Source organism: Lepisosteus platostomus, chromosome 1, assembly GCF_059453375.1.
Source record: "Lepisosteus platostomus isolate fLepPlt1 chromosome 1, fLepPlt1.hap1, whole genome shotgun sequence".
NCBI lineage: Eukaryota > Metazoa > Chordata > Actinopteri > Semionotiformes > Lepisosteidae > Lepisosteus > Lepisosteus platostomus.
Window position 1 is genome coordinate 13,958,897 of NC_142611.1, and position 144,179 is coordinate 14,103,075.

The 144,179-nt window shown below is 36.2% G+C and overlaps 2 protein-coding genes and 2 long non-coding RNA genes across 11 annotated transcripts; 2 read left to right on the forward strand and 2 right to left on the reverse strand.

The window, feature by feature from the left end:
• Positions 1-22,831: 22,831 nt before the first annotated feature.
• LOC148677750 (uncharacterized) lies at positions 22,832-43,791 on the reverse strand. Of its 2 annotated transcripts, XR_015935392.1 has the most exons (6): positions 43,663-43,791; positions 43,442-43,519; positions 42,090-42,387; positions 34,316-34,517; positions 24,788-24,931; positions 22,832-24,680 (listed from the first exon to the last, which is right to left on the reverse strand). It is a non-coding gene; the product is annotated as an uncharacterized LOC148677750 (long non-coding RNA). The 2 variants fall into 2 exon arrangements; XR_015935393.1 differs by lacking the exon at positions 42,090-42,387.
• On the forward strand, positions 43,540-59,461 carry LOC148677751 (cyclin-dependent kinase 4 inhibitor B-like). Of its 7 annotated transcripts, none has more exons than XR_015935389.1 (5): positions 43,540-44,228; positions 44,602-44,750; positions 53,629-53,718; positions 58,616-58,679; positions 59,226-59,461. XR_015935389.1 is itself a non-coding variant. In XM_088625266.1 (4 exons), exons 2-4 carry the CDS (start codon positions 44,628-44,630, stop codon positions 50,570-50,572), a joined length of 420 nt encoding a protein of 139 aa, XP_088481392.1. In that variant the 5' UTR covers positions 43,689-44,228; positions 44,602-44,627; the 3' UTR covers positions 50,573-50,972. The 7 variants fall into 7 exon arrangements, 3 of the variants coding, with proteins under 3 accessions (XP_088481392.1, XP_088481400.1, XP_088481410.1); XR_015935391.1 differs by lacking the exon at positions 53,629-53,718 and adding an exon at positions 45,912-45,959 and having other exon boundaries at positions 43,541-44,228; XR_015935390.1 differs by lacking the exon at positions 53,629-53,718 and having other exon boundaries at positions 43,667-44,228.
• Positions 59,462-63,736: 4,275 nt separating this feature from the next.
• On the reverse strand, positions 63,737-79,647 carry LOC148677752 (uncharacterized). The gene is made up of 2 exons (XR_015935394.1): positions 79,404-79,647; positions 63,737-69,985 (listed from the first exon to the last, which is right to left on the reverse strand). It is a non-coding gene; the product is annotated as an uncharacterized LOC148677752 (long non-coding RNA).
• Positions 79,648-89,004: 9,357 nt separating this feature from the next.
• caap1 (caspase activity and apoptosis inhibitor 1) lies at positions 89,005-95,024 on the forward strand. The gene is made up of 6 exons (XM_088625337.1): positions 89,005-89,308; positions 89,977-90,171; positions 90,724-90,808; positions 92,427-92,505; positions 92,921-92,988; positions 93,701-95,024. The coding sequence occupies exons 1-6, from the start codon at positions 89,207-89,209 to the stop codon at positions 94,150-94,152; spliced, it is 981 nt and encodes a 326-aa protein (XP_088481463.1). The 5' UTR covers positions 89,005-89,206; the 3' UTR covers positions 94,153-95,024.
• Positions 95,025-144,179: the final 49,155 nt, after the last annotated feature.

The following is a 144,179-nucleotide window of genomic DNA, read 5'->3' on the forward strand; positions in this document are numbered from 1 at the left end:
TTCTCCAATTCACACTGAAAAAGTGATAGGTTAAATTAAGACTTTATGAGCAACCACGTGCTATAAAAGTGCACATACCAGTAAGAAAGACAACACTGGTAACTTTTCCACCCATTCGAGTGAGTCATGGGGCAAAGGGGCAGCAGTTATCAGAAGCACTTTCATGTTGCTGTAACTGTTGTTGTTTTGTCCCACATCGATATTACTTCTGCTGGTTTGCACCTTTCTTTCTTAGAAGCGATCCTAGTTTTTGCATGAAATGTCTTATTAACACAACATTGCCCGAAATACAATGTTGGAAATCATTTACCTGTGGGACACTACACTTTTTTCTGCCTCTTAGTACAGGGGTTGCCCTGCGATGGACTGGCACCCTGTCCAGGGTGTTTCTCTCTTTGTGCCCAACGCTTGCTGGGTTAGGCTCAGGCTCCCCCTGCGACCCTACACTATATTGGATAAAGCAGTTGAGAAAAATGGATGGATAGTACAGGGGTTCTCAATCCTGGTACTGGAGGCCCAGGTACCTGATGGTTTTGTTCCATCAGAACTCTCAGTTACAGTTAGAGGTGCTTGCATATTTACAATCTGTCTTCTACCTATTTGCGATTAGGATTTCCTTATCTTAGCTTACCTTATAGATTTATCACACAAAACATTTCTCAGTTTATGTAATGCAATATCGAACTATCGAAGGTTGCGCTTGAAATGTAAGGATTTAGTAACTGTCTGGACCCTTGTGGTATCTGTTTAAGTAACTTTGTTCCAATGTCCAGATTTTGTGGTCCACAAAGTCAGTTCTCTCCATCTGATATTTCTTTGCTTGAAATTAGGCTTTTTAGGCACAACACGCTGGTTTCCCTATCATGCTCAGGGTTTTGTCACCATAGAAATAAATACAATTCTGGGTGTACAAACTCAAGATCAGTGAGTTTTTATATTGTGTTATTGTTGTTCAGCTACTAATATACAGTACAGTATACATAGATTTAAACAATCTCATAATATCTTATTTTGTTTCATATTTCTTATTTTACAAAATATGAAATATGAGACTGCTTAAATCTATGTATATATTAGTTGCTGAACAACAATAACAACAACAACAACAACAACAACAACAACAATATAATTTTAGTTGATTTATGTGATAACATCAAAAATAATTATTTTACAAAAGTGGAAAGGAATGTTTTGAGTGGATCTATTATTGCATTAAGAGAGCAACAACGATTACATAACATTTCCGTGTGTTCAAATGACAAGAATAACAATATCATTGTGTGTTACTGTATATGTGTTAATGCTATATTTTCCAGTTATGAAGGACCAACAGGAATACTGAATGTAATGAAATACTGAATTTACTGTTCCCTTACCTTTCACCTTTAGCCTTTTGACCTTTAACCGTTCAGTTACAGCTTTTTACATAAACTAAGATGTAGTATAAACATTTGGAAATTCCTCTCTTTTTCCTTAACCATTGATTACAGCAAAAACAGAAAAAAAAGAATAGTATTTAATATAGGAAAACAACTGTACATGCATTCTAGTGTTTGGTTAAACTTCTTCTTAGGACTATGTCTTTTTTTCTCCCATAGAGGGCTGGATGAGAAACTGTGAAGCAAGAGGCTAATTTGACAACTAACACGACTTTACTACCTACAGTAGCTGCCTTTCTATAGAGCATTGCACACAAGGACGAGTAAGGGGTATGCTGTTCTGTGGCTCAGACCACAAAGAGGAGCCTCACTGAAAAATCCACAGCAACACTTGAATTTGGAGCTTATTAACTAAGCATTGGTGCTATACCTGCATGGTCATATTGCACATTCTCGTCATGACCAGAACGGCAGATTTCTGATATGAATGGATCAATAAGTTTCAGACGGGACATTATAATGATGATTCATACTGTTGATTGTGCCCCAGCTCACATTCAATTCACCTTTTTAATGAAGTTATGCAGGTCACTGCCTCAAATTTGAGAACTAATTTGGTTTCAGTCAGGTTACAGTACGTGTCTATGGGAACAGGGTCAAAAAAGAACTTTATCCAAGTGTTTTATCTAGATGCCAGCATGGCTGCACATATTATTTTTTATTTACTTGATATAAGTTATAAGCTAAAAGGAAAAACAACATGGCAACAACATTCTCAGCTGGCAGGGAAGGTCCTCTTGTACTAACATTTAAATATAAATAACACAAAATAAACATATTTTCGTTTGTTGACGCTATGAATAAGTGCTTAGAGATTATATATATGTTCCTGTAAGAACTTTATGTTGTGTTGAACACATAAATAGACTTAGTTAATTTAATAATTGAAAATCAAATTGTCATATCTTACCCCCATTACTAAATTAGAAATTTATATTTTATGATCACAGAACTTTGTAAAGCTTGATAATGGACAAAATAAAAGGAAGATTTTATATTTTACATAACATGACCTACTGTTCTCCCAAAGAGTAAGATTTTAAATAAAAGAAAATCCCCAAAAATGAAATAATACATAAGATGCTACTGTAGATCTTGACATATAACTAGAACAAAACATATTAAATTGTCAAATTAATCCAGGAGCCCAAATTTATATACTGTAAAAACTTACTTTTTGTATTTGAGTGAGTCTAACTGTTGACTTTAAGAAACTTGCTTGTTCTTGCTTGCTTGTTCTAGAGTATAAAAACACTAAAACCAAATTAGTTAAATGTACTTTAACAATGTTCCACTGTGTGTGAGAGAAAAACAATGATCATTTTAAAAAGTCAAAATAAAACCCTGAAGGATGTATGAATGAAAATTAAAAGTAGAAAAAAATGTCATAGCTTTCCTAATTCATGTTTTATTTCCTTCACCAAGGGAGTTGTTATGCACTAATGCACAATGACAGCTTACAATCAGTCAGTAACCCCCCTTGTTGTCAGGATACCGCTAAACCACAGAATCCGATGACTCACTCTGGAAGAGCTGAAACATATACTAGCAGCGGAAGGGGCAAGATGCTTTCAGCACAAAACTTCCTGCCACATCAGGAAGCCCGGTGTATGTAAATATTTGTGACAAATTTTATAAGAAGAAGGAGAGATTAACCTCTCCTGAACTCTCACAGGAAATCACACCAAAGAAAGACAAAGGAAGAAGACTGGTAGCTGATGGCTATGATACCAGGTACACCAGCTAGTGTTGGCTGTGCACAAAAACAGCTTATGAGTCCAAAGTCTCAGTTTGTTCCTGATGCAATGAAAGGCCGTAAAAGAATGAGATATTCAAGAGCAAGTACTGTAAACAACGAGAAAATTGATTTATGGCTTCCTATTTATGGTGCCCGAAACTCTATCCTCTGTTTCACGCTTTCTACCTAATGTAGCATCAATATTATCATTTTAGTGTCTTGATTTGCCACAGTATGTGCCACAGTATGATAATTAATCATATAGACACAAACTACACATGATACATTTTTAACATTAATTCTATTTACATGTGTAATTTAATGACAAAGTTTCAAATCCCCTGACAGAAGGGGGACTGTTAATATTTTTTTTATTCTCGCTCAGACAGATTTACAATATTATGTGCACTATGATTAACTAGACCAAAACTCTTGCAATGTTTCATTGTCAATCACAAGGGGTTAGCATAGCATTTGTTCACAGCTGTCCACACTGTAATGTGAATACAACAACAAGACATGTATGGTAACATACAACTCAGAAAATGCTCCGAGCACATTTCATCTATACATTACATGTAATTTGCTACAATACAGTATATTACATAATATTAAGTTTAAAGTATTTTTACATTTTATATTGTGATCGCATGGTGTAAATTATTTACCACATACATTTATTTTGAATCCCCATTTAAACCACAGATAGAGCAATATCATAATAGCCCAGTGAAATAAGAAATATAGCAGAATCCAGATCACAAAATGGGTAATACAGCAGATGCATAGTAAGATTGCTTGATCACAAATAAAAAAAATAATTATAATAATAAATAATAAATAATCATTATTATTATTGATTTGATCAAGTATAATCACAGTAAAACATTTTTATAAATGGAATATACAGTATGACAGTCTGTTGTCTATGTTATTAAAACCCAAGAAATGTGTTTGGATTCAAATACATGCTCTGTCAAGGCAAGACACTGGCAAGCTCACTCTTCCAGTACTTCTTCTTTATTTTGTTTTTGTGTCTCATGTATATATGCATATATTATTTATTATTTCATTTCATATGCTTTATTCACATTATTTTTGCTGTTGTGTGAGTTTTAAACAAATGTTAGAATATAATGATTCATGATTTCTCTTTGGTTCTTCCCAGTGCTGGAAAAAAAAATCTACACTTAGGATCTAAATCGTGAAGGCGAACTGCGACAGAAAAAGATCGTTTGACCTTCTGTATGTTTATTTCTCATGGTCTGTAGTGCTCACTCTGTACCTTTTTACCTCATAATTAGTAATAGGAACATGTTAGAGAGGGGAGCTGCACATAAACAAGTAGAAGTTAATTCAACACTTTAAAGTAAAAAGTATAAAACACATTGCGTGGATGTGTGGACAGACAGGTTAGCAAGATGGTTAATCACAGCTCATGTGTAACAGTTCTGAAAGATCCAAAACTAAATGGAAATCTGTTGCACTTGAATGAAAGGGGAATCGGTATGAATTTTGTTCCGTAAAGCTGCAGTTAGGAAAGAAAGTTTTTTTTTATTCCTGTAGACATTCACATTATATTTGCGATAAGACACCGAAACTGTGTATCCGGCGTTTGGATGCTGTAAATATCTGTGGTAAGTCAGGACAGCAGTAGTTTCATGAAGAAGTACAATAGGAGGAAATGCACAGGACAGGCTGTTTGCATGTGTAAGGGTTTTAAAATAGAAATTACTCCAATTTGCCTTTCTGTATAAATTTAAAAGCATTTCATGTATCTAATGTAACATGTAACATATTTAATTTAATTTTGAATCATATTTTCTTTTGTTTTAGTGAAAGCTCTTTTTCACAAAAGAAAATAAAGACAGAACATTCAAACTTGATAACTTCATCACCTTTGTCTTTTGCAAAGACAAGTTAAAGTTTAAAATGCTGTGTGCTTAAACAGCGGTTAGACATGCATTTAAAATTGATTAGCTTCATACAGTATGTATTGAGTTTGGAAACATTAACTTATTTTATTATGAACTCTCTATGTTGCTCTTTAAATATGCTATTTAAAGTCCTGGCATCACTTTATGGTGTTTTAAGAACACATCCACAAGTGTTGGAAGAAGTAAAAAATGAAAGAAATCCTTTAATCCTTTACACCTAATTATTTTTAAAAATAGACAAATTTGTCATATACAGTATATAATGAAAGCTCTGAAAGCAACATATTATGTGGCACATATTCCACATGAGTACAATAAAGATGCTTACAATGCATTTAGGAAATTGTGTGGTAATAGTAATGAATCTGAGGGAATATTATATGTCAGGATCTTTTTCCATCTTGGTTTTCTTCATAAATGTTCAATTATGTTTGCTATTAGAAAAAGAAATGTATCTTAACAGTGCCCAGGTATAATTTTCTTTGAGATTCTAGCTCTTCATTCACTAACCTGATGCCTTGTTTTAATTGTTCTGTTTAATAATCTGAATCATTCAGTAATAGTTTATGTCCTGAGGCTCAGTAGGGTATACTTGTGTATCAGATTCACAATTCAACCCACGTAAACACAAAACTTGTCCTTGGTGGTGTTTCTGTAAAACAGAAACAACACTTCTCTTGCAAGTAAATGCTGCTGAGAACCAGTGTCTTTCTCTTTTGTGAGTGGAAGGTGGGATAAACCTTTGATTTAACATTAGGTACATTAGGTAAAAGGTAGGTTTAAGGTCTGTCAGACTCATTTTGCTTTAAGGCTGGACTTTAAAGCACCTTTAAAGGACCTCTGACCTGGGGCTCCCACACAAGCTCTTTAACAGTTATTTTATAGGGTGTTCTACATGGCTCCTGGTGTTTAATAGTCCAATAAATGAAAATAAAATAAATCTAATGATTCTTTGATATTAAAGCTAATTTAAAATATAAAAGCATGCTTAATAAGATATTAAAAACAAACACTACTATTACCACATAAACTAGAAACAAGCAGTTAAAAGATTTAAACTTTTGATGTTGAGTTTTAGCTTTCTTTTATTTTCAAGGTCTGCTTTTTCATGTAAAAAATTATTTTAAGAAAATCCTTCAACAGATTAGGTTGTATACAATTCTGTTTCCTCCCCCAAATTCTTGCAACCACACAAGGTCTAATGAATACCTTATGGAGTAAATTCATTGCTACTTCATACTAACAATATTAACTTTCGACTCCACACATTTAAGATATTATGTACAGTCAGCAAGATGTGTTGTATTTGGAGCACAATACATGTATCTATATTAAATCAATATTATCTGTTCCTTCCTGTCGGACAACTTTTATTGTTTTATGAGCTGCTGTCATTTAATTTCCTTTGCTTCCTGCTGTGTGTAATGGGCAGTTTCTTAACCAAAACCCAGCGGATAATCTTGTGCAATGAGTGAAAAAGGAAAACACCCCCACACACTGATGTAGCCAGATTGGCAGATTTGTTAACACATGAGAAGAAATCACTCTATAAGCAATTTTAAATTAACCACCTAGTATCTGAATGCATTAAGATACCAAACTTTATATTCAATACAAGAAAGGGTGACCAGAGCTTATTTTTTAAAGTAAAATGTTTGTAAAACCTTATAAACATACGTATGATAAGTGAGTAACACAATGTTCAAACTTTACCGATAAGACATACAGTATAGTATGTTAAGATAGGACTGATTTTCTAGCAATTAAAGTACACAACCTCTGGTGATATCACTAATTATGGTATTATTTTTTATTATTAGTAGTAGAAGAAGTAGTTCAGGTGGGGAGCTGCGTCAGCATGCGTAGGCTGCAAAGGAACAAGTAATAGGTTTATTCCATGCTGAAAAGCGAAGAAAGAAAACACAACATTTCGGCTGTGGAACCTTCTTCAGGTGTGAAGAAGGCTCCACGGCCTCAGGTGTGAAGAAGTCTTCTCCACCTGAAGAAGGCTCCACGGCCAAAACGTTGTGTTTTCTTTCTTCTCTTTTCAGCATGGAATAAACTTATAACTTGTTCAGTAGTAGTAGTAGTAGTAGTAGTAGTAGTAGTAGCAGTTTTTGTTGTAACAATATAAATTATTCAGAAAATGAAGTACTGTACATTAAACATAGCACTTCTCAATGACATTTATTAAGCAAAATGTGTAGAATATTTCTTATAGTGGTTACATACACTAAATTAAATCAATATTAATGATGAAACATAAATAGAATATGAAATGAGAAAGACAAAATACCCATACATGCCACTGTTGGTAACAAGCCTGTAATATGTTTATGATGTGTGCAAACCTGGCACATTTTATTGCACACTGTCACAGGCAATTTTTTCATCAGATCAAGTTAGGGAGAGTGGGATAATTGACAGAGCAAGGAAATTCTGAAGAAAGTTAAAGATACTCTGCAGCCCTTTTTCAATTAGATCTGAAAAAATAGGCTTAATATCAGTTTCTGTATAAATAAAAATGTCTATTTCATAAAATGATTTGCATGGCAAAGAATCTTAGGCTTATCTCAGCTAGAGAATATAGATAGTTTTAAGGATTTAGTTATGATATCATTTGGATACACCAGTAAGCTCTGGAAATAATCAAGCCTGGAAAACACAAAAGCTTGCATTAGGTGTTCTGTATCAGACTGGGAAAGATGTGCATGGAAACACATGATGTTGTAAAGTTTAAAACAGAAAACCCTCACAAAACTGCAAATACGAGCTTCAAACACCCGGTTGATAAATGACCCCAAGATTCCTGACCTGAGTATTTGGACTGATTCCAGGATCATCAGTATCCAAACTAAATCTGACACATTTGAAAGGTTCATGAGGAGACCTACAGTTATCTGCATTACTGTATTATATGACTAACAATATAAATGACATAAATGATTCGTTCTAATCAGAATTCACATGTGAAATGTTTTGCATCTATTTTTAACATTGTCTACTGTAAGTGGTGTGATGAGGCAGATAATGATTAATGACAGGATTCATGGGAATATAAATCTGTGTGTCATCAACACAGAAATGATAGTGGATGCCATATCTGTGAAGCACAGAAGACCTTTCTAAATTAAAGCATGATTTGCTACACTGAAAGTTCAGGAAGATAAATATGTATGTGTGTGGACTGTACTGTATATAGATTGCTGAGATTTAAGTATAGTAAAGAGATAAAGGAAAAGCATAGGGCAATTGTGATTTGTTTGTAGACCGTCAAAATGGCCTACATTGTAATTGTCTTACATAAAATAAACAGTAAATTATGAATACTACTTGCTAAAGGTAAATTGTGTTGCTCATGTGTGTTGCTGCTTAAGTATTCCAAAGGACTGTAAAACTGTCATCATTTTTAGTGCTCTACAGTAGAGTGAGTGGTTAGGAGCAGGAGAGATATTTTCCATTTCTGCTGAAAAAGAGCCTGACATTTTTAAGGCTCTTTTCGATGATCTTTGGGTTGTAATTTATTTTCTGACAATTAGGTATGTGTTTTGCATCACCAGTTATTAAGCAAACAGCATCGGTACCATTGTGTAGTTACAGGATTGTGTAACCACTTTGACAGTCCACAGATCATATCATTTGTCAGTTATGCCTGACTATGTGTTTTTTCTAGTCTGTACAGGATTCAGAAGATCCTGCAAAGTCTCTCCATTCTAACAGCTTTCAGATGTCTAATCATGACTTGTGGTTTGGCTCTTAAAGGATCTATGTATTAGTGGATACTGCTATTCTAATACTATTAATTGGCTATGAAAATGTAGCTCCAAGTTTTCCCTGAACAGCGTAATTACAGTGGAAACAGAAATGAAGGGGAATGCAGTGTAGATTACTGCTTAGCCACAACATTTAGAAAAAGTTATGTTGTGTTTGTTATATGACCTTATGTTACTTTGAGACGTTCAGTTCACCCTACTGTATACGATGTCAGCTGAAATGCTGATAAGTGCATACCAAAGGTTTGTATCACTATCCAGAAAGAACACGGGTTACAGTTATACTATTGGTCAGACAAAAATATACCATATGTGTTGAATTATATCTTTATTCCTGCTTTAATAATGAACACATATGAAATTGTTTTGGTCAATTTATTACAGAATAACTACAATGAAACAATGTGAAGGTTAATGATATTGAATACTATTTTTTATTTGACTATGGAGGTAGGGGGAAAAGCAGAAAGAAGATAGCCCACAATTAGTGTTGTGATCACTGTCTCAAATGATGAAACCTCTTTCTGGTTTGCCAGTAATAACCACTGCCCTCCTTTGTGTGCTTCCCAAAAATATTGAACTTGTGCACACTCCGCTTACAGTTTATGTGAAAGCAAAACAAAGGATTATGTAAAAATTCTTTCTGCTTGACGACAATAACTGTTTGCTTGCCCATAATACCAGCAAATTGTGTATGAGAAAACACAAAGGTCAAAGAACAATCGCATGCAGAAATATGCTTAATTATAATTTTTATAACCCCTAAGAGCAAGAAATGTAAAATAGTATTTCATGTTAAATTCTATTAAATTTAAATACTAAAACAGAATTTCAAAAATACAGTATTTTATATTGTATTAACTGCATTATTACAATTTTGTGTTCCTTAAAATGTAATTTTTGAAAGGCAAAAAATGTTTTTAGAGATCTGTGCAAATTTTGCTTTTGATAAATCACCACTAACATAAAATAATGAGAGGTGTATACAGGGCAATATAAATCACCTGAGAGACAATATTTATTGAGAAAAAATATAGTAGATACAAAGTATAAAGTCTACTGTAGATAATAGAGGACTAAAGCAGGCGGATACTTGCCTGTCAATTATACATTCAGTTATGCACACTTGTCTGTTATGTAATTCATTGCTTGCTCACTGTGCACTTTAATCATGCTAAAATTACAGGCATATTTTGTAATGCCTTTGGTATAGGCAGAGACACTTTGAGGTTTCAAAGTCAATTTCCCACCAAAATGATTGTTACATTGCATTCTTGCGGTCTGGCTCAGTATCATGTTTCCAGAAACTGCCCTTTCTTCACAATAATGTTATTGTGCTATATCTTAAGTTATTTACTTTACTGTCTGACCGCGAGCTAGTGTCATATGTCTGCTTTAATCTTTATTGCCTGAACTGTCCTTTCAGAAGTATTTGGATAAAGACAGACACAGGAGTTGTTGTTTTAATGGGTTAATATTTTCTACATTTTCAGTACATTTAACTAAAAATTCCATTTCAGTTTACACACCTTTGTATTGCTATCTTTATTCATTCCTTATCCATCTCTATTCTGTTTTTATTACTGTTGTCTACTATCCAAAAATTAAAGTACACAAAGGGTAAAACAAATAGTTTTGTTGCTTTTAGAACAAAAACATATTGCAGTTTCATAAAAATATATGCTTTACATTGTGAGGAAAGTTCTGCATCATCGGTTTCTCAGGAGCTACCTTCATCATAGGAACATTCTTTTAAAAATCTCAGTTCCTCAGATTGACAGTAATATATTAATGTACAGGTGTGTGTTGCCACAAAATGAAAACGGTCATTCAATGAATCTGATTTACTCATCAGATTCCTAATGAGATTCACTTTCAGAGACATGTATTAAACAATAAATGTAGTGTTGCCTTCATTTAACCAATTGGCAGCAATAATATAATAAACCTCATTAGGATTTGCATCTCATGCAAAATAGTGCAATGTTGCCTGTGGGAGGCATTTATATATTTAAAAGAAACAACTGAAAAACTGAGAACAATAATGGCGAAAAAAGCATGACAAATGATCTGAAAAATAATACAAAAATAGCAGATATTTAGATTTTAATTTTAATTTATTCAATATGCCATCAAGTACATACAAAATGTGTATAGTCACCATGTTATAGTTTTTAATAACAATTTTTTTTAGTTCTTGTAAGCTTCTGAGAACAGTACATCCATCTAAGATGGGCCAGTTATTTATTAATTAAATTAAAATAAAATTAATTAAACGGTGTGGTAGCACAGTGGTTAGCACAGCTCCCTCACAGTTCTGAGGCCCATGGTGAGGGTACTACAGTATCTGCTAGGAATTTGTACTGTATATTCTCCCCAGATTTGCTTGGGTTTCCTCCCACAATCCAACGACAGACTGGTAGGTTAATTGGCTTCTGTGTGTCTGCCCTGAGATGGACTAGAGTCCAGTGCATGGATGGATTAAATGAATTCAGTAAAAATTAAATTGTGATGGACTAATGTTCCATGCAGGGTGTATCCAACCTGGTACCCACTTTTTTCCCAGGATAGGCTCTGGGCCATTGTGAGCCTGAATTGGACAAGTGGATATTGAAAGTTAGGCAATAAATATTACACTCATAAATATCTGCCTGTATGTCATTTTGTGAAATGAGGTTTACTTTAAGGCTTATATTACATAAGCCTTAAAGCTTATAATATTACTATTACTAGCTACCCACCTGAACTTATATTACTATGACTTGATTTCATGTCGCCTTCAAAGAATTCTTGAAAAACATTTCTTTCCTGCGATGTTGTTGAAGCTGATACTCTGGCTTCTGCTATGAAATGCTTGAATGATATTCTCAGATCACTTAGCTGCTAGCTGCAGAACAAGTAGATGGACCAAATAGCCAACTCTCAGTCTCACCTTTCTTATCTTCTTATCTTAGTATGTTCATTGCATCATGCTTTTGAGAAACACATCTCCTTAGCTGCTTCATGATGACATCTAGAAGTCAGAAATGAATATGGTTTTACTGTAAATGTTTGTAAATGTTCTGTTAATTGTTTCTTCTTTGGTAACAATGTAATTTGCTAAATACAAATTTCATGATAATATGGCTCTTTGAATTTGAGTTCAAGAAGTTCATTTTATGAAAATTGTGGAAATCAAATTACATTCTGATTAACATTGGTGTCTGCTAGTTTTAAATGGAGCCACCAACTATTTTATTAAAACCCCGATAGAACAGCTAAAATTTCAATTAGAGCAACAGAGAATGTGCCTAGATAAATTGCAGTATACAGTATGTGCCATAAAAAGAAAGACTGTGTTAAGTTAAAATAAAGCAAGACTTAAAATTCAATAAAAATTATTTTTTCAAAGCATACACTACATGCAGAAACATATTGCTGACTTAAATGGATTTGTTCAGTTTAGAAAACAAAACTAGAACATGATTTTTTAGCTATATGGAAAATTAAATGAAAATATTGAAGCGCTAGACTCTAAGTCACTGCAGTGATAGTGGGCTCTGTCCATGGTGCTGATTCTTTCAGGCTTCATTTGAACTCCAACATTTTATGACTTGACCAGCTAGAGTCTAGAAATGAACAGAAATAGACATGTGTCCCATAAAATGGGAAGAGCCATTGATATGTCATGCATTCTTCATGTTATACTATGCTAACTTATCAAATGATTAGTCGAGATCCAGAGTCTTCAGGTACATCTAGTGCAGAACACAAGAAAGAGTTTGCTAGCAAGATACATACAAAGTTTCAATTGTTATTAAAGTATCCAGCTACATACCTATGATTTAAAAGTTCAGTAGGTGGATAGTAGTGATCTTGAAGTAACATAATACCAAGATAAATAGCTACAGGGCAACAGTATCTCTCTCTCTGTGCGTCATGGGAAAAAAACATATTTTGACAAGGCGTTATGGCAGCCTGGATTCAGATGACAAGCAACTGTGGCTTGTTTCTTTAGATCAATTTACAAACAGGCGATTGTGGAAAATGATATCATGTGAAAATGATGTAATAAGATCAAGGCAGCATGGTTTTCTGTCTACAGCTTTAAAATTAAACTGAAACTGGCTTGTTACATATTTGTACACTAACTACAGAATGTAAGGTAAAGAGTTAGGTTTTGATGGATTTTCTCAGATTCTTTTTATTTCACATGATGTGTGCAGTACTCAAGCACATGTTAATTAATGCAGTCTTTTGTACTGCCAACCAGTTTCAGTTATGCACTTTGAATTGTGCAAGAGTCATCTACCTTCAGGAGTTTTCACATGGCAATTAACATTAAATTCTATATACCTGGAGAAGATATGAATCAATAACAAAGAGTAAAGATGGCCTGTTAGACAAAGTGGTTAGTGATAAAATGCACCATTTGCTCATACTTTATATTCTGTAGGTAATTCGTTTCTATACATACTGTATATCAGAATGTATAACTTGGGAATAAAATTCCAAATGCATATTGAAGCTCCTTATTATGCTGTGTGTGAAGAACTCTGTTAAACAATCAGAGCAAGTTTTGAAAAAAAACTATTTGGTAAAGATTTGTTTCCCACTCTCAATTACACATCAAATTAGACACACCATGTGATAGTTTACAAAGTAACACAGTACGTAATGCAATAATGATCAATCCTGCCAGAGATTACAAAAAAGATACTGTAAAAAGAGTAATGTTAATCATGAGAAGGAAATTGCAGTTGCATCATTCCCTGTTTGGTTAAAGTCAGAAATCAAAATAGTGTCCACATTTACTGTGCCATATACAGGGATGATACTTAGTCCAAGAGAAAATTCATTTTGCAGAAAGTTATTCAAGCCTGTCTTACCACGATTGTGATTACCTGGAAAACCATGTATTGGTTAATAATACAACCGTGTATGTATTGTATTTCTTCAAATTACCCTCTATTTGCATTTGGTGATAAGTTAAATAATTTTAACTTTGTGTTGTTGCATTGAATAATGTATAATATAAATAAACTGATATCGTGTAATTAAATGTATAAATCATAGACAAAATCCGTTATATACAATGCCTTGCAAACGTATTCAGATCTTTCCTATAGGGTCTTATTTTTAAAAATGTATGCATTTTTTACAACTAAAGAAGAGGGGAAAAAGTGAGTCTCAGTATGTTGACTGCATATGTTTTCAGATCTTAGAACTCAATATTTGGCAGGATTAGAGCTGTAGATCTTTTTAGGAATGTCTCTACAAATCTTTCATACCAGTTTGGTACATACAGTATGTTGCCTATTCTTGACAGATATGTTCAAGATCCCTCAAGTTGCTTCTAGATTGCTTATGGACAGCAGCTCTCTAGTCTTTCTAAATATTCTCAATAGGATTCAAATCAAGACTTTGGGTGGGTCACTCAAGGACATTCACTTTCTTATTCGAAAGCCATTTCAATGTAATTCTGGTTTTGTGCTTTGGGTCATTGTGTATCTGAATGGTAATTTTTTTGTCCCAGTTTCAGGTCTGTAGCAGGTTTTCCTTTAAGATTTGCCAGGGTTCTGCTCCATCAAATTTAAATTTTCCCATCATATTGACATTAGTCTGAAAGTCTAAATAGGCTTCCCAGTCTGTGTGAGAAGTAAAACTATAACATAATGCTGCCACTGACATGCTTGACAGTGTTGATGATGGACAGTAGTGGATTGAGTGATGCTCTGTTTTTTTTTGCATCATAAATAACACTTTGAATTTAAGCCAGAAAGTTCCAATTTTGTCTTGTCTGACCACCAAATTTTATTCTACACATTTGCAGTGTTACTTATGTGCTTTTTATGCAATTCCATGTGAGAATGTTTTTCTTCAGTTACACACAAGGCACTTTTGTGGAGTGTCTGAGGTATTTTGACCCATGGACATTTCTCCCACCTTAGCCAATGAACACTAACTTTTTTGAAGTCACTGTTGTCCTCAAAGTGGCATCCCTATTAAGTTTTGTTTTTGGCTTGGCTGCTCAATTTGAAGGGGCAGTCTGATACTGGCAGTGTCTTCCACATCTTAATGTCACGGATGTAGGAAAGGGCATTCTGTGGAATAGCCAGGAGAGCAAAAAAGATACAATGCGTAGCGGTAAAACAGGGGTTAGCCCGGACTTGGGAGGTCAGACGATCTCGGGTAGAAACCTATGCCCTCATGCCGTGGAGGAGACGACCTGGTGCACCTAGGCGGGTCTCAAGACATCCGAACCCTCAATGTTGAGTGAGGAGAAAAGGGTGATCCTGAAGTATATAGCCCCACACAAAGACACACCGGAAGGAGAAGAAAGCACAGGGAAACTAGGAACAGGACAGAGTAGGAGCGCCCTCTAGCTGTAGAGGGCATGACATTTAACGATCAACTTCAGCATGTTCTCATATGAAGGGTGTTTTAGATGTTTTATACCCTTCTCCTAATCTGTTCTTTTATATAGCTTTATCCCTAAGTTGTTTTGAAAGTTCCTTGGTCTTTATGGTTGAATCTTTGCTTGCAATTTGCTATATGAGCGAGGAGCCTTACAGAGGTAGGTGTATTTATTCTGAAATCATTTGAACAATTATTACTGCACACAGACAGAAGAGTTTAAACTAATTGTGTAACTGATTAAATAATATTGTACATCTAAATTAATATGGCTTTCCTGCAGAAAGGAAGTGCATAGCTTTCTTTTTTTCTTTCATATTAAGCATTTTACTTCTTTATTCTTTATTAACTCTTTGAATGGGTGAAGTAAGTTGTGCGTATATAGCAAATATTATTTTATATTTCAAAGTGTGGCTGGTGTGCTGACACAGTAGTTAGCAATGGTGTCTTGCAGCACCAGGGCCCTGGGTTTAATTCAGCACCTGTGGTGCTGTCTGTGGGGTATTTGTATGCTGTCCTCATGTTTGTGTGGGTTTCCTCCAGGTTCCTCCTGTTTCCTCCCACACTCCAAAAACAAACTGGTAGGCTAATTGGGAAATCTGGGAAAAGTGGCCCTGGTGTGAGTATGGGCATGTTTCTGTCTGTATATGTTCTGTAATAGACTGGCATCCCATTGAGGTTGTGCCATGCCTTGAGCCTGTTGCTTGCTGGGATAGGCTCCAGCCTCCCTGCAACACTCTGTTGGAGAAGGAAAATGGATGATTTGATGGACTTCAAAATGTCATAACTGCAGGTTTAAAGCCACAAAATTTGAATATGTCTGTATTTGTTTATAAATCACTGTATTGTGTTATGATTCATAATGGCTATGTTAAAACTGCAGTGTATAGGTTTTTTATTTTGCTGTATTGTTGTATTTTTCTTTAAATTAAATAAAACAATTTTATTTGGTTTTATATGGTTCTGTTTTAGTAGAGATACAAAACTATGAAACAACAATAAAAAGTTTTTTAGTGTTTTATATCAACAATAAAACTGTATGGCATTTATTAACAGCTTATAAACCAGTAAAAAAAGATTATTGACATACTGTACTGTCAATAACAGACGTCTGCCTACACAACACAGTAATTGTTTACAGATTTATTTAAATTCAACATTAAAGTTCTGCAAGCTTTTCTTCACCACCTTTCATACTGTTCTGTATACATGGAAACTCTCATGGAACTTGACACATTCCCTTGCTATAAATTCCAAAACTTAAAAAACACATGTCTTGGAAATTAAAAGTGCATTCAAGCAATGTACTGTAATGCCAAACACATTCCTATGGCTTTCAGCTTTTGCCACTAGGGTGTGCCTCTTAAAGATTTGACTTCACATCTGACATTTTTTCCCCTGTATGTCTGATTTGCAAACTATTTGTGTTGATCCAGAGAAGAGGGCTGAATATTATTAAGGAATTCATTGTGCGTATTGGAGAAAAACAGCTGCTCAACTTTTTGTGGACTGACAAAGTCTCTTTTCAGCTGGAGTGAGGGGAAAGACCAAACACAAATACTCTGTTGTGACCTCGAGGTTTACCAGCTGGGTTTACCAGCAGTGCTATTCAGCAGCAAAACAGTACCTTCAATCCTCATGTGCTAAGTGCTGTAAGGAACAAGTAATATGATGCCTTTGGTGAGCAAGTAACCAGCAGGGGTTTTTTCATGCGGTCATCAAACACAATGCCAAAATATTTGAGCTGTGAATTTCTGGGTACACTTCTAACTGAAAACACTCATGCGTTGCCATGTGTTGATAACTAGTCATTGCAAATCCAGATTTCCGCAACACATTCAAATTATTCCCAGTGTATGTAAAGATGCGTACAGTAATTGGAGAATGGTGGTAGATATTGTGAACAGACAAACCAGACAAACTAGTTGAGCATTTTAAAAACCACCGATTTATTTTAATTGCTTTCAAAGGAAAGACATTCAAAAATGCATCTGTGTTGGTGGTTTTAGTGTGGTGCCACCTGAGATAAGCGATGCCCCCTGGTGGCAAATAGTAAACAATCCAGAAATGTGTTTACATCTACTGTATGTGTAGAAGCCCACTTACTTTCAATAACATATTTAAACTAAATCGATACATTTCAGTCAATTCCTCAAATGGAATTGTTTTTGTTTCATAATTAATTTAATCAGTAACCCTCAGGATCAGTTTCTTATTTGTATTTAAATAATATGGACAAATTACACAGTAATAAAAATTGACTTGTTTCCAGGTTGCTTCACAGTAAAGACAATTAGAGCGAACCTGAAGCAGAAGAAAAACCATAGTTATAAAACTTCACTTCTTCACTGAATACATTTGGTTTTAATAAATATATTTAGAATATTAACTATGACCGCATTGAAAATATTTTACCACAGACTTAAAGCACGAAAGGTGGATCAATGTGTTTTTTTAGATTTAACATATAAACATAAGAAAGGCGAGAAGTGGTTGTTGGTATTTAGTAGTTAATTGATCCAAGGTTCTTATCCAGTCATTTCCTGAACGGAGCCAGGGTGTCAGCTTCAACATCGTAACTGAGTAGCTTTTTCCAAACTCCCACAACCCTTTGGTTAAAAAGCGTCTCTTGTTCTTAGCTTTAAATACACTTCCCTTCCCACTTGCATCCAATAGTTTGTGTTTCATTGTGATGAAGTACTCTGGGTTGACCTTAGGATTTTAAATACTTGTCTCTGGTTCCCTTGTAATCTTATCTATTCAAGACTAAAAATGTAATTTTGATTTTTTTTTTACAAAATTAGATATGGTACATTTTATTTATTTTACTTAGGCTTTATTAAATCCAATAAAAATGCAAGAAATGTTACAAATGATAGGAGGCCACTTTCTCCATTTGTTAGTTGCTAATCCAAGGATCTCCTCCACCCATTAAGAGATGTTAATACATAACCTAATGTATTAACTACATGCTCTTCCCAAAAAATATCTTTAGCATAGTCTTTGCATAGTTGTATTTTGTAATATTGGTAAACACAGCATACCAAATTCCAAACAACAGATAACATAATTGTCCAGGAATGGATTCGAATTTTTCTCTTTTTAGCCTTTCAATGACCCAGCATGAACAGCCAGATAGTCAACACAACTTGCATTCCTGTGGGTTTCATAATTTCTTGTTTTCATTGATCTTGAATTTTTTTAGAAAGCTATGTAAACTATGCAGTAGATTTCCTTTCTTCTGTCAGTAAAAAAGGCTGTTTTTTTCATTCTGAAGAAGAATGAAAAAAGAAAAAATGCCTTGCTCTTTATGGTAACATCAGAGTCATGTATAATATGCTTCATTGTGTGCCAAAGCATTTCTCACCTTTCTTTGTCTTATGTCTTCTATAGTTTGACTTGATGATAGTGATTTAACAGTGTCTGGTTCTGTGGGTGGGCATTAATGCATATTTTATTTATTTATCTCATCTATATCTCCATGTTTGTCCAAACTCACACACAATCAGGTGCTCCAAATAACTAGGGCACTTGAAAATTACAAATTGATTTGAATACATGGAAAATCTAAATCTATTGTGAAAATAATTTAAGAAAAAATATTTTCTCATTTAAATAGTCTCATTGCTTACTGTCATAAGTGAACATTTACACAACTTTAGTAGTATATCCATGGACATTTTTCCCATTAAGTTAAAAATGTCACATATAGCAGACATTTATTCTAGATGAAGCCTGGTCTCCTTAGTCATTCACATGCAATCATATTTTACTGAAGTTAATGAAGATCATGAAACTAGGATGTCCATTAGTTTAAAAGCTTCTAGTTTTCAATCTTGATGTTAAACAGTTTAACAACTAAATAATCCACAGTCTGGATTATTCTGGATCCAGTTTTAGGGTCATCATTCTTGTTAATTATCACTATAACCATATTAATTTGTTTATTTCCTAGCCAATACGTTGTATGTATAATAATACATTTTTACAATGAAGTATCACAATTTGATGGTTAGCTAAGTCACATGGTGAAAAGTAAACCCTTCATCCAAAAGTCCTGATCCTGAAGATACTGATTGTTGATGGAAATAAATATCGTATGGTACTCTATACAGCAAATGTACCTTTAGATCTTACAATATACAATATATTAAATATGATGTGAGATACAATACACAATTTAAATTACATATTTTGTGTGCCACCAAAAAAGAAGACTTTTCATGTTGTCATCTTGTATCATGCTGAACAATAATTTTTTTTAAAGTGAAAATCTTTCTCATTTTGCTTCTTGAATACTGCTTCCTAGTTCCAGTATTTTTTTCTTCTAAAACACTTAACCTACTTCAAATTCCTACTTCTTATCCTTCTTATTCTGAATGCCTTTCAGAATACTTTTAATCTGATGTATTTTTACAAATTTACCTAAATTTACAAAAAATGTCTATCTCTGACTTCCAGTAATTCTGAGGTAATTTTATATTAAACTATTTAATATATATATATTGCAAAATTTGCACCTTTAAAGTAATGCTTTCTTTCACAAACTGGGGAGTAATTTGTTCTCTGAAACTAAAATTGCTAAAAATTGTCTTATTTTCTGTAGATGTAGAACATCAAATCTATTTTGCCAAACTATTCTATACTTCATCTTATTTTGGTAATGCAGAATTTCTGTAAAACAGGGGTCTACTGAATTCCTACAACAGGTTTATTCAACACCTGCATTTCCAAAATTGAGGTAATACAGATGAGGTAAAGAAACATAATGTCATCATTTTATAAGTATACAGTATATAACTACACATTTGCATTATACACTGTACATTTACATATACAGGAAATTTAAGATTATTATTAGGGGATTATTTTTATTATTTAGACAAGCATTAGGGGACTGTTTCAATAAAAAAGGAAATGCCATATTCATTTTGCATACACAAACTTATATTTTGATTTAATTTAGAAGAGACTGAATGCCCTTTTAAACGAGTTCTGTTTCATAGCATGGTTTTCAAATATGAATGGTGACCACCCAGAACCATTTACTGTCCAAAAAGATATTCCAAGCTTGGAAAGTTAATTAAATACTGTCATCCAAAGCAGGATCTGATTTCTCTCCTGCATTAAGCCTTTAATTACAAGAAACATTTGTAATACTCTTTATACCCAGATGCTTCTATAAGCTCAGAGCATCACAAAAAAAAAACACTGAGGTGTGACCACCATACTCTGTCATATTGTGACGAGTCAGGCCAAATCCTAATGCATCACATCTGGCATGAGACTGTAATAGTCCACAGCTGTCAGATTTCTGGAGTACTTCAATCCTTGTTTTAAGTAGAAATAGAAGTTGAAAGTCAGGCTATAAAGCAAGTCATTGCAGTTTTTGGACATCATTGTGATTATGAGTGTCAAACACTTGTTAAGCACTTAGATAGATACTATATTGATCCCTTGAGGGAAATTGCAGTGCACACATGACCATGGTCACACAGAAAGCTGAACTCAGAATATTTAAGGGTTGACATTCAGGAATTCTATTAAAAATTAGAAGTTGAAATGGAAATTATGTTTTGTGTCAAAACTAATACTGCAGTTTCACGTCTTCTCTATTTGCTCCCAGCAGTTTCCAGACTCCCATTGAAATGAATGTAAATGTATTTGCCTTTTCTGTTTTTTGTACACTTTTTGTACATTTACAAGACGCTATATAGAGAGATCTATACATGGAGAAGAGATTCAGATCCAAAGAAAACCAATAATTTTGCATGATAAATTGTGCACGTATTATATAAAATTGTATACACTGTTTACAATATATTTAATTAGCACATTGTCCAAAGACAAAAAATGGCTTTTAAAACTGGTCCATAAGATCTCTTTTTTATAGTGTTTTGATAGACAGATGATCAAAGGCTTTTACTAAAAAACATTGCTTTTTGCTACTAAGACTTTTTGACAAATTTAAGACTCTTTCAGGCTATAGGTTCTCTTAGGATAAAGCAGCCCTTCTCCCTTTAAACATTAATGCTGTACACTGCCATATCCCAGTAGTCACTAATTTTTAAATATCTAATTATTTAATTCCTTAAAAAACATAGGGTGTATCTTAAAATGACATTTAAATGTATGTAATCTACCCATTCGATTCAGACTTGAAACTTAATTATTAAGATGAATGATATTCTGTGTATGAATTTTGCCAGCTCACTGATACCTTTACCTTCTCTTTAAAGGCTGCTGAAAAAAAATGCTTAAGTTTCGGAATTAATCTGAAAGAAGAAGAGCTGGCAAGCTTTCTACATTACAACTTACAATACCAAAGTCTGGCTTTGCATAATTTTAACCTCTGTTTTTGGTCATTACTAAGGGCAGCCAGAGTGTGGCTTAATTCTGTTATTACAGTTGCATGCAACTTGTCAAATTATTTGCTTTTATGTGGTATATTTATAACAAAAAATGAATGACAAGGCCCAACCTTCTCTCATGTTATAGAGCCTTGGAGAAAAATAATAAACCAAAACAGAAATGGTCTCCCCTCTCTTTCACAATGTTTATCTTTTCACTTATAGTTTACAGTTGGGTTTCCCACAATGGTCTGCACATGGTATACAGTACAGAAATTTGCAAATCTACCAAATGGTGGAGAGCTACACACATTCTGAAACAGACAGGAGCCCTGCAAAATTCCAGATTCTTCTTTTTTTGTGTATCTCCAGTTGCGAGCTGCTTTGCACACTTATGGGGTGTGCTGGGATACAGAGCTTATTTTCTCACCTAGTATATAAGATATCCTACAGAAACAGTCTGGCGTAGTTTCTTTTATTTGTGAATTCCTTTTACAGTGTTCTTACAAATCACCTCCCGCTATATCAATCTGTCTGAGAAATCGATTCCTTTATAGATGTATTTGGGCAATATCTTTTGGGAATACTATATGAATAAACATCTGGAATAATTTTATACTGTGTATGATTCCAAAAATACAGATCATTTGATGATCCATTTCAAATGTGTTAATAGGATGTATTGAACCACACATAATTTTAATGTATCTATCTGATTCCCCTTATTGTACACAGTGTACAAAGGGCATTAACTAGAATCTTGTTTCGCCAGGTTTAGGAATGTCCAGAGGCCCAAACTTTTTAGATTAAAATGTGTTCCTCTTTATCTGGGACACAAGAAAGAGATATCTCCTGTTCACCACAGTTACTTTTACTTAATGATGATTCATGTTTGAAAGAATCCTTATTGTAAATAAAAGATCTGGTTGGCAGGTACTACAGCTGCCCAAAAATGAGAGCACAATGTTGGCTGACATCTGGTGCTCTCTTTCGGCTTCAAAGGGCTTTTCTGCTTTTGGTCATTTTATTTTAGGAAATTCCACAGTCCACCACCATAGCGCTAGAACACAGACACTTAGATCATGGGAGCCAATAATTATCTTGGTTAAATCTCTGTTTTAGTTTGTTTTTATGTATATAATTCATATGTAGATTTCCTGTAAGTTCCTATACTCCTATCACTGTTGTAACCATTCAGTTTTTGATTGTATTTTTTATTCTTGTTTCTGGGAGTCAGTTATAAGGACCAATGAGAGGGGAGGCTAGGAAGATTTTCAATTACAGTTTTTTGATTGTTGACAAAAATAACCCCATATATTCATTTAAAAAAAAGAGTTTACTCTTCAGTAAGTAAAACTTTGTAACTTGGTAAGATGAAATGTGGCACCTAACTTGGCTATGAAGTCATGCTAAACAATTTTAGCTGTGAGGAAGCCAACACCGGCAAGGAATCTGAAATCCAATACCCACCTTGAAACTTTACGACAGCCTCTCGCTGTTTTATTAAATAAGGAGTGAAGAAGGATAAAACATGAGGACCTTTTTATGTGATCTTGGAAGGATTACAGAGGAAAAAAATTGAAAAGTTTGAAGCTGGATATGTTTTCATTGTTTAGAATACAAACAAGGATGAATCAACTTTGGTGGAATTAACTTTTCCTGGTCCCGGTCTTTTAAATGCTGGTCCCCACTATTCTACTTCACAATAACAAGGTTAATGAAAGAATTTTTAGCATAGCTTCTGCTGTCTGACCTGCATGGGAGGTTGTGGGGGCCTGAATGCCAGGGAGCATTTAATTTGTATGGCTTTTCCTGGAACAACAGTCTCATGAGCAAACCTTCAATTGAATACCAGAATAAAGAAGTCAGAAGCCACTCAAAATAGTCCTTTAGGATATAAACACCTACATCATTCGCTTTAAGAATGAATGTATTATACAGTAGGCAATCACTGTGTGTGGGCTGACCCAAACCTCTCTCGCAGCAGAGTGACTTTCCCCACAAGTCTTAGATCTAGTGCTAAGCTATGTATTCACAATGTGCAAATTCTACAGGGACTGTGAACTGACAATATCATCCTTCATTTTTTCTTGTCAATTCATGAAATAAGAGTTGCTGTATTGCTCCCTGTTGGTGTATTTCTGTTTAAGAAGTTGCGTTCTTTAAAAAAATAAAATCTTGTATGCCAGTCACGTCTTTATTCTCTGCCTCGTCTGTGTCTCTATTCCCTTTCATTGGAAATAAAGTTTGGAGAGAGTAGCATTAATATAAGAATAAAAACGCAAAATTCCTTCTTTCCCACACAAACTACAAAGAAACCATACAGTACCCACAAATGAGATTGATGTTCATGGTCAACCACACCACCATTTTTGGTCATTGAGGGAGAGGTTCAAGACACTCACTACACTAAGGCAATCAATGGGGTGGGCTGCCCAGTTTCTTTCCTCAGTGGGACCAGACAGGGATGACACAGCAGTAACAGCGTCATGCCCAAAATGGTTCAGCAGCCCAAAAACATTCATAAAGACAACATACAGTAAAAAAGGTTTAAGTTAAGCAAAAAGAAAACACTGATTCATCACAAACAGCTTCAGCAACATGACGCAATGTCCAGATTAATGAAAGATGAAAGTTTAATGAAAGATTAATGAAAGTTAGAACTTCCCCCAGCACTTAGCTCTGTGTATTCCTTGTGCAAAGGTGAAGGAAAGCCTTATCATGGAACAATGATTGCAGGTGTTATCATGAGTGATGATTAAAGGTTGGTGGCTTAAGATATTTTTCCTCTGCATTTTCCAGTTCTGCATTGCTACAGTATCTTTCACATCCTGACATGCCTGATCTGCAGAAACCTGCTGTTTCTTCATAAGACTATTATTTGTCATTGACGAATTTCAGAATTAAACAATGCTTCAATGTTTGTGAGGAAACCAGTGGTCAAGGAACTTATACCATTGAACCCTCTGCTGAAAGACTGCTGACTGAAGTTTCGCTGACTCTTCTCAATTTCTTTAGCATTCATTCACCAGATATTCACCAGGATCCTGGTGTGTAAAGAAAGACATTTTTAGTGGAATTTTAAAAACAGTTCACAAGGAGGTCAGGCTCTAATCATGCCTAGCTACATATAAACTTCATGTTTGTAGCTCACCTGCTTGCTTTTTCATTTTGCATCCCTCCCTCCTCCTCATCTTTACTCTTGCAGCAGCACCCTGGCTCATTCCTCATAAAAGGAGGGGAGGGCAGCTTCGTCCTCACAGATAGATTGTCCTTCTCTCAGCCAGCTGAGTTAAGCCTATAAAACAAACTAATTTAACAAACTCCTGTCACACCTGTATCCCATCTTTAAAAGGGTTTAAGTGAACTACTGAATTATTGCCGTTCTTATTCTTACTGTCATTTTAAGAAGCAGATTTTGCTTAAATAATTGAAAAAAAATATTTTAGCAGCAATGATGATAACCCTCCACCAAAAGCAAGAAAATTCCTAAAACACAATCAATAATACAAAACAAATCATGGAAATAATCTAGCATTATCTTTTGTATAGGACCAATGTAATGTGCCGCTGTTTACGTGACTGCACAATGATTTTCCTAAACTTTGAAAACATGCTATGGCTAGATTTGATTCAAGTAGACAAAGTCTACAGAAGGGATGGTATGGTCACACCACTGCAAATATTAGAGAAGAGGCCTTGTATTCAGCTTTCTACATTACAACTTACAATACCAAAGGAAGGTCTGGCTTTGCCTAAATTGTAACTCTGTTTTTGGTCATTACTAAGGGCAGCCAGAGGGTGACTGAATTCTGGCTGAATTTGGTTATTACAGTTTCACGCAACTTGTCAAATTATGTAGCTCCTCAAGGCCCAATTATCTCTTATATTACAGAGTCACAACACCACATAAAACAAAGAAAAAGATTCAAATGTTCTTCATTGTTGCTGCGATATGGTACAATGGTTCAGGAGATCACAAGAATTCTCTGAATTTCAGGCAGATAGCAGCATGAATAAAAAGAGTTGTCAAATGTTAAATGCAGCTCAAAAATATTTTACTGCCATTTAACAATTTCAATTCTTTTATCCTAAACTCATACTATTTATAAATAAACTTAGCTTAGTTTAGCTCTAATATCTGCAGTGGTGTGATCACACCATCCTTAATTGTGCCTTGTCGTTATCCGTTGTTAGTTATAAATATACCACATAAATGCAAATAATTTGTTTTATGAGGGGCTACTGTACATACTATAATTTGACAAGTTGCAAAGAGTTAAAAGTTATTCAAAGAGTTTTAGGTGGCAGGAAATGAACAACCACACAATATTGTGGAGCCAGTTCCATAGACACCCCCATGAACTTGCTGTTTTTCTGACCAATAAGCCACCATCACCCAACAAGAATTAGAAGTCTTTTTATTCATGCTGCTTTCTGTCTGAAATTCAGAGAATTCTTGTGATCTCCTGGAGCATTGTACCATATCACAGCAACAGTGTAGAAAATGTGAAACTTTTTCTTTGTTTTAAGTGGTGCTCTTTTTTCTTTTTAATCACTCAAGTATGTAGACTAGAAAAGTTTATGAGGCAGACTAAATCAGTGGGACCTTGATTCATTTTTAGGGATATTTTGTCTGCAATTTTCATTACAATTATAATATACACAAAAACACAAATACTTTTAATTTTAAATATGGACAAATAAAAGTATCTGATATGCTGTGTACTTATCAAAGCACACATTACATACAGTACTATCTAAAACACACCCTTTGTCTGCCTGCTGAAAAGCCAGCAGACATGCAATAAGATTTGTAGATAAAGATATAGAATGTAAACAAAAAAATGAATGCACACATTCCTGAGCTCTAGAACCATTCCATTTACACATAGAAGGCACATGTGTATAGTAACTACATACACTATAGCTTTACAGAAGACGTCACACACAGTTTACACAATTATATGATTACACACACACCTGGCTTAAGAGACATCCTGTTTTTCTTGCATGATAGCCGTCTCCTTGTTTCTTATAACCCGATAAGGAAATACATCTTACCAGCAGAAACCTTGAAGGCCTACAGTTCTTTTTTTTAAACAAGAGCTCATTTACCAAATTAAATTTGTCTGCTATGGTTCATTTTGTATTAACATGCTTATGTTTCATTTATTTGGCCATGGTTAGCTATGGTTTGTTAGCACACCTCTCTATGTTTTATCATATTTTACCATGATACATTCATTGCACCTTCTTACACTTTATTCTTTATTCTTTTACAGTAGTACTGTATATGTTGATGGTTCTTTATCAACTGATAAAACAGAAAAACCCTGTGTAAAAACCTTATTTGTTTTATTTCTTTATATCTGAAATCTTTTTTTCCTGTCAGCAATGTCAGAGATGGAATCTACATGCTTTTCATATTGGACAACCGGTTATAACATGTCCCTTGTAAATACAAATACAATACAATTTCTGACAAAGAGAAATACAGTGATAATGAATTGTATTTCACTGTTGGAAATGGCTTGTTTTATCCCAAATATAAGATAACTTTATAAATGACAATCAAGGTGCGATAATGTACGTTAGTGTGGTGCATTAATATAAAGTAAAGCTTACATAAAGTATTTATATTGTCAGAAAAGATAAATATTTTAGATAATATTCTCCAAGATCATTTGCAAGGTAATGCAAATGTCTTCTCCAGTTTTATTAAATTAACCTTACATACCGACAGCAGTGGCTTTAGAATTATAATACAATTCTTGATTATTGATTGAATGGTATTAATTGCAAGTAATTACATAAACTGTCCAGCAAAAAATACCATTCAGATGACCAAGATTTAATATCTTGGTCATGTGTATGACCACACCTGAAACATTGTGTTTCCTTTCTTCTCTTTTCAGCTTGGAACAAACCTTTAACTTGTTCCTTTGCAAGACTTAATACGAACTCTCTCGTGCTCCACCTCTCTCTCCTTCATATTTGAAGAAGAGTCAACAGCTTTCTACTTTTCAGATTGGAATGACTCTTTATGCTGATGCAGCTCGGCAGTCTAAAATTTAATTTGATGTTGTATTCTTTTTAGGAATCCATAATTCCGTGATGTTGTCATACAATACCTGTCTCCTACACATCTTTTTAAACCCTGGTGACAATACCACAGTATCTGTCATTCTAGATTGTATTACTGACATTTCTCTACAGCTGAACTAATAAAACATTAGACCTGATTGTAGGGACTCAACAACAATTTGACCTATAAAGAAATTGACTTTGGTGACTTAACACCTAATTTGAAATCAAGGTGTTATGTTTGACCACACTTTAAATTTTCAGTCACATATTAAAATATTATAAACATATATTTCTATCATTAATTAAATATTTCCCAAATTACATCTTTTCTCTCTTTATCTGATGTGGAGAAAGAAGTCCAGACCTAGCCTTCATCCAGACTGGACTATTGTAACATTCATTTTACTCGAGTCTTACAACGCAAGCCTTATTACAGGTAAGGCCTGTACAAAATTCAGATGCATTACTATAGCAAAAAAGAGTACACGTGCAATATTACTCCTGTGTTGGTTTCCCTGCATTGGCTTCTAGCACCTATAGACTTTAAATGGAATAGCATAGGAATATTTGTCAGAGTTCTTGTCTGCCTATCAGCATCAATGTGCTTTGAGGTCACCTGATCAAGGCCTTCTCTGTGTTCTAAGGGTGAGGCCTAGAAGGAAAGGAGTGGTTGCTTTTTGTGTTTGGGCTCTGTGGTTGTGGAGTTTTATGCCAGATCGTGATAGAGGTTCAACCACAGTAAAATAAATGGAATCACAGAAACTTGGCTAACAGAGTGATGGTGAAGAAATTGAGTTTATAACTAAAGCTGGGGAGGGATGACAGCAGTCATGTTCAATCAGTTCCAGCTATCTGTAATCTTTGATCATTCCTGACATAATTTTCTCAAATAACAACATTTACAATGTACAGTATACAATATATAAAGCAGGGGGGCTGTTTGCTGAGATGTAGAGCGTCCCAATCCTGTGATAAAAAAACAATTGTAGAGTTTACCTTGGTTTACCTAGTTGATTACGTTGTGGGTAAATAATTGTCAATGAGCAGTGCAGTAACACACCATAAATATTACATTAGGACCACAAAGAAAAAAGAGAAGAAGGGAGGAAGAAAAGAAGAGAAATAAGGTCAGATCACAAGAGATAGGAGTCAGGAGGAGTTGGAACATGAAGCTTGCAGCAGGTGAGAGCCCCTACTTCATGATCATCCAGACAAAACCTGACTGCAACTAGGTATTTGAACCTTGATAGAGAGAGCTTGCTGTTCTGTGTTTTTAGGGAACTTGTATTTCCTGTGTAAAAGATATCATGGTTAAAGACAGTCTTTCCTGTTTGTGGGTGCATATTTAGAATAGGGAGATAGGCTCCCATTTATTTTGTGGCATCCAGGTTTGCAGAGAGAGAGAGATTTATCTACAGGTTGTATTGTATTTATTTTAGAAGGCAGCTTATCTCTTATTTTGGTCTCTGTAGGCATTATTTAAAAGTTGATTTAAGGTGATTCAAGAGTTAGGCCTCTCGACCGTTTTGTCTGTACATACTGCAAATATAGTAACGTTGTGTTGTGTGTTTATGTTCTGTGTAGCGTACAGTAGTGTTTGTATTGTCCCTGTTAATAAAGATTTGTTTAAACAAGTGTGTCTGGATTATTACACTTTTCACCAAAGCTGTGCAAGAGAATAAAGAATTCAAGTGCCGCTAATTATATCAACCACTGGGGTATATTCTGGAGCAGTGGTTCTCAAACTGTGGTACGCGTACCAGCAGTGGTACACCATATGACCCTGGAACTTTGTCATGTGCGCTGAAAAATCGGGACGGGTTTTCATATTTTCTATTTTAATACGTGTCGAATATGCAGCCTACGTACTACGATACAGTGCGCGCTAATACTTCAGTGGACACAGAGCTACTATGTAATTCTATACCACTCTATAGGAATGCGTGCTACGGACGCAAGTGACCAATTGTATTTAAAACAAAAGCTATCTCCAGCAAATAGGGAGGTAGGAGAATGTGCGTGATTTTGGAACAATGTTGTAAACACAGGAATGCATAGAAATACGTGCTACGAGCGCTGGTAATCTTGTGAGCACAGGAAAGCGTGATAGATAACAGAAAAATATTTAAGAACTGTTCTAAGTTAATTTGAGAAAAATACACTGAGCGTCTCTGTGTTTCGCTCCCATGCGCATGAAATAAAAACTTAAAATAAATACAGAAATAAAAATGGAAACACGGAAAAATGCAAGCTTGCGGATTGCTAAAGCAGGTAAGCCCCACACTATTATGTGTGGAGAAAAAGCTGCTAAACAGTTCGACCTGCTGCCCCCCCCGAAAGACACGGTCACTTATAGAATTATTGATATGGTGGATGATATTAAAACGTACGTTGATAGAGCGCGTTAAGATGAGCAGATGTTTTTCACTGCAATTAGATGAGTCTGTAGTCGATTTGGCCAATTTGCTCGTTTACGTTAGATACGAGTTTGAGGGTACGTCCCATGAGGACTTTCTGTTCTGTAAGCCGCTACCAACAGGAACTACAGAGGAGCACATATTTCAGCTTCTGAATGAATTTATCGAAGAGAATGGCATCGACTGGATAAAATGTGTCGGAGTTTGTACAGACGGTGCTAGAGCGATGACAAGCCGACATAGCGGTGTAGTGCCACGAATTAGGTTGCTCCAGAAATTAATGGACGCATTGCAACATTCACCGCGAGACCTTTTCCGTCAAGAAAATGCCTGACGATTTAAAATCTGTTAGACTCTGTTGTGAATTGTATCAAGGCTCGAAAAATTAATTCACATCTGCTTTGCTCGACTAAATAGGCTCACCCCTCTCACTGAAATGGTGCTTTTTTATTATTTTTATTTGTTGTTGTTACTGTTTTTTTTCTGTATAACGGTTTGAGAAGCCACCTTTAAAGGCGCTTTATCAAATAAAGTTTATATTATAATATTTATTATATGTATGTGTGAGTGTGTGTGTACGCGCGCTCATGTTGGTCATTGAGAATTTCTGGGGTTCCTATGAGATGATGACTTGTAGGTGGTACTTGGATGCTTTGGTTGGATTAGGAGTGGTACTTGGTCCAAAAAGTTTGAGAACCACTGTTCTGGAGAAATCACTTACAAGTTGGGGGTTATGAATAATTATTTTACAAAACGAGACTAAACCGCTTGGTCAATTAATGATTTTTAAAATTTTCGGAACCCACTCTGTATGGGATCCTCCTCCACCTACTGTATGACCAGGACGTTTAGCCCTCAGCCAAGCTTGTTAAATCTTATTTACTCTACTGTGACTAAAACCTTCAATAAACCTTTCAATACACTTAATTATTGGGTGAATCCCTAGTGAATTTAGCATTAGTGGATATACAACATTCAGGACATTCTGGACAAACGGGAAGGATAGAAGAGGGGTTGTGCTAAAAAGAGCTCTCGGGCATGTAAATCAAGACTCTGTATGAGCCAGATAGAAAAATATTCATAGGCCATAGTATTAGGAGTATCCTATATTCAGCATCACATTCAGGTATCAATTACAATACAGTTTAATATAATATTATCAGGAATGTATGTGAAAAGATGTTATCATTGTAATTTTTCATATTGATCAGGAAAAATTGCTAGGGAGTCATTTTGAAATTGAAATGGAAAAGATAGGCATTATGAGTGACTGCTTAGTTATCCAGTTCTTAAGGGTACCTTCAGGAGGGAATGCCTCAGAGGAAATATAACCATTAGGCAACCGTGATCAGCAAAAGGGATGCTTTAGAGTATACTTTGAAATTGGACAGGCAGAGTCCAAAACAAAGGCTTACCATTTCAGGAAAGCAGACTATGAAGGATCAAGAGAGAGCTAAAGGAAGTAAAACAGGACAGAATTGCTATGGAATCAGTACAGAATGATGGCAATATTTTAAAGATGTTCTACTTGATGTTCTACCCATTAGTAAGTAAAAACTATAAAAAAAGCAAATTTGATTAAGCAAAACGCCTCAGAAATTATAAGAGGAAATGTAGAGCAAATGAGTAATAAAAATGAAATGGTTAATAGATTAAATAATCTATTAAATTACTATTTCGCTCATTTCAGAAAGTAATCAAAAACATCTCACAGACTAAGCAAAGAAAAAGTTGTATATTAATGAAATTTATAACAGATGTTGATGGAGAAGGTTAAATCCTAATCTTGCTTGGTATCCTCATGGGCAGACTGACATTTCCTGATCTAGTCAAGTCACGAAAATTGTATACAGTACATATTTTGTCCATTTACCACATTCATTAGAATATAACGGAACTATTGAAAATAGTCTAAACTACCGTACTGGTTAAATACTTAGGCATTTTTAATGTTGATTCCATAAACCTGAAACAAACTATAACATTAATGCTTTTTCAATTAGACTGTGTGTTTTGGAGTTGAACTTTATTAAGAAGCATTGTTTTTGTCATGTGTTGAAAGTTGAAAACTTGAAATAGTTACTGGACATTTGTTTCTGAGAATTTACAAACACAAACGTAAAATAATTGCATATTTAATTGACAATCATTGTAGTATTTTATACATTTATTAATTTAATTCTTTCTTCCACACAACATCATTTTCAAAACTGTTTTTTACTGCTTTCATTGTGTCCTTGCTGTTACGTTTTTCTGTGGCAGCCCGATATTTTCCTATTACGCTTTGAAAATTAAACAAAAAAATGTTCCTCTAAAAACGTTTGTTGTAGAAAAGAATATTAAGGGCAGCGAATTGACAGAATGTTCAGACCTTATCATTCAAAATTAGATGAAGCTGTTAGTCCCTTAAATTCTGGAAGTGAGCATACAATTATACACAGAATCTTAAAAATGTATTTCAAAGGTTTCTGGTAAGAATAGACATTAGGAACCTTAGTAGAAACGGTTTGTTTTCATGCCTAGTTTGAATTGCAGCTCCTTACCTATCAGTAAGTAACTATGGGTAAACACATTGTCTTCAACAAGGCAATAAAAAAGTGTGCTCCAAGACATAATAAGATTAGGTCAGAAAAACAGAGTGAATCATCTGAGAGGTGATATGGGGGTTACTCTGTTAGTCATTCCGTTGGTATTACATCAGCTTTTCAATACAATTAAGCCTTCATTGGTGCTTTATGCTTTCACAAGGCACAGCATATTACACCAACTGAGAGGAAGGAAAAAATGTTTGTATTAAGAAGCCAATGTGTTTTTCAAATGAAAAAAATACCACACTGATAGCCAAGTAAACTTAACTCCAGGAAACACTTTGGTCCTTCACTTAGTGCCAGCCTTTAGTTTTACGATATAATGAGAGCAGGAAAATATGTGCCAAAGGAAGTGATTGATATTGTTGAATGATAATTACAATTTACTATGGTTCATAAACCTGTTCTTAGGAGATATAATGTTTAAGACCTTGTGCTGTGTAAATCGCATTTTGTCAATTGCAATGCTTTTATTCACACTGTTGTACCATTTGATCTACAGTAAGTTATTTGTATAACTATATTGAACTTAGTATAGTTAAATACAGAGCAGCATGGCGGCATAGTGTTTAGCATTGCTGTCCTGCAGCACCGGAGCCCTAGGTTTAGTTCCTGGGGTGCATGTGGTTTCATGTTTTATCTGTGTTTGCATGAGTTTTATCCTACAGTCCAAATATATACTTGTAGGTTCATTAGATTCATACTCACATGTTGTGAGTATGTGCATGTGCATGTACAGTATGCGTCTATGTGTTCCCTGTGATGGCATCCCGTTCAGGATGTATCCTGCTTTGCGCCTGTTGCTTGCTGGGATATACAGCTCCTGTGTGGTCCTGTATTGAATAAAGTGGTTAGAACATGGATGAATGGATGAATAGTTAAATAGATCCTGATGTCAACTTTCCATTTCCATACATAACTGAATTGATTGTCCAGGAGGATTTGTGAGAATTAATGTTTTGCCAATATGAACCACATTAACTGCGAAGTTTAAAAAATAATAGCTTTTGCACTACATAGTTAAATGACGAAACTTAATAATGTCCTATATATGAGGTCAATACATGCTGAACACTAAATGACTGACTCATTGAACATGTTGGTTAACTTCTGGATACTGACTGTAAATACCAAATTTTGGTTGCAATAAGTATACAGTATCTTTCCTTTGTTTATATGCACTTATGATCTCATCATTTCATCACAAGGGTGTCTTTGTGTGGAGCACAAGATTCAGTTTATTTCACATAAATGAAACATTAAATGGTTTCTTAATTTTCTTAATACCAATTGATGTGAATATGAAGACCTTTTCAATTAATTTTGAGGTAAAATGGTTAACATTAACTTCATTCCAAGGAAAAAAGGATGATTCACTGCCATAGATTCATAAATAATTCTGTTTCATCCATGTTCTGTGTTATTTTTTGTTTTGTTTTTTGCAAATGCTCTCATAAAAAGCAAGCAATAAATGTATGTTACATGCAGTGATTTACTTTTACAATACAGAAATTTACTTCTGTGAAAACTGGCTCTGGAATGAGTGTGTGTGTTTATGTGTGCCCAGCGATGGACTGGCATCCCTACCAGAGTGAATCCTGCCTTCCGCCCATTTTGGCAGGGAGAGTGTCTGTTATTCCTCTTTAACTCCTGTGGGTGACATACAGTATCACTCTCTGCTCCATCTTCCTTTGTGGCAGAACGTGATGAGTTTCTGCTGAAGCTTCTGCAGAGGGTGGCTCCAGACCTGTGTTGTTTTGCTTCTGCTGAAGTCGCTGGAAATTCTTATCTAAAGTGAAGGAACAACAAAGGCTGAAAATGGGATTATATGCATAGAGATGCAGACAGGCAATTGCATTGAAAAAGCTCTGGTGACATCTAAGCAGTAACAATTACCACTTTTTCCATTTTGGCTGACTCGGTAATGAAAAGCTTGCAATCACAAGGACATAGACAATTCTAGTTAGCCCCTTGATGTCTTAAGATCAGTTGCATGACCTGCTGCCCCCATATTGGAGTACTAGATAAGAAGTGTATAAGGCTCAGCATATTGAATACCTTTCCAATCTCTGATCAGTGGAATTATTTTGTTCTTGTGGCCAAAGACTATATTGCAAAGTATCCCAAGGTACAGTATACAGTATGATCTCACTGAAGCACTGCTAAAGAGACATTTTCTGTACGCCTAGAGAATTCCACTCAGACCAATACCGGAACTTGAAATCTGAGGAAACTCTGGGGATTAAGAAACACTGAACCACACTGCTGCACTTCCAAAATGTGTGTGCAGATGGAGAGATTTCATCATATGCTCTGTACTTAAATCTCACCAGAAAGTGTACAATCTCCAATTGCTACTGACCTTGGTGCAATTAATAAAATTAGGCTGCATTCTAGCTTCATTATATGTATGTAATAAGCTTGTGTTTGTCTCCCCTGCAGTTGCAGTGCCAGATGGGTCAGTTTAAGTATGCTACGTGTTGGATGGCAATTATTAATTTGTTTCAAACTAGACTGAGGCTTCTGTTTTAATCCGGAAGTGTTACACTGATCTGTGGGAGCAGTTCACAGCCAAAGACAACATTTAGATCAAACAGATATCTAGCTGCTGTTATAGTATGTAACAACCTATTCCTCCACGCCTTTCATATACTATAAAGTGGGATTATTTCAGGAATTCCATGATATTAATATTGAATTAATGAACACTATTTTCCACATCATTATCCTTGCAACTGTTTTAACACTTAAAGTCTTCAAATCATTTTGGAAATAGTTTCCTATTGAAATAGAACACTTAAACATTGCAATTAAGATTAGACACTGCTGCGGGAGATAATATTGGTCACATAATTTATGTTAGATTTTATTAAATATCAGAACTTTACTTATAAATAGGCAGACAATACTGGATACTGTTTTTAAAAACATTGTCACAATTTTAAAACAGAAAAGGGTACTTCATATATGCATGAAAATTAAATCTTACATCTTTTGAAAATTTGGAAATAATTTGTGCCAATATCTGAAACTTTGTAAAACAAGCCAATTACACATGGGGGACAATTTGGAGGCTACGGCAAAGGACGAGGGGGGAAATTTGGCCGGGACACCGGGATAACTCCCTAATCTTATTGAGAAATGCCCGGGGACCTTAAATGACCACTGAGTCAGGACCTCGGTTTAACATCTCATCCGAAAGACGGAATCGTAATTGTTTACAGGTGAATATCCAGCAAGAGGCTCCATTCAAACGTAAAAGAGTAATTAAATGCTTTCCTCACTTTAACATTGGTTGGGAACTAGCTGGCGCCTATCAACAAATTAAACTTACAGCATAAATTGTGCACTACAGCAAAACGTTTTGAATTGTTACTCCTACTGTAAGTACTTGGGTATTGTTAAGGGTAGAACGTATTCAGTTATTTGGGATTTTTTGCAGTGGTATGTCTCTCTTAATTATTTTTTCCTGTATGTTTTTGGTTATAATGAGATGTGAGCGCAAAAAAAGTACAATGGATCAGAACAGAGACTGGGCGTTGAACTAGAAGTATGTCATATGGTATGTTAAACTGCAGGAGAGCACGGGGCTTTCCACAATCTGGTCTAAGCCAGCTCCACCCACAGCAGCCTGCTGCAGGCTCCAGTATCTACAGTCACGAGTATCTTCTTTAATAACACCATTTTAAATGCAAAAAGAGTATTCATTAGAGATTTCATCTTTAGCCAAAGTAAGTGTGGTTTTATTATGACAAAAAACAAGTGTTCACTGCTTTAGACAATTAAGAGACTTTGCAGTTTATACTATTTTAGAAAGACCAGATATTGATGGTTTGTCTTAAACATCTCACAAAATACTTTTTTTTACTTAAACGTCCGTTTGAAAAAGTGTTTCAATCAAAACACAGCCCGAAATCAAAGGTATATTTTAGTTAATGCTTTTTTTAATGTTAAATACATTTAAAAAATCCCCTGTGATAGTGTTCAGACTCAAGGATATTAAAACATTCATTCTTACCATTTTTTACAATACAGTACTATACTTGGGACCTACAGTATGTATATCTATGTTTTTCAAGATGGTGAATAACAAATGTCTTCACTGGGTTTCTAAACAGGCTCAAAAGTTTTTATTTGATATGTAAGACATTCTCATTTTTAATGATCTTCTTGCCCTACAGTTAAGTGTTCAATTTTATATTATTGATAGTAGTGTGATGCCAGCATGACCAAAGTTCATGAGAGTCCCACATCTCTCACAAAAATTCCAACAGATATTTATGTTATCTTGTATCATCATTTCTATGTAACAGACCTTGTGAATTTTAATCCATAATCCTGAAAATGAAGCTTTCTCTGCTCTGCTTTTTTTATTTCAGGTGACATTGTAAAGGTACTAACAAAACTGTAGCTATCAAAGTCTGTAACAGGGAGAGAGACACACTTGCCATGAGTCCTGGAGTCAAGTTATGGGTTGATTGTTACTTTTTGGTGGGGATCTTGCTGAAGATACTTGCTTACTTTCATTTGAAAGCAGAAAGATGGAACCACCCACCCTGGACAAACACTAAATGTAATGGGGAATATAACAGCACTGACAAGAGCAAGCAATTGCCTCCTGTAAAAACAAGATCAAAGGACTACAAACCTCCAAAAGGTTTCTGTCAAAACCAGTGGTAGGAATCTGCCCAGTTCAGATATACAGTACATTTGTGTTTGTGTAGGTGCAGAAGATGTGTGTGAGGACTGTATACAGAAAAGCTGGGAAATTATTCTAAGCATGAAAATAAACTGTAATTGCAACCACAAACATTTAGGTATTATAAATGAATCATGCTTCTGCATGGGATTATGAGGCAACTACAAATTAAAAGTAATTTCTTTTTTAGAAGTGTTAATTATGTGAAGTGCTATTTTGTGTAAAACAAACATAAGCTAGTTTATGCAGTTCACATGCACAAAATAATAAACCATCTCTCATTATTTCTCATATTTTTGCTTATTTGTTTTTACAATGCACTAGTAAGATATCATTTACATGTGTACAACCTTGTTTACAATTTTACAAAAAAAAGATATTTCTTATCTGGAATCTGTCCACATCACAGCAACAAGATACAGTACAGTTCAAGATCTAAAGTAAGATGTACAGTAACTTACACTGACTGTCTCTTCATCAGAGAACATTACTAACAGAGAAAGTGTCATGAAATGGTGGCAGGAGATCCTCAAATCAATTAGTCACCAAATGAACATGAGCAGAATGGGCTTCTCTTGTTTGTAACCATACGTTTTTTAAAAAGACTATTAGATTTCCCAGAGATTAGTGGACATATGCTCTTGTAATTAGACAAACTTATATTATAAACTTATATCATAACAATATAGAAAATTGGCTTTCACGTTACATTAACATGGGCTCCCTGATGAGAGACATATTTTGAGAAATCCCCGAGGGTGTTAAGTGGTCAGTGACAAAACACATAAGCTCTGCCAGCTCTAAATCTTGTTGGTACGGTTAATCACACAAATTTTGAATCCTTATAGCAAAGGAAATGCAGAAAAAAAACAAGATCTCATGCAGGAAGGATATGAATCACATCTAATAAAGCAGCAGTCACAAAGCTTTTAAAGTGCAGTACCTTTAAGCTACGTTTCACTGAGATGTACTGTCTTGTATTTACCTGCATAGATATGTAATTCACTTTAAAATTGTAGTGGGGTCTGAATACAGCAATAAAATATACTTTAAGATAAAACCTCCAAAATAAGTCTAGAATAACAACATTATATACAAAGAAGTTACTGCAAGCAAAATTCAGTGCATCATTCTTTTAGTCTATACAGGCACATTATGTACATTATACTGTATCATATTCTAACACGTGATTATGATTTTTTTAATGCAGTGCATTAGTGGTAATGCTCATCTTAATGACGTGTTTTATGACAAGGCCTATGCAATCTATGAGTGATGCAGAATGCCTTTTTGTCTCTTACAGACAGTTTTTCTTTTACAGTGGGAGGGAGCATCAACTCCTTGCAAAACAGTTACACATTTCACAAAATCTTTGATGAAGCACTGCTAAAACATTGCCTTCAAGAACAGTAGTGTGCCGCCTGGAAGCAACAAAAGAGATTTTTTTTCCATGGATACCTCAGTGTCTGACAATGAACCAACTGAAAACTTGTGTGGCAGCTGTTCACAAGCAATGCCCCAAAGGCGCCCTAACAAACACATTTATGGAAATTTCTGAACTTAGCTGCACTGCAAACCCTTGTCAATTCCATTCCTAAAATGGGCGAGGAACAACATGCTGTTCACAGACATACAGCAAAAGCAGATAAATCTGCGTCTACTTCAGTTTCTCATTTTTTGATCAGCAATACGTATTTTTGGTGGAAGTCTCAATGTTTCTCTATCTTTCTATTCTTCTGGCCTTTCTGTGGTTGTCTATGAATGTATATATCTATCTGGATGCATTATTTTTTCCATAATAATGCACTGTATTATTCCATTGCAGTGTCATTATTATGCCTCTCTCTGTCTTAAACAATGCACATTTAAATGTAAACAGTTCCAGAGGCATTTCAGATATAATCATTACTTATAACATTTTACTTTCAAAATAAAATTACTGTTCTGTATGTCACATCTTGTAACATAACCAAGAACAAAATATCAGAAACAAAATAACATGTACTGTACGAAGAAGAACTGAAGAAGGCTTAACAAATGAAATATTCCTCTAAATAAAAACAAAACAAAACCTTTATTTGATTCTTTGCAGCAAAAGCACGCTGAGTCAGCTTCCCACTTGAACCTCATACAATAAATAGATGTTATAAAACTGTAGACCCGGCCAGATGTTTTTTTAATCTAAATGGAATTATAACAAAGGTTAGATCCTAATCGCGCACTCTTCCGCTCGCTTAGTTATATATGTCTCGCACCCGGGACTTCCCGTAGCTCTCCTCTCTCATACCCCTCCTGCCTCCCTTTCCAAACCCCAACAGCAGCTCCCTGGCTCCATCCTCTGAGTATAGTGGGAGGATCTGGTCAGCCGTGCCTTTCTGGCAAAGTCACAGATCCCTTCAGCCAGGTGAGCAACTGTACACCCAAATGCACACTGCAGTTCTCATCTCTCTCTCACATTTATTAGGATCTACCCGAACTACTGAAATATAACTTACTGAGGTACTGTCATCCTTTAAATTTTATCGATTGCACTTTATACATCCATTTTCACCCCCAAAGGATTCAAAGCATTTTACAGATGTCATACCACCTGGGTGACGTGGTGGCCATTATCCACTGGCAGGTCCACTACACAGCGGTTCAAGAATAAGAGGAAGAAATTCCTTCAGTAGTTGAATTATGAGGGAAATTTAAGTAAGGCCAGATAGTTCAAGTGGAGAGTGGAATGTATCCTGAACACCAGGGTCAAGAGAGGGGATTTTTAGTGAACAAGCAGCCAGGAACATGTCCGAATGTCTTTTCTGAATAATGTAATCCAGCAGTAAAGTATCCCTGGTCATAACAATGGGGCATTTGTTCTGATCATTTTTGTCCAAAGGGATGAATGCCTTTTACTTACTGCAGGAAATATTTTTTTTCCGTAGAGGTCCCTCAAGTCAATATGGACTAGGGTCATCCATGGTCAGCTTTTGAGATCTAACATGATCAGTCTATTTTTCTTGTTCCATTGATTGAGTGGCACTGTTAGTAATAATCTAATATTAATACTGTAATTTGTTTCCGTTTGTATCACTAAGTGTTGACAACACGGACATGGAAGCAGCAGAAGGCAGGTTGAGGTGCTTGCAAGAATTTGGATTTGTTGTCATTAATTATTCTAGTTATAGTACAAATGAAAAAAAATAAACAATTATTTCAGAAGGAGGATCTTGGTATGGAGAAAGGAGGCATGGGCTCCCTTGGTATGGCGCTGCCCTTGTGGGCAGTACAAACATCTCCGTGGTGGCAGTAGTCCTTAATAATAATAATAATAATAATAATAATAATAATAATAATAATAATAATTGCTAACACTTATATATCGCTTTTCTGGACACTCCACTCAAAGAGCTTTACAGGTAATGGGGACTCCCCTCCACCACCACTAATGTGCAGCATCCACCTGGATGATGCGATGGCAGCCATAGTGCGCCAGAACGCTCACCACACATCAGCTATCAGTGGGGAGGAGAGCAGAGTAATGAAGCCAATTCATAGATGGGGATTATTAGGAGGCCATGATTGGTAAGGGCCAATGGGAAATTTGGCCAGGATGCCGGGGTTACACCCCTACTCTTTTCGAGAAACACCCTGGGATTTTTAATGACCACAGAGAGTCAGGACCTCGGTTTTACGTCTCATCCGAAGGACGGCGCCTGTTTACAGTACAGTGTCCCCATCACCATACTGGGGCATTAAGACCCACATGGACAGCAGGGTGAGCGCCCCCTGCTGGCCCCACTAACACCTCTTCCAGCAGCAACCTTAGTTTTTCCCAGGAGGTCTCCTATCCAGGTACTGACCAGGCTCACACTTGCTTAGCTTAATATTGTGTCTAATCCGCTACCAATAGAACAGTGACTCCCTTCCATTTTCCATCTCCTCAGGGGAGTGTTTACACTGCATGGCAGAGGGCACTCACTGCAAACCACTTAGACTTTGCACTCCTTCCATAGTGCAGCTTCCAGGTATATGCTTTTATTGTATTTACTTTTGTTTACTGAACTCCGGATTGAGAATATATAAAAATAAAACAGATTGAGAGTAAAACGGATGAAAATTTCTCCTGGGAATTAAATGCTACAAAACTAAAACAAAACCCCCCAAATGCCAGAATTCCCGTCTACAAAGTCTACAAAAAGTGTTAGAATTACATTAAGAATTAGAATAAAATTATGCACAATTTTTGCAGCTTCTAGATTTTACACTCTGCTTTTAAAAGATATGATAGTTTTTTTTTAATTCTTTAACTCCTTGTTTTATTCAGATTTATTTTTTCTCACTTTAAAGGAAACATTATTTTACTACAGATCTATGGAATGCCATAGCATAGTGTCCTAAATATTATAACAGACAACAGGTTTTAAAACATAAAACAAAAGGAGAAACTACACCTTCTGCACCCTCACATTATCCTTTCTACTGTAGTTTTTCATCTGCTGCTGTGAACTGTGATCATTTACAGTGTTTTATCATTTTATGCTCAATCAAAATAGCGATCATAATTCAACCCGAGGGAACATACAAAACAAGACAATTCACTGGATTTAACTCTTTTTTTCATCAAAACATGATTACATACCATTTTAGCACACAAAGAAAAAAATATTATGTTTATCATACCATTTCTTACACCACACCACCCACCAGAATGGGGGTGGAGTTGTTCTGGACCCAATAGCAAGGGCTTTGCAGTCCAGGAGAAGTGACTGGTGCACTCCGTAATGGACTGCGCTTCACTGAGCCAAATGCAGGAAGGGAAACTCAGGGAAGGGCACTGCTGGTCAGTCTGCAATTGGACCTAGGCAGGACAGGTCGTAGAACCTCGGGGCAGTCCACCAGGCGGCACACAGGGTACTGTGCTGATCAGAGCACGTGCTCTTCATAGGGGATCTTCTCCTGAGCCCAGGCCAAGGGCACACTGTCAGGGCAGAAAGGGGAGGCAAGTCAGAGACCGAGCAGAATGCTGTGCTCACTCCAGTCCAGGTCCAGTAGAGTCCCAGGGCAGGTCAGAACAGGACAGGCTGGAGAACAGGAGAAGGCTGGCAGGGGGAAGTAGAGTCCAGGGGAATGGAAGCAGGACTTGAGTGTAGGACAGCTCCCTTGCGCCCAGTGCCTCGGAGGTCGAGCTTCACACCGTTCTCCTGATGCCGGTGATGAAGCAGAGCATTGGGACTGACAGAAGTGCCTGTCCAACACCGCTCTCATGAGCCGCTAGACCCTGCTGCCAGAGTTCTGCAGAGGATGCCTCCATGCCATGTGCCATGTGGACCTGTGAGTGCTACCCACCTCCAGTGATGGGCCACACCCTGCTGCCAGAGCATGACCCTTCCACAGAGGACAACAGGAGTGCCAAAACCAGCATGAGACAAGCCCCCCCATCACGGACCGTCCCACATGGGCTCCTGCCCTCCACCGCTCCACCCCGCCCGTTTCGTCCCACAACACCTGGGACGCGAACCCAGGTCTCCAGTGTAACACAACAGGGAGCCAGCCACATGAGCTAAAGGAGACCTCTCTCAGCATCAAAAGCTGAGGTCCCTGCTATGTGCAGGGAGAGCGATGACGTCACCGTGTCTGAACGCTCCGCTACAAGGCGTGCCCAGCATTGTGCGTGGATCCACATGCACTCTGACAGTTGTTCCCCCTGTGGCAGAAGACCCCCCCCCCCAGAGCTCAACAGACCCAGCATCAGCTGATGAGGGCGAGGCCTTCCTTGTCTCTGACCAGCAGCTCACTTAGTCCTCCCCAAACTAGAACCCTGCTACTCTCATATACTCGGAAGACAGTCAAGCCAAGTTTGGGAATTCAAAGTCACCCTTGGAAATATGGGACCTGAGGGAGGGAGGGGTGGAATAGTAAACCTCGCCTTGGAGTTGGAATGTATCCATCACATCTCCCCTTTTACCCTAGGTTCACCCTTTGCTGCCGTTAACCTCTAAAAACCGGGGAGCAATGCCGGCTTTCTCCCTCACCTCCCGAGTCCAGAGGATGTCTGATCTCTCTTTGCCTTCCTACTGTCGCTTTACATGCTCCGTGACTAGCACGCCCCGCTGTAATGAAAAAGGCAGTAAAACTGTCAGTTAGCCCGAGGAGTCAGTGAGGAAGTCCCCAAACTGTTTTTCCTAATGCCGCCGTCGTCAAAGCTGCAGCGTTAATTGTAGTATTTAACAAAGCGCATACTCCTTTTCCTCACCTGTGTTAACTCAAGGTTCATTTGCATTTTCTGACGCTGGAAGGTTTAAAAGAAATGGAACAAACTCGACTCTTGGAAAATTAAACCATCTTTACTTGTACATATTCGAGTACAAGTGCGCATTCTGAATATCATGACAATAGCCAATGTACATTCGTTTCACAATGAATGACTTCATAAAAATGTCGTGTTCCGATTGTTGTTTTGTGACCCTATCGTTTTGAAAGACGCAGTATGACGCATTTTAAACGGCAGAACATCTACTGTCTGGGATTAAATCAAAGTTGTTTTTGATTTTGTCTGTGCAACAGCCATAGCATCTGGAATCAAGGCGATGTGCTTGAAGCGCTCCTTCAGAGATTATACTCACCCAACACCGTTTGAAGCCTATTTACAAGACGCACAGTGACATTATTCTCAGCAGATTGCTCCGAGGAAAACAAAGTTAGTTCCTGTTTCAATTCAATCTGGTCACGAGTTACCAACTGTCTTTGTGTTTTTATTTAAATTACTATTTCTGCTGAAATAAAAGTTTCCTTTTTGCTGACGACGAAATAAGCCATCAGGTACAGTTCATATTTTAAATAGCGATTTAGAATTTAGATTTTTCAACAGCATTTTATTGTGTATTGAATGCACATATTTTTAACTATTAAACATAAGTTACATAATTTTAACTGTCACCAACAAAAGATTTGTGTGCGTTACGAGTGTGTACTATATTTACCTAATACCTACATTTAATTCAATATGTGACGACGTATGGTGGATCCTGATGACATAGTCTGGACTACAGTATTAGGCAAATTCTTCCTTCTGCGACTTTAAATACAGTGATTCGCATTGACTAAGGATGATTTTCACACAGTGGATTAACGAAAGAAAGCACTCTGTAATACCATACACTATTGTGAATTAAACGAGAAATGTATTTTTCAGATTCTGCACAGTGGAGAAAACGCCAGATGCAAAGGCACAATGTTGTGATGCGGTGTGCCTACACGTCTACGAACAGGCTATCCGTGGCTGGAATTCCCCTGGAGCTGCGCTTCGAAACGCGGATGGATCAAGGCGCTCCACACATAAAGGTCCGGCTGTAAACTACTAAAACTAGGGGAGAGAAGATGTTAATACGAGAAAAATGTTTTTCACGTAGTGTTGGTGCTGTTCTTACGCATATGAGTTCATAATACAGATGAAGAATCATAAAATATCAAATGTAATTTGCAGACCCGATCGGCACCAATGTGAAACTGCTTAACAAAAGTGTTTTTCAAGAGGACTTTCGCCTGTACTGTAGATCCACAGGACAGATATAAAAAGGCACATAAATTTAACGTTACAGTCCCCCCTTGACCATGTTAAAATAGCTGGTTTGTGGGAAGTATGCAATTGTTTAATTTTGAGAAGCAGGGTGTATTGGTACAATCCTTTGTTTTAACAGAAACGCTGAAACATTTGTTTACAGGTTGAGAAATATACACTTATAAAAACATGAGATGTCGGACTGTCTATACTCATCGTGCTCTGTGAACTTTGTTAAATACAGTATAGTGCTTTGTGAACTTTTAAATGAACTTACTTAAATGTAAGTAAAAATCTTACAAAAATACGTTCTGGAAAAAATGCTATATTGAATAGTACCCCTTTGGTACTAGTTACCTAAAACTTAAATAAATCCAGGTCGAAATACAAGTCAAATAAACAGACTATAACAAACTTAAAAGTTAAAAAGTAAAAACTGAAAAACAAAACAATTATTTTTAACACTAACCATACAAGAGATTAAACAAAAAATGTGCGTTTGTAATTTTGATTTTTGTTACAAATGTTGTAATTACAGTAGCTAATTTCTTCAATATTATGAATTCATTTTGCGCATCACAACTTTAACAAATTAGCTTCTCCATGAGTATCATTTTAACATTGCTTAAGATTGTGTATATTTTAGTTTCTGTACAATGTGCAATGTGTACTGTGGATACCCTTTCAATCGATATTATTGTCAAAGCAACATTATTTTGTTAATTTACTTATATAACAATAATCCACCATAATAATAATAATACATACAATAATAATAAAAAATAAATAAATAATAATAATAATAATGTATACATATATTATTATTAGAATAAACGTATCTGCTAAATACGCAATTTTAATTATGATCTAAGTGCGTATCTGTAATTACTGATACACCGCTCATTTTGGTGCGCGTAAACTTATCAATACCTGAATACTTGCAGATTTCCCCGTTTTCCTCGGTCTTGGAATGCTGGAAGCTAAAATGTCAGGTGAGGAGACACACAGACAATCCGTACATCCGTATTATAACCGTGTGATTATGAGATTTCTCATTGATTCTATTTGCACTTAATATTTGCTCCATTAAAATGAAACACCTCATGAGGTCAAAATAAAATTGTTCTTCAGCTTCCACCTGCAGCTTTTTTTTACGATTTCCAAATTATGGATTTTTAAAGTGAGATTTTTTTCAGTAATTTAAATTATTATATTATTTAGACAGTATATTATTTTATAAAGTGCTATGTTATTATTATTGTTGTAGTTGCTGTTATTAAACGTATAACAACAATTAAAAGGCTGGATTTTTATTTAGAATTGCTTTTGTTGCTAGTTTATGTGGAAGATATAGTGTTACATTTTTTTAGGTTTTGCAAGCTGTTTATTTTGGTTTCAAAGATCTTAAAAGGAACTTAAGACACACAAAGGGGTTTTCAATTTATTTTGATACTGAAAATTAAGTTCTCCGTATCGAATAAAGACTGATATTAAAAAGAAATTCAAACATTTCAGTATATGGACAATAATCTATGTACAATAATAATCTATTATAATGTTTTTTCAGATACACGCTCATTTTAAAATGTTTTCACTGAACATTTTTATGCTGGCATGTGATGAAAATAAACTCCGAGATCTTTCGTATGGTGTACAAGACAATGCCAATTACATTTATCTCTAATTCCAATACCGATAATTTCTAATTTCTCAATGGAATGTATTGTATTTTAGGTATAAGTATACTGTACCATTTAAATATAGTGATACCAGAAATTTTAATTTCTGATATAAAATATGTTTTAGAGGACTAGCGAGTGACAGTAAAAGAAACAAAATAAGGATACATTGTTTTATAACGAAGTAAACCACATCTAATACTATACACCCTGAAAAAACAGTATTAAACGCGGATCTATTTATGTTCATAGCATGGAATGCAGTGTATATTACAAGTATATATTACTGACACCAGTAAAAATAATATTGATAAATATTTTGTATCTAGTATTTTGAAAAAAATACTGCTCCATTAACTTACTCTTAGTCACAAATCCTGTATTATTTAATTAAAAACAGTAAAAAAAATAAGCAGTGGTTCCTTTGCAGCCCGCAAGCTGACGCATTTTACAGTACCTACTCCAACCTCTTACGATGTGACGTATATGACCAGTTTAAAAACGTCTGCAAGCAATTACTGAACAAAAAGGGTTAATGTGGGACATTGCAACCACAGAAATAATAATACATTTCAAGAACTTATTACATTTAAAAAGCATTGTTGGTAATATTGTATAGAGCTGAATTTATTTTTCATTTACTTACTGGCGCAGTTAATTCTCTACATGTCGATGGAAAACTTTCATATAAACCATTATTTTTAAAATATGTCCACAAAAGCTTTGTAAAATAGCATAACAAAAAAAATAACATGGGAGTATATCATTTTCAGATACCGACAGCACCACAATTGCGCGGAAGTAAAATATTAAAATGTCCTGGACATTTTATCTCCAGTGATGATGATAAAGTGAAGCCATTGCTACGGTACTTATACAGCATATGCCCATGTGCATGTTTATTCATTTTTTAATTTAAGAACGTGTGTGTGTGTTATTTTAAAAAATAACAAAGGCCCCACCCATCTTCTATTAGTAATGACATACAAGAAACTTTAAAAAATAGCGTTGTACGTGTGTCGTAGGGGGGCATGGTTACCATAGAAACCGAAAATGAAAGATGTTTCTTTCGCTGTCAGTTTGTTATATTAAGTTTTGATTGATGTGTAATGGGGGGTATTGATTGCTGTACGGGAATGACAATGCGACAAGGCAACGAACAGCCGGCCGCTTTTCAGTTGATATCGCAGGGCAGTGCGGTGCTGAAAGGAAAGAAAGCCAACTGTCTCCGAGAGGAGCGCGTTTCAGACTTTATGTTTTTTCGTGGCGTAAAAACATTCAGGCCACATTCTGGTGGCCTGACTTTATCATCTTGTCGTATGCTCCATGTCTCTGAGCTGTTATGAAAACAAAACTACCCCGTCCTTCCTCTTCCTGATGTGCTCTTGTACTGAGCTTGCGTACTGGTGCAGCCTCCAGTGACGTCATACGCTGGCTTGCTCGATAGAGGCAAGTCAGAACAAATATCTGTATACACCGAGGTGATACACAGAATAGAGACTGTGCTTACTAGTTTAATTTAATGCATATATGTATGCCAGTTGAAAAACTACTATGCAAGTGGCCGCAGTAGGTTTCGTATGTTGACTCGGGACATATTTTAGATTGAGCCTCAAGTGATGCGGTGCTACCTGTCAAAAAAAGAAGGACGCGTTGAAGCAGCACTTCTGAAAAAAGGATTAGCCCTGTCTCACAATGACCTCTGCCGATCAGCTGGCATCAGCAGCTGCAAGTGGACAAACTGAATACGTACTAACTTTGCTACAGAACGGCTGCGATCCCAATGGCACGAACCGTTTTGGACGGACACCTATTCAGGTACGTTGTAGTAAATACGGTCAGGGCTTAGCCTACAGTAGGCTGTAGTCAGCCGTGACATCGCTAACATCATTTAAGGTAGAGTATGTTGCAGACTTGCATCTGACACAGAATGAGTTACAGCTACAATTTTAAAATGACAGAGATGGAATAAGGATATAGGACGAACGACAGCTGTATCCTTACCTACAGATTAAAACGAAAGTACAGCATTCTGACAATAGGGGAACTGATGGCCACCGTAAACTCGTTTGATTTTAAATACCAATTTCAGTAATATCGCTTAAATTACATTGTATACTGTACAGTACATGTTAATAATAACGAAATTACTACAACCATCTTATTTGCTTGTTTCGTACATTTCAAAAGCAATTCATATAAGCTGTTTCACTATATGGACTCCATATCTGTCAATCACAAAACATTTTGGTATTTTCTATAAAAATAAAAAGTTATATCTTTAAATAAGTAAATTTATTTACTTTCAGACTTTCTAAGCACCTTAAGACATGGAACGTAAATAGTAGTAATAGTTATTTTCTCTCGAGGGTCCATAAAAATGCCAGGCAATCTATTACAAATAAAATATAAATGCATTCTTATAAAATGAGCAAATCGTTTATTTTCGGTGTTTCTTAAGTACTCGAAATTATTGGCATAAGCAAATTCGTTAATCATGAAACAAAACAGCATGTGAATAAAAGTATTGAGTATCTTGAATTCAAAATGTCAGGGTTTAAGTGTTAAACAGGCTATCGTCTCCCTTTTTATCTCCCATTAAAACACTTGAGGTTCACTCTGACCTTTGTAAAGATAATGATGTTGAAATTTCCATTCAAAAATGATGCCACTGATTTTCATTTTTGAAATGTATCGATATGACTTAGAATCACTGTAGTTTTTGACGTGCTTGTTATGTAATATTATTAATAAAATAATACACAGGCCAGTGAGGTCTTACCAACTTCAAATGTGCAATTATTAAGGGCTTTTACTGAAAAGCACACACGATAAATCTCTCTAACTTAAAAATAACAAAAGTTTTTTTTTACAATTTCCATTAGCTCGTTATGTTAAGGTTTTATACATATAAATGGAATTAGATTAGAGATTAAATGTGATAGATTAAATTAAGACAAATTATTCAATATTCAAAAATTATTTCGTTTAAAGATAACGAGTGTTCAAAAACTGTCATTGACATCAGTACCAGTGTTTTAAAGAAGTGTTTTAAAATAATTACACAATTTCTTCCAACATTAAACAACAAAACTAATATGGATTGCTTGATAAACTTACAATAGACCTACAAAAATAAAATTCCTCGAACGTGTGCTTTAAAGTAGTCTGTAGTATAAGTGTTGCGCTATTACACTAATATTAGTGTTTATTTTCAATATATGATTTATGAGTGTTAAGAAATGTGGAAACTTTTTTGGCCTTTCTACAATATATAAGCATATATAAGCAATCAAAACAAAAACAGAAAATATTATAGAAGGTGTTTTGACGTTTTGCCCTTTTCATTTAAAATAAATAGCAAATTCACGAAGAGCTGTAATGCCCTAAGGTTCCTGGATATGAACTAATCAAACATATTAATGTTAGACACAGACTGTCAAATGATCCTGTAGTTGGAGTTTAGGACAAAATACAGGCATTCAGAGATAGTGTATAATTCATGTCAACGGGTGGCTATTAAAAAGGAAACTCGCACATTGTTATATGGGTAGTCTATATAATAAAATGTTTGTTTTCCTTTTGTCCTTCATTGTAAACAATACTGAACATCTCTCGGTGAATGAAGCATTGTAAGAAAACGATATACTGTTTAGATTAATTCATTCATTTTGTAGGTTATGATGATGGGGAATACATCTGTAGCCAGACTGCTGCTGTTGTACGGTGCGAACCCGAATTTGCAGGATGTGACCACAGGGATGACTCCGCTCCATGACGCAGCTAGTGGTGGTTTTCTGGACACAGTTATGATACTGGACCAGTATCATGCCGACAGAAATATCACGGATAACTTCAACCGGCGACCTGTTGATCTCGCCAAAGCAAACGGACACGAGGACGTTGTAGATTTTCTGGAACCATAAATAATCCAGGAGATTTGTGTTTTATTTTAAATACGTCTGTTCATTGTTGAATGGTTTGTTAGTATTATTTTTTTTCATGTAAATTTTTAGAAAATATTGTTACCCTTTTCCTATTGCATTATTATTTAAAATAATTCAAAATCATTCAAATTTGTGTCTGATTAAAATATATGACCCCCTCGTATGAATATACTGTATAAGTATAAAATATGAAACCCTCGTATGACTAGTGAAACATATAACTATTATTTCACGTAATAATGGATATTAAATGTTTCATTGGTTCCATTGTCAGACGGTTATATTTACCTATTAACTGTATGTTTTTCTCATTTTCCTGCCAGTTCCTCTTTTAATTGGGATTATCCTACAATAAATCGGTTGATATATGTGGAAAGAATGTTCTCAGCATATTAATTCGTTTAATAATTAAGAACGTTTTTTTTATAGCAGGGTTTCCCGCAGGAAAAAGCTTAGGCAAGGTGAAAATCTCCACCCCACTCCCCACCGTCCAATGCCCACCTGCTGTATACTGTAGTATCTTCTGAACTAGCTATCTTTATTATTGCAATTTTAAAATACTATCCCGAGCAAGACGTTATTTATTTTTTTACCACAACAACTAGTTTGATTATATACAGTAGGATTCATCAAAGATGTAGACTACCGTAGGAAGTGCTTTGTTCTTGAAACGCATTGCTATTTGATATTTTCTGTATGTATAAATTCTTCAATGTGTTCTTTTTGGTATTCAAAAAGGTGCTGTTTATTGTGGGCTCATGGAGTAAATAACTCAATCGCACGTCTTTTTTTCACTGTGAAAATCAGATGATTGAGCTTGCGAGGAAACCCGTTTTTTTTCTCCGTCGATTATTGGCAGAGCGTTCAAGGGATCAATTTATGCATGAAATGTATGTAAAGTATGCACCTTCATGCACGAAAATGGCAATCGAAAACTGTGGTGACATGGCGTTTGTATTTATGATTTGGTTAATTAACGGAATCACGGCTCTCCAGTACAATTCTTTTAAAAATACGTTCATTACCTATTTTTTTAAATCAACTTAGAAGTGATGCAAACGTGTGAGATTTTCAGACCTAGTTTTTAATGATGATCTACTACACGAAAATATGTTAACATTTAAATTTCCAAGGGAAACGCAATTTCGTGCTAAAAATGAGGAAATTAAGTATGCTTTATTATTATTATTACTATTATTATTATTATTATTATTATGGACGGGCGTCCTTCACCAACGTGTAGCCCCACCTGTATATTATACTTTATACTCTTAAGGTAGGTCTAATATTAAAATAACTTTAGCAGTTTAATAGATTTTGCGTTTTCGAACGTTTTCTTAATCTGTACAGACAGTAGTCCACTGCCGCATAAACAATATGCGTTACTGGTTGGGCGGACTTAGTAGTCAAGAGATGTTTGTAGTATCTTCTAAAAAAGCTACGATTTGTCGAAAAAAAGTATTAGCACAGGTACTGTAGCACGCTATCTTGAATCCTGCAGTATTTTATATTGGCGAAGAGTATAAAAGTGCAGTTGTTGCTGCCAAGAAAAAAATCGTGGAACATTATCACGTAATTACGGGGTAGTAAATTGTGTGATAATTATAATTTGACAGAACAACCTACATTATGTTGTTGACTTTTTTGCTTTAGTGTTATAGAGGAAGTCCAGCTCTGCAGAATTTATATTTACTTTGACAGGAGTTTAGCCATAATGAAAATTGCACTGTTTAGCTCATGTGAACAGAATTGTTCAGCCGAATTGTTTGCAATCGCAATTAAATGGGCCTTTATCACTGTCATTGACTTTTTAGCCTACGTGAACAGAATCAGTATACAGCATAAGGACACTCACACGTAAACAAGACTACGTGATAATTATCACGTAATTATATGAGTGATTATGAATTGATTTTTTATTTGTTATGAGTTGCAGCAATTCTCCTCCGTAGGGAAAAGTGATAGATAACTGATTCTTAGAAAATCTGGTGGATTCCGGACAATAGTTGGGAATGCCTATAAAAGGCTTTTGTTCTCTCAGCTCCTCAAAAATGAGGAAATAAAGCGTGCTCCATTGCTTTGTTTGATCAAAAAATTATTTTGTGCTGTTCGAACTTAAATTGATCACATTTTACATGGATCCAACTAATGTAAGTAATTTGGTAATAATGACCTTTTATAACATCAGTTTTCCTTCGGGGTTTTGCGCTTTATAAATGTCTGCTATCTGTATACTGATGGATGAAGATGATTGTAGTAGCAGATAAAATACTGGCGACTTCGATTCTTCAACAATTATTAAAACCTAAAGAAATACAGTACCAATTGAATGGAACAATAACTCTGTGGTTAGTCATATTAATAGCCCATCGACAAAGGATTTACAGTCTCGGAATTTTCAAAATTGAACCTCCTTATGCTTATTACACCTTGAGAAACAAAAACACAGTTTGGAATCGACTACAGATGTAATGTTTCAGTACAAGTCGATGTGCTGTTGTGATTCTTGCCTTATAATATACTGTAGCCAAACCAACAAATATAAGTACATTAAGCACATTAGGTACTTCGAATGCAATTTTTATTTTACGATGGGAAATGTTCGTTGCTCTTGATTTCCTCGTACTGTATAAAAGTAAAGTGCCACGCATAGGTGTTTTTAAATTTGCAAGTATATTTCTGGTGGACAGGTTGAAGAGAAACAGAAACACCGTTTAAGAATTAAATTACAATTCCTTTACATGTAATATTTTAACAAGATGTAAGGACGTATTTAATGCTTGATATGTCTTACCTTTTCTAAAAATATGTACCTATGCTACACAATGCTATGATTTCTAAAAAAAAATGTTCTATACGTAAATGTGCAATCTTTGTTCATCATGAAGATGAATTCTGCTAAGAAAATTATGCAGGAAAAGAACATGCAAAACATATATTGAGAAGGCTGAATACCTCCATTTAGAGAGAGTCTTTATTATCCTAATTTGCCAAATAGCCATGCATTTTATGTGTCCCTTTGTGTTATTATGCAGAAGACTTCATAATAAGAATAAGAAGAATATGGACGGGCGCCCATCACCAACGTGTAGCCCCACCTGTATATTATACTTTATATTCTTAAGGTAGGTGTAATATTAATATAACTTTACTGTAATATACAATAAATAAAACCTGTACAGACAGTAGTCCACAGTCGCATAAACATAAATTGGGCGGATTTAGTGGTCAAGAGATGTTTGTAGTATCTTTTAAAAAAGCTACGATTTGTCGAAAAAAGTATGAGCACAGGAAAGCATTTGTGCTATCTTGAATCCTGCAGTATTTTATATTGTCGAAAAGTATAAAAGTACAGTTGTTCCTGCCAAGAAAAAAAACTCGTGGAACATTATCACTTACTTACGGGGTAGGAAATTGTGTGATGATTATAATTTGAACAACGTACAGTACATTATGTTGTTGACTTTTTTTGCTTTAGTGCTCATGAGGTTGTCCAATTTACTATATATTTACTTTTGACAGGAGTTTAGACATAACGAAATGTTCACTTTTTAGCTCATGTGAACATTATTGTTCAGCCGAATTGTTTGCAATCCTACCATTGAATGGGCCTTTATCATTGTGTCATGAACGTTTTAGCTTACGTGAACAGAATCGTTATAAAATACAAGGACACTCACACACAAACAACATGATCACGTAATTAAGTGATTGATTACGAATTGATTTTTTTATTCGTTATCAGTTGTAGCAAAGCTCTTCCGTAGGATAAAGTGATAGATGACTGATTCGTAGAAAATCTCTTGGATTCCGGACCATACCTGGGAATCCCTGTAGAAGGCTTTTGTTCTCTCAGCTCCAAGAAATGTAAAATATGAATACAATCATCTTTTCCATTTTTGTGTTACAGCTTAGTGTTGCTCAAGTGCGATTGTAAAATTAAAATTTTTAAAATTTCATACTTTGCGTTATTGTGCAATACTTTATATATTTTTTAGAGTATGCTGAACTGCAGTGTAGAAATAAATGAGTACAGAAGAACATTCATTTTTTAACGTTGTACACAAGTGATTACAAAGTAACTTTATTTCAGGATTGATTCAATGAAGATCTGAGTAGTGAGAATTATGGACCTTATGCCATACTTCTACAAATTGTATCTTCAAACTGCTGACAACTGAATGTTGGAATGGACATGACGCACCTTAATAAAACTTGGAAAACAAAGAAGATTTTACTTCATAAACATTTGATTGGCCTGAGATATAAAAATCTGAGAATAAAATATAGAAACCATGATCAAGGTTACATTACTAGAACAAGTGGTTAAATATATTTCTAAACACCAAAGAAGGACTTTTGTCTGAAACACATTATTTTCAAATAACTTTAATTCCGTGTATAACATAAAAATGTTATTTTCAGCTTGTTATATAGCTGCGTTTAATAAATTTGTATTCTGCGCTGTTTTTTGTATGCTGTACTGTATGAGGTTTATGATGTGAGTAATAAGGAGTACTGCATATAAATTTACTATTACTAAGTTAAGGAGTTAATTCATTTATTTTTCAACTATACAGGGATATATAAATGTTAGGCATATGTCACATACAAAATGTTGATAAAATAGTTATATTTTTAAAATAAATCGGAGATATTTTCAGTTTAGAAACATTGTAAAATAATTGTAAAAAAATCAATCCTATACAGTATGCAAGTCCTAACAAGTCACCCTTCAATTTTAACACCATTTTTTGTTGTCTTGTTTCATATAGCTTTGTACAACATATAGCTTTGTAAAAATAGGAAAGGATGATTTAAAAAATAAAGTATATTGCCAATGAGGATAATATTTTAGAAAAAATAAAAAATGATATTTGTTCATTGTTACATAATAGTGTGTCATGAATGTGATAGTGGGAAAGCAATAAGCAAGAAACATTTCCATTTTGTTAACACTTTTAATTACATTTCTATTACAGGAAACCACATTGCATTGTGATCATACTCTAGTATAATCTGATATAACATTAATAATAATAGAATAATAAGCATGCAGTGATACAGTATTTGCTATTGGCAATCTTAATTTTTGCACTGGTATCTGATATATTTTCAAACCTTTTACACTTGTTTTCAAATGATAAAATAGGTGAAATGGAACAATTCTACCTTTTATACAGCTGTCCTTACGTTTATGAATTACACTTTGCTGTAAATAAATAATATTTTAGTTAGGTTTGATAGTACTGAAAAACACAAATGTTTATACATGTATATGTATTTAAAACAAATTAATCTAAAAGCTTAAGATAAATTAATTAGTTATTAGTTACTAAGTAAGTTATTAATTATTAGATAATTAGCTTTATCTTAAACAACATAACATTTACCACAGTGTCTCACCTTGGCTTGATTCGGACACAGAATGCAGAGTTTACAGTACGTTTGCAGGTCCATTCAGACCATGAGAGGTATGCTAGTTTGATAAAATTGTGTCTACCTTGTTAATTTGTGTGCCTTGTGAAGGACTGGTGTTCTATCTAGGAATATAGTTCTGTTCTGCCTTGTTCCCTGTGTTTCTGGGATAGACTCTGGGTTTCTATGACCCTTATATGGATGCCTTATATACCAGTGATGGGAAAAATGGATGAATGTGGTTGAAATGGTAAATTTGATCACATTCTCTGGTGTGTGTGTTCAGTCCGGACAAAAACTGTTTTGTCGTGCTTTCATATTCTATCCGTCCATTATCAGAAAGTTGTTTATTCCTGGTAAGGCCTGTGAGGCCTACAAATGCAGAGTTTAAAAATAAAATGCAGAAGACGGAATGAGGAACTGTGCATCGCTAAGTAGATACAATATTCATTATTCATGAAGTCTACTCATCAAAGGTTTCCTGATAGTAATATTCTCCCCTTTCTTTAAAAAAATAAACACACAAGGATGCAAAATGACATGGCAAATTTGTTCTGGTTCTTTGTAGGTTTGGCTCTAGACTCTCACGTCTATGTAATATAATAATAATAATAATAATAATAATAATAATAATAATAATAATAATAATAATAATAATAATATTTATTTATTTACACCTATATAGCGCTTTTCTGGAAACTCCACTGGGGCATTAGAACCGCAAAGTGAGCGTCCCCTAATGGTAACACTAACACCTCTCCCAGCAGCAACCTTAGTTTTTCCCAGTATGTCTTCCATCCAGGTACTAACCAGGCTCACCCCTGCTTAGCTTTAGTAGGTTGTCAGTTGGCAGTTGCAGGGTGATATGACTACTGGCACAGTGTACTGTATGTGCAGTTCATGTGGATTTTTTGCCAGGTGCTCTGGTTTTCTCTTGACTATCAAATACATACTATTATAAACTGTCCTTTTCTATAGGGCCGTGTGATGGGCAAGTGTTTAATCCATGGTGAGAGCAGTCGTCTACTCTTAGCTCCACCTTGTGCCTTCTGCCTGATAGGCTCTGACTTGCCAGGTCCCTCACCAGGATAAGCAGTTGACTAAGTTTGAGTCAGAAGCTGAGTCAGTGTTGGCTGCAAAGGAACAATTAGAGTTCATGTCTACACTTAAACAAAGAAAGAAGAAACCAAGTATTTCAGCTATTGAGCCTTTCCAGGTGTGTCCCACCTGATGCATTTAACTTATTATAAATTATTTGGATGGAATAAAAAATAAGTAACCAAAATACAGATAAAGGTAGCATATTTAGCTATTTAGCTTTTACTGGTTAGCTTTATAGCATTAAATACATTTAGTTTCCTTTTCTCCAGGCTTGCAGTGGCTAGCATTGCCAGCTTGAACTTCTGGGGCCCTGGGTTCAATTTCTGCTGTGCTATCTACGTAGAGTTTGTATGTTCTCCTCGTGTTCACATGGGTTTCTCCCAGGCACTCCAATTTCCTCCCATTGTCCAAAGACATACTGATAGGTTAATTTACTTTTTGGAAAATTGGCCCTGGCTCTGGTGTGTGTTTGTGTGTGTCTATGTGTACTCTCTGATGGTCCTGCCCGTCAGGAAAACTTAATCCCAGAGGCACAAAAACATTGCCTTATTGTAGATACAACTGTCCTTCTAAATGTGGTTAAAATGGTCTTTTGGCAATGTTCCAAGCACAGTAAAAAGATAGTAAAGCCTGTCTACACTGTATATCCATCCCTTCCTTGCTCATAAGTGTCATATGTGATATGTCATAAGTGGATTACTGCATTGATAGGGTTCACATACTCATCCCTGTTTTGCATATTAATGTCATTTTTTAGTTCCTTTCTAAAATCATATTTTGAAAAACGTTCAAGACGATTGCAGATGTTAAACAAATAAACCTATTTTTATTAGGAAAACCTGGGTAGATCAGTATTATTATAGTGCGAAAAGCAGACACTAAGTAATGCAAAAGAAATTTGAGACCCACCCACAAAGACTTATCATTCCACAGCAGACATGAAACAGGCTTCAAATAGAGTTGTGAGCAGCAGCACAAAAAGCCGCAAGCGTGAGTTCTCAAGGGAAATAGAAATAACATACATCTGCAAAGTGGAAGTAACCAAGGGCTGCAGATATAAGCTACTACTAAGTGTATAATGTTTTAATTTTTTACTACAGTATGTAATGCTACCTTTTGAGTTTATACATTCCAAATGAAAAACTGTTTAGTCATAAAATACACATTTTTTTTTACAATTCAGACAAGCTTTCCCTTGGACACCTTTAAGTCATGTTGTGCTGGTGATGGTGAGTGATGGTAATAAACAGGCAGAATTAATAATATTATGCTGTCCTGAGAAACCATGGTGTGGATTCTATTTGATTTTATTGAGCCTTTTAATTTAATTATTGACATATAAGTACAGTATGCTGCATTTAGTTTATCTCTACCCATGATAACAGTTTAAACTATAACATTTAATAAAATGTGGTCAAAGGTAATTTTGATAAAGATATACCCAAAATGTATCTCTTGTGTGCACTTTTTAATCAGCTGTAAATATTTTTTCTTTTATTTTAGATGATGCATAAATCCATCAATGGAAATTAAATTAATGACAGCACAGAGGCAACTGATTCTGAAGGTATTTGCTTTGATAAATTCATAATAATAAATGATTGGTTAACAGTAGAAGAATCTGTATTTTAATGCTAATTAAATATGCTAAAATTAAATACAAAGAACAATAATTATGAGAACCCCAAAAAAGTTGTATTGCTGGAAAAAAACAACACATACATTTGTTAGCTGGATAGTGAACAAATTGACTACAATAGGGAGGTCTATGAAACGGTGCTTTGGTTTTAAGAAGTAAAGGTTACTTTAGGTAGGTAAATATCTCTTGTACTGTTACATTTTTATTTTAATCTCAAATTTGATATTATTTTGATTTATTTTATACAACCCATTTGTAATCATCACCTAATGTTTAATCAACTATACTCTCATTTAAAAAAAATCTCAAAATCTTCTGCAAAAGCATCAGAAGATCCAGGAGGGTCAGGTGAGTGCTGTCATTTTTTTGCTTACTCTGGGTGAGAGAGGGTCACGGTGGTAACAGGCAAAGCAGAGCAGACCAGACTACCCTGTCCCCCACAACGGTCTCCAATTCCTCCTGATGGATTTACAGGTTTTTCCAGGACAGCCGAGAGATATAATCCCACCAGAGTGTCCTGCATCTGACCAGTGGGTTATGCTCAGCACACCTCCAGCGGGAGGCCTCATGGGGGTACCTCAACCGGCTCATCTCAATACAGAGGAGCAGGAGCTCTACTCCAGGGTTCTCCCAAACTGCAGAGCTCCACACCCTGCCATGAAGAGTAATCCCAGCAACTATAAAAATAAACTTAATTTCTGCTATTTGTACCCACAATCTCATTATTTCCATCACTACGCAAAGCTCATGACCATAGGGATAGGGACATAGATTGTCTGAAAACTCTCTTCCCCATTTTTCACCATGTTTTGGTAGAGCGTCCACATTACTTCAGTAGCTGCACAAATCCGCTGGTCAATCTCACCATCTCCTCTATCTTCAATTATGAACCAGACCCCGAGGTTCTTAAGATCCTCCAGCTGGGGTAGCTATTACCCCCTCACCTGGAGAGAGCAAGCCATTCTTTGCCAGCAGAGAAGTGCTGACCCTCATCCCTCATCCACGTCACACTTAGCTGTTAACCTCTCCAGCGTACACTAGAAATCAAAGTCACAGGAGGCAAAGAGAACAACATCGTCAACAAACAATAGAGATGCAAACCCTCATTTCCCTGGATATACTCTAAACCTTAGCTGTGTCTTGGTATCCTGTTCATGAAGATCAAAAACAGGAGAGAAGAGAAGATGTACCCTTGATGGAGTCAGATGCCCACATTAAATGGACTCGACTTAATGCCAGAACACATCTTTGTCAAATACTGGCTTAACGTTGTCTAGCATCAGAGCAGATTGAGACTAGAATGATCCAAATATGTACCAAAATATGAATAAACAGCGTTATGTTGACTGAAAATGACCCTATCACCCAGACACAACTCTTGCTCTGTAAATACTGTAAATGGATGGCATGCAGCTGCTCTCCTCGACCCCATACACCTGCAGCATCTCCCACAGGATACTCTGGATACATGGTCATAAACCTTCTTCAAGTTCACACAACATGTGTACACAGAGGAAGCAAACTCCCACCCCTCCTCAAGTAACTGTGTGAGGATCAAGAGTTGGCCTACTCTTCCACAGCCAGGACTGAATCCACATTGTTACTCCTGTATCTGAGGCTCAGCTATTGGGTGGAGTCTCTTTTCCAGCACCTTGGCACAGGCTTTCCTAGGGAGGCTGAGGAGTGTGATCCCTCTGTAGTCGGAACACACACTTTGGTCCCCCTTTTTAAAAACGGGGACCAACACCCCTGTCTACCAATCCAGAGGTACTGTCTTCACCTTCCACTTTAACACCAAAGAGGCACGTTATTCATGACACCCCAACCGTATCCAGATCCTTCAGTTTTTCTGTCTGGATGTCATTCTTCCCTACAGCCCTGCAACTTACAGATCTTTTTAATCACCACAGTGACCTCAGCCAGAGAAATGGACCCAGTCCCACTTGTCCCACATGTCCATCAGATTCAGAAGTTACTCAAAGTGCTCCTTCCACCATTCACCTCTATCCCCAGTCAAGGCCAACATTTCCCCACCCTTGTTGAGAACAAGATGGGCAATATCTCAATCTTCCCCACCTGCGTTGTCGAATGGTTTGCTAGAACATCTTCAGGTCCACCCATCAGTCATTCTCCATGACCTCTCTGAATTCCTCCAATACCTGAGCCTTCGTTTTAGCAACCACTGTAGCTGCATCCTTCTTGGTCTGCTGGTACCTCTAAGCCACATCCAGAGATCCCCCCGCAAGCCATGCATGGAAGGCCTTGTTCTTTGACTTGATTGTCTCTCCCACCTTCATCCCCAAGTGCTCTGGTACCAAGTACACTTATATTCAACCTTGCATTTGAAGATGATATTTGTTATAGGTAGTCAATGGCTAGTACAGAAGTCCAACAACAACTTTGGAGATCAGATCAGAGAGCCTGTTCCTCACAATCCCACCCCTCCAGGTCTCTCCATCATTCCCCACATGAACATTGAAAACTCCCAGTACAACTGCAGAGCACCCTGTGGGACCCTATCAAGCACTGCAGCCACAGTCTCTAAGAAGGCAAAATACTTCGAAAAATTGTTAGATGCATAAGTGCAAATAATGGTTGTAGTTTTCCTTGTTGCAATCTGTAGTCGCACTGAGGTGACCCTCTCCTCTACCTCTTATCTAACATTTTGTTATTTGCTTTTTTATTGCTTTGAAGATGTAAATGGTGCCACCATACAAAGAAATCCTGAATAAATTCTTTTTAAAATGAAAATCCAATTTCACATCTGTCCAAGTAACTCCTGTTTTGTTATTCTACTTTTGATTTTTGCTTCTGAAATGAACAGCATTACTTTGTATTCCATTATGCATATTACAGTTATTCATAAAAATAAGGAACTTAGAGACCTATTTTAAGACCTAAAATGGCTGACAAGCATGTAAGTCTTAGTTTGTGTCTATAAAACAAAATATATTCATGCTCTTGTTATTAGTTAAATGCCAATGAAAAATAATGTCACAATATGAATATACCCAGTCTAAAAAGAAAAAATAAAAGCTCTCCCTTCTTACTTATTTTAATGCTCAAGACAAAACAAACCATGCTTAATACTCCTAAATCTTCACATCAGCTTTAAATCAGTTGAAACCTCTCAGGAGACCTTTAAGAAACAGTCATTATGTTTCTGAAACAAAAGTCACAGACCGAGTTCTTTCTTGATGGTTGTTGCAGTCTCACTAAATGAGGGACCCCAGTGACTTTTCTTCATACATATTGACCCGCCATTTCTGGAAAGTAATACTGGCAGGAACCATGTTTTTTTTTCTCAGTGTAAGGAACTGAGAAATGTGCCTCAAATTGTGCGTGTGTGTGTGAGGGGGAGAACATACACATTCCAGAAGCTGGGCAGCTGCACGGCTCCGGAGGATGACTCAGTCTCCACTGTCCGTCACACCACTGACGGCTGGCAAGTGTGCCAAGTACCGAAGATGAAGGAAGGATATGGTATTTTCTAAGTAGAGACATAGAGCTGCAGGAACTAGGAAAGGGATCCAAATGAAATGAAAGACTGCACATTAGCAATCAGGGATAATAATAATACGTGTGAGAGTCTTCTCAAACTAGCCAGCCATGTAGAGGAGATAACAAAGGCCGTACAGTTTGTAGACAATTTGTTTAGTCTCATCTTTGTTGTTTCTGATTTTTAACTTCTTTTTGCCTACCACACTGCAACTTTGTATAAAGCACACACCAACCGTTTCTTTCTCTGCAGCAGCTGTTTTCGGCTTGTCTGGCATGCCAGTGGACTCTGACATTTGACACAATTCTTAAAAGCAGCACACAGCCACACTGCCTCAAAATGCGGTGGCTCTGGTAAGAGAAAAGCATTTCACAGTTCTCACACTAGGGCATTTGACTGAGATTGTGAGTAAATGTCGTGACTAACTAAATGAGCTCTAACAATTACAAAATAATTTTAAGAGTTTCTATCTTCCAAACGATTTTTTGTACCAGTAAATTAAGCTTCAACCCCTCACAACTCTTCATTCCGGAAGCTTTGTAACAAGTCACTTCATATGCAAATAGGAAGTGCTGTGGTCTGTGATTTATTATGTCTACTTCCGCCAGCACTTTTCATGATTGACAAAAAACTCTCCCTACTTAAATCAAAGCCTAACCTTGCTATACAACACTCTTTAATAATCCATGGCAGAATTCAGCATTAACAGTCTAAAGCACAGACAAGGCTTGTGTAAGGCTATCAGTTAATTAAGGTGCTTATCAGAACATCAGAACCAGTACATCAGAACAACAGAAATAAAGGAAATGTGGATTATTTCTGGACTTTCTTGTTTACTGATCCTTTTTTAAATTCTGATTAGAATCTCTTTAGCTGTCTGAGAAAATCCTGAATTTGATTTGCAATGTCCATTTTTCAACCTAAAAGCAGCTCTGCTTGTATCTGGAAATAAATTGGTCTTCTGTATATTCGCTGTGGTATAGTAATAACAAATCTGTGATTAAGAAATTTGTTATCTTTTTTAGTTTTTTTTTAAATGTACCTTGTGTTCTGGTGCAACACTATTCTTCATACACATGATACTATTCTTCATACACATGAATAATGATTTGATTTGTGAATTATACATTCGAAGTAAGCCAGCAGTTATATCTCTCTGCAGCTCTCAACTGGCTATCCATTGACGCTAAGCAGGATTGAGCCTGGTCAGTACCTGGATAAGAGACTGCTTGGGAAGCTATGGCTGCTGCTGGAAGTGGTGTTAGTGGGACCAGTGGGGGGGGCACACTGTGGTCTGTGTGGGTTTTAATGCCCCAGTATAGTGGTGGGGCATTAGGACAGAAACAGTCACAGTCAGTGTGTGCCCTACAGTGAACTGCTGTCCCATCTAGGGTGTGTTTTGCCTTGTACCCATCATTTGGTGAAATAGGCTCTCGCTCACCCGCAACCCTCAATTGGGTGAAGCATAAAAAAATGGAAGGATTGATGGGATACTAAGCTTCATTTATTTTACAGCAGTTTAAGCATTAATAATTAGTAAATCAAAAACAAAAACGTCAGTACAAATGACAGATTCGTGGTAACAAGCTAAAAGCATCAGCTATTGTTAAACCACGAGATGTCTACAGAAAACGTTTTTAACAGATAAATGTCAAAACTGCATACATCTCACACTAACACTTCGTTATGTGTCAGTATAGTCTTTGCCAGAGTAACTTTTAATTTTATAAATGCACGCTGCCGGAATAATACAAACCTGGTCTCATTCTCTATCCACATAAGAGAAGTGTTTAAAGTTTCAGACACCAACATCGTGACACTTTGCAGGATCTGTGGATGTCAGCTGTGAGAAGATGAAAAGCTGGAAAGCTACCAGGAGGAGAAGGGAGAATGCCCTTATATTCTGGGTCTCTGCTGAGTGTGACTGTATATCTGTGAAGAGTCAGCAGGGATTTATGCTTTATATACAGTATAGAATTTACCACTGCATTTATACAGGAATATGGTTTTCACTATGGTGAGCACTACTACACACTAGACCATTTGCTGGTCAAAAGCAGCCTAGGATCCTGCATCAGTCTGCTGAATGATAAATCAAGACAACAGGCTTTATGGGTGAGAGGTGAAAAAAAAAGGTAAAAAATATTATCTTTAAAAAGATGCAATAATAAGGAAGAAAAGAGAAGAGAATTGAAAAGCTTCACACACAAAAATCAGCTATGATGATGAGTAATTTTCCCCAAATTTATTCGGTGAATCCAGTTAAAACAATGAGAAACTTTATAACAGGCAAGTTTACAAAACTGGTAATTCATAATATTAGAGACATGTGCGGATTCACAGTCATTCAGAGTAACCAAAGACATTTTTCTAAATTTAGAAATATCCTGTGTGTGATGGCAAGGAACTCATCATCCACTGGGGTAGGGTTCCAAGTGTAAATCCAGTCTTCCTTAATAAAGAATTCAGAATTCACCAAAGCTGAGGGAAAGTGAGGCTGTTTTAATTGCACAGATAGGCAGGAAATGATGTCAATGCTGAGCCCTTTTTTCAACCCCGCGAACGGCGCCTTTTGTTTTTCCGCAGTTTTTTCTTGTTCTCTGGGCTGTTTTCTTATTCTCAGTTCCTCTATTCTAATCGCGGGACATCACTCCTGAACTCTTTGCACGAATGAGCCCGGGCTAACTCCCCGTCTCGCCGCTACGCATAGGGTCATTTTTGCTCTCCTACCTCTCCACGGTTCGTCCCGTTTTCAGACATCCGTGACAGCACCATTAAGATTGCCTTTAGTGATCTTTATACAATTCTGGTCACTGTTACAAAAAATGTATTACTTCTGTAATCAATCCCAGATACAGTACATTTTGTGGCTTAAATTAATATCCCACACTGATCCACTGCTAAATCAACTGAATATTCTTAGAACAGAGAACAATACGAGGGGACTTGATTCAAATATTCAAAGTCCTCAAAGGCATTGATAAACAGTCCAACAGTTTCTTTGGAATCAGTAGCGAAACAAGAACCAGGGAACACAAATGGAAACTAAGGGGAAGTGCAATTGAACTGAGAAGAGGAGGCACTTTTTTACAGAAAGGGATGTGGAAACATGCCATGTTTTCAACGCTGATACCCTGATTATTTTTAAGAAACGTTTTGAAGAGATCCTCACATTAATTAGCTTCCAGCAGTCAAACGTCTCCTCTCATTTGCAAATATTCATAAGTTATAAATCCACAGAAATGTGTAGAAGACTACAATGCTACAAGTGTAAATGAAGTTCATATAACATACTGTATATACTGTACATGAGCAAGAAATAGAAAAAGAACAACACATTGACACCTGTCATGGAAAAAAAAATCAATTACATATTGTGTTAAACCTGTTTCCAAACGTTATAAAGAAAAAAAATACATGTAAAAGCTTTATGCACATAACTCTTCATTGCATTTAAGTATTCCATATTCAAGCAAAATGAAATTCTTTAAATGGTTTCACAATCCTACCAGAAGGGGGCACAATTGAGGTGCTGGAAACTACCCAGCAAAGGCTAGCATCCTAGATGTCCCTGGATGGATTTGTAGACTAGGAGGAATCAACTGGCCATGGCCTTTAGAAGTTAGACCAGTTCCAGGTCCAATGCAAACCTCACAAAGGGTTAAGGCAGATTCATTCCTCAGGGAGTGGGAAGAGCAGTGTTTGTTATTTCTGGCTGACCTAGTTTTTTTTCTGGTGTTATTTAGTTTAATTTCACACTCCCTATACAGTACCTTTTATCTTGTGTCTGCAAAGTGACAAGAGGAAGTTTTAAAATATTTTTTTATGAATTAGGGATGCATTCATACAAGGCAGCACTGCACATCTCGAAGTACAGTTATAGATGTTTATCTTGTTAAAACAGTAAAGAAAAAAGTGTTTTATTTCGGAGAAAATCCCACATCTTTTCATTCATACACAGTGTGCCTTAAAGAAAATGCAGTTTGTTTGATGAAAAAAGTCTTTACAATGCCTTACAAAGCAAGAAAGTCCACAAAAATTTCAAAGACAGCAGTGAAGCATTTGTGAAACACGCAGAGATCTATCAGAAGATGTCAACTGACATTCAGTCCAGTAGCCAAGCATTTTCATGTTGATTTAATAATAAAAGACCCTTAAGAGTTTTATAATAATGGGAACTTGACATGGATCATCAGCAAATCATCAGGCTGAAGGATTTAGTAGCCTCTTATTTTGTCATCCTAGACAAAGGAAATTCTTCCAAGTAAGCAGTGATGTAATCAGTAAATTCCAGGTTATAATAATAAATGTGCAGGAAAAAGAAACAACAGTAAGAGAAAATATTTTAGGTATGTATTATTGTGACTCCCTTAAATAAGCCAAATGAAGAAAAGGAGCCTATCTGAAGCAATAGAGAAGTTGAATAATTCAGGATGCACTGGCATGTGTCTTGGGTGCTGGGTTCCAGCGTGAGGTGCTTTCTCTGTAGAGTTGCCACACTCTCTCTTTCTCCACATGGGTTTTAACCAGGTCCTCTTAAATCTTCCCATGTTTCACAGACATGCTCCCAGGGTCGATTGATGTGTTTAAAGTGTGTTATGTCAGCATCCTGCAATGGGAAAGGGCTCTGGATTTGCCATGCTTCCTACCGGGGTTTCTGATAATGGGATACAAAGCAAAGATGATTTCAACAGCAGAGCTCTACAGTGAGTTATACAAGCTGAGATTTCACTGCTGTCAACTGAAGTTGAAGTTCACCCATCACAGCAAAATACAATTTTCAGTACATAAAAGACAGCAGTAATGATCACATGTTTCTGAGCCTAAGCATTGCTGGACCTTTCATTATACAGCCAGTTGCCTCAGTATACCATTTAAGTTATTTGTGGTTCTAGATTAAGGTGTTTTTATTGGATTATACCTTGTTTAAGGTAAGGGATTATTGTTAATTTAGATGTAGAATTTGACTTGAAGGTAAGGTATAGTGGAGGCATGTTGGGACAGTGGTTAGCATTGGTGCATGCAGTGCTAGGGACCTGGGTTTGATTCTTAGGGTGTTATCTGCAGGGAGCTTGTATGTTCTTGTGGGTTTCCTCCAGGTGCTCCTGTTTCCTCCCACAGCCCAAAGACAAAGGTAGGTTAATTGGCTTCTGTAAAAAAACAAACAAAACAAAGTGGCCCTGGTGTCTGTGTGTGTGTTTGTGTCTGTGTGTGTCCTGTAATGGACTGGCATCCAGTCCAACGTGTATCCTGCTTTGTACCTTTTGCTTGCTGGGTTAGACTCCAGGATCCCCCACAGAATTGTACTGGATAAAGCTGTTTAGAAAATGAATAGGTGGAACTTTGGGTGGAATTAAATTTTTTTCAAGAATGTTCAGTATTCGATATGTTTAAAGAGAGGGTTAAAGTCTTAATTTTATTTTAAGAACACCACTTTCATGTTTTTGTGGCATAGGTAAAGTAATATGACTTTAGGTATTGCGGTGATGACCATAGATAATTTTAAAAACTCAATTTTTGTCCGTCCTGTCTTTTACTGTTATTTTGTAATTATTATAAATTCCATAATCAATATGTTTTCCCAGACCTTTGTGCTGTTTCTTGTGTCTCCTCAATTAAGTAAGTTTTTATCCATACACTCAATCGCAGATCTATATCTGGCCTTACCGGGATTCTATTTCAAGAAGAATGTTTTAGAAAATGTCAAGATAATATTTAGGTCTCATTAGAGAAACATTCAATATAAATAAAGTATATACAACAGAATCATAGCCAATAAACTAGAATAGTAAATAATTTAAATACTTGCGATTTATAGTCACGTTTAAGAAATAAAAGTGAAGAAATAATTTATTGATATCAAATAATAACTCCTTCCTGTTTTTTGTGTGTATGTGACCAAACCTGGTTATTTGGATTTTAATTTATAAATCAGAAGGTCTATGCACTGAAGCAAGCCAAAGTTAGTCCTTAATGATTCTTTATATTCTTATTCCTGATCGGCGCCTCAAAAATATTTGGTATTGTAGTTCCACTGTTTTCTTTTTGGATATAAGTCAAAATAGGATAAATTCACAGGAAATACCTTACCTTAAAAGGCAACACCTTAACAATTACCCATGATCTGGCTAGATATGTAGGGTTATGGCTGAGTAATAAAAGGAATTCTCTACAACAGATGGGGTCTCAGTTACAACATTATGAATTTTAATAAAATTTTGATTTAGAGGAGAGTTAAAGATGGGTTACAGTTGACATTTTATGGTGGTATTTGACACTTATTAAATTAAAATTCTGCTTGGTTTTAGAACAGACTTCACAAACAATATATGTCTGTTGGTGGTGGGACTATTTTTCCCCAATGTTGACAATCCCTTATAACTGCATACATGCAATATTTTCTTCCATCTGTCTTTTCATTTGAGAGCTAAGGTCATTGGATAGGTCCAGTTCAGTTTCTGGAAAATGGCCATGTGGTCAACCCATAATAAAGTGCTCCCCATGTCTAAAGATGTTTGGTGCTTTTCAACAACATTTTCCTTCCTTTTCAAAGACTGCATTGTTTGGGGGTTTTCAGATGTGCAGATGTGTTTTTTTTGGTGCTCCTGAGGCAAGACAACCAGTGGTATGTTCTGGGTGACTCATGCCTGATATAACATTTATCTTGTATTTCAGTATATGACTGGCAGCTTTGAATTTGGCCATTTTCCAGATTTTGTATTTGTCACTTACATTCTTGGATCATTTTAACCCTTAAATAGGCCAGGTGGAGTGGTGGCACTGTGGCTAAGGATCTGTGTCTATGGCTGGAAGGTTGCTGGTTTGAATCCCCCAGCTGGAAGAGAAATCCTATTCTATTGGGCCCCTGAGCAAGGCCCTTTACCCCAGGGGTGCAGTATAAACAGCTCTGATCTCAAGCTTCACTCTCTGTCTGAAAATTTCATGGAGAGCAAACTGGGGTATGTGAAAAAGACAAATTCCTAATGCAAGCAATTGTATATGGCCAATAAAGTGATCTTATCTTAAATTTCTTAACCACAAGATATAAGAAAAAATAATTAAACACATCAATGTATTGAAAAAAATAATTGGATGGACTGTAATATTAGCATTGTAATTGATAAACTCCCCACTCCACCAGCAGCGAGCAGTGTGTTCTGTGTGTAATGATAGCTGTAATTAAATTACCCCAGCAGAGTTACATGTATCCTCACAGTTGTAAAATAAATCAGTTGCAGTGTACATATTGTATCACTGGAGGGCAGTAAGAGGTCAAAATCATCTTGAATTACTTTTTTATAAGTAGTGAGACCACTAGATGACAGAATTGTACTCTGTTCTGTGAGTTACTTTGGAATGCTACTGCTTTGTTGTAAACCGATATTAAATGTATGGGATTCACATCCTACCAGTGTAACAGAATGCATAAAGCATGTTTCAAATTTCTGGTTTTTTGATGTGGTGTGAAAGTGGTCCATATGTCAACCACGGGAACAAAAATACAACAAAATACATACAGTAATTAAATCTTTCATGGCATAAGACAGCTAAAAGCTAGAACCAGAGACCCAGTTCAGTGGTCCAGTATTTTTTTTTTCTTGGAAACTTACATGCTCCAGAAAAACCCAGACCTTCAGTATTTCACAATACGTCCAGTGGCCAAAAAACATTTGCATGCCAGGCTAACATTCTGTCAAATCAATTTCTGAAGTGATGTCCCAAACGTTATTGAATTCTTCAAGCAATAATCATATATATGATTAATAATCTTATATAGAAAAATAATAATATTACATAATATTAAAAACAATAAAATCATATTTCAGAACATTATCAATAAACAGGATGCTTCAAAACAGCATGCACAATACAAAACAGAAGCAAAAAGTGACTGCAAATTGGCTTACTGAAACAAGTATCAGATGTAAAGTAAATACCACACTAAGAACTTTAATAATAACATAGGTCTTTAAGTGAGTTTTGAAAATGTCAACAGTTACAATGTTTTTACTGGATGTCAGCAATGAGATTTATAGAACTGGTGCAGCACATGAGAATGCTCCATCACCTGGTCTACAGCTCAGTAAGATAAGGGTTAAGAGTTGAACTACATTATATTCATATAATAATAAAACCTTAAATTAACCTCATGTCTTATACATAAGCAGGATAACATGATATTCTACTTATTGATAAAGACAATATGTAGATTGGACAAAGAGGCTTTGGGTAGTGGCACAGGACTGGGTTTTACTACTCTGGTAGTAGGTCTCATTTTTGCTGTTATTGCACGGGCAACATTAACAGCAGTAGAATGAGAGGAACACAAACCTACTATATGAAAATAGAAAAGGGAATAGTTATCACAACTACAAGAGGTCAGTAACTGTTAACATTATGTATTGTTGTAAAATAGCGGATGAATTTATTACACAGTTCTGCAGAATTCCTGATCTACTGGCCATTTTTGAACATTTTACTGTAGAGCTGTGCAGAACTGCTTTCAATCACATCAACAGTTGAATACAAGGGAAGGTCTTGAATCCCTATAGGCCTTTTCATGTTTAAGTTCTTACTCCTAGAGTACTGACAACTTCTGTCAAGATATAATTGGAAAAAGCAACAGAATCTACATAGTAATATTGTGATTTCCTATTCTAAAAAAAGAAACCATCCTACAGAATGTCATTCCACTGAAAAGTTTCCTTAACATTTTCTCCTAAGATTTCATTTGATCATTAATAAATAAAATGTTAAATAAAAGGCAATGGAAATGTATTTTCAGATTAGTAATACAATGGAGTAAGAAGTCTGTGAAAGGCAAAGGATGTAAATGAGCATTTCTGTGATCTGTTTTCTTTATGTATATAAGACTGCATTGTCAACTACTACACTTGTAAGTTCCATGTGATGCAGGTTTTGGAGGTGTGCAGATGTGATCCAAATTGCTACTGTTAGAATATTTCCCATTTGTGGCTTGTAGTATGCTTGCATGGAAGAGGATAGGAAAGATGACAATCTGAAGGCATAGCAGGTCATAGAATTCAACAGCTATGCCAACATCTTGCCTTCACTCCAAATCCCAGATTCTCAAGCTGTCACCTATCATCTCTGCAAACACACTGTAATTAAATCTGAAAGCCACCATCTCCTTATTTCCAAAAACATCTGAATGTGGATATCAGAGTAACTGGAAGACCACGACAAAAATGCAAAACCCATACTGAGACAGCCGTTGCTGTGACTTGTTAATTTAAAATGATTACTGTATTTAAGGCATTCAAGGCTTTTCCTATACCACGTGACAGAACTGTACAGGATCGAAGCAAACACAATTAAACAAGCTGAAGAACAGTTAATCTTTGCAACAGTATGATAAAATCTTTACAGTTTAGTCTGAAATCCAGTCTGCACATATTGTGTTGGTGTGTGAAATTTTAAATATTCACTTGTGTCTCTTCTTTTCAAGTTTATACTTTTTCCAGGTAAACTATACATTTTATTGTTTCTGTAACTGTCTTTGTTTTCATAAGATAAACATGCTAGTTTTGCAAAATCTCATGTAATTTAGAAAAGATTCTGTGATAATGATCACAGCTGTATTACTAAAGTTCTCTTTCTGTTAACAGCAAGAAAGCTGTGCACCACTGACTTAGCATAATAATGACACAAGTCCTATCAAAATATTAAGTTCCACTAATTGTTTCTTGGTCCACTTCCAGTGGTAATTTCAGCAGAATTGATAGCACTAAATGTTGAAAATGTTGATATGTTGTTTATTGAAAACATTATCTCTGGACATCTTGGCAATATACAATGTTTTTGCCATATGAGTATCTCAAACCTTCAGCTTAATAATAACCATAACAGTCTTTTTTCTACTAAAATTTCCTAAAAACATTATTACCATATCTCTTTGGCACTGATACAGAGCATTTTGTGTCTCGCTCCTGGTGAGAAGCCATGAGGTCTTAAAACCTAGAACAGCAGGCGCCTTTTTACACAATGGGTTGTGAGAATATGAATAAACTACCCCGCCATTTTGTCCAAGGTGATATCCTGCCTTCTTTAAGAAATGACTACATGAGATCCTTGGATCAATTAGTTGCTACTTACCATGTTTTACCTTGTTTTTGTATTAGACCATGTGGTATTTTTACCATTGAAGATTTTCTGCACTAGTGTATTTCAACAGCCTTACAAACTTGCAACAATTGGTCAATATGATGTCGACTTACTGGTCTAGTTTGACAAAACTTTTGGTGAGAAAAGGCAATATTGGGAGTTTTGACACAGGGTGTTCTGCAAGCACACTTCCATAGCTAGCATTCCCTAGTCTAAAATTCACCACTGCCTAGCTTAAATCACATTTTCCTAAGATTACAATTGAATAAGTCAACTACCCTTTCTGTCTTTGACAAAGTCAACCCAGTAAACTTCCCCAGTACAAATCACAAAATATGACCTAGACAACAGGTGTTGAGAACTATATTCGAAAAGAGTAGGGGTGTACCCCGGCATCCTGGCCAAATTTCCCATCGGCCTTTATCAATCATGGCCTCCTAACAATCCCCCTCTATAAATTGGCTTAATTACTCTGCTCTCCTCCCCACTGATCGCTGTTGTGTGGTGAGCGTTCTGGCGCACTATGGCTGCCGTCGCATCATCCAGGTGGATGCTGCACATTGGTGGTGGTGGAGGGGAGTCCCCATTGTCTGTAAAGCGCTTTGAGTGGAGTGTCCAGAAAAGCGCTATATAAATGTAAGCAATTATTATTATTATATTGAAATTCATTTAAAACTGAAAGCAGGAGACATTTGTTTCCACAAAGGGTTGTGGGAATATGGAACAAGCTACTCACCATTGTTGTGGAACTGATACCCTGGCTTCCAGAAGCAGCTGAATGAAATCCGGAGATCAATAAATATGGGGTTTCTTGTTGTCGGGATGTTTCCCTAGTAAAAGTCCCTGTACTGACATACAAACATACTGTATATACTGTATAGTCTTTTTGAAATATTTGGATACTTGCCGAAGTAAAAAACTTTGGAAGGGGTCTGTTTACATTCCTTAAAATACCATATCAACTTGAAGACAGTGTACTACAGGAATATACAGTGATACTTCATAATATATTCAAACTGAGGTTTATTAAGATATCCTTGTTGTATTCCTATAACACCATAACAAAGAGGTGCGCAATTTTCTATTTTCCCTCCATCCATTTAGGTTCTAACTGAATCCAATTCAGGGCCTCTGAATTGCTTTGGCAAAAGGCATAAAGAAGGTTAGATCCTGGATGGAGCACCAGTCCATTGCAGGACACATACAGATACACACTCACACCACAGCCAGTTTTCCAAAAGCCAACTAACCTACTGGAATTTGGACAGCAGGAGGAAACTGGAGCACCCGGAGGAAACCCACGTGAACACAGGTAGAACATACAAACTCCATGCCAATAGCACCCCAGGTCCGAAACTGAATCCAAGGCCCCAGCACTGCTAAACAGTGCTCCACGGTGCTGTTCATTTTCTCTTTTCAAAATGTATCCTTCATATCATATGACCTAAAGGAAACATCTGTATTCATAAATCATAATTATTGTTGTTCGCCTTAAAAAACATCTCTCACCTTGAAAAGGTCATGAAAAAACAGAAGGAGTGCTGTAATTTCACAGTACATATTCCCTTGGCATTATCAGCATAAACATGCTTTATCTTGTTTTTAACGAACAACTTTATAAGATGTTTTTTTTCTCTCATTTTTCTATATGCCAAGGGTTTTCCATTCCCAGCTGTTGATGTTTTTCAGCAAGTACAGTACTTTTGCCCAGTGGGGTCTTTTTGTTTATGTTTTGGCAGTTTATTCATATTAAGGCCTCAGAAATGTACCTTTTTACATCAATAAAAGTATTACTGTAACTACCTGAAGCAGATTCCCGCTCATTTATTCTTCTGTGTCATGATTTCAAACGACAATTTCCCTTCTGCTTATGTTTCTATATTAACCATTTTTTAAAATTGGTCATTGCAGGCCAATAGTTACCAGTTTGCTAGTGTCCAGAGGGCGTGCTACTGTATCACAATGCTGATAGTAGTGTTTTTTAGATTCTGCTGTCGTCTTTTGCTCTATTAGTCACTTCACCCTCTCCTGTCTTTCACTTTCAGTCCCTCTGCTTGTACCTCATCTCAGCCACTCTGCTCCGTGTCCGTTATTCACCTCATTTCTCACACACTTGTCCCTTTGCCCCCTTGCAGTGTTACCAACTACTTTTGGATGAAAAAAATGTATATCTTTACCTGAACTTAAATTTCTCATTTTTATCACAAACCTGATTATCACCAGTATATTATTACTTGACATTATCTGTTACATCATCTGGTACATCTGTCCCACACTGTCCAATACAGAAAGTCAAACACCTTTACTGGCTCCAATAGAGCCCTTTTTTTCAATGCTGGGCTCAACTGTATGGCCACTCATCAAGAAGATGTAAAAATATGACTAGATTCATGCTACATGTTTTGTTTAAGCCACTCTATCACTGCAATATGGAACACATACCAACCCTATGCAGAGCGACTTAGCTTTTATTTAAGCCATAAACTAGGCTTCAACTGTACCAATGTCTAGAGATATTACAGAATGTTTCATGAGATATCATACTAGGGGGAAATTAAATCCATTTCCAGAAGCAAGAAAGTGACATAGAAAGTATATCCAAATTCCAAAATGTACAATCTTTATTATTGTTTTATTAGTGTTAGGGTTTCTGGTAGATTTAGTAGATTTCTTTGTAAATATAGTTGTTTCACTCCTGTAGTAATTATTTTAATGAGGTGACAGAAACAGCAACCTGTTTAATGGTACTGTGATTAATGTATACTCTTTTTATTGACTTTTCCATAGAAAGACTTTACATTAATCATCATCAGATTTATTAATCCCCTAAATATTGGTAAAAGACAGAATGCACTATTCATACTGTATATTAATAACAAAATCTCCAGTTGTATCACATAACAGTTTTGAATTTTAATTTCTTTATTCTGTATACTACTCCATATCCAATATATGATGGTTAATCTACTGTACCTAACAAGTGAGCTCTTGTTCTTAATTAGAATACTCTTACAAAATTTATGTTTAGTGAGAGCCCTGAGGTTGAATTTTAGCATTAGCATTATGAGTGTGTTCTATACAAGAAAAGATGTGCCTTCTGTCCTATGATATGCACACAAAAATATGTGAAAACTTTAAATGTCTGTAAGTCATCTGTTTTCCTACCACTAAATCCAGTTACATGTTTCACCAAATAAATTTCAGTTTAAGGTAGCTTTCACAGCTACAACCTATTAATCAGGTCCATTGGAAGGGATTTAGTGCACAAAACGTCAGGGGTTAGAAAAGCCAGGACACAGCTTCAAACATTGAGCAACAGCACTACAATAAAGCACAATAATGGAATAGTACAACAGGGGAAAGATGTAAAGCACAAACAGTATTAATTCATAAAAATAATGTTAGATGCCAGGGGTTAAGAAAATGCTTAATGTGTATTATTCACATGTTAATTAAAGGTGAGGATGTATTCCAGGGGTATTACACAAATACTTATACTAGTGTTTTTATTTTAAAGAAAAACCTTTAATGATTAGTGTCTGGAGTATAAAAAGGATCTTCTCTCTCCTTGCTCTAATACACCTGAGATCTAGATGAATAGGGGTTTTAGTGTTTGCACAGGTGGTCCTACTGTATACAGTATCTGCATAATTAAAGACATCTCAAATGACGAGGAATACTTGCAGAGTCACTGGAAAGGTTAGAAACATCAACCACACATCACCATGTGGTAGACTCTAAAAAGAAACAGCAAAGAAGAGTTTAGGGTGAGAGAGTGTGAAAGTGAACAAGTTACAGCTGACCATCTGCTTCACTGCTGGATTTCTCCTTGACTAACCAAAACCATCCAGGAAGGTTTCTGTATTTAAATATTAACTATTTGAATTTCCATTTGCTAAGACCAGCAAGCATAGTCCATTCCTCATTTACCGGAATGTATTTTGTTAAGGACCGAAGGGTATCTTGTAGCATCAATTTAAAGGGCAATACACCTATGGAGGATTGAACAGTTTCTGAAAACCACTCTTTTTACTCTGTTTAAAGCATTATGCCTAACTCCGAGTACTTTAGAGTGATTAAGAGCAAGAAGTTAAAAGGTACAGTGAACAGGCTTTGAGAACTTGTTCTTTTACTGTGTTGGTGTCTTGTGGATGTGTAATTGCCTAATGAATATTTCTTTGTTGAGTTTTATTAATTTATTTCTTTGTCACTGCATTTATGATGGAAGATAAATTAAGACGTGATCTTGCTGGGTATTATAACTGTAGGAGAATGTGGTTATTTAAATTTTAATCACTGTTTGCATTCAATGTGGAGTCAGGACCCGATTTCTAACTAAACTGTTATCTTATTTAACTTATTAAAACTGATTTAATTTTTGGCACTCAACATAACTGAAGAAATATCTAGTAATTCAGAGACCGGGATTAGTTTTACTCCTAGACTTGCTTCCCTGAAATAACATGAGCCAGTCCAAGCCACTGCTCCATTCACCTTTTCGTTTTGTAAGAAAAAAATCCTGTGCCTGCTACAGTAGATGTTTGTATTCAAACTGTTAAAGTCTTTTCAATTATCTTCAGTGCAATGTTTTGAATACAGTACCTGTTTAAATTGCCCCAATATCCACACCTGAGGTCTTGTGCCTTTCATATGCTCATTCCTGAAGCCGATACCCTGGTTTCTTTTATAAAAACTCTGGATGAGAGATCAATCAACTACCAACTACCAAATGATAATAATAATAATAATTGTTTACACTTATATAACTCATTTCTTGACACTCCACTCAAAGCACTTTACAGGTAATGGGGATCCCCTCCACCACCACCACCTGTACTAACCCTAACCCTAACCCTAACCCACCTGTACGCTCCCTACACACCAGCTCTCAGTGGGGAGAACAGAGTGATGAAGCCAGTTCATAGAGGTGCATTATTAGGAGGCCGTGACTGGTAAAGGCCAATGGGAAACTTGACCAGGACGCCGGGGTTACACCCCTACTCTTTTCGAGAAACAGCCTGGGATTTTGAATGACCACAGAGAGTCAGGATCTCAGTTTTACTGAGGGCTTCCTCTCCTTTGTAGCCTTTCTTATGACACCTTACTTAAGTTCTCATTTAGTCCTGATTGGGATGCACTCTGGGACACTGCTTTTGCTTTCTCGTAAAACATGGCACACTAGCCAATCCATTAAAAAATTTGCACATCGAATATATGCAAAACCACACTGGTGAGTCCAGATTTAGACTCGAGCCTGACCGCCACAGATCTGATCAGTGTGTTCTACTGGCTAGTAGGTATTTATTTACACGTTTGGGAGTGCGACAGAGCACATTAGGCCATGTTACTGACGTGCTTTTGAACACTGTATATCGTGATTGTGTATTGTGTAAATTGGAGGCCGAGCCTCCAACTGTTCGTTTTCAATACTGACTCTCAAGCTGCAATTAAACATCAGGTACGACGACTTCTGCTAGTACTGTACGTCTAACTGCAGCCAAAGCTTTGATCTTAGAAGAATGGATGGAAATTGAAATAACCTTAGTCTACAATTATTTTAAATAGTTCCATTTATTTTCAGTAATTATTCCTATGGAAAAAAAAAATATGGCTTGGACAAACTTTACTTATGCAAAAGTTAACACCTCAGACAACACCTCTGAAGTGTTTTCTTTTCTTCAGAACAAATTCATTTTATGTTATGTGCCAGCATTAAAAATAATCCACATTGAATTAGAAAAAATGTAGCTATACAAACATCTTACATGATAACGCTGCTACAGGACAGAAATACTTCCATTTACTTTAAAAGTCATATTTACAGCATAGTGCTACTTTGGTTGTCCGCTAAAAACCTAAACTAAAAATAACGATATTCATGTTTTTTTTCCAAAGCAAAATGTTTTAATTGGTCCATGAAAGAGCATCTCAAAAGTGAAAACTCTTCCGAAAACTTTTTTCTTGACTCAATTTCTTTTTGACAGACCTTAAATAAAACATGTGCATACACTACATGCAAGGTTGGATAGAAAAAAAGAGAAATGCAGAACACAAACCCATCTTTTTTAAATCATGAAGAAAAATGAAAACCACAGATGCAAAAGGGGAAAAAATACAAATATGTTGAATCATATATCCTGCTCCATGCTAGTATATGTTTAAAAATGTGTTGATCAAAATAAAATTTGTATTCAAACAGAAACAATACATTTTGTGTCAAAGTAAACAAGCAATTGCACAGAAATTTATTTAGTCAAATTCATGTTTTGCCAACAAATTTGTGATTAAATTATTGACTTGAGCTTAATTGTTCAGTAATTGGATTATTCCTGTTTGAACACAAACAATGCTTTCAATACTTCTGGCACATAAACTCTTAGAACTACTGACTTATCGGTAGAAATATTGCAAAAGGAGGAACGTCAGATAGAAATGATCCTATTAACTGCTCTAAAACTGTAAAATGAGTATAATGTTAAAAAAGATGATTATGCAGAATTTGAAATTTAATATATATATGTTACTTGGATGAAAAACGTCAATCTAAAAATAGTGTACAATATCATATTTGCACTGCAAGCTTACACATATTACAAGTTTTTATAAACTGAGTTGCAAACATAATCGCAATTTCACACAGTGCCCACTTATTTTCTGATCTCTGGTTTTGCGCAACTAAATGAATACACTAAACTACCTTAAACTAAACTAAATAATATTCAAAATATTAACTAAATTAATATGATCTTCTACCCGTTTTTCCCGAACTAACTCTAGATAAACATCTCAACTGTAAACTTACTGAAGACCGAACTATATTGTTTGGTTTACTATATTGCAACAATGAATAAACATTCCATTATAATAAGTAAACGAACTCAACTTTCCTTTATTTCTGTTTCTTATGAGAAATTAATTTAATTAATGTATGCTATTGTTCATGCAGCCTACATATTAAAAAGAAAACATCAGTCACGAACGGTAAGTAAGCAAAAAAAAAATCTAATTGTTGATCACCGTAAACCTACCTGTTGCGTTGCCGGTGATGCCGAAAGATGGAAAAATAAATCTTCCAGGTACTTTAGAAAAGTGAAAAATCAGAAAACCTTAAGTGGTATTTTGGAGAAGTGTTTTTTTGTTTTAATTCTCCGGGAAAGTACTGTATTCTTACAGTTCTCGGTACTTTCCGTTCAGTACACGTTTAGGGTGATTCAGGTAGCAAGAACCTGCAGTAAATCTACATGGAATTCAGTGCGGTATGGGTTTGGATATGTAATGACGTCACTTGGGGCTGTGGCTGATTCTGCAGGATAGGCCATACTGATTACCACTTCTTCAGCAGAAGGATTTGTAAACTAGCACCTCCCGATTTTTAATGTGCGATTAACAGGAGTTAAATATTTGAGACGATCTATTAGTCTTATATGAAAACAAGCAAATTTATTTGAAATCGGCAAAAACCTGTGCTGTAAAAACACATTGTTAAACTTAACCTTCCGTGCAACACACGATCAGATAATGATGATCATAAAAACGTTTTTTTCAATCGAGCCAACGCCTCAGTGAGAGTCATTGGCATATTAAGTATACTTGTTTATCCTACGGTGCTTTACCATATTTCGTCAAACAATTTTGTATGCAGTCCAAATACAGTGTTGTGTATTGGCATGGTCAAGCATTTTGGGGGTGCGGGGAGGGGGTGGGTGGGGCAGCGTCAGTATCTTGAAAAGAAAAAAAATCAATCATACCTGTTCTGGACATTCAGCTCTGTTTTGGGTTACATGTCTTCGAAAGATTTGGGATAATTTCTCTACCCATCTCTTTCAGGCTGCTGACCTTGACCTCACTCCCTATATCAACTCAATACCCCCCTGCCTCCATTTTGTTTGCTGTTTCCTTCAAGGCAGTCTGTGCCACACCTCTCTTACAGAAAATCCTGATTCTGCTTCTGTTCATATGTTGTCCTGATTCTCTTCTCCCCCCTTCTCTTTAAAATCCTCCAATTGGCTGCACTCTGCTACTGTAACACGCCACTCAGCACTGAGCTCTCACTGCCTGACCCCAATCACTTTCCCCCCAATATACGCTACTGAAACCACTGATACCCTTCACCCAGCTTCTACTGCTTCCCTTTCATACATTATTCCTCCACCACTGCCTGAACTGTTGCAAGACCTCTCAGGCTTGCCCCCTGGCTATAGCACTAGTCACACTCTGCAACTGATTTGGAATTCTAAACCCTGGTCTTTTTTCTTTCTAATTTCTCATGCCAAAGTCATGTACACATCTGTTTCAAAATATTTGTTCTTGCCCATCATTGTATTAACCGCTCTTTCCCCAGCCTATCCTTACTCCCTCATTTCTTCCAATCGCTAGGCTGTTCCTCCATCCTCCAGAGCCCGTTCATTCTCATCCCTGTATTCACAGTGGCAGAATGAGCTACCCATTGGTATGCCTTTAAACACATTTGCTTAGACTCTCTAACGCTGTCATGGACTTTACCCACTAACTGACACTATATACTGTACAGCTCAATGGAATTCTACTTATTTACCACTCAATGGACTTTGATGTTACCCTGTTCTACACACTTCTAATATATTCCTGGTATACACACAGTTACCTCTGATGATGTCATTAAGACACCTAAATTGACAAGGGCTGTATAGCTAAAGTCCAGCATGAAAAGGGTTTATAATTCACAAGAAGGCTCGTTAATTTTACCAGGTGGAGCTAGTTTAATTTTTTTTGTGAATTTAAGCCATTTCCACTTGTCTGATCATTACGACTCATTTGCCAGTGTTACATACAGTGATGTCAGATGCTCATTGGCATCTTTTTTTACTGATGAAATAATTCACATTGTACTACCTGTAAGAAAGGGGCATATCAAAAACTAGCTGTCTGCTATACAAACACTTTGTCACTTTTGTGGACATAACTGATTCTTTATGGAACTGCAATGGTTAACATTAATATCCTGTAATATGAAAACACCATAATCAATCAAACGTAGTTAATCGTATATTTTATGCTTCCCTACTTACCTGTTTTGTAAACAAAAAATATGAACAGAATTAAGAAACAGGTCTACAAACTAGTGTTGCTTGTTGTCTGCATACTATATATTCTCTTCACCCTGTTTTTACTGATTTATAATTTTGTTGAAAATACATCATTCAATTTTCTTTTAACTGGATTACCAGTGAACTGGTTTTATTATAATTTCTTTTTGGCAGCTTATTAAGATATGTTTTCATTTACAGTACATGCCAAAGATGCATTAAGTTCAAAGCACTTCCTGCTCATGCTAGAACCGAGACCAAATCAGTGGTATTCTGAGTAGGTTGCATTACTCAAGTTTGTCCTGTTTGATTTAATAATACTCTTGACAGTAACCATCCTTTAATTTAGGATAATATTTACTTTGCTTGCAGGAAACTTGCTTCTTATAAGATGCCATCTGAGAAGGTGAAGAATTGCAGAATACTGACTCATTTCTTGGGTTTATGCCATCGCCACACCTAAAAACTCCCACACTGCAAACAGTTAAATGGTTGATAAAACAATGACAATAATATGCCTGGTTTGTCATTAAGGGGAACAGTTATTGCATGCACTGGTTAGCATTGCTGCGCTGCGTCCTGGGTTCAGTTCTGCACCTGGGGTGCTATCTGTGTGGAGTCTGTATGTTCTCCCTTTGTTCATGTGGGTTTCCTCCAGTTGCTCTGGTTTCTTCACACAGTCTAAACACATACTGGTAGGTTCATTGGCTTCTATGAAAACTGGCCCTGGTGTGAGAGTGTCTGTCTGTGTGTCTGCCCTGCAATGGACTGGCGTCCCATTCAGGGTGTATCCCACCTTGCGTGCATTGCTTGCCAGGATAGGCTCCGGCTTCCCCGCGACCCTGGTTTGGTTACAAAATGGATAGATGTAGATATTTCAGCCCTCCAGCTCACACTTAATACATTTTATTGAATCCTCACCATTTCTAATTTGATACATGCAATATATCAATGTGTATACAGTATGCAATAAGATATTGTAATATCATCTGTCTTTCTTTAACAAAAAAAGCAATAGATTTCTTAACAAACCTAAATACTAAAACAGGTTGAATAAATACAGTATATAAATACACATAGTGTACTGGGAAAAAAATATCTTGTAAAGCAAAGCCAAGTCAAATATGGAGTTTGTAACAGAAGTTCAGGAGGAAGGTGAGATCCTAATCTCACCGATCCAGTGTACTGTATATATCTCACCTTCTGGACTTCCCTTTGTGCATTTCACTCTCACCTCTCCACCCCATCTACACCTTTGCTGCAGCTTCCTAGCTCATTACTCATGAAAGTGAGCAGGCGTTTGGCAGCCTCATCCTTGCGGTTAGGCCTCCAGTACATTTTATCCCTCTATAGTATGTATTAGAACCTAACTGAAATAAGCACGTCACCAAGACAGCCATTCCAATGTGGCATAAGAAAAATAAAATTACATTTCTGAAAAAAAAGTCTAGTTCACCATTTGTGTGTGTGTTTTTAAATGCCTCTCACATCTTAAAAACAATCCCAAAACAAGGGCATTGAAGCAGGAGGTACAGAGATACTGTGCACTCCTTCGTCCTTGGTTTGAGAAGACCATGCAGGCAAACTGCATGAGGTGTGTAGCAATAAAGCCCATCCCTGGTAACCCAGCTACAGTACTTAAAACTTGACTGCCAGCTGGAAGGTTATTTAATCCTGTATTTCACAGGCAACCAGGAGGAAGAAGCTGAGACATGAGTTATGTTGTAATACAACCCTGATAAAGCAGCTGTTGTATATAAAGACTAACGTAAATAATATTTTCTATAGTAAAAAATAAATGAAACATTAATATTTCTTATCTGAAATCCAAATGTCATTTCTTTGTGATACTGTACTAATCTTTAGTTCACTAACAACCCATCTAACCTTACTAAAAACCTCAAACCACTGCCACCTAAATTCAAGAATCACAACCCATGAATGTCTGTCACTATTAAGTGGCAGAAAACTACAGCATGAGCCATGTGCTATTTGCTACACATTATTTCTGATTAACATTCACATATGATTCACATATGATCAGGAATAACCAGGCCATAATATATCCTCAATGAAATGTGTCCACACATTTTTATATATTTTTTTGTGATTTGTATTTAGTGTATAAATATGTATAGTAAACTTTAAAGTCCAGATTTTTCTTGTTTAAATTTACTGTTACTTTGAAATGTTACTGCTAAAGGCACTTTATAATATATAGTTTATTATTATTAGTGTATTTTTAAGCTTTTCTGGGAATGCTTTCAATATAATTATACAAGAAAATGCATTTCTTTTTTCAAACATGGAGTTTTCAGTCTAGAGCGTGCAAAATGACTTGTTTCTTTCTCATATGCTACTACTGCAAAACCATTTGGAAAACTCTTGGAAGTTTTAAAAATACTCAGATAGTAATATGATTATGAAACTTCAAAGGTTCAAAGAAATGTGTTTCCTCTGAAACAGCGTTGTGGTGCCAGCATTTTAACAACGGATGACTCCTCATTTATGATTTCATTTGTGGTAATCCTTAAACTTGCTCCAATTTCTTCCAGACAGCTCCCATTTCCACTCAGCCTGCTTTTCAAATGAGGTAATCCTAAATGAGTACCGGGGGTTAATCCTTCAGGGGGTAATAGGCCGGCCGGAGTGTGACGCTGACCACATCACCTCCACTTCCAGTGTCAGATGATCAAAGAAAAAATGGTGGCCCTTGCCCCCCATTCCCCATGGGCCTTTATGGCTTGAAAAGTGACCTATCATACCCTTCAGTGTGCCAAACAGCACACAGTTCTATATAGCAATGTAGGTGTGTAGCTTCGCCACAGTTACTGGAGACTGTTATTACAAGAATTCAGGAATTCAGGAAATTCACATAATGTTGCAGTATTGATAAACACTGCCTTACTAGCCTGAAGTAAGACTTCAAATAAAGGATTGAAGCTGATAAAGTCTAAAGCATATCTGAGAATTCAAATATGTTTAAACTACAAACTTTTAGTTTCAATAAACACTTATTGGACATAAACACGTAGTCTGTTACTGGATGATAGGTAGCTAGAATCAGATCAGGCAGACAATGGGAGCAAGGCAGAATCATAAATGCCAGTCAGGATGACCCAGAAAACTGTACGGCAAAGATTGATCCACCCCTACAATATTATGTTTGCTTGTAGTTTATTACTCTAATAAACACAGTTTTCCAGATGATATTCCTCATGAGGGAAGCAAAAATATTTTAAACAAAATTATAGGATTTATAATTAGGAAAATATATAAAACCAGAAATGATTAGGAGGGTCTGTAGGCTTAATTAGCACCTCGTAGGCTGACATCATCAGATCTAAGCAGGAAACTAAGCAAGGCTGTACCTGGTCAGTACTGATACTGTATGTGAGACCGCCAAGGAAAACCAGCATCATGCCTGGTTTGGAACATGGAACATGGTCTAACGTTCCATCTTTATTCAATTAATAAAGTAATTTCTCAATTCTGCACCTTAAACGGCTGCATCATGTGGCTGCATGCACAAAATGACTGCCATGGTTACCCAGCTGTGTGCTTCACCTCACTGAATGCTTCAGCTCTGCTTTCTTCATGCTCCCTCATCCGGTTTAGAGAAGTGTTCAGCTTATCATACAGTAAATAAGGAGCCTTTCTAAGGAGACTGCTGGAAATGCAATACCCAGAAGGCTATGGGTGGGTCATACTGTAGATGAAAAGTACAGTTCCATACATAAACTCAATGGTATAGTATAAGGGCCTCTAAATATAGGTCCTAATTTAAATGCCGAAGGTGAGTGATATACAATATTGAATCAACACTGACTTCTGAAAATCAGTGACTCTAGGAGCTGGTGAAATATACAGAAAAAAAGAAGCCAGAAGAATCAGATTCCTTATACATTTAGGACTAGATTAGAACCATTGTTTAAGATCAATAATGAGACTGATATGATAATGATATATCTGATAATAGTGATATAATAGTGATATAATGATAATGATGATACTGATAATAGTGAGGTTAAAAACAGTAAATGTTAAAACACATAAAAAACTCCTTTCATCAACCTATACTGTACATACAGTACACGTGTTTCTACATCTACAGTACATGTAGTTAGTTTCCACACCTCTGCGCTGAGTGTTTCTGAGGCAAAGAAAGTAATGATTACTGGCTCTAAGGCATTATTGTTGCCCTTGAAACCACACTGTGGAAAATACTTCAGGGGCTCACAGAGAGTGACAGAGGAAAGAGAAGACAGATATTTGTTGGGGAAAATACATTTATTTAAAAAAATACACTATAATTAATTACTTATATTCCAACTGAGAGAGGAGTACTGTCCTAACAGAAGGACAGTGAAAAGGTAGAAAAACCATGTAAATAATAGGGGAAGAAAAACCAGGAGGGGAAAGGGAGGTGAAACAGAGGGAGAGACAAAGAATCAGAAAAGGGGAAGCCCTTTCTGTGTAATTTCTGTGTAGAGAGCTCTAGAAAATGAATGTCGTTGGGCAAAGAGATAAGACATGCAGTTCTGAGCAGGATTCTGGCAGCTCCTAGTTAGCTTTGACAACAAAAGGTGACACACTTAATTAAAAATTACAAAATGGATTCTAATCTCAGTTAATAACTAATCAAGCTCAACACAGGAATGTCAGTCCAGTACTTTAGATCCTAAAGAGATTCCAATGCTCAGTGTTAATGTGGGTCAGAATATAATTTTAGTTAATAACTAATCAAGTTCACAGGTCTCGTCTGCAAGTACAGTATACAGATACAATACCCAATTGTAAGCCTGCCCTATATATTTACTCAACAATATTGCATGTGGAAGAGCAGAAAATTCTGCTGTACTGCTACAGAAACCCTGTGAAGTCCTGATGCCATCTGTTGGTGACATTTAGCAAATTCACCTTACAACTCAAAAGAGAAATCGGTCACACACTTTACACACTTCGAGTATTGTGTATCAGTCAGTTATAAGGACAAAAGAATGCAAAGACATACAAAAGAGAGAAAGGGAGGGATTATTAAAATTACCTTTAATTAACTCAAATTAATTAAAGTGTTCATATCAAAACTGAACTATAACACTGTGAGGTACTATCACTTCTGAAGCAAATTCCTCTTCTTAACACTGTGAATACAGAAGCGTGCAGTGACAGGAGTCCTCTACCAAATACAGGAGAGTTTCATTTTAATATATGCAATTAAAGTAAATGGCTGGGCATCAAATTACTTTATTAAATATCCAGGATATTAAAAAAAAAACTTTATCACTAATCCCACACCTCTTGAAAAACACTGCTAATTGAAATATCTAAGTCAGTTTTACAGGGATGTAGCATTATGCAACTAAACTTAAATCGCATACTTCCTTTTTCAGAATGGGTTTAATTCTCAATTCATATTCTCCTATTCACAAAGTTAAGATATACTTCAGTAAAGATTAAGTTAGAAGGATGCACCCACATATAATGCTATGATTAGTCTTTTTAAAATATTATTTTTGTTTAATTAAGCAGACAAGGCTCTCACATAGAATACTGTATGTCGACCGAGACACACAGATAGCAAGCTCTGAAAGCAGCACCTGAATTTTTTGTGTGATGGTGGCTTGCATTTTGACATTTATTAAAATAGGAACAAAAAAATAAGGCTCCATTGAAAGAGGATGAAATGCATACTATTTCGGTAAGTATTTGGTATTTCATCATGATACTGTACATAAAAGATGTTTCTGTTTTAATGTCAGTCAAGTTTCTGGGTTCGAAGAAATGTGCTACATTGACGAATTAAAAAAATGAATCTGTGAAAAATCCTCGAAGGCACTATAGATTCTACAGAATCAAGAATGAAGTGCAAACCACAGGACTCAAATGGAAAGTTCCAGGGTAGTAACTATAAAAACATCCCATCATCATTGTACCGTGCCAAGATGCAGCCCAACATTACCTGTTTTTCATTAAGGGTCTGGTGTTCTCCTTCACCACCTTTGCAAACAGTTTAATTTTTCCTGCAAATCCGGGCAAATGAGGGTTGATTACTATGTCATGGCAAATGTCATATATTTATTTAATTGAAGACCCCTGCCTCAACTCAAGGTGGTGACATTATGTAAATCACTATGTATTTCAGATATAATTTAAGAAAATGTATATGTATTTGAACTGAATATATGTTGTTATACAGATTAAATATAAATAATTTCAGTATATTAAAATTCTTTTTGGATTATCTTTTATTTCTTATACCTCTTTTCTAACCCATTCTCTATGTCTTCTGGTACATGTTGAGAAACTAAATGATTTGCCTTTCATTTTTCTCCTCTTTTAGAACATCTTGGCACTGGACACAACATCATTGTGTTTTGAACCGTTTTTGACAGCTATTCTTGGTTCTTAGCACGTTTGATTAATATTACCTACAAAACTGAATTTTTGGAAAGTAATTGGGAATATAGGATTGATAGTCTTATCCCTCTTACAATATCCCACTCTTCGTTGCCTCCATCTTGAAAGAACACACCATAACCAGATATCTATTCTTCCACCTACTCTTACCCGATAGAGGAGACACTGGGGTTGTAGCAGTGGGCTGTCTACTCTGGAGAGAGGAATGGTCTTTGCAGAACAGACCCATGGAGCCTATGTCCATTTGTCTGACTTGAACCAGACGAGAAGTTCAGACAATTTGTAGCAAGGTCATATACTGTACTTCGTTCAAACCTATACTATAACAATGGTACTGATATTTTGTTTTGATTTAATCTGTATGTTTTCATCTATAGATTTAAACAAATTAAATAACAATGTTGTAGTACATGTACAATTTATGTCCTGTACAGGATGTTAAATCCCCTTGCCTACTATTGAACTGTGGCAGTTTCACTAAATTATATAGAAAACGCTGTTTGCCCGAGGAAACTGATTAAACTATGAAGAATATTAGGTCTTTATTTAATGAGAAAAGTCAACGGAAAACATTATAATTTGTAGTGAATAGCTGGAAATGGATTTATAGAGTAGGGTTATTTACAAAAGCTATTTTGAGTCAAGGTCCTTTATCATAAGAACAATAGACTTAAACGGCAACTTCACATTAGCATATTCAATATTAAAATAAACTGATGGTATTGAAACGCAACGGGGACACTGGCGGGCGCCCTTGCCGCATTAGGTCGGCCCCACATCGTCCGGGGTTCGAACCCGGGACTCCCGCGGCTCTCTGCAGCGACCCAGCCCGTGAGCTAAAGAGAGATCTCTCACAACCCAGTAGCTGTGGTCCTGCTATCACAGGGAAGGGTGGTGACGTCACCTGCTCTGGTACGCCGTCTCTTACACACAGTGCTTGTCGGCCGTAACCGTTACAGTATGAAAAAAAGAAAACAATTAAGCTAAAGCTTGACGTACAGTATGTGTGAAAGGGTACGTTCACCCATTGCATTATTAACACTGAGCAGTACCAACATCACCTTAACACACCCAACGGCAACTCCAGCCTTCTGCGTCAAGCCACCGCCTGTGGCGATTACGTTTTACACCAAGGACGCGACTTTGGTGATGACGTTTTAATTCCGCGACACAAATCGCCTAAACAGCTCGGTTTGTATGTTTGGCGACAGTCTTTAATCTTTCAGAGAAAGCTTAAGATTGCTATTGTAGCTCTGCGTAGTGGTATTCGATCAGTATTTAACATACTTTAAACATATTCGTTTTATTAAACGAATGATCTGTAGGACGTACCTTTAGAAGTGGAAATGACGGGCAAGAAATCTGCTAAGGAGAAGAAAAGGAAGCATTCGCACTCAGAAGGCCGGCATGTAGAAAGAAAACGAAGAAGTACGGAATCAAGCGTTGAGGTAACGTGTTTATAATTTGAATATTTACTCTTATCAAGAAGATTTATTACACACGGGTTTTGCATGTCATTACATACATTAACATTAATGTGCTTCGTAGGTGGCAGTCGCATTCTTCACGATCTCAAAACTTTTTCATCGTATGATGAAATCCCTCTTCAGCTTGTTTATATAATATTAAAAAATATTTGACAGATTCTTTGTATTGCATTTCATTTTTAACATTTTGTCACACAATAGCTTACTTTTTAAGTTGTCGTAGCTTTATTTTAGGTTTGAAAACATCAAGTATTGTCTATAATGCTATTCTTCCCCACGCACACCTGGGCATGAGGTGTCAGTTGTCACGTTACCTGCAGCTGACTGTGGCCGAGCGTGTTAAATTGAAAATGTATTTGTCCTAAATTAAGAAACAGTAAATTTTATTTTTGAGTCGAGTTAAATAAAAAACGCGCAAATTGAGAGCAAGTAAATCGATGTTTATCTGTACGTCTTTGTCTTTCCTTGTTTTGTTTTGCTCCTAAACAGGACCAAAGTCTGATGAAAACTTCCTTATTTCTTAATGTGAAAGAATATCCCATTGTCTTTGAACACGCACATATACAAGCAAAGTAAAAACGAGAGCAGATTTTACATCTAAAAATGTCTTTTTGGTGCTCTACTAACAGGATTTAAAAGTCGATATTGAAAATGAGAGTCGGGAGACAGATGAGCCTAGTGACATTGAAGAAGGAGGCTTAAATCTGGATGTTCCATTCAGACCCATCAGTGCCTATATCACTGACAGACAAGAGATGCTGGAACAATGTTTCCGGGTGCTGGGGGAGACAAAGCTTAAGAAAATGCTTCCAGAAGAGTTGAAGGTATTCATCTTCTCACAACCGGTTGGGATGTCAGACCCTTCATATTCTTGCCAATTAAATAAGTGTTAGTTAAAGTGATGCTGTGAGGAATGATGCATCCCATTAAAAGATTAATTATGCCCATTCTGCTTTTTCATTGTGTTTGTCAAAATAAATTATCTGGCACAGCTGCCGAGTTTTCTGAGATGCTGGTCACCTTGCTGTAAAGGCTTGGAAATGTTGTTCTTGTTACAATTTCCTAAATTTCAGCAGCCTTCTGCTACCTCTTTTAAGATGTTAAGCAACGGGTGGTAGTTAAGTGGGAATTTTTACTTAATTTCTGCCTTTAAGCTGAAATAATGTGATTCATATTGTGGTTTGTCTGTTTCTCTGCAGTTTGTCCAAATATTATATTTTTTTATTGTCACATTTACGCTTTTAATTTCTTAACATTGTTTAGCCATGTAAAGCAGTCCTATGAGAGAGAAATGTAACCTTCCCATGTGCTGTGTAAAGATCTAAGTACTTAGAATTGTTTGTAATGAACGATAAAAAAAGCCCTTGTGTTCACAGAACTGCTCCTTTGATGAAATCAAGAGACTTTGCTTAGAGCAATTGGAACAGATCTCTCAAAGGAATCTGCTACAGATTCTTGAGGGTAAGATGGTGCTACGTTTTTCTTATAACTATACCAAATAACTTATATTTGGTAGTCTGAACTATGGAAAAGCTTAAAAAAATGAAAATCTTTGAATATTATTACAAATGGTAGTTTACAAAATGGCAACTATTAGGAACTGTTCAAGTGGATAAATCAATAAGCAAGATAATCATAACTTGTAAAGATTTTGCCAGATTATACCCGAGTGGCTGGTATATTCAGAGACACTTGAGTTCTTTGTTCTTTTGTACAGGTTTTGTGCAAAGAGTAATAATTCAGGTGCTCTTGGTTAAACAAATATGTATTAACAGTGACAATATACACACTAAACAACACACAACATTAACATACCACACATAAGTTACCCTATGTACAGATTTACAAAATAAGGTGTCCCAAAGGCCTAACATCCTAACCGTTCAGTAAAATCCAGGACTGCTACGAATTATTCAAACTCCTATATAAAACTCCTACAAAGGCCAAAAATAAGAGATAAGCTCGCCTTCTAAGCTAAATAGAATGCAATCTGCGATTAAATCTCTTTTTGTCTGCAAACCCAGATGTAACCGAATGAATGGGAACCTATCTCCCTATTCTGAAAATGCACCCACTAACCAAGAGAGGCCATTTTTAACCAAGGGATTCTTTACACAGGAAATCAGAGTTCCCTAAAAACCACAGAATAGTAAGATCTCTTAAAAGGGTTCCAATGCTTAGCTCTAATCTGGTCTTCCCGGGTGATCTAGAACAAGGAGATCTTGCCTCCAGTATCTTTCTTGTGGTCTGTATCCCATTCTGCTTTACCATCCTCTTATATGGTGTCTGTTTTGGACAGATGATTTCTAGTTAATCATTCAATCAAGGTAAACTTTACATTTGCTATGATCACTGAATCTAGACCCCGGAATCTAGCCAAACATCTCTTTGCCTTGAAGGTGGAAATGTTGACACAACCAGGTGTTACCCATTGTATCTAGATTCTAAGAGACACATCCATAGTAACCTATAGCTGTGACAATATTTTTTTAATTAAGGGATTTGATAATTGCACCGATTTTAAAGATATTTCAATAAAGGGATTTTTAGGAACAATCGGCATTCCATTTTTGAGTGTCTTGGGAAGTCTTTTTACAGGAATACGTTTGCAAGGGTCAGTAAATGGTTTCCTTCATATACACATTGTAGTTTGTGAAAGGTGATTGGCTAGGTCATTGCAGAATTGGAGATTTTAGATTGTTTTTTTTATGTTTGCTATGAATTTGCACATTCTAGAAACATTTTGCTATCTTTGGGTAAATTAAAATTAGCATAATTATACAAGGGTCTCTGGAGAATTCTTGGTAGGGTGGTTAGAAGATAGGATATCGCCTGTTTGTGGTTCCAGGACTTAGATATTAGGGCAGAGGCACCAGCCATGGGTCTGGTTGAACCCACTTGTTCCAACACTATGAAAGTATCTGAGCAAAGCCAAGAAACGCCCTTGAAGAGATTGTGCACACAGCTGAATAATGTGAAATATATGTGAATGTGGAAATAAAACGGAATTTAAAAATCATTGCACCTCTTTGTACATTTAATTGCATTTTAGTTGATGAAATTTGTTTACACGATAAAGGTGACGAAGTGACCGGAAATTCAGATGTTGAAGAAGAAGTGAGTGAAATGGGCAAAAGGAAGTCCGAAACAGATGGCCAGTAAGTATATTTCTAAACGGGGTGAAATTCATCTTTCTTTTTTTGAAGAGTGCACGAAGTGGTCTTAATTTTAATGTTTGGGCGTTGCCTACAGCAAGGGTTCTCAACCCATGTTCTGGAGGATTCTTGTTTCCTGTTGAGCTGTTTTTATAGGCCTTCACTCTCCACTTTTGTGAAAGGTGGTTATAGCCATAAGGCGGTCAAAAATGATTTGGCTGTTCTGAATCGGGTAAGAATAATTGACAAATTTAAAAACATTAATTTTGGAGTGGAAAAAGGCTATTGCATTCATTACACACTTTCTTAAGACATTATTAGAAAGAGATAAGTAATGAGGATTGCCTTCCCTGTGAAATTCAAAACTGAAAGTGCTTTGGGTTTAAAATATTCTCTCTTAAATATTTTCCTTTTTTAGGCAGGACAACAGTGTGGATTCTACTTCATCAATGAAAGAGAATGCCCAAGTAGAAGACCATAAGCAAGGTAGGCTGAAGTATGTAGAAAATGCTGCGATGCAGTTGCTTTAAACAATAAAAACTGAAATCCTGAACACTGGAGCTGTTAAGTGTTGTTTATACTGAAGTAACACAAGTGAAGTGTGATAAGAGACAAAAATCAGCCATTTTGTCCAAAATGGACTCTTATCATATAAATTTTGTTTCTTTAAAGTTCAATGAGAGCATTTAGGCACATTTTTCTTTGAAATCTCAACAGGGCTAGAAACAGTATTCTGTAGGTATTGTCTCTCATATATTATGCAGCTTCAGTTAACATCATCACTGATGTTGACTGGTATTGATATAACACTTTGTTCAAGTAATTTATTGCTTGATTTTCTTCAGAAAGTTTACTTAAATCCAGTGGTGGACTGTCACTTCTGTGATTTGCAGTGGTTTCAAAGCTTATGGGGAGATGTTTTTTTTTCCCCACTTTGACTACTCTTCATTTACCAAAAGTCTTTGATAGTTTTTGCTATGCGACATGTTTACAACACGATAAAAGCTCTGAAATGAGGTATTCGAAGTATTTTCAAGTACGTTTATGATGTTTTTATGCAGTTTTGTTTCCAATACAGTAAATGTGTAGAACCAGCAGGCAGCTGTCGGAATAAAGCACAACTGCTGTATTGTAAGCTTCAGCGGGGAACATTATCACCGTGAAATAAGGTCGTGTTTTTACTTTCTCTGTGTGGAAGGAGGCGCTTCAGGGGATGAGAGTGACGCCCTGAGCATCAATGCTGATACATGTGACAGCGACATTGAAGGACACAAAGAGGAGCCAGAGGACAGGAAAAACATGGAAACTGCAGCTGTGCCAGTACCTCCCGAAACAGGAGCTGTGAAGCCTGCTGACCCAAAGAAAGAACTTCAGAAAGACATAGAAAAGAGTGTCAGTGAGATTCTGGCCTTGGCGACGCCCAGCCAGGAGGAGTCGAAAGAATTGGTTATTTCGCCGGCTTTGGCCCTACCTGACTTACCTGAACCAGTGGCCACAGCTGTGGTGATGGCAGACACTTTGGCAAGCTCAACTCCTGCTGTTGTCCAGCCGTCTGCCCAGCAGCTAGAGCTTCTGGAGCTTGAGATGAGGGCCAGAGCCATCAAAGCACTGATGAAGGCCAACGAGGTCAAGAAACAAGCAAGTGGATAAGATCCCAGAGGCCTGCAATGTTGCTCTTTTACAAGAACATTGAGGGGTAGTTTCCTTGCAAAGCAGGTAATGCTGATTGTCAGTAGCATATTGTTGGACATGTGAAGAGGATTCTCCTTACATTACTAGTAATTGGTCAATGATAGAATAACAGAAGCCCAAAAATTGAATTTCTTGCGGGACAAAAGAAGAATCTTCAGGAGATCGGATATAAGTGTGTGAGACTTTGTCCCAAAATTAAGACCTACTGTAAATACACCCTTAGTCTCTGTACAACTTGGAAACATTTTCAGATAAACATTATGTAGTTCTGTGACATTTTAAATGCTGAATTGTGAATATAAAACGTTTGAATATATAAACATTTTTTTTTTACTTTAAAAATGTCTTGAGCTAAAATATATTTAGCGCAATGTATTTTTATCAGAAATGTAATATAAGACTAAGAACATTCATATTTTCTACAACGTCAAAAAATTCCCTTTGGTTTTGTTGAACTGCTTTAAGACGAGGTGTTTTTATATAAATATGTATAGCAGTAAAAAAATCACTTTTCTTTAGTGTATATAGTTTCTGTTATCCTTCAAATAAGTATAAGATGTAAAGAAAAATGTAGCATGTTATTCTGGCTTGGACTCAGGATTCTTTGAAGAGGTATTTTTTTCAGGCAAATTAAAACCTATTATACTAAATCACATACAATAATTATGCGTCAATATTCTACATCAGTCATGCAGTTTTCTAAGAAGTTAAAATTTAAGAATAGAAAGATTGTTTTAAAGTTATGTTCGTGACCTGTTGTAATCAGAATGTCATAATCAAACTTTATATTGTAATATTCTATTGAAGATAAAAGGATTTTAATGTTTTAACTATTTTTTAATGTAATATTTTTATACACTTCAAGTCCTATCCATTGCACTTTGCTCAACTGCTGAGGGGCACATCAGTTGAATCATCTGTTTCAAGACACAGCCTCCTGCAAATTCAAGATCAGGATTGCTGTTAATTTGAGGAGTATGCAGTCATGTCGTGTTTTTTATCCAATGTAGTTTTGTTTGTAATAGGGTTAGCCAGGGAGTGGTTCAAGTAAATCAGTTCTATTGCAGCTTGTTTACATCTCACACCAATTTGGATAAACTGCAAAATGCTGACCTTAAACTAAACATGCAGTGTTAGGGAACCCTTGTGCTCACTGGGGAATGTTTAATTAAGGGATTTTGAGAAAAGCTTATTTTCTGCATGTTTATTTCCAGTTTTTATGCCAGTGGATATACACATATACAGCATCCACCAAAATCTCAGTAATCTCAGTTTTCAAAATATTAAGAAATTAATTTGCAGCACTAACATATATTAAAGTATAACAGTTAAATACGTCAGATCTCTGTAGAGGGTTGTACGAACCTAATGAATGCAGTGTAAAACTTTAATTCTCTAATTAAAAAATCATTTATATCTAGGAGGTTGCGTGGTACCCTTTGAGTATAACACTCAAGATTGCCACTTCTGGTCCTTAAACCACCAACCAAAGAAGAGCTGTTCTTATGCTTGTAAGCTGTTCTTACATGCTGCCTGATAATCTTTCTCGTCTTGTAGAATTTTAAAGTACTGAAGCATAAGTAATTCATGTTCTATCTACCTATTTGACTAACCAAGATTTGTTTCTTTTAAGGGACAGACAATTTTATATTCGTCATAAGCAAAGTAAGCAGTTAGACCAAAGCATTTATTTTGGGCTGTTATTAAGGAAATATTTTGATGCAAAACAGCCATGTTAGAATTATGTGAACATAATTTATTTTTGGATTGTGCTTCTACTCTCATTTAACCAGAATGTGAAGGCACTAAGGTGCTGGTTTACTCAAGTCGTCGCTCAAGATCTTATTTATCTTGGTATAATACTGTGTTTACAAAGCTAATGTAAATGTCGTCACTTGTCCCATTTCTCCAAAGGGTTGTAAAATGATAAGCATGAAAAATATTTTTTCTTTAAGTAAACGTTACTGAATAGTTCAATTCAGAAATTTTACTTTTTCATATTGTATTTGGTTTTGTTTCTACAATATTCCTGTTATGAGGTAGAAGTGTCTGGCAAATATCATCGTTCGCATACTATTTTTCTCCTACTAACGTTTGGAAGTCAATAATTTATCCAGGAGAACCACAGAATTGTTATTTTCTTCCATACACCCCTGCTTGCTGTTCCAGTAATTTACTGATAGTTTACTGTTTTTACAAAAGACGTGTGATATAATAGCATTATTTTCAGACTATACCTAAATGTATTTATAAAAGATGGTTCAGAAATTCTTTTTAATGTAAAATTAATTCTTGCTGCAATCAGTGATGGGGCTACCAGTACTGACATTTGCATTCTGTAACCGAAATAACACAAAACAACATTAAATGCAACTTTTAAAATGCTATTCCTTTTCACCACAGTTGGTGGCACCATCACTCTGTTGTATAGTTTAATGGACTCCATAGAGTCTGGCATGAGGTGGTAAAATCATTTGCAGCAAACAGTAAAACAGCTTTCTGTGTAGTGGAGGAGTGAAACTGCAGATGCAATTCGAAAGTGTAAAATTTTATTGCGCTCTGCAGAGTTTAAAGCCTTCGGTCCGTATGTAATGGCTGTTTTTTTTTTTTTGTACACCCAGCATGAAGGTTTTCAAATCCATCCATCATCAGAAATCTCCTTATCGTTGGTAAAGCTGTGTATTTCTGGTTTCGTGACATCCTGAAAGAGTATGTTGCACGGTGAGAAATCAAACTCGGCACCGAGAGTTGTGAGGCAGCACCAGTAATTGCCATGCCACAGTGCAGATCACATGTTCCAAACTCTTTCTCTCTTTTCATAAAGTACCAGTGAAACTTGTGTAGGTAGCAGCATAGATACAGAATGTAGTTGGACTTTTCTGTAAAATGCTGATTTAAGGTGTCCTGATTGCATGTAACACTAAAATGAATGGATTAGGTTACGTTTACATAATGACATTAATTTGAGGAAATAAATGTGAGGAAAGTCCTTTTCTTGGCTTACATTTCATAATGTTCTGATTCTAAATAGTTTTTAGTCCATCTGTGAGGACCCACATTAACACATTTTCAGCTGATTCATTTTAAAAGAATGTGTTTTTCTAAGGGTAGGACACTTTTGCAAATATATAACCAATCAATTACGTTACTACCATAGCACATTATCTACAACCAAGTAATTACAGACCAATAAGTCTTTTATGTTTATGGTTATGGAAGCAATAATTAGACTTAACCTAGAGGACCATCTACAGTATACAGAAAAAAATATCCTAGATGAAAATCAATATTTTTTGAAAGGGCAGGTCTTGTTTAGCTGTGCTTATTTTCAGTTTTACAGTAATTGCATCTGGGTAATTATAGCCCTTAAGTTGGCAGGGAAAAACAAACTGTGCCAAATAACAAGTATTTTAATTGTACCTAAATTGTGTATTAACTTACGTTAAGAGCCTAAAGTGTGGTATCTGAAGTGTGTTTTGTAATCAGACTCTTCTGCTATCTTTGCAGTAAGACAAGCTGAACAGGATAAGCCGGACCAACACATTTCTCTGTAAACACATTTAATGCCACAGTATGTTGAATTCGCTGCAGGTACTGGAGTAGCAGCAAGTGTGTTCACAGAGGATTAGGTTGGTAGCAGCTGCTTGGCTTTGAAGGACAATGTGACAATAAAAAAGTCACTAGACAGGAACATCGTCTCTTCAGCAAAAACAGTGCAATGGGATTCTGTGTGCATTGCATGCAACCATGATTTATAGATTTGCTTCTGATTCTTTGAAGTGAGTAACTGAAATTACCTAACACTTAGAAATATGGCCATCGACTTTCTGTCAAATCTGCACTGAACTTGGCATTTATACTACTTATCCTTAAGGTGGTCTGTAATGTCATCTATCAATCTCAGCCTCCACCTGTTTTTGTTTGCAAGGTTCTGCTTAAATCAGGTTTGTGCATGTCTGGAAAATTACTTGACAAGTTGAGGGTGTAGGACAGAAGGTCACATTCTTAAACAAGAGGTTCTCAGTGATATTGTTTTCTAGTTTCTGATAATAAAAATAACCCACAAACTGTTAAAAGGGGAATAAATATGACTAATTTTAAAGCTATAAATGTTGCATGGTGGTTAGTATTGCTATCTTCCAGCACTGGGGACCAGGGTTCAATTCCTGGGGTGCTATCCGCGTGTACTATCTGTTATTCCTGTCTTTGTATTGCAAGTTCTCCCTGTGTTCAAATGGGTTTCCTCTGGGTGCTCCGGATTCCTTCCACGATCCAAAGCATGCAGGCAGGTTTATCGACTTATGGCAAGATTGGCCCTGGTATGAGTGTGTATGTGTTTGTGTCTGTAAGTGCACTACAATGGACTGGCGTATGTGCCTTGTGCCTATTGCTTAGAGGGGTAGGATCAGGGTCACTTGCAACACTGTATTGGATAAAAAAGAAAAAGGATGGTTAGTGGAGGAATAAATGGCATTCTTTAAAAGTCTTTGCATTCAATGATTTTAGTAGTATAGTTGTAGTATAAAAATATATATTTTTAGTAGTGTATGGAGAGGGTCCCTACTTACCTGAGTGTGACGTGTATTGGCGTCCTTTTGATTCGTATCGCTACACGTGATCCCCTTCTTTTATAAGAACAAAATGTTTTTTTTACACATTTCAAAGTAGACTTTTGTATTTGAAGTCAATATAAGCTATACGAAGAAGGAAAAGTAGAATAATTGTAGACACTATAACAAAGTGAAGTAAAATATCTTTACAGATTTGTTACAGTAATATTGCTTTTTAATTTAATTTCATGTACCTTTTTCTCTTTGCACAGGAGAGATGAAGAAATAGAACCCTCTCTCATTGCATTATCGTATTTTGGCTCCATTTTGTCTGTCTGAAATGGCTTTGTTCCTCTGAGCTGTATAGTTGAAACTGATGCAATTACATGCAGATTCAAAGTGGAACAACCCCCTCTTGTGCATAAATGAAATGCAGAATAAGCACAGAAGTGCCTCTTGGGTATTTGCATTTAAAAGAAGCATTTTTGAGTAAATGCAGAAATAATTATACCATTCTTCTCTCTAGTGTGTCTCAGCGGGTGTCTTTCTGATTTTATTGTAGTTTTAAAGGGAAGGAAATAGTACTTAAAAAAAACCAGCAAATCTTAAAAGAATGTGCACTGAAGGGCAGGTAATGACAGGGAAGGCTGACAAATTTTGACCTTATTGCAGGTTCTCAAAATCGCTGTAGACAGCTATTATTTAGTCAATATGCAATATAGAATGGCCAATTAAATTGTTAACAGGATATGTGGACAAAAATAACAAAATTGAATGGAGTTCACTTTGGATCTTGAAGATACAAGAAAGGAAACTGCAGATCTTATCTGAGTGCAGAGAAGGGCAACAATTCATTTGTGTAATTAAGTTAAATCTGCATTAGAGAACTTGTTAGCTCAATAGTTATATTATTTGATGAGTGTCATGTGGGTTCGTCATTGACTCATGTCTCATTATAAGTAGGATTTTTCTCATACTGATGTTAAAATGATTTAAAACTACATTAACATGAGCTCACTTTAGGTAAATGCGTGATGCACAAGTTTACTGCTTGATGTACTGTAAGTTTGCATATACAGTGCCTTGCGAAAGTATTCGGCCCCCTTGAACTTTTCAACCTTTTGCCACATTTCAGGCTTCAAACATAAAGATATAAATTTTTTATTTTATGTGAAGAATCACCAACAAGTGGGACACAATTGTGAAGTGGAACGAAATCTATTGGATTTTTGAAACTTTTTTAACTAATAAAAAAATGAAAAGTGGGGCGTGCAAAATTATTCGGCCCCCTTGCGTTAATACTTTGTAGAGCCACCTTTTCCTGCGATTACAGCTGCAAGTCGCTTGGGGTATGTCTCTATCAGTTTTCACATCGAGAGACTGAAATTCTTGCCCATTCTTCCTTGCAAAACAGCTCGAGCTCAGTGAGGTTGGATGGAGAGCGTTTGTGAACAGCAGTTTTCAGCTCTTTCCACAGATTCTCGATTGGATTCAGGTCTGGACTTTGACTTGGCCATTCAAACACCTGGATACGTTTATTTGTGAACCATTCCTTTGTAGATTTTGCTGTATGTTTGGGATCATTGTCTTGTTGGAAGATAAATCTCCGTCCCAGTTTCAGGTCTTTTGCAGACTCCAACAGGTTTTCATCCAGAATGGTCCTGTATTTGGCTGCATCCATCTTCCCCTCAATTTTAACCATCTTCCCTGTCCCTGCTGAAGAAAAGCAGGCCCAAACCATGATGCTGCCACCACCATGTTTGACAGTGGGGATGGTGTGTTGAGGGTGATGAGCTGTGTTGCTTTTACGCCAAACATATCGTTTTGCATTGTGGCCAAAAAGTTCGATTTTGGTTTCATCTGACCAGAGCACCTTCTTCCACATGTTTGGGGTGTCTCCCAGGTGGCTTGTGGCAAACTTTAGACGAGACTTTTTATGGATATCTTTGAGAAATGGCTTTCTTCTTGCCACTCTTCCATAAAGGCCAGATTTGTGCAGTGTAAGACTGATTGTTGTCCTATGGACAGACTCTCCCACCTCAGCTGTAGTTCTCTGCAGTTCATCCAGAGTGATCATGGGCCTCTTGGCTGCATCTCTGATCAGTCTTCTCCTTGTCTGAGCTGAAAGTTTAGAGGGACGGCCAGGTCTTGGTAGATTTGCAGTGGTCTGATACTCCTTCCATTTCAAGATGATCGCTTGCACAGTGCTCCTTGGGATGTTTGAAGCTTGGGAAATCTTTTTGTATCCAAATCCGGCTTTAAACTTCTCCACAACAGTATTACGGACCTGCCTGGTGTGTTCCTTGGTCTTCATGATGCTCTCTGCGCTTTCAACAGAACCTTGAGACTATCACAGAGCAGGTGCATTTATACAGAGACTTGATTACACACAGGTGGATTCTATTTATCACCATCAGTCATTTAGGACAACATTGGATCATTCAGAGATCCTCGCTGAACTTCTGGAGTGAGTTTGCTGCACTGAAAGTAAAGGGGCCGAATAATTTTGCACGCCCCACTTTTCATTTTTTTATTAGTTAAAAAAGTTTCAAAAATCCAATAGATTTCGTTCCACTTCACAATTGTGTCCCACTTGTTGGTGATTCTTCACATAAAATAAAAAATTTATATCTTTATGTTTGAAGCCTGAAATGTGGCAAAAGGTTGAAAAGTTCAAGGGGGCCGAATACTTTCGCAAGGCACTGTATACTTCAAACCTGGATCCACACTGCCCACACAGTACAAGCATTAGACACACTATTGCAACAGGCAATAACCCTTATAAAGTTGATTTGTACATTCTTGTATCCATCTATCCATTTTTTAATCTTTTTATTTGATACAAATTTGTGAGCTTCAGCCTCCAATTACAACAGGCGGAAGGCAGGATGGGATACCAGTCCATCGCAGGGCACGCACACAGTGATACACACATCATGATTACGTCAGGGCCAGTTTTCCCAGAAGCAAACTAACCTACCAGTATTTGGACTGTGGGAGGAAACCAGAGCACCCAGAAGAAATCCATGCGAACATGGGGGAAACATACAAACTCCACACAGACCGCACCCCAGAAATTGAACACAGGGCCCCAATGTCGTGAGGCCGTAATGCCAACCACTGAGCCACTCTGTCTGTTCAATTGTTAGTCATTTATGGTAGTCTTTGCATATCTTTTTAACAACGCATGGTAAAATTGAAATAAAGATCATTTACTGTCTCCAGTCAATACTTGTCTAGTACTGTTGCACCGTACATACAGTATATTGTACTCAAATGATGTCATACTGTACCTTTGCTATCTTGTCACATTATTTTTTTGTGTTTCAGATAAATTCCTCCCTCTGCTTTTAGTACTTTTTAAAACTCTCTCCAGTATGACTTTTATATATGCAGTACAACTTTGAAAAGTAGCCCTCCAGTAGATCTTTGACTGTGTACATGATTACAAATGATTAAAATTAAAAATAAGGATACTGAACCTCTTCCCTTCAGTAAAAACCTAAGACCTTACTAACACCTCGATTCAAAATATTTGGAAGCTCTATTTTTATTTTACTGGTTTATTTGTTGTTGTTTTTTCCCCTAGTCCTGATGTTGCCATTTAGATTATTCTAAAATGAATTCTCTGAAGCCTTTTTGTTTTTAAGAGTGATCTTATTTAGTGTAGGTGTTATGAAGCATCAGAAAGTGCTCCAGGAGAACAGTTTCTCATTATTCACTTTTGAGCTATTTTCTTCATATTTTAGAAGAAGCACCCAGGATTGTTTCATCTACTTGCTCCAGGTGAATAAATCAATTGCAGTTGAAAGGCATGGCTTTTTATAGAGCTAAAATAATCTGATGTGAGAAGGTGAATGCTGCCGCTACTGTAAGATTTTTCATTTATATCATTTCTACAATTTATGGGGCCCTTTCTCATAAACAAGAGGTCCTGATTAAAAACAGAGACGGTATAAACTTTGGGAATTGCAGAATTCATTTGCATGTTTATTTGTTAGTGCATAGCTTTTAGGAACACAAACCTAAAGGAATGATTTGAAGCTGTTATAATGTTTTGTGGGATCAGGTCCACACTATAAAATAAGTTTAATGTGATTGTGGAGTTTTCAATCTGAGAGTGCTGTTAGGGATTTCATTTTATGATAAATATGCATAAGGCAGATAATTTGTCAATCAACAAAATAATTTGTTCATTAATAGGTAATAGTAGTAAAATCGAAAACCGATCAATGGACTACTCTACCATACACTATGTAGCATAGGCAAGGATATCTAAAATTGCTTCCTCATACTGTAGTGTTTATTATATTTGAGAGTATAATGAAAATTTTATTTTATTCCTATAGCTTTCTAAATCTCCAAGTTTCCATGTAGTTTCCTTTTCTAAGTCTTCAATAGTTATTCAACTAACTTTACTGCTACTATACCTGTACTGCAGAGGGAGAATGAGGACCTGTACAAACATGTGCACTTGTCAGAGCTACTTACCGTTTGACACACTGTCATTTGAGACACAACAAGTCCCACAGTGAACTGCAGGAGTTCGCATTAAGGAAGACTAATTGTAAGCTTGCAGTATTGCTTTTGGCAGAAGTCTAGAGACTTTTACCAACAGCTCAAGCCAACTTAATCCCATCCATTCCTAGTGGCGTCCAGTAAAAGGCCTGAATCATTCCCATATGTTTACGGCACTCCTAGAGAGTGTGTTTATTGACTGAGCCACCTTAAGAACAATACTTGTTTTTTTCTAAAACGGCATTTGCTACAGTATGTGCTTTTAGATAAATTAAATATATTCCATATACTTCTCTCCATATTAGAGCATATTATAAGGTAAGTGGAAGGTGTTATGGTATGGTAATGTATATCAATTCATGCATAACCACGAAATGACCAACATCCCTCCATTTTCTAATGGCTTCATCCAATTCAGGTTCATAGGTGAGTCTGGCAAGCAGCTGGTGCAAGGTGGGGCACACCCTAGACAGGAAGCCAGTCTATCGCAGGGCACACACAGACACACTCAGACTAAGGCCAATTTTCCCAGAAGCCAATTCATCTACCAGGAAGACTTTGAGAAGAAACACGAGCTCCCAGAGAAAACCTATGTGAACACGGGGAAATCATACAAACTCCACACAGATAGCACCCCAGGTCCGGAATTGATTCCAGGACCCCAGTGCTGCGAGGCAGTAATGCCACCCACTGCACCTCCATGCCACCCACTGACCAAAATATCCAATATTTATTTGCCTCAACACCAATAAATTTGATATGATCTGGACTTCCAGTAAGTCCCCGCCAAGATGGATACTTAATCAAGTGGCTACACACTCAGATACTATCACTCATCCTGTGCTACCTACCTTTCATTTCATGACAGTGTTCACAATTTATGAAAAATATGAGTAATGTATTCATTTCTGCACTGTCTTTTGCAAACCACTGGAATTAAAACTCTTTGGTAATGGTGAGGGACACCCTTATCCCCAAAACATGGGGAAGAAAACCTAGAAGCACCTCCTTAACCAGCGGGCCACATGTCTGACACCACAATTTCCTGTGATGATTCACACAGAGAACTACTAACTCTCTTATACATACTGAAGCATCAGTTGCTGAGGGCTGTTATTGCGAGTTGCCTCAGGGACTCTGAAAACCCATCTCTACAGTGATGTTAAAACTGTCTGTGCCACTCTGGGGATCATTGTCTCAGTTATCTTCTGAGAAGTGTGGCACTGCCAGAGTATGGTAACAGGATCTTAAAAAGGTGGGTTGCAGAATCTCACATAGAGACAGCCAAAGAGTGCTCTATATTTACAGTACTAAATAACTAAACTCTTTGGTAGTTCCTTTCTGATTAAACCTGTTATGCCACCATTAAATAAGAACAAGCTCTCTTTTCACTCATAATATCCAATAGGATGTCATTCGCTTTGATGCAACATACAGTATAACAGAGGTACTATATACTGCTCTCTCAGACAAAGATACATAAGAATGTATTATTACCATTATTTAGCTCAGTCATAAAACAAATCTGATACATCAAGACCAAATGGGTTAGGGATCCCTGAAAGTCCCATTGCCCCTCATTTATTAGCCTCTTTTTGCAGTATTTAATTTAGAATCAGACATGTCATTTAATTGGTTACATGCCTATGTGCGCTTCTAAAATGTTTTGGTTTTAGCCAATCATTAATTAACATGATCCATGCCAGATACAACAGTACAACAGCTTGTGTTCAATTCTATTGAAATCAGTTTGCACTTGGCATAGGTACATGACAGGACTGTCACTATCACTAGCATTGTGTGTCATTAGAACAGCTGGTACAAGCTATGAAACAAAATATCAGCATTTCTCCTACTGCATACATGGGTCCAAACATCATGCTTCAGTTAATGCTGATGACATTGTCCTGTTTCGCTCTGATATGAGCCTGCAGTGTGAAAATGTACTTTATGAGCTGCCTAATAAAACATGCTTCACAAGTTTGTGTGTATGTGGTCTTCATCCTTCCAGTGCTACTAGATGTTGACTAACAATGGACAAATGGCAAAATGTTGAATGGAAAAGTAGGAAAATGAATTCAATTCTGAAGAATGAAGAACTCTCAAAAAAAGATGATGAACTCAGCCTTTTAATGTAACTACTGAATGGTACATACAAATTGGTTTCAGAAGATTCAAAAACAACATTCTTCATTGATGCAGTAATTAATACTGATGAAATAAACGAAGTAACAATCAAATTCAATGCACATTGTGATCTGTGTAGTGGTATGACACTTTAGTAATGGCTCACCAAAGTGTCCCTTAGTGAAGATAAGTCAGGCCCCTTTCTGTACTATTTACGAACCTACTTTAAGAACAGAAAGTGCTGTTTTGCTGATGCTAAAGTCTTATATGATAAATTATAGCCATCTGTACATATTAGAAGAACTTCTGTGTCCTTTTCTAAAACACACTTTCAAAAAACACTGAATATTTAGACCAGAAGATGCCAGAAAGAGAACACTGTGAGTGACTTTCCTGTAGTGTCATTTTTCTTCCAGTGTGTATCTCCACAACACTTTTTTTGTACTTTAAATTAAATTGAACTAACAGCACACACTGACAAGTAATAAATAACTTAGCACCTCTGAGTGACTAAATAAATTGGTTTCCCTAAGCAATGATTCATCTTGTACATTTCATTTTCATCAGGTTAAGAGACAGCATCTCTTTTATCAGACTAAAGGAAAAATATTTAATACCCAATGTCTAATGCACTCCACTCAATGTTACACAAAACATTGACTGAATACTTCTAGTTTCTGTTAGGAAAATTATAATACAATTTGTTTGGCGTGTCCATTGTTTTTCTGACTTTTTGCTTTGTGAAGGTCAATTGGAAGTCTTTACCTGCAAAGAAATTAAAATGGTTAAATAAAAGAGTGCAGCAGGCCTGTGTGTGGGTTATCAGACACCTCGTAGGCATGCATGCAATTAAGTGTTGGAAACAAATCTTGCTGACTGGAAAAAAAAGTAATTTAATATTCTTAGAGAGATGGCAATGCACATACAGTACAAATCTCAATAGGTATCCAGCATACTTCCTTAGCTAAAGAAATGCATCATCTTATGTGCTTCTTGTCATTGACAGCAATAAATGGAACATGGAGCAATTATGTGACATTGAATTATGTACTGTAGACTCCTTCATATTTGTTCCCTGGAAGAGGATACTGAACTCCATATTATGTTCCTGTAGCTCCAGAATTCCATGTTACTCAATTAAGCCCATTTCATTGGAATTAGATACTTTACCTGGAGCTCTGTGAATAACTAGATTATCAAATGTGCTTCTAAACAAGAGTGAGTGTACCTTTGGATTGTAGAAGGGCTGAACTCATCAACACAAAGTCTTTGTAAATAATTTGCAAATCAGCGTATGTGTTTGTCTTTTAATTTCATGCTTTCTCACTGCTTCACCATCTCACTGTGTCAGAGAAACAAAGAAACCTGGGTTTACTCTGTTACTGGGTTATTTTTAATTAGGTGTTTTTTTAACGTTTTTTTCCTTTAATCATCACCAAACCCTTTAATTTATTACAATTATTATTACAAATACTCTTAATTGGCATATAATGAGTTCTTGAAGCTCCTTTAAAATACACGTATGGCACCCTTTCCTACACCCAGGTCCTGAACAAAATTGCCTACAGTACAATCACGTTTGGGTCTGTAGCTTGGTTCATCTCCATGGACAATTAAATCACACCCAAATAACAGAACACCAATACAGCAGCTCAAAAACTGAGCTTACAGCAAAGCCCAGCGCTAATCTCTTCTTCTCCAACAGGAAAGGAATTGAAGTCCTTCTGAACAAGCTCCTTACATTGTCTCAACGATAGGAAAAACAAGCAACGGTTGTCTTCCCACAGCAATTAAACACTGTACTGTATGTGGGATTTTTTAAAATTGGGAGTAATTAAAAATATAACAAACGGTAATGTTGTGATTGATGTGATATGTAGTATTTCAAATGGCTCTCATATTAAAAGAATATTTAAGAAATATATTTATTTTATTTAACAATCACATAATTGCAGCACATTAATATTCCATCCATGTATATTAGCAAAAAGCATAGAAATCCATAAGTACAGTATATTGTTTTTTCTTGTTATGCAATATTTGAAATGTTTCACGTACAGAATGTATCCTAACAGCTTCTGCCTTGATTTTTATCTAGTTTGGTATAAAAATAAATCAAATCAAGATTCAAGAATGTCCTGGCAGGTTATGTTTGCAACACACAGTATAATTCTTTGAAGGTCATTGGGGGACCCCTGTGAAAGAACACTTCCAAATGAATCTCTTACATCTCATTACATAATCAGCCTTGAGGAATCACTTTGAAAGCATGTATTCTGACATAATAACTGAAGATGCTAAGCACAAGTTAATGCATTCTATAACAACAGTCCTTAAAAATGAATGTCATACAATAAATAGTAAAAATAATGAAGTGTAAACTGCTTTAAACTGCTGATTGATTTTGTGTCCTTCAGCCTGCTATCAAAAAGAGTGCACATCCTGTTTATAATTTCATGCTGCTTATAATTTCTGTAATGAAAACCTCAACAGACTGAACAAAGTGTCATAGGTGTATCACTTCTGAAAAGAGAAATAGCACAGCTCCATGGAAGGCAAGGACAGCTTTTGTATTGGGACACATGGACTTAAAAATGAAGACAGCAATATGAAAGCATTGTCATAGCAATCAGTATTTGCAAAATCCATGATTAACTAGGTAAAGTTTCATGTTCAGCTTTGTGACTTATTTAAGTATTGGATTCATGCTTATTCTTATGTGAGAGTAGGTGGTGCTTTGGCATTACAGAGCAATCTGGTTCTGTGACACGTGAGTAATAAAAACAGAATAGAATGAAAGAATAGATGCAATTATAATAATATCATTACAAAGGAGTTAAATGTAATAAAAGCAGCATAATAATAGTGCTATCAGAAAAAAGAAAAGGACTTGAAACCACGAGCGTTACAGTTTAGATACATTCTCAAAGTAATAAGTGCTTAAAAGAAACAATATTAAAAAATAAAAGTAATTTAAATTTTAGTTTTAATAAGTACACCTCTACTATGACTTAATATGGATACACTGATAATGAGCTACTTCAGCTTCCTCTGGTGCTTAGGCTTATAGTCTCCACAAGGTATCTTGCATGTGATTTGAACGCTAAATGTGCCTGGTTTCAGAAGAGCATAATGATAAAATAACCTATTGATATTCGAAGCAGTCAGTGCTCCCCAGCTTGGAAGTAATAAAGACAGCTGCCTTTAATATACACAGAGAAATAGGATACAGAAAGCAGACATTGCACAATCAGGTAAGTGTAATCAGATGAAATATCAAAATACGATAACAGATTAGACTCTCATAATGGCAGACATTTTACCAGGCAGACAATCTGCACGTCCTAAAGCAATCAGGCACACTTCGTTCCAAGCCACTCAGCGTTACTAGTAGATAATCGTTGTGGCTTTTTGCTTGTTTTTTAAATCTGTTTGTTTTTTTGACTGTCATAATATTCACAATATCGGAGGAATCAGGTGATAGCTAAAATGGCCAATAAGCTAGAAATTGGGCTTTATTAATTTGTAATTTTATTTTAGAAAATGAAAAAAAAAACAAGTAATCCAGGCAAACAGTACTTTACTGGATAGTAATAGCTAATTGCCCAAGACCTACAACTTAACTTCTCTTAAAACAAATTAAATAATAATGCAGTAACCATGACACATATCCTATCCTAGCTTCTAACTAATACATTTTTGCTGATGAGCAGTTTTGTTAGAACATATTTTGGCGTGTTTCTGGGCCCCAATAAAAACCATACTGTACAATGTGTAAATCAAAATCTTATTTACTTGTTGTTATATCAAGAACAAAAGCCAGGCGTTTCTTGAATCTAGTTTTTTTAGTTTTGTTACCACTTAATTAGGCATACAGTATACTTGAATACAACCTCTAAAGACTTTGTAGCATTGGGATTCACCAAGACTTACCCTAAGCCTAACATTAAACTTATAAGAATGTAAAACTCAGTTATGTAAAACTAAATCTAGATATTGATACAGATGTATGTAACACATGTATTTGCAAGGTGTTTTCTAACAATGCTGCAATGCAAAACTAACTGTATATGCAGTAAGAATTTACTGTCATACATTTTATGTATGAGATATTTTATGCGACTTTATATTATAACAGCAAAAGGGTGTCTGTAAAGAATGGATGACTTTTAATTTAAGAATTCAACAGGAGAAGATATCTTTAATTGTAACTGGCAGCGATTAGAATGTGAGAGCTTTCTCCATATATAACCTTCTAAGAGCCGTAGTTTCAAACTGACCATAAAGGTTCAATTCAATTGCTACATGGAAACACTGTGATAAAAACAGTGAGAATTTTGTGGAGGACTTGGTAGGTTAGGAGAATTCAGACAATATAGATTAGACAGCCAAAGAGCAATATGTTCCAACTTTTTGATAACAGGCAGACTTTGATTATTCCCAGATGGAGGGTATCGGGCAGCAGGAGATTAAGACTTCAGAGATCTCAGAACCTGAAGAGAGAAATCGTAAAATAAGCTTATAGTTTTATGGAGAAATATTTGATGAGACATAAATTGAGCTCTGAAAGTATATAGCAGCATCCATGCAAACTTATTAGCTTTGACTGTTTGACAGTACAGTAGATAAATCTTCAAAGTGATAGACAAACGAGTCAAGTTTCTGTCTCATCTTTTCTGAGCTATTTCTTTCTGAGCAATGAAATGAGAACATGAGTACAAAAGTAGAAATTATACCTTTATGATTTAGAAAACTGAAATATCACCACAGTCAAATACCTATTTTTTTAAATTCCAGAACGCAAAATTAACGTTACTCTTTGTTTTCTGATCTGCATAATGTGATGAAATCTGCTCGTGTTTCAACCACTGTGCCTTAGGTGGCAGTAGAGATTAGCTGTACTGTAGGAAGTCATAGAAGAATAGAAGGGGAAGGGTAGCAAACTTCATCAAGAAAGGAAAATTATAAAAAGAGATAATGCATAAAATTAAAAAAAAAGTTCATGTGCCTGTTAGTTTTTATGTGCAAAACAGTTTGGCATGTTAAAATCAGACATCTGTTTAATCAAGCCTCCAGCTGTCTTTGGAAAGAAAAGAAATAAAAAGGGTCTTGGTATGAACACCACAAAGCACAGAATCATCAAGAAGGATCCATTTTGCTTTAATGACAACAAACAAAATGAAGTGTGTATCATAGTTTGCCAGCACATCATTGTCAACAACCAATAGGCTTTGATTTTGCAAGATATGCTACTCTGTGCCACAAAGGACTGAGAGTAAATTACTTTTTGTAGAACTTGCGATAAACCTGTCACCAAGCTGCCTGACAGCCAGCGGAGAAATTACATTATGCAATCAAGTGACTGTGGAAAGATATAAACAACCCAAAAAAGGGAAAAGGAAAGAAACAGACCTCAGGCATTTCCCGGGGGGAGTCATAAATCCCTACGTAGGTATTTTTGTATGTATATCTTTTTGCTAAAGGTCAGATCAAATTTGTCACCTTACCAGGCCCTGCAGTGTTTATTTTATAATTGCCGGGGTGCTAACCAAAATTTCACTGGGTGAATAGTATCAGTCAGAATATTCAAAGACAATTTTTAAAGTGCCAAATACTATAAGGTACTATAAGCTACAAAGAACAGCCTTAATCCTTTTTTAAAGCAGCATACTGGTTAAATTATGGTAATAAGCAGCAAGTATTATTAAATCACAGATGATCAAATTGTTGCAGGGCTTGATTAAAAACCTGGGGACAATCCTTTGGTATGTGTTACTATTAGTTTTGTTGTTGCAATTTGACATTATTTTTTTGTGTACAAAACAGACTTTTTTGCACAACTAAAGCAAAATAGGTGGGGGAAAATGATTTTATTACAAGACTGACAATAAAGAGAGCTAAAAATAACATCAAACGGGGTTTAAATTAAGATGCAGTTCCCTGAATTATTTTTACAAATGCCACATTATGTATCATGTCATATTTATGTCAATTATTACACTGTTAACCTATTTCAATACAGTGTGAAAGTACATCTTTGTCCTAAGCGAACTCTCAGCAGTGGCTGTAATTGAGTTTATCTTCAGATATGTGTGCATCACTTACTCTCACACTGTTTCCATTTCTTGTCTCAACATGGGTTATTTCGCACTGTGAGGAATGGTCTGGCCGCCTCAGTGGAGATGGAAGTTACCTAAATTTAATACAAAGTAAAAAATGCAGTTTAAAATGCAGTGATATATTTTAGGAATTGATAATTGTTTTCATAAAGGTAAATTTAGTTGGTCTTTAACCTAATCTATTGATGCTGGAGATTGTCATTTATTCTAAACTCCGGTAACTGTGCCCTTTTTTTTCTCTTGGTCAAATCCCAAAAAACGACATCCAGAAAGAGAAAGAAGGCATCTTCACACCCTAAGACAAATGGAAACATTTTAAATAAGTATCTATTCAGGACAACCTGCCCACTGAGAAATTTGAACTCAAAATAACTCTATCTGTGGCAGGGTACAAAAACTGCTGGCTGAGGTTTTAAACCTGATCGACAAGCAAAGCATGCTAACAGCACAGTGGTAGAATTAGTGGTGTGTGATGTAGTGAGTAGTGTCTCTGTGAGGAAAATACCAACACGGACCTAGATCCAGGCCCAGTTGTGTGGCTTTCAGCCAAGATGCCCTCTTTTTAATTAAAAATAAAAGTAATTTTTTAAATGTGCACAGCTGGCCTGCACGAGTCTATAGCATTCAGAGCAAATGGAATTCGATGTGAGGAAAAGGAATTGCCAGGATAGGCTCTGCATGGAATTAGCCACTCCTTTGAGAGTAATTAAAAAGCGCCAAATCAAGTCATTGCAATCATGCTTAATATGCAAAATAGTAATATGTATTTCATTTGTTTTTTAGTCTATCAGATCCATGTAACTAGCGAATGGTAGGCCAGCCACATTGCCCAACAAACATGTGAAAGTGAACGTAAAGTATAAAAGGATGTTCAGTGATTATAGGTAAACCACATAACAATGCGTTTTCCCTGGATTTCATTAAAAGGGGGCAATGTGAGCTCAACATCCAGCTCATTGGATTGCAGTTACTCTCCCAGTGACAGTGGCAGGAGCAGCGAGGAGCTTTGTGAAGCTCAAGTTGATTAAAACATAACTGAGGTCAACCATGGCACAAGACCATCTCAGTGGACTTCCCATCCTGAGCATCAATCACACAGTGGGTCAGCTACTATTTTATGAAGATGTAATTGAGGATTTTGCCTCCCAGAAATCTAGGCAATTTTGTTTTCACATCTGTCCAGCCTTACTGATTTCATCTCCCTTGTTATTGAGTGCACCTGTTTTTTATTTCTTAATTTTGTATTTATTTGAACAATTCCCTTTCCACAAAGGTTTTAGTGCAGTAAATTATGATTTACTATACTTCTGAAGTAATAGAGGTACTGTTTATCATTATTTATTGTTATTAATGTTCCTATTTATTACTTTCAATATTAAAACAGCTTTGTAAAATGTCTGTTTTGTGTTCTGGTTTAGAAGTTATTTATTATGTCTTCTTCAAAGCTGGTTAATCAATGTTTTCTAGTTATATAATTAATTTATTTAATTGTTCTAAGATAGGTTTGAGGTGAGAGCTGATAATAGTAGTGTATATACAAATCATGATCTGGAGGTGCCCTTTTCCAAGACCTTGCCTTTGGCCCCTCAAAAGGTAGGGAAGACCCTGGATACAGCTCAGATTGTATGGAGTTTTGGACTGTTGGGCTGTGTGGATGCTCATTCGTTAAGCCAAAAAAGGATGACGTGCGCTGCCAAGGAACAGGGCTAGCTTGCTGGACCAGGGCTGACTGGAGGAGTTAACCTGTGGAGGGGAATCGCACAACATGGTAGCATATCTTCTCTTCCAAGCTGAGACAGGGAAGTCTAGATAGCACAGGTTGAGTCCCAGGTAATGAAAATCACAGCCTTCTCTTGTTTATTAGAAAGATGAATGCACTTCTGCATTCAGCCTCCTTCAGCATGCAAATGTAAGAAACATATCCTCCCCCCCTCCATACAAACTAACAAATCATATGACTTCACTAACAAAATCAACCATGCAAATCAAAGGTAAAGCAGGGTAACCACGTAAATCTTTAAATTGTTGAATCAACACGAATTAACAAGACAGAGAAAAAAGTCATTCAGTCCGGCTAGGGCCAATGTATTCAAAACATCTATCTACTAGGCTTCTGTTTGTAAAAGTACTGTCATTTGTCTGATCTCAGTTCCTACTTGGGGCTTTCATTGCCTCAATGCCAATAAATCATAAGGAACAGACCATGTGTATTAAAATGACTGGTTATTGGAAATTTCGCATCCTTATTTCATACAGCGCTTTTATGTTCACTAAACTTGTTTTAAGCTCTCGTGGTGTCTTTCACATAACAAAGACCACATGGACATTTCAACAAGTGAACAAGAAACCTTGTACAAAGACATACAAGTGATTGTTCCTCATACCTTTAGAGTAGAGAGTAGAGAAGAATAGTTTATTGCCATATGTACATTTGATAATCACATGGCAACTTACACAACAATGACGCGGCGAATTCCCCTCTAGAACAACATTTAAAAAATGGGTAGGAAATTTATACAAATCAGCTTTAACCAGGTACTTTTGTAATTTTTTAAGGGTTCTTTAGAAAATCTTGGTCGTGATTCAAATGCATGGCCAATATTTAGATCACACCTAAAAAATATGCCAGTGGTGGTAAATAGGAGCTCTGATGCTATGTGAGATTGATTAAAAAGTTGACACAAACGTAATAGGATTGCTTTGAGAAATCTTTTGTACTGATAAGAATGAAATTGTTTGTTCAGTCCCACTTACCTTTTGCAAACAAGAATTTTAAGAGTATGAAAGAGTATGACCTCTTTCCTTAAAATGCTGATATAATTCTGATCCATTTCTCTTTAAATCTAAAAAATCTTCAAGTAAGCAGGGACCAAGTGTAAACTCTTATTTTGCATAAAGAAGAAACGTGGAAACTGGAGTAAACAAGAAAATCATTCCTATCCATTTTTTTTATGGTAAACCTCTGAAATATGTCGTTGTAGCGGCGAGGCTTAATAATAAGAAAGAATTAAGTGTTCTGAGCTTTCCCAAAGGAGGCCCCATCTCTCTGTTCATCTCTGTGGTGCAGCCACAGAGAAACTATTCATGCAGGCTGATTTAAGGTTTCCTTTGATAAGGTTTCCTAGGACAGCTCCCAAAGGGGGATGCACTTAGCTAAGCCTGGCTATCATGATCAATGGTCATCCATTGGCGCCTATCTGTCTAGGGAGTGCCAGATGGACATCTGGACTGCATTCCTAGGTGTCAGGAGTAAGTGACTCATATCTCACCTTGATCAACCAATCAGGGACTGGTAGGGCCGAGTAACCCACGCGGGACTCTGATGCCCATGGAACTTTTAGCCAATCAACTAGCTGAAGTTCCTCCAGGTAAAAACAGGCAACACAGAGAGCCTGAGAGATTCAGAGGATTCAGTGGAGAATTCTGTGGACTTTTCTAAAGGGAATTCAAAGGAGAATTCCAGGGCAGGACGGCCCAGGAGCAGAAGGCTCCCAAGGGCAGGACAATCTCGCAGCGCGCCTCCTGACCATCCTGAGACTCAGCCCGGACAACCACGGAACGGCCAGTGTGTCCGAGTGCCAGAACTTTCCTTTGTTCTAAGAGTCTAGAGCGGAGGTTGCCAGAGAGTAACCAGAGGATCCACCCGAGGTTAGCATCAGCAGCAAGCCTCGTAAACAGGTCAGAACTGTGGACAGCTGAATCACTATTCAGAACTAGCTCTTCATCAGGAACGAACCGGTCCTCTTCCTGACTTGCTGGGACCCACAGTCATCTTTTCTCCTGTGCACAAACTGTGCTAGTTAAAGCCAACACTAACTAGCCGGTCAGTGAGCATCAGCAGCGCACCGTCGCAAGCCGCACAGCACAGCCTGGCACCGAGCCAGAGAGCGCGGATTGGACAGCAACAGCCTGCAACTGTTTCTTTGTGCCCGCAGGAGATCTGAATCCCCAGAGATTGGATGAGTATTGAACTTCACTGAATTACTGCTTGAGAATTCAATTGTTATCCCAACTAGTTGATATCAATTTAATTCCTAAGAGTTATGTACTTGTTTTGAGTATCTAATGTAGAAGTTATAACCAAGTTCATTTATGAAACGGTCTTAATGAATGATATACTGAACGTATGTCCTCTTGATATATGTAACTCTTTGTGACTGAATGAATATATATCTTTTGTATTCTGATAACCCTCTCGATAAGATCTGTTAGTTTTACATGCATATTCTTTGTCCCAGTAAATGCCCAAACCCTACAGAACTGGTGCCTTCAGAGAGCACTACACCATCTTAGATCTAATAGATTGAAAAATCTTAAACAATTCTGGTTTAGTAGTGGATGGATTAGCATGTTTCACAGGAACAAAGGATAACCGCTTTGAGAGTAAATATAATTACTCAGTTTTAGAAATTCATTTGTGATTATCATAAAAACTATTGTGAGTGCTTTCCTTTTCACCATTTTCAGTAGTGCTTGTCATTTGAGGATCTACCACTGATTATAAATAATCTGAATCACATAAAGTAGAGCACATTCATAAACAAACTTTTATTTGAGTCTCAAGTACTCCCTGTGCTTTAATTGCTGCAAACAAATGGGCAATTTTAGGGAGAGAGAGAGGAAACAGCAAGTTTCACAGGGAGTGTGTTATGGAGAAGCGTCCCTCTCCAAACAGGATGCCTAGAGAAGAGTGGGTAATGAAAGAATGAGTACTCCAATGCCTAATGATCGATGAAGCAAAAGAGAAGTGCATATACAGTAACATCATAGCTTGGATTGAAAAGTCTATGCTAAGTAAACAGTGATGTGATCTAGGGCTTTTTGTGAGGGACAGGAAAGCTCGGTGAGAGTTCAACATTTGGCAAAAAAATGTTATCATTCTTGTCACGCCCTGTACTCCTAGAGGGCACTCTATTTCTGTCCTGTTCCTAGTTCCCTGTGATTATTCATGTGTTTCTGGAGTGTCCTGTTGTGTAGTCTATTTACTTCCTGTGTCTGCTCTGCTCCTGGCTCAGCATTGAGGGTACAGGTGCCTAGAGACCCGCCTAGCACCAGGTCGCTCCTCTCCGTAGCCTGAGGGCATAGGTTTCTTACCGACATCGTCTGACCCCCTGAGCCTGGGCTAACCCCCATGTTGCCCCTTTTACCGCTACGCATAGGGAATTTACTGCTCTCCTTGTCATTCCACGGCTTGCCCTTCCGACATCCGTGACAATTTTTTAGGATTGATTTAATTTTCATATCAAAATCCATTTTCTCTCAATGTCACAATATAGACATTCTATTATTTCACATCACGCTGTACTCAAACCTAATGCTTCCAAATATTTTAAATAATTGTTACAGGATCACATTTCAACATTACTCTAATACAGAATATAAAGTTTTCACTCACTTTCCAAACTAAATTTGATTAATGAATTTCTATCTTTGAATAGGATCAATGAGCTATCCTCACATCTTTTGAGATGCAATAAAGGGCAGGGCTACAACTTTATGTACCTCTAAGTGTAATAAATCCTATACTGTATACAGTATGTGCAAAAGTAAAAAAATAAAATAATATAAACTCCACTTATGGGCTTCAGCTTTTAATGCTAGGTCTGGTTTACTGTCCCCCTAAAACTTTCATGAGCTTTCTACCTCATCATACTTGTGAATTTTCCTAACTGCTCAACTACTGATTTCCTAGCCACTCTGTATGTCAGCTTCTCAACATATAAGCTTGGCAATGCATTACATTTAATCTGTTTTTGGGGTGTTGCCTTCTCCAACCTACAAGTATTTTAAGTGGACATTTTTGACCACAGTTTTGCTTGACTGAACTTCCCAGTCCCTTAACCTCCTAGCAGTCCTAAAAAGACTATGATATTTCATAGAATTGAAAAAACAATTGCTGGAGGATATCAGAAAACCCCACTAAATGTTGATCAGTCTGTTTTGCTTTGGGATTCTGGTGATCTTTACAATGACAGCCTAACACGTTAGTGATATTCTAACTCCTACAAAAACCTGTCTTGTTTCTTTTGCTCAATCTTCCCCCTCGAGCACAAACTAATAGCACTCTATGAGACAGCGGGATGGTATCTCGAGCATTTGTGGAGGAAAACAGGGTTGACTGTTCACCTACAGGCTTATGAACAACATTTCCAATCCTATTGTGATGCTCTTAAGGCAGCTAGATCCTAATTCTATTTGAGTCTTATTGAGAGGGTTTAAAGTAATCCTTCAGTTCTCCTCTCTGCTATAAATAAAATGTTTGAACCAGCTAATAGAACTGTTCCCCCCACTATTGAAAAATATAATGCATTCATCTCGGAGTTATTTCACAACAAAATACATATGATAATAAGCAGTGGCTAATCTAATCTCCTGCAGTCATGACAACCAAACCTTCTAGTGCATCATAGTTTTGAGTTATGCTCATGTTATCGCTGTTGATGCTTCCCATGTAATTGAGTTGTAATTATCCCTACTTTCTCCTGTACACCCCTGCTCAAAGCTAGCTTCTCAATTCTCTGTCCCATTTTCACTAACTTCTTCAATGAGTCCTTGAAATCTTGTTCCAGTAGGATTAAAGCAGTACTATTTCAGTTGCCCTATCATACATATCACTGAAACAGCCCTTGTTATGATAGTTGATGGTTTACTGATGGCTCCTAACTCCTAACATTCGTCTCCTTCTGTATTTAAAAACAGATTTACCACCATAGACTGGGGGTTCACTGTAATGCTGATGACATTGTAAATATAGTCTGACACTACTACTTTAGTTTTTGCACTTTACATGTGTCTGTCTGATATTAATCCAGTATATGGAAGTAAAAAACCTCTCTGAATACACCGTTGCTCATCGCCTCTCAACATCGGTTTTACAAAGTTGTTGACTTTGTTGTTGTAGATGTTGAAAAAACTAACATTTGATGTCTGCAACTTGGAGTTACACATGATCCTTTGTTACCATTTTGCATGTTAGGAATGCCACAATGGTACTGTATCTATCCAGCCCTGCATAACATTTCCTGTTTAAGGGCCCAGCTGTGCCTGGTCTGATGATGAAACATTAACACATGACTTTAATTGATCAGTATTAAACCTCTGCAGTACCGTGCTTACTGGGATATTTTCTAAGACAGTCCATGCCTGAGAGTGTCCAGGAAACTAAAAGAGTTGACCCCTCAGTCTCTTAGAGCTGAGACAGCCATGACTGACTAATCTAGCCCTACTCTAGGCAGCGCTGAACTCATTGGTCACTGTTACTTGGGAAGCTCTGGCCACAGTATGCTACTGCCATGATCCAGCTTGAACCTGAATTATAGAGCTTAACCTGTGTTTGTTTGAGTACCATTAGGAGTGGAAACACTCGGGAGGGCTCTTACATTGCATTTTGGAATTTGGAAACCAAAGAATTTATTTTCCTCTTTTTGTTTCTTCTGTGAACACAAACCAGAGAGTGATTGTAAAGTTGAACAGAAAAGGACAGTATATTTAGACTAGTATATTAACATGACAGGAATTTGTTTGCTGTCCCCGAGTTTGTGTAGATTTGTACTGGGTGAAGTCCAAAGACATACTGGTAGGCTAATTGGCTTCTGGGGAATTGGCCCTAGTGTGAGTATGTGCTATGTTTGTGTCTGTGTGTGTGCCCTGTGATAGACTGGCGTCCCATCCAGGGTGTATCTCACCTTGCTCCTGTTGAGTCTCAGGATAGGTTCAGACTCCCTCATTACCCTGAATTAGCTGAATTAACATAATATATAATATTGTTGTGGAAGTTGTGAGAGAAACGTGCTCTAGTGACTACTGGAACATTTTATGCTTAATTTGTTACCTACAAGAGATAGCTCTAAACATTACTCTACCAAGGTAGCTCAGCAGTGAGCAAACACATTATATTTAACATTCACAAGCAGAGAATTTCATTCCCTTTATTCAAAAAAGTTTTTTTTTTATCATAGGCAGGAGTTACCACAAACCATTGCTATGGCCTTTGACTTACAATTGATAGTTGCTTTTACATGTCCTGTCAATTGATCAAAGGCATGACAAGTGAACTGGTTATGGCTGAAAATATGTTCCTTTTAAAGCACTAATCTACTTCATGCATTGTGCACATTTCTCTTTTCCCTGGTCTCCACCTATTTATCAGGCATTTTCATATTTATGAAGTTAAAATTAAAAAAACAATACTACATTAAAGCTATTTTGATAACTGTTCTAATCTAAAATTACTTTGGTTGTTGTTTGCTGAAACCATGCCTTTGGTTAGAAATCTAAATCAAAACAAGCCCCTGTGAAGGTAGAACCACAAAAACTGTACTTAATTCAATTTATAATTTCTTTTTCTTTTTCTTTTAAATTTTGCATTGCTCTTATACCAGTGACAGGCGCAAACAAAATAACTAACTGTTCTGTTTCTATCACTTGGAGTGAAATGGTAAATGGAAATAGAATATTTTACTATGGTTCAGATCAAAGCTAATGCAACAACAAAAACCAGCAAGATAAAACAAGGAGGCAAAATTGGATTAGTTTCAGTACATACGTCATGGTGTTGATCTAATGTTTACTAACACAAATGATCCCTTTCAATTAAATTTGCTGTAATATATAAATATTATGTTTTTGAAGTAAGTTGAATAAAAATCCAAATTATTGTCCCAGCAGAAGTTCTGTGTTTACACTGATGGGATATTTACTTGCTCCTTAAAAACTATAATATGGTGATTTCAGAAGTATTCACTGGCTTTGGCAACCCAAAATTACATACGGCACACATAATTGCTTCAAAATGTCACACAAATAGTTAAATAGTCTCTTCCTGTGTGCAACAATAGTGATTTCAGATGAATTCAGAATAATTTTTGTGCATTTTGGTTGTTGTTTTCTTTTTTAGTAAGATTAAATTATTTCTTTCATGCTTTAAAGCTTTCTGTGTAACGTAATGCTTATGAATAGGATGGTAGATATTTAAAGAATTATTCATTGAGCAAAAAAAGCAACATTTAATTTTTTCTACATTCACCTTCGGAGATCCTCTTTTAAGGGTCCGGTAGTACCAGCTGTTAGGAAACAGCAGCTGATGTCGCAGAAGTATCATTATAGGTCTGAGTTAGTTGATTTCCTTAAACTAATGTGATTCATTTAAGTTCACAGTTTGTTTTTCCTTTTGTCAACAGATCACCCAGGCATTTAAAATATCTTAAGTGTGATTACTCCCTTTCAGTATAAGAAAGGGTAAAAAAGATGATTAATTTCATTGAGTCACCCTCCTTATAACCTACAATACCGTCACTAAACAAAATGGCATTTAATAGTTTTCAGACTTCTTTCTTAATGGAACTGATTAATAAGATACTAAAAAAAAAGAAAAAAAAACATGGCAAGATCAGTGTTTTAATGGATTCAGTCACTTTAATGTTATGCTGTGACTGAAAAGCATTAGAGGCAAAACATTTTAACATGTTTGCATATTGCTCTCACACTGCAGGTGATAACACTACCAGGACTCATTAATATGCTACTGTTTGGAAGCAATAAAACAGCATTATTCTTACTGTTTTGTTTTAGATTTTTAAAATCTGTTTACCTACATTTTAACATTCTACAGCTGAATGATTTCAGTTGAAGAATAAGTTACATACTGTATGAGAATATGCTGAATTCCTGTTTGACTTAATTTAATATACAGAAAGATAATACACAAAATGAGGGAAAATGTTGAGATAAAGAGACACAATTTACACAGTACCTTAGAGAATATTTATTTTAAGCACTGTTTTGTACAAAACAATTACTGAGCTAAGCTTATTTCTTGAGAACATGAATACATTTCTAAAAAGAACAAGGTAAAGGTTTATTCCATGTTGAAAGGAAAAGCAAAGAGACACAATGTTTTGGAGCCTTTTTCAGGTCTTCATTTACATTTCTAAAAGACAGCTACTGTAATTGATCCAAGAACATCATACATCAAGAACATAAGGCATTCCTTAAAGAGAAGCAAAAAGCATGAACATGACTGGTTAGTTTGTTATGTGCACATCTCCCAATGTAAACATGTGTCCCTTGTTGTTTTTCCTTTGATTCACAGAAGTAATAAATCGCATAACATTACAACTTTATTAGTTATTGTTACTTATTTTAATTGTAATGTATTTAATATAAGTGTAGAAGGGGTGGAACAGTGGGATAGTGGTTGGTGTTACTGCCTGTCAGTGCTGCAGCCCTCTTTTAAATTCCCGTTTTTTTTTCTTCATGGAGTCTGTACGGTATGTTCTCACCATCTTCACATGGATTTCTGACAGGGGCTCCAGTTTCCTCTCACAGTCCAAAGGCATAAGGACAGAATAAATGGCTTCTGTAAAACTGGTCCTGGTGTGATTGTGTGTATGTTTGTGTCTGTGTGTGCCCTGTGATGGAATGGCATCCCATTCAGGGTGCATCTTGCCTTGTGCCCATTGCTTGCTGGGATAGAATCCAGCTCCCCAATGACCCTGTATGAGATAAAGCAATTAGAAAATAGATGGATATGTGTAAAAGATTGTTAGTGTAGTGTACTGCTTCATGCTTCCTCACAGATGACCGTTACCAGTGATAATTTATTGATGCGTATTTGGGCAGCACAATGAAAGAACATGGCATTAGAAGGATTGGTTTGCCTCTAAATACTTAATAGGATACAGAATTGTCAGAAATGAGGTGCCAGTTTTAAGAGTGCAGGTTTTCCATTTTCTTTCTGATATCAGCTGTGTCAGAAAGATGCGGGAGGAAGTCTTTAGGTGATTTCCAGTTGTAGCATTTATTCCATTTGATACTTTTTTAATGTTAAGTGTACTGCTGTGCAAAATTTGCTCTTCTTGCTACTGCAAAACAGACTGGTATGAGGCATAGCATGACATTGTCCAAAAACTGCAAAAACATTTTACTTCACTGTGTATCTAACACCACATATTTTTAATATTCTCTCAGTATGTTGATTTATCCTTGTAGGACTCATTTTGTATTTAATTTCTCCACTTACAGTATCACCATTAGTCATAGATTGTGTTCTGCACACCTCTGATCTGCATGCTACAATACATGTCTTTTCATGTTGTGGTTTTGCTTCATTAAGTCACCGAATGTCTGTTAGTACAGGGCTGGCAAAAAGCACACTGAGGAAGAATAAAATGTCTTTTCAATCTTGGTTTAGGTAAACTATGTGACTGTCTAAAAAAAAGGAAATAAGATGTTGACCTGTTGAACAGTGGATTACATTTTTTTTCAGTTAATCTGTTAGCTAGAAAATTAAAAATTAACTGATAATCTGACTACATATGAAATGTACTAAAACATTTAAATAATGAAGAAGCACATGAGTGTATATCTGTACCTTCCATCCATCCATTTTCTAACTGCTTTATCCAATATAGGGTTGTGGGGAAGTCAGAGTCCTACCCGACGAGCAATGGGTTCAAGACAGGATAACACTAGACATGAAGCCTGTCCATTTTAAGGAACACATGGACGCAGACACACACCTACACCAGGACCAGTTTTACCAGAAGCCAGTTAACCTACCATTATGTCTTTGGACTCTAGGAGGAAACCAAAGCACCTGGAGAAACCCTTGTGAACACAGAGAAAATATATGATCTCCATGCAGGTAGCAGCCTTGGTCCAGATTTGAACCCAGGGACAGTGCTAAAAGGCAGCAATGCCTTTTAGCCACCCTACATAACCACCATATATCTATACTTTTTTCTAGATATTTGTTGTAAAGATTATAAATATATTAATATATTACTGTATATATATTTCATTTATTTCTGAAATTCTGTTATGTGTACACGTAGGTAGAAAGGTTCCATAGTGATTTACATTCCTATCAACTCTTTGCAGACTAGACTTGTAATTAAACTGCAATAATCTAATACTTTGAACCTATTCGTCATCTTTGGGATTAATCACTGAAACTAGCTGCTTAGAACAAGAAGCCATTATCATAAATGACTGAACTTTACCTTTTTCCGCCCCATCTGGCACGCCATGTATTCCCAGCTGCAGACTCAACGGCTGCTGCAGGACATGAATCCCATATTAACCCAAAGTTCACTTCAAGACAGGGAAGTTTCTGTCAATGAGCACCAATTGACAGAGACAATTAAAGTCCTGTGGGGGAAAAGAGGCTTTAATTGGAATTCACTACATTTCAGGTTATTTGAATGCTAGACTGAGTTAATTATATTTGTGACCTTTTCCTCTTCAGATGTCTGCGTCATTTTACGTTGTCTTTACAGCGCAGGTTATAGACTCGTTAGAATTGCCTGGTGTGGTGGTGGATTGAGCAGTTATTCCACATTGTGCACAGCGTCAAACTCTCTGTACCTTCGTATTCTGACTTTTTAAACTATAAGGATGTTTGATAAAGGAAACAAACCATGATGGTATCCATTAAAATATAATTACCATAACTAACTATCTGGAAATACATATTTTCCCATTAGCTGACTCTAATATCCTTCGATGCACTGTGGGCTTAAAATATATTTTTATAATTCCATACACATTTTAGAATTCTTAGTTTTCTTCATTAATCATAAAAAGACATTCTTGGAGCTGCAGACTTGCCCATGAGGGGAAGATATGGTGTTGCTCCAGCAACCTGCTTTATCAGAAATATCAATCTGTTATTTATTTTTGCTTTTATAATTTAATTTTCCCTGGGTAACTTTTATGCAGTTTCAGGCAGCTAAGGTCACACAGAGAAAGAGATGAGAAAAGTATAATACATTAACATAAATATTACTTTAAAAAATGTACATTTAGTTTTAGATACTGTACCAACATGGCACGATGTACTATAGCATTTACTGTAGTAATAGTTACAATGTAACTATTTGTTTTTTAAATGACACGGTTTTAAATGTATACATTTGTTATTTGCCCACATGCAGTTCGTATGGAGAAAATGGTTCTCTAGTAACTTTTAAGTGAAAGAAGAAAAGCAAAAAATACGTGTTTTGTTTTATTTTAATAGCATACTGGGTTTTTCAATTACTGTACTTGCAATTTTATGGCAAGGAAATAGTCTGCATCACTAAGTTCCCAGAATATAATCATGGAAGTGCCAGTGAGCATCAATCTCCTGGGTAGTTTTCACAAAGTATCTGAGATATTAAGCTCATATCGGCCTGCTGCAATTACCACCCACAGCCCTGTCAGCGCTCACTAACATGATCCCACAGCAATATGATATTTTGTATAAATGTAATCTTGTTTTGTAAAAATACACACAGCAGTACAAAGCTGGTGAAGTCAAGTAAAATCTGCTTTACAAAATCCCTCAGTGTTGCTGAAGCTTTGCAATATGGATTAACTTTATTAAAAAATACAAAACTACACAGGGGAAATTGCTCCAGCTTTTACTCAAAACAGCCCACATACAAAATATGAAATGTCTGAAGTACATGTATCACGAGGTTTATGATAGGACTTTAAAAAGGATAAGTATCATCTGAAATGAGAGATTTCAAGTTCGTTTCACAGCATACAAGTCTTGCCACAACTATAGAGTGTTTAAATAATTCAAAACCACATCTGTTAACTAATATTGTTTTTTGTTTTCCACGCGTCTATTGTGTATGGACAAGGCCTTTTTACTTAGAATTAAGTGATATTAAAGAGTTCTAATAATCTTTGTGTACCTGGACCAAACAGCCTGTTGCCTGTCAAAGGAATGATGTTGCCTTTGAGAATTCTGCCTTTGAGAATTCAGTTGTTAATTTAACACATTGATGATATCTGATAAGCAAGATATGAACATGATAAGCAAGTTAGTGTAACTGATCTTATACTAAACATATCATTCTTGTTTTAATGTATCACTTCTTTATACTCACTATAACTTGATAGTTTATGTAACGAGCTGCAGTCTGTATCTAGAATCTAATGTATTTATTCTGAATGCCTTTATGTTCACATTGTTCTTTGTATCAATAAATGCACAAGTGAATCCTTGCGAAAACCCCTTGTTGTTCTGCCGATTGATTCCTAATAGCCAAAGTAAACTCTCACAATTTACTGGTACAATTAAACTTTGTGCCAGTAAATTCACAAAACCCCTACAATTGTAAACCAATTTTATAATTACCAGTAAAGCAGAGCAACAACTGGCACTAGGTCTTTTAAGGTGTTCCTAGTCAGGGCAGAAGGCTTCTTCAGAATACACACTGAAACAAAATCCAGAGGACACAAATAGAAATTGTGTTGTACTGTACATTTAAAAGGGAAGAAGGGACAGTTCTTTAACAAAAAGGGTTGAGAATGCCTAGAAAAAGATAACCAGCCATGTTGTTAAAGCTGATAGCAAGGCTTGTTTCAAGAAATAAACAGGTGAAATCTTCAGCTCAACTATTTACTAAAAAAGACAAATAAGCAATACTGTATTATTTACAAAAAATACAATACCAACTGTATTTATAGAAAAAAGGAGAGTGTAAGGAGGTGTAGTTTAATAATGATAGAGGTTAAATATTAAAGAGTTCTGTCATTAGCTGGAGTACGAGCAAATTCTAAAAGTTAAATAACAAAATCCTCCACATCTCAGGGAAAATTTGATTCAAGGTTTTTTAATAATATGGTGACTCAAAAACAAATTGGGAATAGCTTATAAGATGACAACTTACAAAGTTATATGACAAAGTATAAAGCACAAAACAAAGCTAATAATGATAAAATACCATATTAAACTATAGTGAGGTCCAGAGCCCAAAACCTCACATGTAACACAACACATTGAGTTAGTCGCACTGATAAACCATAACACATACTGTATAAAAGTAAATCATCATCTAAGAAAGTAAGATTGTTGTCCTAAAATACATATCCTCCAGAGACTGTCTTTTTGGTTATCACCTTCTTTAAATAAAGCTCTTTCCTCTTCTTTTCTGTTTACCTTTCTGTTTCCGATCATACATGAGCCTGACTGATCAAATCCAGAATGCTCCATCATAAGAAGCTGTCAAACATCTGGTGTTTCCACTCAACTGGTGGCTGTTCTTCTGATCACACAATCCTGAGCTGTAGAAATGCACTCTGTGTAGCACACTCTTTCCACAGTAGTTCTCTAAGGCCACAAAAAATGAAAATTCGAAATATGCCCAACTAATAACAGTTATTACAATGGCACACATGCAATAAATACGCTTTCTGCTTTGAAAAACAAACATTTGGAAAACATGTAGCTTCTGAAGTAAATATCAGGGCCAAGCCAACTAAATATTTTTCCATTTTGTAATTTTCTTGGCCATGTAATTCAATTTAAAAAGGGCTACACTCCTATGATGAGAAATAAGAATCGTGACAAGTCGCTTTCCTTTGTAACTCCTTTATGGAATTAAAATGATTTTACTCATTTATTTCCCACCAGCTGGACAGAGGAAACCTTAAGTAAAAACCTTATAAAATATTAATGTGCCAAGGTCGTTAGTAATTAACTATAATATTGAATATTATGTGACCAGTTCTAAAAATGAAGCTTTTGTTACAATAGATTGACTTGTGACATTATGGAGTGTGAATCACTAATGTTTCTCCAGAAAGGAAGGATGAACAATTCCAGAAGAGGATGTACAGTACCATGCAATATGCTTTCTCAAACGGATCATTTATAAGTGCTCCTGAGAATCTTATCAGTCGCTTATCTTCCACAGCTAGAGCTGTTACATTAAAGAATAAAATGAATAGCTGGGTAATAAAGTTGGAATCAATCAAATTTGGGCAGCATGAGAATAATGACTTTTCCCTAGTTAAATATTTGAAATGAGCAGTAAAACTCTGGTGGGACCGTTAACCTTATCACTGACCTTAATCTGGCTAATGGAGGCACAGAAGCAAGCAAGAAAGTATGTTATATTTCAATTTTCATTTTGCTTAATTAAGAAGTCATTTAGGGAAGCTTGTCTCCCATCACTCCCAGGTGTGCAGGTTCTGACAGAGATCTCCTGGAAAACACACCCACATGCCACAGTATGACTCCCATACTGAATCCTAAAGAAAAACATGTTCCTTCCTCTACAGTATGTTGTACTAAATTGGGTCTATTTTACAGTACATTATTTAATGACTTTTCTTTCTAATCTTTATATACAATATCAAATAAATTACTGTACAGAAATAAAAACATAAGAAAAAAGGCCTGGTGCATATCAAAACACTGATCTGATGGTCAATTTTTAATTTTCAACCCCGTATCTGCTTCAACCCCGCATTGCACCCAAGTAGGTGGAAGAAGCAGAGCAGTTTTCTGTATTTCTGATTGAAACTTATTGGTTTGGCAAAGGGACAAATGTTTGTAGACTTCTGCGATTTCTTTGTCAACTTTACGACACAAGTAAGGAAATGTGATAATAGCAGAATAAGCTTTATTAATATACAGTAAGTCACATTTGCTTTTGTTACAATTTGCTTTTGACCAACTGATCTTTATTTTAATTCCCACAATGGAACTAATATGTAGGAACCTATGATAGAATGAATAACTGAAAATGCAGGACCGAGGTGAGCTGCATATTAATTAGGTTGAAAAGTTGATTGCAGTTATAGATTATATACTGTAGCTTTTCTTAATAGTGTCCAAATTAAATTCAAATTTCAAATCCACTACATGGCTGCTTTTTGTGTAATGAAGGATCTCTAAAACAAAGGAAAGTTGTTTAAAATAGAAGATGGTGACGCAGAGTGACTCAGATTTTTAAAATGGTTCTTTTAATTAGTTCAGACAGACTAATTTTATTTATTCTAATGAGAATTACATAGAAATGTTGATTAAAATGTAATTGAAATTAATGGATTTGAACAGAACACTTTTGTTCTGCAAGATGTTGTTCCATTGCTACACTAAAGGATTGTAAATTACAGCCCAAAACAGAGAACCTTATTTTAATATTAATGATTGTTTTCTCAGTGTAATATAATGTTTTGAACTTGTTTTGAATCTTTTGTTCCTTTACTTAATTTTGATTAATTCTAATCATTCATCATCCAGTTCACTTGAAGGACAATTTTGACCAACACTAATTTAGGTCCTGGATAAGTCACTACTGAGGTGTTTCTGGGAATGCCCTGGATGTAGTACAATTCTGGATACATGCCACCTGGCTTAGATGGCCTTGAGTCAGCTACTGTATGATATGCTTAAATGCTTTGCAGTCTCACCAGTTCATCTAACCTTGCAATGTTACAGTGAGAGTTGTAACTTTCCTTTAGTAGATGTTTAGTCTCCTGTGAGACACTGTGGAATTAACAGTGTACTAAATGGAGAATGTCTGTGGGTGTGTTGGTAGAAAGAATTCACAGTCTTTTTTATGCTTATGCTGGTAAGTGCTGGCATGAGGGTTAATAGCAGGGAGACTAATTGATTCACAACTGAAGAGTCCAAACATGGAGTGTTGAAAAGGAAAAAAAAAAGTTAATTTAATGATTTCACAGAAACACCTCACTTGAGTGAGGTACGACAATGGGCATGATTAATGGTCAATGAATTAATCTTTTACACTTTTTCTGATGCTGTTTGATTTTTAAAGAGCCCTACGAAAACTTCCTTGCCATGCTATTTTTCTAATCCACTGAGTCATGGGAATGTTTCTATGGAAACCTGTCTAAATCACTAGTGTATCTCAAAGATGCACTCAAGGGGCAAGAATAATATCAGTGCAGTTGTTGGTTAATGCAAAATTGATGTCAATGGTTATACATGTAAAAGATCAATCTAGAGCAGTGGTTCTCAAACTTTTTGGACCAAGTACCACCCCTAATCCAACCAAAGCATCCAAGTACCACCTACAATTCATCATCTCATAGGAACCCCAGAAATTCTCAATGACCAACATGAGTGTGCGTGCACACACTCACACATACATATAATAAATATTATAATAATAAACTTTGTTTGATATATTAAAATGTGGCTTCTCAAAGTGTTTTACAGAAAAAAAACAACACATAAAAATAAAAAAGCACCATTTCAGTGAGAGGGGTGAGCCTGTTTAGTCGAGCAAAGCAGATGTGAATTAATTTTTCGAGCCTTGATACAATTCACAACAGTCTAACAGATTTTAAATCGTCAGGCATTTTCTTGACGGCAAAGGTCTCGCGGTGGATGTTGCAATGAAACCATATTTTCAACCATATTTCTGGAGCAACCTCTCTAATTCGTGCAACTACACCGCTGTGTCGGCTTGTCATTGCTCTAGCACCATCTGTACAAACTCCGACACATTTTATCCAGTCGATGCCATTCTCTTCGATAAATCATTCAGAAGCTGAAATACGTGCTCTCCTGTAGTTCCTGTTGGTAGCGGCTTACAGACCAGAAAGTCCTCACGGGACGTACAGTACCCTCAAACTCGTATCTAACTTAAACGAGCACATTGGCCAAATCGACTATAGACTCATCTAATTGCAGTGAAAAACATCTGCTCATCTTAACGCGCTCTGTCAGCGTACTTTTGATATAATCCTTCATTTCAATAATTCTATGAATGACTGTGTCTTTCGGGGGGGGGGGGCAGCAGGTCGAGCTGTTCAGCAGCTTTTTCTCCACACATAATAGTGTGGGGCTTACCTGCTTTAGCAATCCGCAAGCTTGCATTTTTCCACGTTTCCGTTTTATTTCAGTGTTTATTTTAAGTATTTATTTCATGCGTATGGGAGAGAAACACAGAGACGCTCGGTGTATTTTTCTCAAATTAACTTACAACAGTTCTTAAATATTTTTCTGTCATTTTTCATGCTTTCCTGTGCTCACAAGATTACCAGCGTTCGTAGCACGCATTTCTATGCATTCCTGTGTTTACAACGTTGGCATTGTTCCAAAATCACGCACATTCTCCTTTCTCCCTATTTGCTGGAGATACAGTAGCTTTTTTTAAATACAATTGGTCACTTGCGTCCGTAGCACGCATTCCTATAGAGTGGTATAGAATTACAGAGTATCTCTTGTGTCCACTGAAGTATTAGCGCGCACTGTATCGTAGTACGTAGGCTGCGTATTCGACACGTATAAAAATACAAAATATGAAAACCCGTCCCGATTTTTTCAGCGCACACAACACAGTTCCAGGGTCATTTGGTGTACCACCTGGCGGCACGCCACGTACCACTGCCGGTACGCGTACCACAGTTTGAGAACCACTGATCTAGAGTGAAAGATGCAATGGTGAAAGTTTTAGTGCAAATCCTCTTTTGGTCTTTTTAGGTTTAAAACAATGTAACATCTGAAATTTTAATCTTAAAATTTGGAAATAAGATAGGGATATACATAACTGAATAGTTACATTGAATAATTTCATTTGCCAGCAAACTAACAATTAACAATTGCTCTGTATTGCTAGGGAATACAGAGTGGAGCAATCCGAATCATATGTTTCCTTTGGCAGAATTTGGTAATTAATTAGTCAACGAGGTAACTGACTTAACGAGACAAAAGTGTATTTTCAATAATTTACAAACACATAATGTCTTTTTCTGTTGTTTATAGTTTTTCACAAGCCTATGAGTACCATTGGAAAGCTCCTGTCTTCTGCAGACCCTGGAAAGCCAAAATCATCCTTACAGACTAGCCACAAATAACTGTATAGGAAAAATAAGTAACCTGTTTCTTCTAAAACAAATTTCCCCATGTATGCTTAAAGTAATCCACAAATGCATGCTAAATGAATGGGAACATTTATTCCCATTTCCAAGTAGGTCATCACCAAATAAGGCAGAAATTCCTTTTTCCAGGTGGATACCAGAAATGAAAAAAATACATACCGTATTTCTACAACTATAAGTGCATGTAAGATCCATGATAAATCACCATATGTTAGATCATGTCCTATCAGTGCTCAATTTAACTGTATGTGTTCTGATTACGGGTCCACAAAAGGAAAGAACCCTTTCACGGGTCTATTTCATCTCTTGTCTTGAGGCCTACTATGGACCATCCTCAAAAAGGGTTACTTAAAGACGTAACTAACCAATATCATGAACCATGATAACTGTAAAACTGATAATTAGTAAAATGGGTTGGCTAAATGGATGTTTGGCTATTGGATTGCTTCAAGTTACAAAGTAAAGGATCGTTGAACAAATGATTGTAAGCATGTCTATTGTCTTACCTTAATGGATTTCAAAACATCCATAACACATGACAACATTTTAATAATAATAATAATAATAATAATAATAATAATAATAATAATAATAATAATAATAATAATAATAAGCTACAATGTAAAATAATTTTGGAATATTTTTTTAAATTAAAAAATAAAATTGAAAGACTGTGCCTGCAATTTGTTACCAAGAGTTCCTCTTCTTCTCCATCAATAGTTTTTTTTTCTTTTGTAATTGCTTCCCCAATATTTAAACAAAAAAAAGGAACAATTCTGCATAATAATCTCCATTTCACATTAATGTACAAAAACTAAATGTAAGAATTTTACAGATTCATCTCTCGTTGTTATAACAGCCAGAGCTCACAGCCCCCACTGTAACTGGCCTCATTTGTGTTTGGAATCAAACACTTCCTGGTGTCGTGAGAACATGATTGGAGCGCCTGTCCGTGCCACCTGCCCACACTTGATGCATAATTACTGTACCTCATAACTGCCAGTTACTTAAGCTCTGTCCAGTCCAAAGTCAGAACCTTCTAATTCTGAGTCTGAGCTAGGACCTGACACCAGCTGAATACTAGTCTGTTCCTGTTTGGTATATGGCCATTGATGGCATTAATATCAACCTCTCTGACCTGCCTGGCTGTGCAGCTCATCACCTGTTCTGCCTGTTTGCCCAACCTTTTTTTGTCTGCTGGGTGCATTCTTCACCTCAACTGTCTGCTTGTCTTCACCCAGACTTAGCGACTGGATTCTTCAGTCTGACTTCCAAATGCAGCATTCCTCAGGTTGGCACTACATCCTAAGACTGATTTTGTCAGATTTAAGAAGCTGAGCACGTCGCCTGGTCACTACTGAGGTGGAAAATCACCAAGGAAATCCATATACTGTATGTTTGTTCTGTAAGCAGTGATGGTTGACAACGCAGGTCTGATACTGAAGAAATGGTGCTCAATATCAATATCAATATTCAATATCAGAACTTCAAAACCAATTCCCTAGTTGGTAGCCAGGCACACGGCGTTGTAGGACTTGCTATATTTTGGATGAGACATGAAATGAAGGTCCTGAATACTTCATAGAAAATAGATTTCAATGCACTGCTCATAAGAGTAGGGGCATTAACCCAAGTGTCTTTGCTAAATTCCACTTTAGGCTTGCACAATTTGGTATCCCTGAATTTTCTTTTCAATGTAAGTGGTGAAGTAATTTTTCATTTCCTTATGTACTCTGTTCGGTAGTGTTACTCTAGGTGGCACCAGTTTAGATGGATAGTGTATTCCACCAAAGAATGCTGTCCCCTCCTATGTGTAATATTTTGCCGTCTTTGAGGTTGAAGAGTCCACACAATTATTATTTTGAATTATTTGTTATGTGTTGGGATTTATTTTTTGGCAACATGTACAACAGAAATAACTATGGTGCAAATAAAGATATAACTATGGTGCAATTTGCGGAAGTGCAAATAAAAAACAAACAAAAAGACACTGTACAAACAAAAACTGGTGCACAAACAAAAAAAAACAACACAACAGAAACACCTTTCACCTAACAGCAGGTGCCATGTCCGTTGTAACCTATTTCTATTTTGAACATGTTTTGATGTGTGCACACTTTTTTGTTTGTGTTGTGACATTTTTTGTTTGTGCACTCATTTTTGTTTTGCACTTCTGGGCCACCATAGTTAACATTTTATTCCATTTATTTAATTTGTGCATGCATTTCAGGGTTTATAATATGCAGTTTCCACAGTGACTTTAAATTTATGTTGATTTTACTTGATTCAATAGTTCTCAGGTATTCATTATATAGAAATTATGTTTCAGACTCTATAAAATATGTTTACTGCTGACGTTTTTAATGAACATTAACCTGTTATTATTAATAATTGCTAACCTAATAAATCTATAAATGTTTAACCTAATTAGTTCTGTTTGTGTTTCTTTTACATAATGAGAATGAGAATGATCTACTAAATAGAAAACTAAACAGAAAAGAGCAATTACTATTTTACTTAACATAGAAAATGTGTAGGAATAGCATGTGATAAGATGAATTACCCCACATTAATGGAATAATAAATGACAAAGTCCTAAAATATTTTAGCTAACTCATAAGTGTACTGATTATTACTACAGAAAATATATAGGAACATTTGTCTTTTGCAACATTTTGGTTTGTAAGACTTTTTCCTGAGCAGTGCAGACATTAATGTGCAGCCTTCTACCGTGGCAGAAATTGGGTAAAGACTGCCTTAATTGGTTTCATGTCAAATGCTCAACCACGAAAGGTACAAACATGTGCTATGGGTGATATCAGTAAAATAAAACGTTTATTTTACTATAGTTAAATAAAAACAAACAAAATTATGTGCCTTTACAAGACAGTGAAGAGCACCTATCAAAAAACACAAAGAAATGAAAACATTGAGGCACCATGCTGGTTTAATGACTTTCATGGTGGCCCTTGAGCACAAAATCCTAGATACCTTAAAGCAAAATCAATTCTAGATCCAGTTAATTACTACAGTAATTCCTCTTAGGCTGATATTCTTTTTATATTTAATTACTCTCATAATTAAGCGATATCTATCAATGGCTCTTGTCACTCAGTCTGTTGTTGTTTCTATCTGCAGTACTGATGAAGGTGTGTTTTTTTAACAGCAATAAAGGCTTATATTACACCAAGAGGGCAATATTCCTTAGTCATAAGAAAAGAAAGCTGTTAAATTCTATGAATTATAAGTTATACAAAATATCTCAAATAAAATTGTAAACATAATGCACTGCTATGCAATTTAATGTCCTGCTACGAGTGTTCATTATTGTGGTTGCTATGAAAATTAATAAACTTGAAACTTTTCCTCATATATAATATAAATGTTTTGTATATGGTGTGGGGAGAGATTGTAGACTTTTGAATTTAGATAATATTAATTTAGTAATTGAGTTACTACAGATACAGTACAGTATATCACCAATTTTTTATGTAAGTGCAGGGTGCAGTATGAATTTGATACCAGTGATTTTAGGAAATGCCTTAATATTTCAGTAAAAATATGTAGTTTCTATTTCGATATGTATGGCATTAGTAAAATCTTGTTTTACATGTTCTTAATGGATAACTTTATGTATTTGTGTACTATATATGTGTATATGAGATTATATATACAGTAGTAAAATACAAATGTTACAAATAACAGATACAATTGCTATGATGGAAATAAGCTTAATCACTGTATAGCACATCATTCCAAATTTAATTTACAACCAAAGAAGTCAAAGTCTCCAAAAAGATTCACTCTTTGGTGTTGTGAATATGCAAATAATAATAACAACAATAATAATACTAATACTACTTCTACTACTACTACTAATAATAATAATAATAATTATAATAATAATAATAATAATAATAATAATAATAATAATAATAATAATAGAGGAGGAGGGTAAAAATAATTCCTTACACTCATATAGCACTTTTCTGGACACTCAACTCAAAGCGCTTTACAGGTAATGAGGATCCCCTCCACCGCCACCAATGTGCAGCCCCACCTGGATGATGCAACAACAGTCATAGTGCACCAGAAAGCTCACCACACATCAGCTAACAGTGGGGAGGAGAACAGAGCAATAAAGCCAATTCATAGTTGGAGTTTACTAGGAGGCCATGATTGGCAAAGAACTATTGGAAATTTGCCCAGGACGCCAGGGTAACACCCCTACACCCCAGATAAATGTATCAATGGGGATTATTATGCGTTTTAAAGTGATGCCATAACAGCAAGATACGGTGTTGCTATTTGTGATTCGTGGGGAGATAAAGATGGATGTGGTTTAAATATCAGAAGTGTAGTGTACTTTCCTAATGAGTTCCATTTCCACTTCGACATCCAAAATTGTGACGGGAGCCGGGTCAGATCACGGGACGGGAGCGGGAGCCCAGGGGTTATCAGGGCACAGTCCGTAATCCAAAGGCCGGGAGATCCATCCAAGATGAAGACACTTAAAATCCCCAGGAAGGGGAACCGAAACTGGGAACTGAGAACTAAAATCTTAATGGGACCAGGCGCTCCGAGTCCCGGACTCAGTAGGTCAGGATGCCAGGGTGAAGCCTATAATGTCAGGCCACTCCTGGACCTGCTGGTTGGTGGGCTTCAGGGCGTCCGTCTTCCAGAGCTGAGCCAGGAACTGCGGAGACGCTAGGCTTTTAAACCAAAATATAAATGAGACACATCGGGAACAGTAGAACCTAATCATTACAGAAAAGGGTAGGAGCGCCCTCTAGAGTAGGGACGTGGAATGTGCCAACAATATTAGGAATTTTCTAATAAATTAGGAGAAGGGACATTCAGGAGATGCTTCGTAGAAATCAAATTTACTGTATATTCCCCAAGCAATGTCTGAAATTATGTTTTTGACCATGTACAGAAATTGGAGAATAAGCCATGGGAAAGGCTTAAGTTAAGGGAAGAAACAAAATATTTTAAAATGAATAATTAGCTTGTTTTAAATCCATTTCAATTGCATCCTCTTCCTCTTAAGTGATACTTTTAACAGATTTAATCACAGACAGACAAAACATTACTCACTGTAAATGATCCATATTTGAGAATTGTTAATATGGTTAGACTGTTAGAGAACTACAACTCTTCATGAAATAATTATGCATTAAACGAAGTTATTTATTGCTTTGAAATTAAAAAAACGTGAAAGTCTTTATTATAGATCATGTTAACATAAATTGTTTTAAAAGAGAGTACAAATGTCTAGGGCAAACACAAACACAATGATAATTAGAATTAAATATTTCATTGAAAAAATAAAACAATCAAATCCCTGATTATATGAAAGGTATTTTAATTTAATTGTGAAATTTGTTATGCACAATCTTGTTTATATCTTATTGTTTAAATATGAAGGTCTAAATAAACTTAAAGTACAATTTAGCCTATGGGACCAAAGACTGAATAACACATATTAAACATCCACCCATCCATATTCTAACCACTTAATCTAATTCCAGGTTATGGAAGAGTGGGAATCCATCCTGGCAAGAAACAGGCACAAGGCAGGGTACACTCTAGATGGGCCAGTTTTTACAGAAGCCAATTAACCAGTATATCTTTGGACTGTGGGAGGAAACAGGAAACCCATGAAAACAAGGGGAAACAAACAAACTCCACATAGAAAGCATCCCAGGTCCCGAAATAATTCCAGCACCTCAGTGCTGCGAAACCACTGCACCTCCATGTCACCCAATGACGAAAATATCTGATATTTATTTGCCTAAATGCCAATAACTTTGATATGATGTGGATGTTCCAGTAAGTCCCTGCCAAGATGGATACTTAATCAAGAGGCTAAACACTCAGCCACTCATGCTCATCCTGTGCTACCTACAGTACCCTTCACTTCATGACAGTTTTCACAGTTTATGAATGTATTCATTCCTACATTTCCTTCTGCAAACCCCATTTGACAACCGGAAGAACGTACAAACCCCATGCAGAAAGAACACCAGGAATTAGACCCAGGGCCCCAGCACTGCAAGGCAACAATGCTAACCACTGCCCTAATACAATATATTATACATTTTTATATACAATATAAAATAAATATAATAATTGGTGTTTGTTTCAGTAAAGCAATATAATCAAGTGTGATCAAGTGTTATTCACATTTGCTTGTCTCTTTTACCTCTTTGGTTTATGTTCTGCCCCGAGGTTAGGTCAGCTGCAGGGTAATGACTTGTGACCCCAGTTACCACCTGTGTCTGTGCAATCCAGAGAAGGATTGCTGCTCTTTTACTCACTGCAGAAAATGATGCGCTTTCTTCACCATGATGTACCTGTCACTTTCTATTAAATCTTAGGGGCCTGCAGCTTTGGCAAACCCAGGCAAACAAAGCTGTGCATTGGATTAGATCACTGCCGTGAATAAATTTCTTTCACAGCAAGTGTAAAAAAATGAACAAGGCCGAAACCCTTTGGAGTAGAAAATGTCACAGTAATTTCAAATACATTACTGCATGGAGAAAGGCCTAATGAAACCCCTATTAGAATGTCATACCTGCTTACTTCTGAATTCTCTAGAAAGTTTATTTGATATGTCTAAGCCAATTATCAAAGTCTCAGTGATAGGAAACAGCTCAGTGGGCCTGAACTGTGTCTGAATGGAATGACTAAATCGTTGGAAATTCATGGGCTTCTGCTTTGAATAATTAACTTGGCTCAATGCAGAAACTGTACACTTAAGAAACTAATTTTCTCCTCACACAAAGGTTTCGTCCTTGCTGTGCCTTTGAAAACTCAGCTCCACTGATAACATGAAATTAAAGGAACATTCATTAAGCATTCTGAACACATTATTTCTTTTTTCTTTACCTATATAAATAGCTGAGAGATAAAAAGTAATGCAAATTAATTGTATTGCTATTGAATTGTTATGTAATTGTGGCAGGTCGCTGTTAAATTGTTGAGCGTGGTGTAGGAGGAACTACTCACTTTAACAACCCAAACTACAGGGACAGCTGGGGCTTAGGCTGAACCTATCCTAGTATAATATAATCACCCTCCCAATATGGTCCCTAAGCGACTGGCCTATCCAGTTTTCTAATGTTTTAACAGTACTCCTTCAGCGTGACCTTAAAAGCTCCCTCCTCTTTTCCCAATGGAGCAATGGCTCCTCAGAGAGAGAGAGCTAATTGGTGGCAACCCAAGTCTAACCCTGCGTCAACAGGTGAGCACTGTGCTTTTTCAGATGTCCAGTTCTGAATCTAACCTAATGGAAAGGACTGATGTTGCTACAAGTACAGTCTGATCTGATCTCACTATCAGACTAGATACCTTCTCTTTTGTTCTCATTTATGGTGAAATGTACTGACAACCATCTTCTATAGATTTCTTCTATTTTCTTGAGAAGTGCACTAATATAAAAAAACCTTAAGTGTACTTTTTATAGGCAGGTCAGTGTTGGGGCATTTATACAGGTGGCTAGCACTTCACAGTTCTTGGGCCCTCAATTCAGCACTCTCTGTATGTGTGGACATTTTTCTGGCTACTTTGAAGGCTTTCTGTCTAGGTTAAGTGATTAATTCTGTTTCTGAAATGCTTCCATGTTAGTGAACATGTGTGTGTTTTGATGAACTGAATGCTGTCCAGCATGTACTGCCTTCTGTGCCCATGTCTGCTGAAATATGTTCTGGGTCACCAGAAAACGTTAAGAATGGAGTGGTTAATGAATGGATGTAACATTTTCCTACTTAATTAGATCAAAATATAAAACAGTCCCTCAGAGAGAAATGTATTCAGTACAGTCCAGCTAGTGTGTTCAATTTAAATGTTATTAACTTTTGCACACATATTTATGTGTCTTTGTTGGAATGCAATCTAGTCTCTGCCACTTCTATTTTTGTTCCTCCATCCCTTTGGTAAGGCATTCAGCTTGGGCAAACCTGCTGTAAACGACTCTGCAAAAGCTCTTTTTCTGCTGCAAAGTCATGTACATGATCTGCCTAATTGATCAGGGTGTACATGTAACTGCCTGCTCAACAACTAAATGGCAGCTTTCAAGTGAGAAGTAAGCATTGCTTTTGCTTGTTAGTTTTAACCTTTAGCTAAGTTAGGGACTGTGGGCTATGAAGATGCAGAAAAAAAATAACCAGAAACAAATGAGCAGTTAAATACATTTTTGTGCCTACACACTGTTGTGCCACAACGACAGCTGCGATCTCAGTGCAATCACATGACAAGAGCGTGTTTAATGTGTTTTCAGTAGCAGAATACAAAGTGCTTTCCTGCTCACTCTTATCATTGACAATGCACGGGGTGAGTTTCAGATTCATCTACAGTAAATACTGAGGCAATTCGGCCCCAACCTGTTTCAGCAATAAAGAACAGGCAGACGGCAAGTGTACAACTTCACAAAGACCGTTCGTTGCCTTTCTTGGTTGCAAGGGCAGGTGCTATTCACCAAGGAGAGACAAGCAGAGAGATTGACAAGGGAGGTTGAGAGCTAAGGGGGACTCCCTTATACAGGGTGCTGTGAGGGAGAGGAAGTTGTTGCTCAAGGGGCAATGGCACTGTGCATAACTCCAGGGGGAGGGGGGGATAACGGAATGCCACAATATCAATTGTAATGTCGTCTCCATAGAATCTTCAGCAGCGAGAATTTCTCTGGGTCTGGGATTGAAACATGAATCCCCATTCACACCTTCCTTCCATCCTTAAGGTGGTTCACGTTTAACATCTGTCAGAAATAACACATACCACTATCTGTGGGTACACTGGGCAAAATCACCCCTCTTCAGCTCTTTAGAGGACTTGTAAAGATTAACTGCTGATCTGTATTTTCTGTCTCATTAGTATTTTCAAAATGATTTAAGTTAAAAACTAATTACAGTCATGTAGGATGTGTAACTACAGAATTACCACTGTCAAAAACAGGAAATGAATTCTTAGTTTTGGTCAGGACATAATGTTTAAATTTATTTGTTAATAACCTTTATGAATGTTACAGTGTTTCCACAAGGTATAGTTACTATTTGAAAGTCAGGAAATGGTACTGTATGTGTAAAGAGACTGGGAAGACAACAGTATTGTTCATTCCCTTTCACCATAATCCCACAATTCACTTATATTTTGCATTCTTGAACTGAACACATATCTTTTACGTTTTAATACAATACAGAGATGAGGAAGTTTCCCCAAAGTTATGGCAACAATATGTGTGCTCTTTTTGATCGGAAAACTGTAAAAACATGTGAAGGATATGTGTGTGCTGCCTGGTCCACTTGGGTTACTTGCACATGAAATACAGGATTTTTGTTTCGTTAAATGCACTTACTTCATTCTTTTAGTTATGGCGGAATACAATAAATAGTTTATACCATTTTCTTTTGTCTTGTTGTTTTCTTTCTTTCCTGGCAGTTTATTTAAGAATATGAACAATTCACTGAGGTAAAATCCTTATTTGAACCCTACATTGTGCGATTGGGTTTAACAATGGAATTAGGTTCAGATGGGAATAATGCCTAACCAAATGTGTATACACTTAATTATATTTTACATACCGAGGAAGTTTTATTAACTTAACTGTTTTGATCTGATTTATGATTTCCATCTGAGTTCATGCTGTTGGTAAAAAAAAAAACCTGTAAACAGCTTTGAATGCTGTCTCTGTGGAAATTAGTTTAATGAGAAAAATGTTTTGTATTAATAAACATTATTTAATTTTACAACATCTACACTTCCTTCTGCTTATATTTAAGAATATAAATCAGTGTAAAGGAAAGGTTTTAGGAGATATTTTACGCTTCCAAATCAATTTGAATATAAAACAATTAAAAAGTTTTCTTGCATTAAAAAAAAATTGATCAGTCTTTTTTAGATGGTTCAGCATTACTGGCAACCACAATGAAACACATACTCTACGTTGTAAACATGTATCACCTCCTTTAGACCCTTCAACTTAGTTTTTCGGCGTAATTCATTTGTAGACACTTCTTAAACTATAGATCTTTGTTGCTTTTCAATAGAAACCTTAAGGTTTCCATATTCCATCATTATTTCATTTGCATTTAATTTCATTTTTTATAATGATATTTAGAGAGCATGAGCTGGCAGAATCTCAGACGTATTAACTATTTAAGTAGTTCAGAATTATAAGATGATATAAAACTTTTCAACCATTCAGTCAAGCAAGGACTTTGGAGCAAAACTAGACCCATGAGCTGAGAATAATTGCTTGCTTATAGTTCTGTGATTTATATTATTGCAAATACAATGTACACATCTAATAAAATGTAGTTTTAGAGAAAATCATAAGGAAAACAAAACAAAGACACATTTAATTGCATGTAAACACTTTAGAAATAAGAGTGAATAATTTAAATACATCTGTATTTGCCTTGGAAGTCTTTAGTATACAGCATGTAAAAGGTGCCAAATGTATGTGTATCTGCAATATGCAAAACTAATTAAATGCATCAAATGAAAGGAACAGGTTTTTCATATCACATGAGCTCATCTAGCTTTAATTTGAATGAAGTAACCCTAACTCGGTGAGAACAGAATAAAAACAATCACATACCTAAAATCATTTTCATGAAGTCTATACCCATACTGTATGTTCTGATACAAACCATAGTGTCTCATTCAATGTGATCAAAGGTCTTTTCAGCATCTGAAGAATGGATTTTTGAGGAAATTGTGGATTTAATCGTGACATGAACAATGGTTGTGGTTGATGGAGCCATCAGTGGTGGACTACTTTCAGAGTCTTGCTGACTCCTGTCTTATTTCTGTGTGAGAATATTGGGGGTCTTCTGTTTTTAGACAAGGATGGCATTGCCACGTGGAAAATGTTGACACCATGGAAGAGGCGGGAAGACAGAAAAACAGTGATGCTTTTATTAGTACTTTGATATAGGCTGATTGACTTGTATGAATGTTGACACATTTAAACTGGTGCTGGTGAAGCTTCTGTAGGGAAATAAAGGCTGTCTCAGGTGGTGGTGTCATACCAGATTTAATCTCATCATCCCACTATACCCTGACATTCCAATCTCACAAGAGCACCTTAAACAACCCTGCCAAATCTCAATTTCCCTGTGAAAGTCATGCAATGGCAGCAGAGGATGATTCTTATGCATGAACCCAAAAGTAACCAATATGGAAACCACACACTCTGGTAAATGGAGAAAGTGTTATCCTGGGAGCAATCTGGTTGTGGACACTGAAATTTGGTCATGTGAGACCTTTGAGATCTCAGAACGGGGTTCTTTCTGAAATACATTGCCCTCCAGATTTATTCGTACCCCTGATGAAACAGGAGCTGCACACATGAAATGCCAGGTACAGAGTGGATAATGTTTCTTGCATAAAAATGATCAAAATCTCATACAGCAGGTTTTTAAAATGTGTATTCTCCTTTCATTATGTGCCATAACATCAGTGAAAAAAGAAAACTCGTGGCTACATAAAAGATCCAGCCTGATAGTAAGGTTGTAAATGAATCTGTGTATTGTGGCTCAAGAAATGTAGTGTCATCACTAAATAGAAGTGATGGTGCAAAATTGACCGACATGGACAATCTAATCAGTTTTATTATTTAACTTCACAAAGCAGTTACGCAGTGTGAAAATTCAATTGGAGAAAAACATCAAGACTTCAGTGAAACATCTTTCCCAGAGCTGCCCAAAATCTCCTTTTTGCCAAGACTTTATGCACTGTATTTAATTTGCATTTGTTTCAGTCAAGGAGGAAGGAATACTTATTTCATACCTTAAGCTCATTTCTAAAGGTATGAAGTGGGGGCATTAAAGAGATACAGTGGTGTGAAAAAGTGTCTGCCCCCTTCCTGATTTCTTATTTTTTTGCACGTTTGTCACACTGAAATGTTTCAGATCATCAATCCAATTGAAATATTAGACAAAGATAACACAAGTAAACACAAAATGCAGTTTTTAAATGAAGGTTTTTATTATTAAGGGAAACAAAATCCAAACCTACATGGCCCTGTGCATTTATTCTGGGTAGATTCCTTTGACCATACTTTTGGGGTATGTTGAAAAATGCCTAAGAGAGCCCTAAAGATGCCACTGTTTCTCTATCTAGCTTTGCATCATATTTTTTACCATAAAAAAGAAGATTAAAAAAAAATAAAGTTAAGTTTCTCCTCACTTTCTGCTTTCGCCGTCAGGCTGTCCAAATTGTCTGGTAACCAGTGGAGGATGAAATTGAGTTCAGCTCTTCAGTGTGTGGTAAAAAGTGGAGGAAAAAGCCCTGTTTTTTTTTCAGACAGCTGTAAAATATTTCTTCCGCAGCTAGGTCTATGTTGCATATGGCATAATCAATTTATGAGTGCATTGCAGATCAGTAAACTATAATTATGCCACTGTCCACGTTAAATAATAAAGATACAAAAGCTGAAATGTATGATGGAACTTCCAGGGATCTGCTTCAATTGACAATTTGCCCCTAGAGTAAAATGTTAGTCACATGGTTCTGTTGTTCATATAATGCTTTATAGAGGAAATGTTAAATCAATTCTTGCTACCTAATTTTATCCCCAGTACCATATATCTTGTTCTGTCTGTTTGACGACCCCATCATATGTAGTCTTCCCACCACCCTGCATTACCTAGGCTAGAGGCTACAGTTCACTCAGAGCAACACTGCAAATTACTTTGTTTCTTTTCTGAGGCGAAATTCAATCTTCAGACCAGAAATGTCAGTGATTGCTTTTGGTAATTTCAGTACTTGCTCCAAGTCATGAAATTTATCTCAGAATGTCCAAAGTTGAGTATTTCAGATTTTTACACTTAAATTTCTCCTTGCAGTCATAATTTGAGAATGATTAATTCATTTGTGATCAAATGTTTTTATTTGGAAACAAGACATGAAAATAAAATGATATGAATCTTCCTATAAGATCCTATAAGAGCTAGTGAAAATGTAAACAAAATGTGGTGTCTTATAATCTGCAAATATTTATGAGAAATAAACTGTTTGACAAGGAAGTGGTTTG

Coding starts and splice junctions, on each gene's coding strand:
- caap1 (XM_088625337.1), top strand. CDS start 89,207: ATGACGGGCAAGAAATCTGCTAAGGAGAAGAAAAGGAAGCATTCGCAC. Junction 90,809..92,426: donor TCTGCTACAGATTCTTGAGG/GTAAGATGGTGC, acceptor TACACGATAAAG/GTGACGAAGTGACCGGAAAT. Junction 92,989..93,700: donor AGTAGAAGACCATAAGCAAG/GTAGGCTGAAGT, acceptor TCTGTGTGGAAG/GAGGCGCTTCAGGGGATGAG.
- LOC148677751 (XM_088625266.1), top strand. CDS start 44,628: ATGCAAAGGCACAATGTTGTGATGCGGTGTGCCTACACGTCTACGAAC. Junction 44,751..45,911: donor AAGGCGCTCCACACATAAAG/GTCCGGCTGTAA, acceptor GAATACTTGCAG/ATTTCCCCGTTTTCCTCGGT. Junction 45,960..50,323: donor GCTGGAAGCTAAAATGTCAG/GTGAGGAGACAC, acceptor TTCATTTTGTAG/GTTATGATGATGGGGAATAC.